At 39.3% G+C, this 144179-nt stretch overlaps 1 protein-coding gene across 1 annotated transcript; it reads right to left on the bottom strand.

Annotated features, from left to right (window-relative positions):
• Window positions 1-24832: 24832 nt before the first annotated feature.
• On the bottom strand, window positions 24833-102800 carry AR (androgen receptor). The gene is made up of 8 exons (XM_064368986.1): window positions 102700-102800; window positions 101803-101954; window positions 63512-63628; window positions 43801-44088; window positions 38004-38148; window positions 33724-33854; window positions 32702-32859; window positions 24833-31780 (listed from the first exon to the last, which is right to left on the bottom strand). Exons 1-8 carry the CDS (start codon window positions 102798-102800, stop codon window positions 31625-31627), a joined length of 1248 nt encoding a protein of 415 aa, XP_064225056.1. The 3' UTR covers window positions 24833-31624.
• Window positions 102801-144179: the final 41379 nt, after the last annotated feature.

The following is a 144179-nucleotide window of genomic DNA, read 5'->3' on the forward strand; positions in this document are numbered from 1 at the left end:
GGTGAGTATATCAGGAACACAGAACATGAGGAAAGTGATCGATAAAGAAGACTCTGAAGCCCTCAATGAGGAGTCTGGATTTTTATCCTTGAGCAAAAGGAGCCACTGGAGAATTTTAAGCAAAGAAATGAAATTATCCAATGTATATCTTAAAAAATATTTTGCCACCATATTATATGACACATATGCAGAAAGATGCATAAGACTTGTTTATACAATGCAATAAGTATTTATACAGTGATATCTGTGTAGCCATCTCCTAAGTCAATAAATTTGCAATAACACATTGCTAAGATCACAGAAACACTTATGTGACTTGATCATAACCCTGTTCCTTACCTTAAATGTAATCACTATCCTGACTCTCGTAGGGCCCATGTTTTCTTATTTTTATTTTTGTAAAATAAACTTTCTATTTTATGGTAATTATAGATTTACATGAAGTTCTAAGAAATGATATAGAGAGGTCCCAGTACTCTTTACCAAGTTTTCCTCACTAATAACATCTTGCAAACTTATCGTACAATATTGCAACCAGGATATTGACATTAATACAGTCAAGATAGAGAACACCATAATAGTCCCTCTGGTTGCCCTTTTACAGCCACACTCACCTTTTGCTCCCTTTCTCCCCACCCTACTCATTCCTGAATCCTAGAAACTACTAATCTGTTCTCTATATTCTCCATTTCTCTAATTTTGTCAATGTTATATAAATGTTCACATATTCACAGTATGTGGCCTTTTTGAAATGGCTTTTGTCACTCAGCTTAATTCCTTGGAGATTCATTCAAATAGTTGCATTTATCACTAATTCATTCTTTCTATTGCTAAGTAGTATTCTATGGTATAGATTTAGCACAGTTTGCTTAACTATTCATCTGTTGAAGCACAGTGGATTGTTTCCAGCTTTGGATTATGAAGAATAAAGATACTGTAAACTTACTGTATAGATATTTGTGTGACCATAAGTTTTAATTTCTTTGGGATAAATGCCCAAGAGTGCAATTGCTGGGTTGTATGGTAAGTACATGTTTAAATTTCCAAGATATTAATAAACTGTCTTCCAAGGTAGCTACACCATTTCAAATTGTCACCAGAAAGGTACACCTTCCAGTTTGCTCATGTTCTCACCAGCATTTGGTGTTACCACTGTTTATAATTTTAGCCATTCTGATAGGTGCGTAGTGATTTTTTTTTAGTGACGTTGTTTTAATTTGCATTTCACTAATGTACGATTATGTTGAACTTCTTTTTATGTGCTTATTTGTCAATTGTATATTCTCTTCGGTGAAATGTCTTCTCATTCTTTTGCCCATTTGTTAACTAGCTTGTTTGTTTACTTTTGAGTTTTGAGAGTTCTTATAGACACGAGTTTTTTTGTTGGATGTATATAGTAAGTCATTTTGGTTGATTGTGTGGTTCAGTTCTTCCATATATTGTTTTGTTGATTTTCTGTTGAGTGGTTCTATAAATCTCAGAGTAGAATGTTGAAGTTCTCTACTACAGTTTTGGATTTGTCTATTTCTCCTTTCAACTCTACCATTTTTTTCATCATTATCTGAGGATCTGTTTTTGGTGCATACACATTTAGAATTACATGTCCTTCCAGTGGAGTGATCTTTATATTATTATGTAATGTCCCTTTTTGTCCATGGTATTATTTATTTATTTATTCATTTATTTTTTCTACTTTAAGTTCTGGATTACATGTGCAGATTATGCAGGTTTGTTACATAGGTATACATGTGCCATGGTAGTGGTTTGCTGCATCCATCACCCCATCATCTACATTAGATATTTCTCTTAATGCTATCCCTCCCCAATCCCCCCTTCTATTTCTCACCTAGCCCCCCATCCCCCAGGGCCCTGTGTGTGATGTTCCCCTCACTGTGTCTGTGTGTTCCCATTGTTCAACACCCACTTCTGAGTGAGAACATGTGGTGTTTGGTTTTCTGTACTTGTGTCAGTTTCCTGAGAGTGATGGTTTCCACTTTCATCCATACCCCTGCAAAGGACACGAACTCATCCTTTTTTATGGCTGCACAGTATTCCATGGTGTATATGTGCCACATTTTCTTTGTCCAGTCTATCATTGATGGGCATTTGGGTTGATTCCAAGTCTTTGCTATTGTGAACAGTGCCACAATAAACATACGTGTGCATGCATCTTTATAATTGATGTATAATCCTTTGGGTATATACTCAGTAATGGGATTACTGGGTCAAATGGTATTTCTAGTTCTAGGTCCTTGAGGAATCGCCACACTGTCTTCCACAATGGCTGAACTAATTTACACTCCCACCAACAGTGTAAAAGTGTTCATATTTCTCCACATCCTCTCCAGCATCTATTGTCTCCTGATTTTTTAATGATTGCCATTGTAACTGGCATGAGATGGTATCTCAATGTGGTTTTGATCTGCATTTCTCTAATGACAGTGATAATGAGCATTTTTTCATATGTTTGTTGGCTGCATAAATGTCTTCTTTTGAAAAGTGTCTGTTCATATCCTTTGCCCACTTTTTGATGGGGCTATTTGTTTTTTTTCTTGTAAATCTGCTTTAGTTCTTTGTAGATTCTGGATATTAGCCCTTTGTCAGATGGGTAGATTGCAAACATATTTTCCCATTCTGTTGGTTGCCAGTTGACTCTATTAATAGTTTCTTTTTTGCTGTGCAGAAGCTCTTAAGTTTAATTAGACTCAACTTGTTTATTTTGGCTTTTGTTGCCATTGATTTTGGTGTTTTAGTCATGATGTCCTTGTCCATGACAATGTTTATCATATTTTTTCCCTAATGTAGGTTTTATCTTGTATCAAGATAGATATTCCTGCTTTTTAAATTAATATTTTCCTTTTTCATCCTTTTACTTTCAACATAGCAATGCCATTGTATTTGAAGTAGGTTTCTTGTAGACAGCTTATGATTGAATCAATTGTTTTTCCACTCTTCAAACCTCTTTTACTTATACTTAGGCCATTTACATTTAAGATTAATGTCATGTTAGTCTGTAATATTTTTTTCTGTTTGATTTATTTGTCTCTTGTTCCTTTGTTAACTTTTTTATATTCTTGTAGGTTATCTGATCATTTTTAAGGATTCCATCTTAATTTATTTTTAATGTTTTTGAGTATATTGCTTCACATCATTTTCTTAGCGATTGCTCCACGTATTGAAATATATATCCATAACTCACCATAGTTTGTGGGTATCAATGTTTTACTATTTTGAGTGAATTGTAGAAACCACATTTTCATTGGGTCTCTTTATCCTTCCTACTTTAAAAACATAGTTTGTTATGCATATCTTCTGTATTCATTGGATATGACATTAGACATTTTTATAATTTTTACTTCAGTCACCAAATACTGATTTAAGAAACTCAAGAGCAGTAAGTTATTCTATTATATTTATCTCTATTTTTACTCATGGCAATGTTCTTTCTTTTCAACAGTTCCACACTTTCTTCTGTTGTCATTTATTTTGTATTTAATAACTTTTTCAAGTATTCATTTAGGGTAAGTATGCTGACAACAAATTATTTTGTTAATTTGAGAATGTCTTCATTTTCCCATTATTCATGAAGTTTATTTTAGCTGTATATAGAATACTGGGTTGATAGTTTTTTCTTTTAGTAGTTGAAACATGTGTCAACTTCTTTACTTTGCTATTTCTTGAACTCTAATGATACAAATAGTAGATTTTTTGTTATTCTCCAGTAGGTATCCCATGCTCTGTTCATTTTTTTTCAGCCTGTTTTCTCTCTGTTATTCAGATTGTGTGAATTCTATTGTTCTGGCCTCAACTTTTTATTCTATCCTTTGTCATCTTCACTTTACTATTTAGATGAACCAGTGAGAATTGTTTTCTTGTATTTTTCAATTCTATAATTTCCAGTTAGTTCTTTTGATTTATTTACTTATTTATTTTTTGTAGAAAGTGATTTATTTAAGGAGAGAAAAAGAAACAGTTAACTCTCACACTGAGTGAGAGAATCCAGAAAGGTGGAATCCAGGAGAGGAAAGCAGCTTCCATGAGAGTGTTAGAGAATAGAGAGAGATGGAGTTTAGGAGGAGAAGACAGGCTTCCAGGAGAGAGTGTGGAAGGGGACTCCAGAGGGAAAATCCATGAGAGAGGAAGACAGCTTCCATGAAGGGACTGTTCATGGAAGGGGACCCAAACATGGAGTCCCCAGTTAGTTCTTTTTTGTAACTTCTCTTTCTTTGCTGAGAGTTTCTAATTCTTTTCATTTGATTCAAGAAAATTTGCTTGTTGAATCATTTTCTGATAGCTGCTTTAAAAGCCTTATTAGAAAATTTCAACATCTCATTGTTGGTGTCATTTGATTGTTCTTCTCACTGAAGTTGTGATTTTCATCATTGGTATAACGTGATATTTTTATTGGACTCTGGATTTGTTGGATATTGTATTGTGATATTCTGAGTGAGTCTTATTTAAATATTTTATTTTGCTTTATATTTTTTAAAGCTGGCACTCCCCCCCATTGAGATGTGGTGCAAGGATCAGGTGGATATGTATGTTCAAATTGTCACTGGGGCCTACTAATGCCACTTCTGTCAAAGTGGTGCGCTAACTTGTACTGCTTCAGTGCATATGGAAAAGGTAGAAATTTAACCACTCCCTCCACTCCTCACTCCTCTGATACCTTCCCAGTGAAACTAGGGTACTCTCTCGTTGCCACCAAGTGGAGGTGTAAAATCAACTCTTCACTGGCTCCACTGCCCCTGATAAAGAGAGCTGATTCAAATTGTTCTGCTGCTACGAGATGCGGGTGAAAGCTCAGCTTCCACTAGACCCTGCTGACACAGTGGAGGTGAGAGGAGTGGAAATAAGTGCCAATTAGCTCTGCTTTGCATTGCCTCATACAGATTTATTGATATCAGGTGATTGTGGAGGTTCAGCCCCAGTCCCACTGGGGCTATATCATCTTGGTGGAACCAGAAATATATCTTCTTTAAACGTTTACCAACTTATTATAACAATATTATAAATTTCACGGACGAAGGGATGCATATGGTGAGGTATGAAGGAAGGGGTGCGGAGCTGCATACCCTCTCTGGGTGCATCACCCTTTAGAAACCTTCATGTCTTCAGCTAGCTGGAAGCTCTAGAAGTATGTCTTTTTAAATATAGTTTTATACCTGCATATACATCTACAAAAATATAACTAGATTTTTCCTTTTTAACAAACTTTATATTAACGGAATTATATAGTATATATTCTTTTATTTCTTTTACTCAATGTTATGCTTGTAAGATCAGTACATGTTGCTGCTTGCATGTAACTATAGTTCCTTTGTTTTCATTGCCATATAATATTCCATTGTACAAATATACTACAATTTATGTATTCATTCTTCTCTACATAAACATTTAGGTTGCTTCACAATTGTTGCTATTATAAACAGTACTATCATGACCATTCTGATATAGGTTTTATGATGCCTAAGTATGTTAGTTTTCAGGTCATACCAGTTGCTGTTGAATATCTAGATCATAGAGTATACATATGTCTAACTTTAGTAGATAATGTCAGATATTTTTACAAAGTGGCTTTACCAATTTACACTGCTATCAACAATATATGAGTGCTCCCATTATTCTACATCTTCACCACCATTTGCTATTGCCAGTCTTCCAAATGTTTTCTAATCTGATGGGTGTGTCTGATGTGTACTTTTAAAAAGATCTCTCCAACTACAATAAGAAACATGTTTTGTAAGGGGAAAGATTGGAACATACTTTCAATGGCAATTTTATAGATGATGTAGACATACTTCTAATCTTATTTCATATTACTATTACAGCAAAGGATGTTCTGGGAAAATAGAACTAAGAAAATGCATTTCAGCCAGTGAAGGGAGAAGGAAGGAAGTTATGTCTAAGAATGGCCAGGAATTTGTTGATCTAACCCTAGGGTTCCCAAATTATGAGCTGAAGTTTCTTGGGGCACAACTGTAAACTCACAGGGCCATCGTGGGATATTTTACATTTCTGAGAAGAGCATGATGATGCTAGACATCTGTCAGACATTCCACAAGCCACTAGCTTGTGTCAGTTCACAGTTTCAACGTTAGATTGTACTACATTCCTTTTAATGGCTGCTGTGACAAAAATCAAGTACTGTGTGAAAATCCACGTGGAACAGGAAATGCAGGTGGTGTTGTCCAATCTGATTTCAAGATCTGAGAAGCTGTGCATTGCCTGAAAAAATAACTATTTAAGATGAAATAAAAATGTATTTTTTCCTTCTATTAATATGCATATTAATGTTTTTCTTTTAATTTCTGTGTGTTATAATTTTAAGTGGCTACCAAGTTGTTAAGGGCATAAATACTGATTGAGTTTTGTGAACTCAACTTCTGAAAAAATGAAACTTAGATATTTGTTTTGGCCTAGAGGCACTGCGAATTAATGAGATGCTAAGGAGATTGGCAACGAAGAAAGCTTAAAAACTTCTGATATACCCTATAAGCCAAGAGAAATAGATGGAGAAGATGACATAAATGCTTCCCCTTTCACCCATCTCCCTGTTCTGTGATAGAGGCCTTAAGACAGCCCAGAGCTTTCTTTCAGTTTTTCCTTCCCTGTCTCTAACCCCTTACTGCCTGAGAGATGAACAATTGTTAGGGGGTAGAGTTGGGGAAGCATTTTTTGCCTTACCTGTCTGCAGAAGAAAAACTGTCTTTGACTGGAACCCCAAGTATCTATTGTAGTTTCTAATTTGGGGATAAGTTTTTTCTCATAGGCCATAATAAAATAGCTTTTTGTATTCTATTTTAGTGATAGCTCCCATTTGAAGCTTGTTACTAATGGACAAAATAAACTCATTAATTTATATTTTGAGCTCATTTGATGAGGAAAGTATCCGTAGAAAAATAGATTACATTTATAAGGGGAATTAACACTGATCTTGTTTTCCACTGGCACAAGAAACTCTAGTGCTCTAAATGCCATACTTAACATAGGGAGGTATGTAGGTAGATAGGTATGTAGATAAGTAGACAGATATAGGTAGATAAATAGAAGTAGAGATAGAGATAAATTCTATAGATATATAGAGTCAAGATTATCCACTGAGGAAAAGTTATTAAAGTCTTAAATGTTTTCATCAAAAAGGGCAGGGAAGAAAACTCAGAGGCTAGATAATAATAGGCCGTTAGGGCGATAGGGTATCTAGAGACCCACTGGCCACATTACAGATGTAAACATTAGAGACCTGACCAGATTCTAACAGAGGGAGAAAGGTTGGAGAAGAGGGTGGTAATAGTAGAAGGGCCTGAGTCCTTGTTTCCTAAGGAAGCAAGCATGTAACAAAAGTTTAAGAATTATTTTCTCTTTGTCTCGTGGTGTTTCTTTCACACTGCCACCACTAAATCTCTTCATTAAAGTCTTATCATCCGAAACGTAAACATATTATCTGTTTTAAAAGATTAGAAAAGTTCCACTTTGAGAGAATGCGTCTGAAGGAGTGGTTGCTATGTTTCTGGGGGATTCTGAGACCGAGAGAAGAAAAGGACTTTTTAAGGACTCACAGTCAGGACTAGAACCCTTGGCTCCTGACAGAAAAGCTAAGGCTCTGTCCAGCCAATCCTAGAGATCTTTCCCTACCTCCCAGCACTGTGGGTCAGGAAAGCTACAATATGAACTGATTTTCTAAGTTTCTCTAGACTGGAGAACTCCTTTAGCTTGGGAGGATTGGCTCCCACATCTGGCTTCAGGCCCAGTGCTGAGTTTTCAGTGCTGAGAAACTTTGCAGACCTGTCTGAGTCTCTTGGCTTCACTACCTAAAAGGGGCTGGTGAATCCCTTGGGATGGCTGGGATTTGCAGCCCATCTGGGGGACCTGGTAGAATGCTTGTTCGTAGCTGGCCCTGGATGGAGATAAGGAAGGAAAGAAGGCAGAAGAGAGGAGGGAGACAATGAGACAGAAAAGCAGGGGGTTGGCTCTTCCAACGGTCCCTCCCAGAAGGCACTGGCCAGAACCATTAGGCCCAGCATTCATGGCCTCAGGGAGGCAGAGATCTGAAAGACTGCTTGCTGGCTGTGCTTTCCCTACTCCCTCTTTTTTCCCCCTCCTTCTGCTCCTTGGGTTATGGTGACCCAAAACATCCCTCACAATGAGTTCTGAGGCAGCAATGTCTGAGAATAGCTCACAGAGCAGAAGCAATCTTCGCCACCCTCTGAAAAGATGCTCAGGGGAAAAATTGTGGTGTATTCTGTGCTCTGTCTCTAAGTGATTTGGGGGGCTGAGCGCTGTGGCGGGGAAGTCATGACCTTATGTTCCTTGATGTTATTTGATGTTGGTTTTGGCTGCATTCAGAGAGTTAAAACGCACATAAAACATGAAGCTAATAAAACTGCAGGGCTAGTGAATGGGCTAGGCACACGCTGTGGGCTCCCAGAGCAGCTGTGGCTGAGCTCTTGGGCCTGGCGCATTCCCTATCCTTCCAAGGTACAAGTTTGTGGCAGATCACTGCCAAATGGCAGAAATTAGCTAACTTTGGTGGCCTATCTGATTTGAAACCTTGATTAGCTTTGTATGGAAAAAGACAATGAAGGACTTGGGTCTTAAGGCTACACTTGTGAGATTCATGGATGCAAAACTGAGGTTGCTTTCCTTCCAGTAAGCATTTACTCCATCCAGACTAGAAAGATCAGAGTGTTTCTGTCAGTTGGCCCACCAAGGGACTCTGGGCTAAGAATAACGGTGAGAGCTAAATCTATCGGGGGTAGTGGCATCAGGATTGGAATAAGGAAAAGGGGGTCAAGTCCCTGGTATCTGGTCCAGACCATGGAAGGCACCTTATTTAGGCAAATTCTGGGAGGCTCTGAGGACCTGTAAGGTGGCATTGATGAACAGAGTCATTAGTATCTGCCTGCTGATTATCTGGTGGTGAGGAGTGACAACCGAAAGAATGCCCAGTGTGAGTACGAGTGGAGGTCACCTGTAAATGGCTTCCTGTCTCCGCTACGTATGAAGGTCCACATGTATGTAAAACCAGAAGGGGACCTTTTGCCACATAAACATGATTGAGGTGTAGGCAGAAGGCTAGGCTTTCACAGAGGGATGCCTAGTGGCAAGGGCATTGGATTTGGAGTCAGAAAACCGTAGTCTTGACTTTGCCTCTTTTTCACTAGGTAACTTTGCATAAGTTTATCACCGTCTCCCCAGCCTTAGTTTTCTTATTTGTAAAGTGATCATACGACCTTTGTTCTGATTAAAAGAGAAAACAAATGTAATGTGTTTGAAAATGTGTCCAGCATATACTGAACAAATTCTAGCGCCTACTCGCCGACACACATTTACTAAAGGATGTATAAGGCTGAAAGGACAAGTGGAGAGATTTGGAGCCATACATTCTCTCAAACATAGCCATAAATATTGGCACCGAGAGTGGAAATCTGGAGGTGGGCAGAGCTCCAGACTGGATAGTTCTCTTAGATATTCTGATGAATGAAAGTAGAGGCACGGAAGAGGAAGGGAGAGTGGAGGGATTTAAACCACATTTTAGAAAATCCAGATGACTTAGAGAGAGACAGCTTCCACTAATGGAAGTCAAGGACACTTTCTGTTTCAGTGTAGTAATGAAGATGGGGAGCTGGTGACTTCCCAGCTGAACTGGGCATTCTTGTAGGTGCCATTTCCTCTCAACCCCATCTGAGAATAGCCTTAATTCTGGGATTTTGTCAATGATGACCTTGTGAGATTAAGATTATCATTTTAAATTTACAGAAGGGGAAACTGAGAATTATAGACATGAAGTGACTCACCTACCGCCACCTGGTGATAGAACCAGGACTAGAACTCAGGTATGAAGATTTCTGGGTGAGTCCCTGAGAAAAAGGCTCCATATGGAATTACAATGTGGAAAAGGCCAAGGCCTCACCAATCCTTTTCTCTTCAACACCTGGATCCCTAATTCCTTATTCGTAACGTCCTCTTTGAACAAGGTTTTGGTAGACAAAGCCAGGGGCTCCTGCACTGAGAAAGACAAATTCTCCTCTTGCAGTGACCCACATGTGAACACTCCAATAGAGAGTTCAAGCCCAACCTTTGGCTATTATGCATGACTCAGGCACGTCTCTTTTTCATTCCCCCTATCTCTAGATCATTGTCAAGGTGGGCTTTCTTTTCTTCTTTTATCCTCAAAGAAACATGGTTCCTTCTAGTAGGTTTGGCTGGCACCGCTAGGGTTCTGGCTACAACTGACCCTCAGGAAACTCTCTCACTTCTGAGTTGGATACTATCCTCTCCAGTCCCCATACACAAATGTTCCTCTTCTCAGACACCTTCATTACACAATTTCCCATTCCTTTCTCATCTAACCCTTGCTTTAACCAACATAGTCCTTTCCCCTGAGATTACGCTTCAACCTTTCTTGTTGAAGCACTGCTCAGTGGTTCTCTCGGGACTTCCATTTCTCTCCCCTCAGCTCTCTTGGTACCAAATTCTGTATGTTCCTCTAGTTGTTGGTTTCTTTTCCTTCTTTTCCTTCCAGGCAACATTCACTCAATCTAGGCTTGGATGATCAGGTACTTCTGCCAGCCTGCCCACCAGGGAACTCTGGTCTAGGAATATGTCTCAGTGGCACCATCATATTTGGAAGGATGTTTCTGTATTTACACTGAATATACTAAAATACTAAACTTGAAGCCAAAAGCCCCTCTGCCACCCCAGTTTATATGTTATATCAAGATGATATAGTCTATAAACCAGCAGCAGGAAAGAAAAAGCACACTTCTGCTGCCCAGGGACCGTCAAAACAGACATAGCGGGGAGCTGGGCCCTCCTATGGCTGATTCACAAATTATGATGAAACTGAGTGGGTGATAATTATTGCAGTAAGAGGTGTGCATCAGGATCATTATGCTTCAAAATGAAATATTCGTACGACATTTTTTCTCCCATTTCCAGTAAAATTAAGAGCTTTGGGGTCTAAATGCTATAACCTTCAAAAGATACAGTCTGAGCATGGCAGTGTTTGTCTATGTACCAAAATAAGCTTATAAATTAGAAAGTGTCAGTCAGAGTTCCCCATGGAAAGGTTATGCTGTACCTGAGAAATGTGTACTACCTAATTAATTTCAGTCTGGATTGTAGCTGTAGAAGCAAGATAATGTGATGGGGGAGGACACAAAACTCACGCATTTCTTTGAGTCAAACTCTGCTTTTTTCATTATTCATTTGTAGGACTTTCAGGGTCCTCAAGACCTTGGTGACATGGGCCTGGTGGGCAGCATATATACCAGGGGAAGACTATTTTGACTGCAATGATAGGACCTAGTAGATGCAAGCAGCCTAGGCAGGCCAGGACAAGTCACTAGTCAAACATGAGGTGAGGGGACAGAACATGAAACTGGAGGGTACACTGATGTCTTACTCCTTGCCAACTGGGTATCAGATTCAATCATCAGCAAAGGAGACTTGGGGGAAGTGGGATGCACAACATAGTAACCCACTGTTAGACCCCAGGCGGGAGGAGTACAATTTCTTTCCAGGTTGCATTGGCTGAAGGGGCTAAAAATTCAAAATTAACTCTGTTGTAGTCAAGACTTCCTTAGGAACTTGGCCACTTTACCTAGCTAAGAAGGAGGTCATTAGAGTAGCAAATTTGGGTTGGAAAATTGTGCAGAGGGGAAGTTGGGGCTTATATCACCTGGCCATTCCTCTTGTTCCATTCCCTCCTCATGCCTATCTTTCACCTCTGCTGTCTGTCTCAGTTCCTGGTGTAAGTATCAATCATTCCCAGGCAGGTAAATTAAGAATTAAGTAGGCTTTGGAGCCAGACACAAAACTTAATTCTGCATCGTCTTAGTATGTGATTTTACTCATGCCCCCTTTTCTCTCTGACTGTCACCGCTCAGTTCAGTTTATTTGCAAAATGGGAATAATAGTCCTTTCTTTCTTTGGAAGGTTGTTGTGAAGAGTCTGTGAAATTATGAGTAATAAAAACAAGCATAATGTCTGGTATATAGAGATAATGCTATAAATATCTGTCAAATTGGATTATCTGGGGCAAAGTTTGGGATCTATTTGAGGCAAAGATTGGACCTAGTACAACTGAAAGTTAACTGCATTCCTTGGATGGTTTTGTACAGGCACCTAACAGGTATTGGGCAGAGCTTTAGAAAAGCAGTACTTGGGAGATCTGAGAGCAAAGATTAGAAGAGAAGAGAGTAAGACTGATATTGGAGGGAAAATGAAAGAGACTAAGCTGGGAGAGGGATAGGGCAATAAAAATGAGAAAGAACAATAACACTAAGAGAAAAGAAAAAAACAGAGAGAAAAAGAAAGAAAATATGGATAGAAGGAATGAAAGGAGAAGAAAGAAGTAGGAGAGGAAGAGAAAGACAGAGTAAGTGAGAGAGAAGAGAAAAGATATACGAAAGGAGAGAAAGAGGGCAGAGACAGAATGAGAGAAAAGTGAGACAGAATGAAGGAGAAAAAAACGAATGAGAGATGGGATTAACCCATTCATGTTGCCAGGGCCATATCCTGCCCTGAGACTGGAAGAAGAGTGCGCTGGACAGTGAGTCATAAGGGGGATTTTGACAGAAGGTAAATTGTAGGTTTCTATCTGTCTGCTGGTATAATGGGATAGCAAGAAAATTTCTACCCCAAATCTCCTAGCCCTCCCTCCCTTAGTGCTAGTCTAACCATGAGGAAGAAAACAGAAACTGACATTTGCAATGTACCTTGTAGCGACATACTAAAAAATCTCAGAGTCTTGTTCATTTTCGCAGCCATAACCTGACACATTAACATATCATGTGCAAGGGAATTGAGGTGAGCATGCCCTGGAGGTAATGAAGTCATTAGGCAGCTCTTGCTGGGTGATAGGCTACTAGACTTTTCTTTAGCAGTACAGATAGTTCCCCTGTGCAATAATTGGGGAGCATATAGGCCCTAGACCTTTCTTTCCTTTTGACCAATTGAACAGACTATGTTCTGGAGTAAACTGTCTGTGGACTCCAAATCAGAAGGGCCCAGTGCAGTGTGATACATCATTTGGATCCTCCTCTTCTCACCTTGCTGATTTTCTCCCTCCAATTGCTTCTTTGTAAACTTTGATTTCTTCTTGGTTACATCCCTGACTACATTGTACTGCTGTCTACTAGGACTATGAACTTCTCAAGGCCATATCTCATATCTTCCGCCTCCTCAGTAGCCATCACAAAGCTTAAGGCACAGCTGATCTTGATGAAGATTTCTGTGATGTATGAATGAGTTAATGGTCTCACTTTGGCCATATATCTTTCATATCTAATGAAATAGCCTATAGGCAAAGTGGGTACCATTTTAACTTGCAAAATAACCTTTAAGTGAAGAGTTGTATAAAAGACATTGACTCCATTACTTTATGTATTTGTTTAATTTTAATTCAAAATATAACATTCATTACTAATAATAATGTCTTCTACATTTTTTTTTTCTGAGATGAAGTTTTACTCTTGTTGCCCAGGCTGGAGTGCAATGGCACAATCTTGGCTCACTGCAACCTCCACCTCCTGGGTTCAAGAGATTTTCCTGCCTTAGCTTCCTAAGGAGCTGAGATTACAAGCACTCACCACCATGCCTGGCTAATTTTTTGTATTTTTAGTAGAGATAGAGTTTCACCATGTTGGCCAGGCTGGTCTCCAACTCCTGATCTCAGGTAGTCTACCCTCCTCGGCCTCCCAAAATGTTGGGGTTACAGGCTTGAGCCACTGCGCCCGGCCAGATTCTACATATTTTAATCAAAGGACATGAAGCAATCATACACATTGATGATCTATTATTTGGAATGAAAAAAAAATTTTGAAGGCACCAAACATAGTGTTAAACATACTGTAGGCATTCAAACTTTCCAATGGAATTGTCTTACAGCCATTAGCAAAGATATCTGTATTGCCAGAGTCAATGGATACTTTCACTCCTTATCTTGAAGTAGGCACTCAGTAAATATCAATTGAATAAATACACATATTGGTGAAAATGTTATCCTACTTTGTTCTGAGCACTAAACTGTATATTGTGGATACAGAGTTGGGAAACTGGGCGAGATAAGCCCTTGTATATGAACATAGTAAACTAGAAGAGTATGAAATTTAGAAGTTGAAGACTTGGATTTCAGTTTCAGATTTAAGCCATATACTGGTTTTAGTGTGGCTTTGAACAAGTATAAATTTTCTCCTGTTGATAGTCCATGTGTCTTCCACCTAAATGTCCTGTAATTCCTTCAGCCGGTGGGAAGTAACTATTTCCTTTAATACCTAAATATTAAAATAGAGTAATTTCTGATATAAACTGCCCCATTGAGTAATTAAATAGTAGATCAAGAAAATTTTATTTTTTTATAAAATTATTCAAGCTAGTCAATGAAGAGTGATGGAATTAGAATATTATTATTTTACATTCCCTATTTAATTAGTGGATCTGGGCAATCATCATCAATGGCTTTTGCCACAGCAGAGAGACAATCAGATATTTTGTGCCTTAAGATAGGTACACCTATGAAATAGAAATTGTTTTACCAAAAAAAAATAATAAAGTTGCATTTGATCAAACCACTAATTCCACCTACCAATTTGAAGAAAATATGAAGGTCAGAAAAGCTTGCTAAACTATACCATGAGAAGGCAAATGACAAAATCCAAACTGTGATTCTATTTAGAATAGTATCAAAAATAATAAAATACTTAGGAATAAAGTGAACAAAGGAGGTGCAAGGAGTATACACTGAACTACAAAATATTGTTGAAAGAAGCTAAAGAAGACCTAAACAAACGGAAAGACCTTCCGTGTTCATGGATTGTTAGAGTCAATGTTGTTAAGATGGCAATACCTCCTAAATTGAGCTACATGTTTAGGGCAATCTCTATGAGAATCCAAGCTGTCTTTTTTTCGTGAAATTGATAGGCTTATTCTAAAATTCATATGGAATTGCAAGGGATTCCAAATAGCCAAAACAATATTAAAAAAGAACAAAGTTGGAGGACTCACAATTTCCAATTCCAAAACTTACCACAAAACTACAACAATCAAGAGAATGTGGGACTGGAGCAATGACAGACAAAGAAGAATGGAATAGAATTGAATGTAAAACTAAATTCTTACACCGAGTGTCAATTGCTTCTTGACATGTGTGCTAAGAAAATTCAATGGAGGATAGAATAATCTTTCAACACATAATGCTGAAACACCTTGATATCCATATGCAAAAGAATAAAGTTGGACCTCTATTTCACATAATACATAAAATTAATTCAAAATGGGTCAAAGACTAAATGTAAAAGCTAAATCTGAAAAATTCTTACAAGAAAACATTGGTGTCAATTTCTGTGACCTTAGATTAGGCAATGGTTTCTTAGCTATGACTCCAAACGCAAAAGCAGCAAAAAAAAAAAAAAAAAAAAAAAAGTAATAAAGTGAACATTATCAAAATGAAAACTTTGTACTTCAAAGGACATAATGGAGAAAGTGAAAAGATATCCTACAGAATGGAGGAATTCTTTTTCAAATAACATAATGGTCTTCTTTCCCAAATATAAAAATATGCTAAAATCGATAATAAGATAAAAAATCCACTTTGGAAATGGACAAATTATCTTAATGGAGATTTCTCCAAAGAAGATATACAAAGTGCCAATATGCACATGAAAATATGCTCCCCAATATTAGCCATCAAGGAAATACAAATAAAAGCCACAATGAAATGCCATTTCATAGCCACTGAAATGGTGATGACAAGAAAACAGATAGTAACAAATGTTCTTGAGGATGTTGAGAAATTGGAACCCTGACACACTTGATGGGAAAATAAACTGTTTTAGGCACTGTGGAAAACAGGCTGGGAGTTCCTCAAAATGTTAATTGTAGAATTACCATATGACCCAACAATTCCACTCCTAGGTATATATTTAAAAAAAAAAAAAAGAAAAAGAAAAGAAAACAGATGTCTACACAAAATCTTGTAAACAACTGTTCATAGTAGCATTATTCATCATAGCCAAAAAGAAGAAACAACCCAAATGTCCGCCAAATGATGAGTGGGTAAACACAAAGTTATGTATGTATGCAATGGATATCAATTGGCAATAAAAGGAAATGACATACCAATATGTGCTACAACATGGATGAACCTTGAAAATGTTAGGCTAAGTGAAAAAAACAAGTCACAAAGGATAACATACTGTATGATTCCATTTATATAAAATGTCCAGGATAGGCAAATATGTGGAGACAGAAAGTAGACTAGTGATCATCTAGGGCTGGAGGATAAGGTTTGGATATGGAGGGATTGGAGAGTGACAGCTTAGAGGTGTGGAGTTTCCTTTTGAGGTAATGAAAACATTCTATAGCTGATTTTTGCTATGGATACACAAATCAGTGAATATACTAAAAGCTATTGAACTATACACTCTAAAAGAGTGAAATGTATGGTATGTGATTTATATCTCAGTACAGCTGTTTAAAAAAATAAAGTGAAAAACAGGCAGCAGAATGTATTTCACCCAAGGGCTGACATGGACTATTTTCATAAACATTCTACGTGTGCTTGAGAAGAATATGAACTCTCCTGTGTTGGGTATAAAACTCTACATATGACCAAAAAATTAAGCTTGCTTAATTTTGCTGTATAAATCTTCTATAACCTTACTGATGTTTTTGATTCCTTTAATCTATCAATTCTCGAATGAAGTATGTTAAAAATCTTTCACTATAATATTGAGTTTGTTAACTTTTTAGTGTAATGTCACATTTCCTTTATATATTTTGAGGCTTTGTTATGAGATGCACACATATTTAAAATGGTGTTAGCTTCCTGATAATCTGTACTTTCAACATTATGAAATTATTCTCTATTTATAGTAATGTTTTGTCATAAAGTTTGTCTGTTATTGATATAAATGCATAAGCTTTCTTTGGTTAGCATTCCCTGGTATGTATTTTCCCTTTTTTTTTGACTTTGAAACTTTCTGGTTATCTTAGTAATTTTAATCTTGATACTTAGTAAAATCTAATGTTAATGAGTATCTTTATCTTCATCCTCAACGACTTAAGGATCTTAGAATTTTTTTTTACTCTAATGACTCCCTACCAATGTATAAATTGTTGTCCAATTATTTAATTTTATCTTGCTATTTTCCCACAGATTAGACATTACTATTGTTTTTAATAGTTAATGTATATTGAGATTAACCCCCTTGTTTCCCAATGTCTTTGCTCACTATTACCTCTTGCATCTCAAACCTCCTAGATAGGATTATTTTCTTTTTATCTGAAGTACATAACGTAGAACTTTCTTTAGCATGGATCTGGTTAAAATTTTTCTTATTTTAACGTTCTTTAAAGATAATTCTTCTGGGTATAGAATTATCTCAGTACATTACAGGTATTTTCCACTGTCTTCTGCAGCCATTATTATTACTGGTAAGTTAATCTTAAATCTAATGGCTATGTTTTTGCACCTGATCTGTTTTGTTCTGATTTCCCCCTTCTCACTGGCTGCTTTTATAATATTCTCTTCCTCCTTAGTGTTCTGTAAAATCACTATGACGTTGTCTAGTGTGGATTTTTAAAAAATTGTCTAGCTTGGGATTTTTTAGAATTGTAGATTTTAAAAATGAATGTCTTGCAACAATGTTGAGAAGTTCTCAGCCATTAAACCTTTGAATATCACTTCTTTTCCACTCTGTAACTGCTCTGGTACTCTAGTTAGATGTAAATTAGATCCATCTTCTCTTCCTTTATGTCTCTTAACCTCTTATATTTTTCATTTCATTGCCTTTCAGTGCTATAGTATGAATATTTTATTTGCATCTATCTTCCACTTTCCTAATTCTCTCTTGAGATGTACATACTCTGTTTTTAAATATATCAATATGTGCTTGATTCCCCTGTTCTACTTTTCAGTTCTGGACATTCTATTTTGTCCTTTTTCAAATATGATTGGTTGTCCTATATAGTCTCTTGTTCCTTGCTTGTATTTCTATCATTTAAAAAAAAATCTCTTTAACCACTTTCAATAAAATTAACTTTATATTCTATGTGTGATGGTTCTACATTCTGAAGTCTGTGGGTCTGATTCTGATGATTCTTGTTTCTGTGTGCTTTTACTCAGAGTGTTATGTTTCTTTGTGCATTTTGTAAGTTTTGACTGTGAGATGCTCATTTTCTTTGGACGTTTATCTATAGGAATTTTTGAGGCTGGATGAAAGTTGCATTCTCCATAGAGGATTTGCCTTTGCTAATCACCCATGGGAATTGCTGATCTGGGATCTCTGCTTTAGTTTTTTTTCAGACCTCATAAGTATCTTGAATTAGGACTACAAAACTATATAAGGACAATCTGTGGTTACACGTTCTCATGAGGGCTTTATTTCCCCACTTCATCAGGGGTCAAAGTCAAGTAAGGTAGGTTTCCTTGCTATTCTCTTCTGTGAGATGGATATAGTTCTTATTTCCCCTTACACTTGAGATTATGGCCTCTTAAGGTACCAGCTTTATGTGGAAGTCTCCTATAAGTCTCTGCATCTTGGGTTGGCACAGTCTTTACCTCCTATTTCCCTAACCTTTTACAGCCATCAATGTAGAAAGTAAGAATCTCCCAGGGCCTGGTAAGATTCTAAGGGCAAAATCCGGGTTTGACGCTAATTTACCTCCAGGGTGTCTGCTTTTGCTTCTTTTTTAGCTTCTGTGGATTCCTTACTATCATACTAGTTCCGCAATTAATTTTCAAAGATTATTTTTATATTTCACATAGCATTTTAATAGTTTTCATTGGGAGGATCATTCACAGTATCCAGTAAGACATACTGCTTAGAAATATTTACTGGTTAGAAATAGAAGTCTCTAGCCAATTTCTGAAATAACAATGCTTCCTTTCTGTCACATATTTAAGTGAGACTTTAATAATTTCTGCTCTGCTTTCCTTTAGGATTCCAGTGTGTCTTCAATTACATAGTTCTGTAAGGTATAAAGCAATATTTATATAGCAGTGGGTTGCTATTATACCTAACTGCAAGCCAAACTAGTAGTTTGGGCTAAGATAATGGATATTCCAAATTCAAAGGGTAGAGAGCTCATTTCCAGTTGGAGAAATCAGACAAAACATCTTGGAGCTAGCTTTTAATCTGAATCTTAATGGGGAGAAAAAATTTTGCCAGACAAAAATGGAAGAAGGCATTTCATATGGAGAGAACCATATGAAAAAAAGACTGATAAGATATATTGTCCTATTCCCAAAGGGAAGCCTTTGGTCTGGTCTCTTACCCGGTAATGCTTATACAATGGCAATGACTATATTCCAGTTGCTGTAAGGCCACACCACCTTCACCTCATAAACTCTTCAAGCAGTCACAGTTGCCCATAGTTATTCTGGATGGGAGATATGTCTGGCAGAGTCTTTGGACCATATCAAAATAAGTATACAGAATGGCCAAAGGAGGATTTGTAGATGTATATTCGCACTAAGATTGACAAGTGTGTCTGAGTAGCAGGCAGGATGGTGTGCTATAGGGTGGAGGCTGTTGTGGAACAACAAACAATACATTATTGGGTGTGTAGTCAGGAGGCTGGTGGCTGGACATTTGCAAGTATGGCAAACTCTGTCATTGGTCTTTTCTGGGATAAAGGACTCTAAAATGTGGGGATAAGATCATAGGGATTGGAGTGAGACAAAGTGAGGGACTCTCAGATTGACAAAATTCTGGTTTTAGCCAACAATTTCAAAGTCTAGGAAAGCATATTATAGCTGGAAGAAAAAAAACGAGTCCTTTATGTCTTCCTTTACAGATGGGGAGACTGAGGCCCAGAAAGGGGAAAGAATGGACTTAAGTTAAGCTGGTTAGTAGCAGCAGCTGAAATACTGATTCCTGGTTCAATGCTCGTACTCTCTGTCTGCCTTTATAGACAAATATGCTCATAGGTTCTTTGGATACCCGGTGAACTGCTGCACCCCAGGTACCTGTAACCAGAGACAGAAAGGGGGAGCAAAAGCCTCAATAAGACATTTGGGAGATGGTAGGGCTAGAGAAGAACATTCTTTCTCCCAATAAGACCCATCTGAAGTTTGGGGAAGAAGCTGCTCTGTGGAAATAATGAGCTCATGTACACCAGGCATAACTGTCATTCTCAGAGTGGGTGGTTGTAAAGACAATTCCATTGACATAACTTCTTCTTTATTCCTGTTTATAATGCTGCCGATTTTGAGTTTGTTGGGCTCTTTGGAAAGATTTTGAGAAAATGCACCAGGTTTTCAAGAAATAAAATGTAATATAGTGATCAAAATGTCAGGGTTTGGTTACAAACATAGTTGAGTTTAAGTTTTGGCTGTATTATTTAAAAGTAACCTTTGGTCTAGGTGAGCAATAGTGTTAATTCAGAGCCTCAGTTTCCTTATTTATATAATGAAGGTAACTGCTCAACTCATAGGATTGATGTGAGGATTATAGAACATACATGGTGTAAAGAACTTAACTTTAGCATTTTCTGGCACATAGTAAGTGGTTAGTAAATTTTATTATTATTGTTGTTGTTAATTCGCCCTGGAATCAGTCTCTATTCATCTTCTGTCATATTCTCACACAATAAATTTTAGCATAACTCCCATCTACCCAAACTCAGTATGTTACAGCTTTGCTCAAAAATCCTTAGTTATCTCAACTAGTGTTCTGTAATCTGATGTGAGGTGTGGCAAATAATTTGTCGATAATATTTTAAACATTGAAGGATAATTTAAACATACTATAAGAAGTTCAAATTTTTCCTTTCAATACTGTCAGTCTCACTTGTACTCATATTTGCTTTCTTAAGTGTGAGAAAACAGAACTAGGTGTATCAGGAATTGAATACAGACCTAGTGACTCCCTTGAGAGTATGCCACATGTGGCCATTATCTTTCACATGTGACAACTGAGAATAACTAGTGTACAGAAGAAAACCGACTTCTTAACCGGGGACTTGAGGCCTTTCACAGTTGGTCCTAGCCCAGACTCATCTCCAACTCTTACTCCCCGCTAGTTTCTGTTTGCCTTGACTGTCCCAAAACAGAAGCCATCTTCTTTCCTGCTTCTTGTGTATTTGTCCATCTGTTCCTTCTTCTTTGGTTGCCTGCCTGGCTACCTTCCTCTGTTGTAAAATTTCATTTCATTTCAAGTTCAAGGCTGGTGGCAAATGTTACCTCCTCTTGGAAGGTGAAAAGTTGTTTTTTTTCATCTTTTTTTTCTGGCTTCCTGTTTGGATGAATGAATGAGACCCCATACCCATTGAACAGGAATTTGGCTGGCTTTCCACAGCCTGCACTATCCCTTAAGATGATGCATGCTACTGTTTTTCTCTGGGGTCACCTGTCTGCCATTTGGGAGCCCTGTGCCATTGAATGTCACCTGAGGAAGGCCATGCCAGGTGCAGGTGGGGTAGTAGGCAATGCCTGTTGTCACTACAGAGTCATGTAAATGCATTCCAGTAATTGCACTGCCAGGTCCTTTGATATATTGGTGTAATGTGAATAGACTGAGACTGAAAATCAGGAGAATTGGGGCTTCCAGTTTAGACTTAGGGCTATCAGTTATTTGGGAGCAGCCATTGAGCAAATCACGTCATCTTGATGAGCCAGTTTTCCTTTCGGCAAAATGGGCCTCATCCCTGACTCACCTGCCTCTTCATGATGTTATGAGGTTTAGATGAGATCATATGTCTGAGAGTGCTTTGGGAATTGAAATGCTGGCAAAGGCTTCTATGGCTCTTCTTCATCTTTGGGATAAAGGCCGTATGTCACTCTTTAGTGTGCCATATAGACCATTGCTGGCTTTGCTTGTGCCTCCTTCTTTACCTTCACCTTTGAAAACCATACTCTTCTTCAAACCCTTCCCTTACACTGAACTGTTGACAGTTTCCCTTACAAGGCAACTGTTTCTTGCCTCAGTAAGAATGCCCCTTTTTCACGCCCAGCTCCATCTTCATGCAACTTAGTTCACAGCTTAGATTTCTCTAAGAAGCCTTCCTTGACCTTTCTACTAGACTGGGCTAGGCCTCTCATTCCTCTGTACCCCAGAAAAATCCCCAACTTCCCTCAACATAGCATCCATTACATTATGTTACAAGTGTCTGTGTCAAACAAATAGCTCTTGAATAAAGGAAAGAACAAATAAACGAGGGGAACACTGAATACTCTGTGCCTGTGAGGGATCCTTGCAGTCTTTTGAGGCAGTGGAATTCTCCCACAGTATAGTTCAACACAGACATTAGCCACCCGTGGCATTGTGCACACACATCAAAAGGGCCTACTTCCTTTGGAAACGAGTGTCGCTACCCAGGTGGTGGGTGTTGTGCCTCACACAGCATCTGCTTGCTCTGCTGGCCTGCTTTCTGGTCTGAGATCTGAAGTACTCCAATGGGGGTGTGGGGAGGGCTATTTGCATAGAGTTTGGATTAAACCACCTTGTTTAGCATGAAGCTTTGCTGATTGGCAGCCAGACACAGTTCCCCTAATGGCCTTCTCCTCACTTGAAGCCCTGTGGGGAAGAAGCTAAGGAAAGAGGGGAAGTTGTGGCTTGAAAAAGAAATAGTGCTAGGATAACATGAGGATGCAAATCATCTGCATCTGCCTGTTAATTCAGAAAGTTCTCATACCTCGTGTCTGTTAAAGTTCTCATTGCCTTTGTAGTCCCTATTCCAGCTTTCACAACAGTTTTGTCCTTCTCTCACCCTCCCCTGAAGTGGCATGAAGAAAACCCCTGGGAGTGTGTGGTAGGTAAAGTAGATGCTGTGGTTTGTGTAGAGATCCTGGGTCTCTATATGTAGGAGTCAGACAAGAGGTGGAAACTCTCTCACTAGAACTCTGAACCCACATGCAAAGGGATAGTAGAAGTTCTCAGGTGCCTTATTACCTTGGTATGCTGCCTGCAGGCACATGAAGGGACCATGAGCTGGGTGTTCCAGGGCCGTTCCCTTGACACAGGCCCTAGTTCTCAATGACTTTCAATTTTTTTTTTTGGCACAGTTCCCTCGTGAAGAATAAGAAGTTAGGACTGGACGATGTCTAAGATGCCTTCTAGTTTTAAAGGCAGTAATTCTAAATTAGAGTTTAGCCAAATCTCTTTGGAGGGAGGGATGCGGGAGGACTGGGGTTGGGTGTTATAGGTAGAAGTTCCAGAGTGGTCTGGCCTAAGGCATTTAATAGAGTATAAACTCACTGAAGGTACGGACAGTGTATGGACTGGGGCTTAACTCCTACTTATCTCTGCCATTTATGAGATCATCTCAAAAGGAAACTCTTTCACTTTTGAACCCCTTCCTTATCCATCAAGGGGCTGACAATATCCATTACACAGGACTCAGCTGTTGTTTTGACCCTCTCCCCCTACTAGTTGTTTTGTAAATAATTGTTGAGTGCAAATATGGAGATTCTAGCTCTAAAACTGTTCTAGGAGTAGTAAAAGATCTTTTTCTTTCCTCTTATGATTAAGGAAGATGTTGCTGCAGTTTTCAATAACCATAACATCAGCACTAGAAGGGACTTTCCCCTCATGTAGTTTTACTCCACACATTTTACAGATTAGAAAACTGAGGTCCAGAAAGGGCAGAGTGCTGCCTAGTGTCATATAGTAAATCAGCAGGTGAGAATCCTAGCTATACACTAGCTGCATGACTATGAGCAAGTTGCATACTGGACTCCTGCCTCTAGGCTTTTTCCAACCCACTAGGTGTCCTTTGTGCTTTGCTACTCCTTGGAAAACCTACAGTGGATGCTAACCATTTTGCCTCCTTAGGCAGGAGCTGAGTGGTGAGTGAAGCCAAGTAGGACGGCTGTTAGGTCATTCTCTGAAGATGCAAATGAAGAGGACCTAAGCAAAGGTGGTCAGAGAAGATATTCTTGAGGCAGGCTCTGATTTAAACACAAAACCCACAAATAAACATACTCTCTGTCTCTTAGACACACACAAAGCACACATCCCAAGAATCTATTGTTCTCCTCTCCTCTCCATCAAGCACTGATCTCAGGAAAAATTTGAGAAATCCATCCATTCTGAGGTGGTCAATGATAAACATGGCTCAATGTGGGATCCCTCTCAAGGGTTCTGACACTTTAACAGGAAGCAAAGCCAGAGCTTAAGAGCCCACCAGCTGTGTCACATTATGTTCTCACTGAATCCTCAACCCAGCCCAGAAAGAACGTATTGTGACAACCCTTATTGCAGGGGAGGATATGGAAGAATAGAGAATTTTCTTATTATTCGTTGACATGTTTTGTCACACCTCATTGATGGCTTATATCTGAGGCCCAAAAATTCAATCTGGAACCTCGTAAGTATTCACACTGAGAGGTCATAAGAAGAGGTCTCACTTGAACTGAAGAACCCAAAAGAATACTGACTTAGATTTTACTTGGGTGGTTGAGGATGGTAAGGCCCCTGAAAATAGTGAGGATGTAAAGGAGCCCATTCTTTATCTGAAACTTGGTTAGAACTGGGCAGTGATGTCACCATTTTATGCTCCCACAAGGATAAGGATGTGAAGGTGGGGAGCTGGGATTTGTGTGGCTTTTCCCTAGCTGACAAGTTTGGGGTTTTTCAAGAGAAGTTGGGATGGGCTGCCAGTGTCCATCTGTGCTTTCTAGCCCAAATTCCTTGTTATTTTGATGGTCCCAGGTCAGCTTATGCTAAGGTCACCACAGGGCAAATTTGTAAGCCTTGTGCAAAGACTTTAAAAAATATATGAAAATCAAAATAGCATAACACCACCAGGCATGATACCAACTCTTGACTGCAATAAAAACAACCAATAAAAAGAGCTAATTAAAAGAATTCCGATGACATTCATCTGAAGTTTTAGATTTCTTTATGTTTTAACAAATTAACAACAATGATAAGAGGACATTAGCAGCTTTTCTTGGTTCTCTTTGCTAACAGAAACTCAATCCTGCAGCCACAACAGGAGATGCAGCCAAGTTTTAGCTGGCAGACCAGCAAGCCAATATTTTACACAATAGATGACATTTCTGAAAGCAGAGGCAGAGACAGACCCAAAGTCACACATGTAGTCCAACAAACAAATTTCTGCCATTTTTAATTGTATTTAGAGCAACAAAAGATTCCAAGATTACAAAAAGAGAACAGAGCACTAGCACTTGGCGCTGGTCCTGCTGCCCAGTGGAGGCCAGGTGCCACTGTGAGAATTGAGCCCCATCTAAAGTTTCAAGCCAAATTGTTTCTTTTAAGAAAATCTTTGTATGATGCTTTCTTTATTTCCCTCTCTCTTTCTTTGTTTTTTTTCCTTCAACATTGAAAATTAATTCTTATCTCTGTTTACATAGTCTGCTCCCTCCTGTTGCCAGATTAATTCCAAGGACAGCTCAAGAGTGTCATGTCTGAGGCACTCCCTAATCAGTGTTCTAGTCTAGAGGAAAGCAGAAAGGTATCACTGGGTTGTGAGGGGACTTCTTTTTTTTTTTCATGGGTCATTCTGACGGTGGCTGCTCTCACCATCCAAAAGTGGCTTACGGGCTAGGACAACCCCACAGGCACTTCACTGTAGGACAGTTAGCACCGGGGGTAAGGTTGTGAGAAAATGCAAACCTGACTTGACTCCTCTGCAGAGTACAGGTTCCCACACTGTGAGGTAGCAGCCAAAGAGGGAACCACCAGAGAAACAGTATTTCAGAACTGTCTTTCCTTTGGTGTATGGATATGTGTGCGGTATAGTCGTTGGTGGGCAATGGAATCTGCAGCTACATGACAATCTTATTAAGTAGCTTATGTGGGAAGTGCTTCAGGTCACAAGGACCACCTGTTCTAAAGCTTCTCATTTAATTCCATAGGCTCAGAGATGGGTGGGGAAAAGAAAAAACCCAGTACCCTGCTATAGTGAATTGGAATCAGAAGCCAATAGATGCATATTACCTACTTTCTGGCCAAATCAAATGGGGGTAAATCAAAGCTGAGTCAAAAGCTGTGTTTTACTATAAAATTCCATCTGCTGAATTCAAACATCTACCACTCTTTCTAGGGGTAAAAAAAATTCCAAATGATTTGTTATCTCATCTGAAATGTCTGAAGAGGATTGACTAATATGGATTTTTCTGCTTTCACCTAGAAATGGTTGAGTTGGGAGGCCCTGGGCAACAGGTCTCAGCGTCAGTCTTTGTCAAAGAAAAACACCCTATCTGTGGGCAGAGATGGACCTGCACCTACAGAGATACAACTTCTAGTACACTGACAAGTTTTAACAGAGAAAAACACAGTTTCATTTGTCAAAATCTTCATAGAACATATCCAAAACCAGAATTACAGCACACAGACACCCAGTAACAAGAGCACCTCAATTGCAGGTGACGAAATTTGTGTGAAACATGGAGCGCTTGATCCAGGTTCCAATGCAAGAAACTGCCTTTTTCTCACAAGGATGGTGAAGAGCAAGGAACAGTTCTCTTCTCCCAACATGTCAGGTCCCATTAGGGGGCCACTGGCCAATCACTTGGGTAGGCTTTTGGCCCCAAGTCTGGGCCTTCCCTGTGGTAAATCCTAGCTAGTTCGAATGGGTTTTTGCCACCCTTTCCACATTCATCTGTCTTGAACTAGTAAAGTACAGTGCATCATGTTGTCTACTCTTTTTCTCCCTCTGCCCTTTCACGAGGCCTGTAGGTCAGACCCAATAGGGGAGAAAACTTTTAGTTATCTGATCAATCTAGGTGTCTTGTCTGTTCTGAGAGAGTTTCCAAAACATAACTGCATCTTCTTTCACAAGTACATGGCATCAGGTGTAATCTGGAACCAAATATAAAGATGCAGAGAGAAATAAAGCTATCAGAACACACACACACACACACACACACACACTATATATATATACATATATATATGTGTATATATGTTTATGTGTATACATATACATATATACATATATATATTTCAATTTTGGAACATGAATACAAATATTCATTTACATTATATTTCAACCTTCTGCCTTCAACTGCAGAAAACTTTTTGCGCCATCCAAAGTGGGCAGAAATAAGGATTTCTGCCTGCTGTCCCTCTAGTGCAAAATCTAGTTCTTTAAATGCTCACCTTATTAACAAGGATTTCACATCTTCAGATAAGCTAACAAGAGCACTAGGAAACACAGTGGCTAAGAACAGCTCCATCTCCAACCATGCAACGATGGAGCTTCAAGAATTTGCTCAGCAACTATTAGAGAAAACGAAAGCCAGTTCTGCTTATAAAATCACTTATTGAAGGACCCATAATCCCATTTTCCCCAAATTATTTTCAATTCTTCTAAACATGTATATTACTAGGGAAAAAAATCTCACAAAGCTCTTATAAGTCAGTCACCAGCAAAGTCCTTTAGCCTGTCTTTGGATAGCTTATTAAAGAGGCACTAATGCTTGCTCCCTCCCTGTCCTTATAAATTTTGGTATCTTAGCAGATACAATGTAATCTTTGGTTACATAATGTGATACTTTCGTCTCTCTTTTTAAAAACCGCTTTACAAGATTTTCAAAAAGATTAATGGTGAGAACAGATTTGCCTACAAAGGCAACAGGGGTAGAAACTTCCCTTTCCAAGAAATTGAACGTGCTGAATGGCTTATTTTGACTTTAAGTTTTGGATTTGATCTGGTGCTTTGGCATTCCTGATTTCCATAACCTCTTGTAGTGGGTCAAACATGAAAACCACTCCCTTGGACCAGTGCCCTCTCACCTGGGCAACTGGCACAAGATAATTCATAGACAGCCAGCCTCTTACTTTTCCAGGGCTATACAGGGGCCATGCTCGGGTAGTTACTGGGCTGTCTGGAGAGTCTCCTGAAATGCAGCTTTGGTGCAGGGCTGGGAAGGGGCAGAGGAAGGGGCTTGGGCCTTTATGCCCTGCCAGATATCAAGGGAGAGAAGGGGGAAAGGCCACATCTGTGCTGTGCCTAATGAAACAAAACACTTAGAAGCTACTTGAAGCTCAATGTTAGCTCATTTGTGTCAGTATCATGTGGATGGTGGACATATTTTTTCTAAAGTACAAGTCAAATATAACTTATTGTGTATGCCTGTATGTATTTAGAAGTAGAGCATGGACAGAGAGGGACTCTAGCATCAGCACATTATTTCTCAACCTGGACAATTACCTCAACAACTACCCAAAGGACAGAATGAAGCTCTCTCTACTTTTTTTTTTAGTGCCAGTGAACATACATAAAAATATATGTATTACAGATTTTCTTTTTTCAAAGATATATGACAGTCCTTCAAAATATCCCTTTCTCATAGTAAGGGAATTTAAAAAAATAATAAACTTTCCAAGAACAACAATATTGCCTATGACATAGAAAAAGCTATGAAACAAAGAATCCAACAACTCCCATGTCAGCTCAGAAGCCAGGCCCAGGCGAGCTGCCCAATGAATGAGAGCTGAAACTGCCACATGACTCTTTTCTTTGACTACATAGTTCGTGGCCCTGGCAGCTGTCTGCTGCTCAGCATAGACAGGGCCTTCTCCATGGTGCTCCTTCTTTTTCTCTTCCTCACTCTGTGTCCACATCAAGCACTGCCAGCTTGTTTGGAGATGGTCCCTGTGACTTGTCCGGTGAGTGATCCACATCTTCTAGCTCACCAGGTAAGTGGGTCTGAGTGGCCAGTCCTTCACAGGTGAGTACAGTTTACCAACCATACCAACTCTGTTTGTAGAGCAGAGTGCATGCAAAATGAGACTTCTGTCAATTACATTGGCTGGAACATCAATGGCCATAAGAAAACAAAAAATCCTCCCTTTCATCCATGGGAGAACACAGCCAAGCTAAAATTTCCTATGTTCACTCAAATCCAAGCACAGAAAGAGTAGGCCTAAAGTCCTATGTAGGCTCTTTTTCCCTAGTCTTATCATTTGGAAATTTGGAGTAATCCAGTTGTTGCTTTTAATTACACTGCTGTTTCACTGATTTTTAGCTTTTGCAAACGAAAAATACATATTCATAAAGACAAGATTCATAATTGGGTAATCCATAAAGATGAAAAATTTGATAGAGAAATGGAAAGGAGAGCTTCTAGTATTTACAAGGAGAGATATGAGAATGATATAATTCAAGCCATGTGCCACAAAAGATGAAAATCATTCCAAAACAGATGTAAAGGACCTATTAAAATGTAACCTAGTGTAACTGAAAAAAGTGGTGGATTTTTTTCTGTTTGAAACAGCTAAAAGTGATTCTGTACATGAGCCAGATGGTGTAGTAATAAAGAAAACCAGAATGTGTCTATCCCACCCCAGAAAGGGAACCTGTCAGCTTTAGTTTTCTCCAGCAGTCTTGGATTGGCATATTACTCATCTTTGGTTCCCCTCTGCCTTGTTATTTAAAGAAGCTGTTTTGCAAGTTCATTTGGCTATTAATATCAATGAAGAAATCAGTGAAGGAAACCCTTGTGGATCATATCATGTCACTCAGAAACTGTTCTCTCAACAGAGTGAACCAATTAAAATGGGCAGCTTGGTGACTGACCCTTGATTTTTTGAGTTCAACAGATGAGATTAAGAGCTAAGTAAGAAGGCAGTGGCCAAGATGAGAAAGTAGGTGGACATTTTCTCTTGCACTTGGGGTTGGAGAGTGAAGTCAACAAGAACACAGGCGTGCCAAAAGATAATATAAAATCACTGTCCCAGGGGCATACCCTGAGTTTTCATGGGTGGCAATGTATTGAAGCTGCACCAACCAGACCTTTCCAAAATAAGTCATTGTACTGTAGAAAGTCTCAATGGTTCAGACTCCCTCTGACTAAGAGGCAGCAACAAAGGTAGGGAATCTGAGTGAGTATGGGCAATGCCAGAGCCCAGAATCAGCAGCAGAGGAGGATGATGCGTAAACTCACCAGATGGTGTCCATCTGGCTTTAGGCTTTGCTGCTGAAGCTTTTAATTTAGTAGTCAGAGTCTCCTCTTTGTTCCTTCTCTATTCTCATGACTTCTGCAGGTGTATATGCTGGGTGGCAAGAAGAGCATTTGTAGTTTCTGCTTCTAGTGTCTTCAGTCTTCTCACCCTGGTAATGGAGTTTTCTCTTCAACCCTGATCTGAGCAGCCCCTTTAGCTGCTCTAAAGAAGGAAGTGAACACTTCTTCACTTGCTGGGAGGGTATCATCTCTGGGGGACAAGGGCAAGATGCCCAGCTTGTCTGATCCCTTTGATGCCTTCTTTCCAGTTTGTCTAAGGGCTCCAGCGATCTGACAGTTGGTAAGAAATCTTCGCGACTACTGGCATCTGCAGATAGATGTCAGAGCTGTTGGCCTGCTCACCTTCTGGGTGGTGGGGGCTCTTAATAGACAATCTGTGAACGTGCCCAAAAGAAGTGAACAGGCTTCACCACCATGGCTGAAATGCAGTGTGATGAAGTTCAGGCCCACGAAACACTGAAGGGAGGATGGAAGGTGCTTGTGGCTTCATGGAGTTTGGCAGAAAACTTCATTCAGGTCTTTTAAAGGTGGGGAAAAGGTAGTGGCAGTGAGAGTTCAACTATTCAGTCAGTGTCCTAAGCAGGAGAACAGCCAAAGTATAATTTTCTTCTCCTCTGACTTCAGCTTCTTCCTGACTGACACATGAGAAAGCAAACCTGGATCCAATTGGGGCCCTACAAAGGGTTAAATTTCTGCTCTCCTTCTTCTCAGTGGACTGACTCTTCGGTGAAAGTCGCCAAGTTTTGGCGAAAGAGAACATTCAGTTCAAAGGTCTTAGAAAAACTGTTGAAAGTCAATTTGAGGGTGGAGGCAGAAGAGTGAGAGAGAAAACGGTTTGGGGGTGAGACGTTAACATGCAGACAAATTTTCAAGAACAAGCACATTTTCAGTATAATGAATTGCTCTACGGTTGAGCAGTCTAGCCCCCAGGGGCCAAGGCTGTGGGCAGGTATTGAGATCTATCTGCCCTCCTTGTTCTCTCCTCTCTCTGTCCACCCCCCTGCCCAAATCAGCTCTGGGGTCACCTTGCCCTCTAATGGCAATAGCCATTGGCAGAAAATAAAGTCTCCCATGGAGGGAGGAGATGAAAAAATCAGTAACTCCCCATGGGCCTGCAATTTTCACCTTCTAGTCACTGTTGGCCTCTTTGGGGATTTCTATATGTTTATTTTTATTTATTTATTTATTTTTGAAGAAGAAGAAACACTAGCAAGGTTATTTGGCTTATTTTTTGTTTTGTTTTTACCTTTTTTTGTTTGCTTGTTTTTGTTTTCCCCAGATAAATTGAGCTCTTTAAACTTCCTGTGGCATAAGATAAGTAAACGTTTGTGTGGCTGGCACACAGAGTAGTGCTGTAAACAAGCACAACTTGACACTGGGCCACATGAGGATCATCACAGATTTAAAGGCATACAACACCATTGAAAACACAGATAGGAGCCACAATGGGGAGCAAAATCTGAAGGTGCCATGGGAGGGTCAGATAGGGAAGGAAGAAGAAAAAGAAAGAACTGAAAGAAAATAAAAGCCCAGCAAATAGAACTCGGAAACATGTCCATGACACTGTACATCAATAGAGGAAATTCCCCAAGGCACTGCAAAGGAGTAGTGCAGAGTTACAACAGGCAGAAGACATCTGAAAGGGATATGGAGTGGGATGGGGAAATGGGGGCTTCCAATGCTTCACTGGGTGTGGAAATAGATGGGCTTGACTTTCCCAGAAAGGATCTTGGGCACTTGCACAGAGATGATCTCTGCCATCATTTCTGGAAAGTCCACGCTCACCATGTGTGACTTGATTAGCAGGTCAAAAGTGAACTGATGCAGCTCTCTCGCAATCTGCAGGGAATAATAAGAGAGAGAAAAAAACAGGGTTGACAAGGAAGTGGCCTCTGCTAGATGCTTCCCCAACCTCTGAGTTTTAATCTTTCAGCCTTTTGTTTCCTCCCCCTTTCTTTCTTGGTCCTCCCCTGAGGTTTGTGTGTGTGTGTGTGTGTGTGTGTGTGTGTGTGTGTGTGTGTGTGTGTGTGACAGAGAGGGAGAGAGAGAAAGAGAAAGGGAGAGAGGGAGAGAGAGAAAGAGAAAGGGAGAGAGGGAGAGAGAGAAAGAGAAAGGGAGAGAGGGAGAGAGAGAAAGAGAAAGGGAGAGAGGGAGAGAGAGAAAGAGAAAGGGAGAGAGGGAGAGAGAAAGAAAGAGAGAGAGAAAGAGAGAGAGAGAGAGAAAGAGAGCGAGAGTGAGAGAGAAAGAGAGCGAGAGTAAGAGAGAGAGAGAGAAATGATCTCCATGGAGTCTCTGAGGGCTCACAAGAGATGTCTTATACCATTGCAAGTTCTCTGACTCAGGACTTCTCCAGTACCCCGGCCTCTGCCCTCTCTCTCTCTCTCTCTCTCTCTCTCACACACACACACACACACACACACACACACAAACACACAGACAAACTCAAATGAACATGACTCAAAGTAGAGGAAGAAAAACATCCAGGTCTATTTTGTCTGCCTAGAGAATTCATCTGCTCTAAGTCCCTTCCCTGAGTACCACTGCTCTGTTCTCAACTCCTCCACCCCTTTCACAATATCCAGCTGGGACACTGTGACCCGTGTTTCTTTCTTCACCACATTTTCTTCCTGGACCACACTCAAAGCCAGAGGGGAATGGAAGCACCTCCCAACAGGTGGTGCCAGATCCTAGAGAAGCATATTATCATTTGGCTCTATCAGGCTGTTCTCCCTGATAAAGCACCCTCCATCATTTGCTTACAGGCTGCACAGAGTCCAGGAGCTTGGTGAGCTGGTAGAAGCGCCTTGAGCAGGATGTGGGATTTTTTCTTTTGCATGCAATGATACGATCGAGTTCCTTGATGTAGTTCATTCGAAGTTCATCAAAGAATTTTTGATTTTTCAGCCCATCCACTGGAACTGATGTGGGATGAAGACAGAATGGGGAGGGGAAGCATGCCCATGAAGGAGCATTAGACAAAGCACCAACTTTTCTGACCACAAACTTGACCCCCACCCCCACGGGGAACCATCTGCTTGGCTTCCTGTTAGTTGAATTCTGTGTGCCTGGGGCCTTCAGTCTGTCAGGGAGATCTCAGGGGAAAGGATAGCTGGGTCCGATCTGAAGGGAGTCAAATAAATCCAGTTTCCTGAACCTTTCCTTTTCTACTCTTCTCATATACTCATTTTTTAGGAACTAAGCTTTTATGGCATTCACAGTTCAATTCTGATTTAGACAACTAAAGCACATAGCTTTGAATATCAAATTTTGCCTTTCTCCCTCAATAGGAGCTAAGAAAGGGCTCTTCTTAGAAAAGACATTAAAGAAAGTTCCTTGGCTGCCAAACAAACCCTATCTGAGTTGCTTACATAGACCTCCTCCTGTTGGCAAAAGAGGAAATCTTTCTAGGAGGAAATGCCTCCTGCTCCTCTGTCCTGCAAGGAATACAAGGTGGTCCATGTCTGTTTCTAAACCAGAAGCTGTGGAAAAACTCAGAGACCTGCTGTAACCAGTCAAAAAGTCCTTGTCCCAAAGAGAGACTGGGGATAGATGGGGAATCTGATGGAGGTTGAATTCTCGCCAATAAATTGGCTTCTAGTCATGAAATTGTTTCTTGTTAGGAAAATGATGCTGAGGGAGAGTAGAGTGGGGATGGGGCGTGGGGAATGAAGAAGGGAAATGTCCAGGAGCTGGCTTCTCTCTGATAACCTTTTAATGGCAATAGTAGTCCCCTCTGAGTCTCTCTGTCCTCAGGGGCACTCCTTGCACATCTAGGCACTTACTAATGCTGAAGAGTAGCAGTGCTTTCATGCACAGGAATTCCTGGGGAGTGATTTGGAGCCATCCAAACTCTTGAGAGAGGTGCCTCATTCGGACACATTGGCTGTACATCCGGGACTTGTGCATGCGGTACCTGGGAAAGAGACACAGAGGAAGAAGAGGAATGAGGAGAGGCTTGCAATAAGCTCAGAGGGAATGTCTCTGGTTGTCCTCCCTCCCCAGGTTCTCCAAGAAGAGCTTGCTGTTTCTCCTGCTGGTGCTTCAGGGACTAGGAAAAGGTTTTTTTCTCTTTCTTTTCCAAACTCCTGACATCCTGATAACTATTCATCTTCCCTGGCCAGGATATGGATTAGCGCATGGAATTTCCAGGTCTCTGTGCCCTTTCTGTTTTCTGAGTTGGGGACAGGAAAGCCTAACCAAATAAACACAATGGGGTAGGCACATGGTCTCCCTGACTACAGTTCTAATATCCCCGCTACAGCCAGAACCAGAACCTGCCTCCCAGGCAGCTCAACAGTAAGGATTTTTAGCAGAGGCCCCAATAGTCAGCTCTTAACTTCAGGACACCAGGATTCGCAAATATTTTGGTCGTCCTGTTGACCCCTTTGCCTCTGGCCTGGAATACTAGAAATTTAATCTTTCTTCAAAACTCCCAGTGAAGGAGATTCCACATTGTTCTTTCAAAATGAGTTCCAATGTTAAATCTGCCAGGGAGTGTTTTTGAACGTCTAATCTAAATGTCCCCTGCTGAAGAAGAGCCCATTCCCTCATATGCTGACTGTTCCTTTCCACAGTTTAGGAACTTTAGACATATGTGAGCTGCATTTATTATAGTCACTTGTGAACAGATCACCACATTACCACCTATAAATTACATGGGGAAGTGGCCAAGGCTTGGCCAGCTTTTCAAGGAAGAGCAACCTCTCGGTTCCATGGCTGGCCATGGCATACCTCTAAGAGAAGACACAGCATCTTCATGCTAGTAGGTCTTCCGGTTTTCAGCACTTCAAAAATCCTCTGTGTGTGTGTGTGTGTTGGTGTGTGTGTATGTGTGTGTATGTTTAAGACAGAAATTGTGTGTGTTTAAGACAGAAATTGATTGTGTGTTTAAGACAGAAATTGTGTAGCATGTGCAGAAAGGTAAGGAAATTTGACACACACTTAAGTGGTGAAGACGAAGACCTCCCAGATGGAGCCTAAAGGCTGTGGTTTGACATTTTGGTTTCCAAGCCACTAGCCTACTCCACAGGATGAGCAGGCCTGGTATTGTCTGGGTGGAAGCTCAGCATCCTATCTCAGGGATCTTGGATGTCCTGGAGAAAGAGGGAAGGGGGCAGATGGTGTAGAATTATTCAACTCAAGCTGAAGCCAAACTGGAAAGAGGAAGTGTTTAGATGGTATCACAAATCAATCGAGTAGAACAGTGTTGCTCCAAGCTCTTTCACTGTAGAGAATTTTTTAGTAAGATTGGCTGACCCTGAGGTCTGGCCCTGTTCCAGTCTCCAATATACTTTCCCACCTCTGTTGATGACAATACTGCAATCTTTTTTTTTTACCATTGAAATCACAATCCTGAATTGAGGATTCCTACAACATTGCTGCGGGACTCAGCAGCAGAAAAGGTAGGGAATGGAGAAAAGAGAACGGAAAAGGAAAGGGAAGAAATTTGTAGGGAAAGGGAACAAAAAAAGGGAAAAAGAGAAAAAAGACTAGGGAGAGAGTTAAAGGAAGGAAAGAGAGAGAGGAGAATGGAGGGTAGAAAAATGAGGCAGAAATGAAATTCAGGAGGAGAGCAGGGTTGGTGGGAGTGCAAGAGAGAAAATAAGAGGAAAAATAAAGATTGGAAAACACTGAGCACAGTGCCTGACACATAGCAGGTGTTCAATAAATGACATGTAGGAAAGTGCTATTATAATACCCTCAGCATTCTCCAGATAAAATTTGAGGCACATAGATGTTCAGTAATTTGCCCAAGGTCACACAGCTAACATTCAAGCTCATTATCCTCACAACATGTGATCTGTACAAAGAGGAAAGGAAAGGAAAAAAAGGGGCTGATAATAGGGTGTGATGTTGAAGAGATAACAAATGAGTTGACCTACGTTGAACAAGTTCCTATCTCTCTCTTTAGGTCTGAGGCTCCCCATTAGCACCTTAGGGAGGCTGGCAGGGATTAGTTGCTCTCAACTGGAGAGTACTGCCTCTTCAGTGGGTGTCAGAAATGTGTGGGAGCAGTTTGGGCTTTCAGAATGACTAGAATCCTATTTGGTATAGAGTAGGCTGGTGCCAGGTATGTTAACTATATTCTACAGTGACAAAATTATTTTTCCCAAAATGTCAGCAGAATCCATGTTGAGAAACACTTATTTAGATGCTTGTAGATACTCTGAGAGATCTAACATAGTGGCTTCTTACAGGAAGAATAGGGATCCTATTGTTTCAGGAGCCCTGGAGTTTGGTGGGTCTAGGCCTCTGACCCTGTGGGGAGGCCTTTTTATGAGATGAACAAGACTGGACCAGAACGCTGAGGTGGGACACCACTTGCTTACTCAGAGGTAGAGAAGGAGATGAGGATTTAGAGAACAACCAATTATCACCTTTCAAAGCTCCAACGGTCTCAGGGCTCTGGGGAAGCAGTAAAGCATGGAGTTGATTCAATTGCTTAAGGGCAACAGGGGTTTGAGGTGGGAGATGAATAGTTAGGGGGCTTTTCAAGGATTGCTCCAGAAGATGGCATCATAGGCAACTTTTTGGAGGTCTGAAAACTACAAAGCAGTTTGTGCCAAAAGTCCAGTGGTTATTCTTAGCTTCTGGCTACCAGGCTGGCAGGGTTGGGAGAGGGCAGCTGGGGACGCTCACTCTCCTTTGCAGGGCAGTGCTGTACTGGAAGGAACGACTGGCCTGTAGATGTTATTTTAAGACTCTTCTGGGTTAGAGGGCTGAAGAGGGGGAAAGGTCAATTCCTGTCCTGACTGGAAGGATTCTCTGTGGTGAGACTAACTCAAGGTCCTTGGGAAGATTTCTCTGGCCAGCTCCATTCACAATGCCATCGAGGGACCTCATACAGCAGACATAGAAAAGATTACCAAGCCTGGCTGAGGTGGGAAGATCATGAGGTCAGGAGTTTGAGGCCAGCCTGGCTAACATGGTGAAGCCTCATATCTACCAAACATACAAAAATTAGCTGGATGTCGTGGCATGTGCCTGTAATCCCAGCTACTCAGGAGGCTGAGGCAGGAGAATTGCTTGAACCTGGGAGGTGGAGGTTGCAGTGAGCCGAGATTGCACCACTGCCCTCCAGCCTGGGTGACAGAGCAAAACTCTGTCTCGGGGGAGTAGGGGGAAAGAAAAAAAAAGATTATCACTATTAAGGAAAGGGTGAATCAGAAAGAATTTTTTTTTTTTTCCTTCTTGCCTGCTATGGGCCAGACATTCCACATCTGTCAGTTCCATTTAGAAACTGAGTGTCAGTAAACTTAAGGGACTTTCCTAAAGATGCTGATTAAGAAAATAGTAGAACTGAGATTTTAGTGGAGAAAAATGTAATTCCAAAATCTGAGCCACTGGCCAAACTCGTGATGTTATATAGAGCTGGTGGCAGGGCAGGTATTAATTAAACCTGTTTAAGAGAACGAAAATGGTAGGGTCAAGGTCACACAGTCAGAGAGTGGTAAAGGTACTCCTCGCCATCAGTTACTACCATGAGACAGAAGAGCTGGGATTGCCATGGACATACGTTTGAATCTTGTCTTCAACAGGCACTAGCTCTGTGACTTTGGGTGAGTCACTTTATTTTGCTGAGCCTGACTTTCCCAGGCCATAAAAAAAATAGTGTTATTTAGAATGATATTGGCACAAACTAGTTGCTCAGCAAATGGTGACTGGCAATAGCCCTTGGTGGTAGCAAAAGAACCTAAAAAATTTCAGCCCTTGAAGCCAGAGCCTTTCTGCCTCTTTTATATGTTGCTCAAAGTGAAGGGGAGGAATCTTTCCATGTGCTTTTGAGACAAGCTGCAAAGCAGACCAGAAACATGACCAATACACCAGGATTTGTTATTGGGTGGGAAAGGGGTGGTCTCAGCACCATCCTCCTCGCCTCCTACCAGTTGGCTAGAAAGCCAGGGCAAAGCCACCTCATGCTGGGTTGGCTGGCTGGGGCATCCACTGCTACACCTGCAGGTCAAATGAGCTAAGTTTCACTGTCATCCCCATAACTATCACCACCAACCAGGCCTGGCCAAGCTGCTGTATTTAGCGAGGTCTGTGCCCTAGGAGCGCTTACTCATTGAAAACCAGATCAGGGGCGAAGTAGAGCATCCTGGAGTTGACGTTGGTGAAGGACCGCCAGCCCATGGCAAACACCATGAGCCCCATCCAGGAGTACTGAATGACAGCCATCTGGTCGTCCACGTGTAAGTTGCGGAAGCCTGGAGAAGAAGAGGCAGAAGCAGTGGTCAGTCTGGGTACTGACGGGCTGAGCTAAGTCTGAGCCCCTGCTGAGCAGAGATGCTCTGGCATTTGGGCATCCCCTAAGGATCCCCAGGGACCATCCAGGCTGGCCACTAAGGGGTGGTGGGGAAAAGCACAAACTGTTTGGTGAGGATAATATTCCTTACCCTCCCTGCTTCACTGAGCTGCTTAAATGAGCTAATGATGGAGACAAAAAGGGAGTCAGTTATAAGAGAAAAATAATCTAACACTTATTGACTGCTTACATGAGTGAACTTCTTTTTTCTTTTGATTTCTATTGGACTGCTTTTTTTAAAAAAAAATAAAAATTATGGGTACATGATAGTTGTATGTATTTATGGGGTATATGTAACTCTTTTCTAAGCACTTTACTTATATTATCTCATTTAAGCTTCACAACAAGGAGTAAAGTAGGTACTATTATTATCTCCAATCTGTGAACCATGGTTCGACCCTTCTAACAACCCTGGCAGACTGATATTACATATGGTGTATGGGGAGATGTCTTGACAGCCACTGCCTCCTATTCACCACTTTCAAATTTCCTCTCTTGTGTCCATCCCACTCTCTGCCTGGCACTTCCCTCCATTCTTTTATACTCAATAAGTACCTTGGCCCTACTAGTTTCCCACTCTACCGCCATCCCCATCTTACTGCCATTATTATACATGAACAGACCCTTTATGACCTGCCTACCTAGACTGATCTCTTGCCACTTGCCTTCTCATATGCCTCTATATCTCTATTATCTCTGCAAAGGCAGTTTCTTTTGCCTAGAATGCATTCCTCCTTCCCAACCCTTTCATTTGGTAAACACCTACTCATCTTTCTACTCACCTACTCAAAGGCTACCTCTTCTGTGAAGCCTTTTCCAACTCATCTAAGAAGAAAAGGCTTAATGATTCTTCTTTTACCTTCTCATTGCACCTTGCGTAGCCCCACCCAATTACAGCACTCATTACATAGCACTGAAATCTATGTGTGTATATGTATGTCTCCCCTACAAGACTTGGAGCTTCTTGAAGACAGGGACCATAACTTCTTATTCATCTTTGCCTCCCTAATACACACTATGGTCCACGTATTTGAGTGGATGCTTTAGAAATATTACTTAAATAAACGGCCTAAAGACCCTCATTTTTTTCCTTTTGTAAAATGAGAATTAAATGATCTTCAAATTACCTCCCTTAAGCTCAGGGAGCAGAGGGTCCTAGATGCTACCTCCCAAATAACATACAGGTAGAACAGACATGGCCATGTTCTCCTGGAGGTTTTGAAACAGTTGGATGATTAAAGTTATAAAGGCATCACCTCAGAGCTCATCCCTACCAACACTCTCTTTCTCTTCTCACCAACAAATCCATAATTATCTGAAATTTTGTCATCATACCTCATTAGGAATGCTTCCCCAAATTTAGATTAAACGTCTCACTTTCCTGTTGATGACCTCATTTAACTCTCACAATAATCCCAGAGGTTAGGTGATGTGACACTGATTTTACCAACAAGAAACCTGAGGGCCAGAGAAATAAACTGACTTGCCCAAGGTCATATGGTTTATATGTGGCTGAACTAATACTAGAATCCTGGTGTTCTGATTCTCTTCTCCAGTGTTTTTTTCTACTCCACTGCTTCTACTCTGCTACCAAGGTCTCTAGTGTTTGTCAGTCATAGGCTCAGGTCTACATTATCCAGACACATTGTTCTGCTTCGTTGGTCCCTGTCCATCCATAAAGCTCCATTTCCCTTTTCTTTTCTTTTCTTTTATTTCCTTTCCTTTCCTTTCCTTTCCTTTCCTTTCCTTTCCTTTCCTTTCCTTTCCTTTCCTTTCTTTTCTTTTCTTTTCTTTTCTTTTCTTTTCTTTTCGAGCATAAGCCTTTTAGATATCAGGGATTCTACAGTCCCTCATCTTAGCAGTCTTAGCTCCCAGGCCTGTGCCTCCCACTTTCACTGTAATGACACGCTGACAGACCAGCTGGATCCTCAGATCCAAGTATTTCCTGCCTGGAACCCTTCTGTAGCACAGAATGCCTGGGACTGACCCTTCTCAGTAGGAAATAAAAAGCAGGGTCTAAGCATGTAGCAACCAAGGATCTCTTAGAGAAGAGGCCTGGGAGGTTGCACCCTGAACATTTGGGTAGGAGGCAGTGGGGAGCAAGGAAAGCCTTTTGCTGGTGAGCCTTGGTCTTTTGGTGGAGTGTGTGAATGTGAAGACACATGGAAGGATGAGAATTAAACTGTACAGGTATCAAGGAAGTTGACCATACTGATGCTTACTTTTTTTCTCCCTAAAATGCCACAAAATTAACAAAGAGGAGAGAAAAGGGAAAACTTAATATGGCCATAATATTAATTAACAGTCTTTAATGAGAGCTGCTTAACACTCAAGCCCAGTAACTGTGCACAATGTGGCTGGCTAATCTCCCTATAGTCTAATCTGATTATAATACCTGACTCTGTTCTCTAATGCCCAATCTCTGAAGTAGCCTCTATGACTATCAAGGGATGACTGGAGGAAAGAGTAGCCTCAGCCCTACAGATTTCCTTAAGTATGCATACACTCAACACCCATTTGCCACTGTGCTAGGCTGTTCTGGAGAAACAGAGGAGTCATTCTCAGGTTTTGAAATAAACTCAGGTTAAACAGTTTCTTTGAGACTCTGTTTTCTCACTAGAATCCAATTGGCATCATAATTTTTTTCATGTGCAGCAGAAACTTGTAGTCTTGTGTCTAGTCTGGGAGAATGGGCTCAAAGAAAGGCCAGTTTGGAAATCTTTGCTGCTATAGTGCATCTGCCAGCCAAAGTCTTCAGAGAAGACAATTTCATCTTGAGGTCCATGCATGAGCTTCTAGGCAAGGCAGGTGGCAGCTTAAATTGAGTTCAGTGAAAGCAGTGGCTTAGCACTCAAGTTTCAAAATAATAAACCAACATTTACAGAGCATATACTATGTTTCAGGCTACCTTACTAGGTGGTCTTTATGCATAATCTCTTTGTTGACAACAATTTGAAAGGTAGCAATTATTCTGTCATCTTACAAATGAGGACGCAGAAGCACAGAGAAGACATGTGATTTGCTGAAGGTCACAGAACTAGTCCATAGCTAGGATTCCAAACCAGATAAATTAGATTCTAAATATACTGTGGACACCCAGTCTACTCACCCACTCCAAATTAATAGTTATCATTTATTAATGTGCCTGGCGCTCCTGTAGGCAATTTCCGTACATCATTACTGTCACGGAAAACTTACAACAAAATTTATCTTATTAGGTGCCTAGCACAGTGCATTTTACAGGTCAGGAACCCGATCTACTGAATTAGCAAATTACTTGAACGTGTAGGTAATTATAGATAATATGAAGAACAGTTCTTATGAAAGTGGTAATTAGCTTTCTTTTGAAGCTATTCTTTTAAATGACTTGGAGTCGGAAATCATTCAGTCTGACAAGCTAGATGGTGAACTGATATTGGCTTGCAGATTTGTTAATGTAAGGAGTGGGGGGCTTTCCATCCTGGCGGTTGGGCTAAGGAAAGCCCCAGTGACCCCAAGTCACACAAATTCTTCTATAGTGATTTGCATTAGGCTATTGTCAAGATAACCAATTTAGAAACCCCAAGGTCTAGGTCAAGTTCTGGTTTCATGTGTTAAGTGACCAAATGGAGCAATTTAGTTAACCTGTTTGAGCCTTGGCATGTGAAATGGAAATAATAGTTTCTGTGATTCACAGAATTGTTGTGAAGAGTAAGTGGGATCATATATATTAAAAAGCTCTGTAGCCTATAAAATGAGATAAGTGTTTGGAAACTGCTCGGGAAGATTAAACTTTGAATCTCTGTCAAACCCATGATATCAAAACATCTAGCTGAAAAGGTGATAAGAATTAAAGCAACTTTCTTGTTTTTCTTTTTTTGTATCTTTTCCTCTCTGTGGGAACCCTCCGTTTTGGCACAGAGCATATCAAGTCAGAGTCCTTGGGTTTCCTTCCCAGTGATCTTACTGGCTAGTCAACCTCAGCTTCTTAAGCTGATAAGGTGTGAGAGATGGTTAGGGCTGTGACTGGGACCTGTGAATTGGAAATACAAATCTAAGGCTTGATGATAGCCAAAAGGCAATGTCTTCTAATGCAACAAGCCCACAGTATGACCCAAGTGGCCTTCAGTGATGCCTTGGTCCCTCACTGTAAAGCCCAGAGCCACAGAACTGCAGTGGTGCTACAGCCTGGTAGGGTGAAATAAAGAGAGGATTTGGAATCAGGAAAGAACCTGGGCTCAAGTTCTGGCCCTGTTATTTTCTGACCATGTAACTATAGGCCAATCACATCATTCTCAGAGCTTCCTTATTTGGTCTGTGAAATAGGAGAAAGAGTCTAACTTTATAGGATTCCTGTAAGAATCAATTCAAGTAATACATATAAAATTGCTCTGTTTACTATAAATTTCTACATGAATGGCAGTTATTACTGAAAGGCAGGTTATTCGTTGACTCCACAAGAGAAGGTTTGGTTGTTGATGTTTCAGAAGAGTCTGTGAATCACAATTGCAGGTTTAGGAGAAACTTTAAAGAGCATATTCTTCACTGGTTTTCAAACTGTGTTCCTTGGAGCCCTAAGATTTTGCAACAGTGACTTGGGGCTTCCCTGGGATAGTGAGAAAGAGACTGAACTGGTGAGGCCCAGGCCACAGACTCTGGCTTTAAATCAACTAGCTTCACTTGTATCTGTGTACAATTCTTTTGAGAAATAAAGCACTTGCCTGCTAAAGGAAAGTTTGTAAATCATTGGATAGAGGATCTCTAAGAATTCCTTAAGCTGTAATAGTTTAACAACCAGACTCGTTTAAACAACAGATGGCATAAGAAAGAAGTGATTTCCTCATCAATGGGGAACTTCTGTTATCCAACTTCTGTTAGACCAACACTTAGTAATTCTTTCACTATCACCTAATCTTTCCTCCCATTATGATTCCTTAGGTAGTTTAAAGTGCACAGAGCGTTCCTTGAAGCAAACATTGAAAACTGTCAATTTAGTCCAAACCACGCTTTATACATTATACAGACAAAGAAATTGAGACCCAGAAGGGGAAGAGATCACACAATAAGTTACTAGCAGAGCTAAGAGTAGACCCGAAGTGTTCTGATTCCCAACCTCATGTTGTTTCTGCCATACTATATTATGAGAGTTCTCATGATATAGCTCCTGAAGGTGACATTAAAGACTGAATGTCAGTCAGGCTGGAGATTATCTTTGGGTGAGCCTGTGTGTGCAAATATAGAAGAGCATCCTAAGGCATATATGGATATGTCTATGTGATTTGTGATTACGGGAAGATGTGTTGACCGTGTCTGTGGGTTAAATGTGAAAGCATGACTGCCGTGCATCAGTGTGAACCACACAGGATACCCTATAATGCTATCTTTCTCTTTGCTTTCTGAGTCTCAATTCCTGTATGTTTAAAGTGAGACTTATAACAATCCCTTTCCCACAGGGTTATGATGAAGACTGCCTGAGTTAATGGGCAGAAAATCACTAGATATTGTGGCTGGCCCATAGGAGCATTCGCTAAATATGATCCCTCTTATCCCATGCTCCCACTTCCCTTTTCCTTACCAGGCAAGGCCTTGGCCCACTTGACCACATGTACAAGCTGTCTCTCTCCCAGTTCATTGAGGCTAGAAAGCAAGGCTGCAAAGGAGTCGGGTTGGTTGTTGTCGTGTCCAGCACACACCACACCTGGCTCAATGGCTTCCAGGACATTCAGAAAGATGGGCTGACACTCATAGCCTTCAATGTGTGACACTGTCAGCTTCTGGGTTGTCTCCTCATTGGGGCTAGTGGTGCTGGAAGCCTCTCCTTCCTCCTGTAGTTTCAGGTTACCAAGTTTCTTCAGTTTCCGGGCTATTGGGAAGGAAGAGAAACTTGGATTTATCATCAGTGGTCAAAAACACAAAATGCAGCTGCCTCGTTAGAAAAACTGCCCGAGCTAAGAAAATCATCATTCTCCCTGGTCACAGACTCTAAACTCCTTAAGGACAAGTGCTCATTCATCACTGGTTGAATGTATAATTCATCATCCCAAATCCCTGCTAAACCCAAATTTTTCACATCTTGCTTTTTCCTCTGATCCTTGTGCCAGACCAACCTAGCATATCCTTGAATTCAGCTCTGCCTGAATGCAGCCTTCAGTATTCATACCCAGAACCTTTAATTAACTCATTTATTAATATATTAAGGATTCATTCATTCATTCAGCAGACATCCATTGTTAGACCTTTGCTTCTGGGTGACAGAAAAGACACATGCCCTGGCCCAGTCTGGTAGAAGAGAAATAAATGGCCACAATCAACTCTGGAAAATGCTGCAATGCAGGCATCAACAAAAGAGGAAAACACTAATCTTTTTACATAGGTGGGTTTAGAAAACACTTTATATAGAAGATAGTATTTGACCTAGAATTTGAAGGTTGATGAGGATTTCACCAGGCAAAGGTGGGTAGAAAGGGCATAAACAAAAGCACTGAGGAGTGTTTGGGGAACAACTAGAGACTGGTATGGTTGAAGCATATATTGCCTATGTAGGAAAGTGGTTAATAATGAGGTTGAAAGCAAAGATGGTGCTTGATTTTAAAGGAGCATGTACATCATATTAAGAAGCTTGGCTGGGTAAGGTGGCTCATGCCTGTAATCCCAGCATTTTGGGAGGCTGAGATGGGGTGAGTGCTTGCGGCCAGAAGCTCAAGATCAGCCTGAGCAATATAGCAAGACACTACACCATCTCCACAAAAAATAGTAAAAACCTAAATTAGACGGACCTGGTGGTGCACATCTGTAGTCTCAGCTATCCAGGAGGTGGAGGTGGAAGGACTGCTGAGCCCAGGAGTTCCAGGCTGCAGTGAGCTATGATTGTGCCGATGATGCTCTAGCCTGATTGACATAGTAAAACTATGTCTAAAAATTAAAAATAAAGATAAATAAGTTTGGGTTTTATCTTACAAGTGATAGACAAATACTGAACATTGTAAATCAAAGGAGTGATGTACATGTGTCTATGTCTAGCATGTCTAGCTGATTGCTAGGGAAAGAGATTAGAAATGGAGAATGACTAGATCTGTTCTTTGTGTCTCAGAACATAAAGTGACTTGGATTTTAATCTCTCTTTCTCTTTCTATCTCTCTCTCTTTCTCTCTAAACACACACACACACGCACACACACATGTGCGTGCGCGCACACGTGCACACACACACACACACATACATTTTGATAGTTAAAGCTCTTGGAGATGGAAAGGTTGCCAGGCACCCATATCACTGTAAATGATCAAATACTAGATACACAGTGGTTAAGAATTCAAGCATCAAATGGGAATGGGGATTTTAAAAGTGGCCTTGAAGGTCCTTTCCATCCTCAGACTATCAAATTCTATTCTATAATTTTGGGCTCAACATATGGTAATTTTCTGGTATTCCATTTCCCAGTGAATACACATAGTTACCCATAGTTGAACATGCACTGTAACATACATACTGATTTTTTTTTCTTTTTAGCAAAAGGGAGAGGGGAGGTGAAGGGCTGAAATCCTCAATAGTATCAAACAAATGAGAGAATCTTTCTGCCTCTAAAATCAGTCTGTAAAATGGGAACCATGTTAGGAGATAGCCATTGGAAAGAATGATATAAATAACATTATTTAAGATAACCACAATAATCTGAAACTCAAACCTTAAGAACCATCTTCCCCATATGCTCTCACACACACAATTTAGAGGTCCTTAGGCATCCTGATGTTTACTTTGTGCTATTTTTTTCCAGTATTTATATCGACAGAAATATAAATAATTGAAAAGGTTGTAATTCTGAGGTCTAGCATAAGCAGTTGCATCGAGACAGACCATAAACCACTTTATCTCTAATCCCTTTAAAATAATAATAAATAAGAAAGGTATAAACCAAAGAGAGAAGTTGACTGCTCAATCTAAATGGATAAATACAACAAAAACTGCTGCTCATCTGTTTCTGGTCCCTGTGGAAAAAGATACAACCTGGAACTGGCTGTTTTTTAGTTTTTATTTATTTTTTGAGAGAAGATCTCCCTCTGTCACCCAAGCTGGAGAGCAGTGGCATGATCGAAGCTCACTGTAGCCTCAACTTCCTGGGCTCAAGCAATTCTCCCTCCTCAGTCTCCCAAGTAGCTGGGACCAGAAGCATACACTACCACTCCTGGTTAACATTTTTTTTGTAGGGATGAGATCTCATTATGTTGCACAGGCTGGTCTCAAACTCTGGCCTTAAGCAATCCTCCTATCTCAACCTCCCAAAGTGCTGGGATTACAGGCGTGAGCAACCACACCCAGTCTAGAACTGACTTTTAGTTCTAATTAGAAAAATAAGTCCTTTAATGCAAACTCCACTCATGGTGCTACTCAATAAATCACTGCAAGAATGGATTACATGTTTGGACCATCAACTAGGACAGGGAATAAGAAAATGGTGGAGTTGGCGTTGCAAGAGGAACACAGAAGAACTCAGGGGAAAATAACAAGGAAGCCTAGAAAACCAATCCTGAGTGTAAGATGACCTTGTACAACAATCATTTCTGCAGGACTTGTGCACAGCCAGTAATAAGGAGATATGCACATCCACTGACAACTCCCATATCTCACCAAAGACACAGGCTGGAAGGTATGATCTGGGCCAAGACCACCTTCTTGAATTAGAGGCCTGGCCCCCACAATATCTTGTCACTTGGTGAACTTACTGCAAACATGAGTTTTTTTACTCAGCTCCACAGACTGGTGGTGCCAACAGGATCTGCTCCCCTGCTATTAAGTTCCTATAGAAATACCTCATCAGGCCGGGCGCGGTGGCTCACGCCTGTAATCCCAGCACTTTGGGAGGCCGAGGCGGGTGGATCACGAGGTCAAGAGATCGAGACCATCCTGGTCAACATGGTGAAACCCCGTCTCTACTAATACAAAAAAAATTAGCTGGGCACGGTGGCGCGTGCCTGTAATCCCAGCTACTCAGGAGGCTGAGGCAGGAGAATTGCCTGAACCCAGGAGGCGGAGGTTGCGGTGAGCCGAGATCGCGCCATTGCACTCCAGCCTGGGTATCAGGAGCGAAACTCCGTCTCAAAAAAAAAAAAAAAAAAAAAAAAAAAAAAAGAAATACCTCATCTTCTCCATCACTGGGCTTTTCTAGCTTTGAGCTCAGGAGTTGCCAGACCATTTAGTCCTCTTAAGGGTAACTACTATTTTTTTCAGGGCTTTCTGTGTACCTCACTTCATCACATTACATCATTTAATTCCACATGATCTTAGAAGGTTAAAGATATTTCTTATTCTTATTTTACAAATGAATAAACTGAGGTAACACAGCTATCAAAAAAGTGAGAATCCAATAATTTGAACCTCATCTTCTGATTACAAGCCCATATTCTCTCTACTGCCTCCCCAAGGACTCTCTACTGCCTCCCCAAGGAATCCGAAACCCTGAACCCTACTTCTAATTCAAAAGCAGAATTGAGGATTGAAGCCGGGGTTATATCCTCCCTGCCTCCCTTCTTCACCCTTGACTCCAAACTTCATAACTAGTATCAGATCCAGAAGGGAAGAGACGGGAGGCTATGAGAATACTCCAGTCATCTGCCCAAACTGAAATAGATTTGGGACACTATGGTGACTTAACGATTTTCAGCATGAGAAAACAGGAAGGGTTCTTAGAAATTATCTTATTCAATGGTGGCAGATTCAAAGACCTTCAGAGTGTACATAGGCAATACAGTAGGGTGTGCATGCATGTGTATGTGGGAGAATGGTTAGTGCTCTGGTGAACTGGAATAAATGCCTTACTATGCCTGCAAGTGTGTATACACACACCTAGAAGGCATTAATAGATTTAAAAAATTCCTGAAACTTGTGTATTCCACAATTGAATTCAGTCCATAGCCACCATATTTGGACATTTGATGTTAGTTAGTTTAATCTTTCAAGTTAAAGATGGGGAGGCTGAAGCCAGTGAGGGCAAGGTCACCTAGTGGCAAAGCTGAGATTAGAGACAGGGCTCTAATTCCCAATCCAGGATTCCCAATGTTATATTGACTCTCTTTTTGACCGACTTATTCCTGCTGTATCTCAGTACGTGTCTCTCTCAGATCTTTCTACACTTGTACTGCTCAATATAGTAGCTAAGTAGCCACATGTGAGCTATTTAAGTTTAGATTAATTATTAAAATATAAAATAAAAAGCAAAAAATTTTAAAAGTTAAATTAACTAAAACATTAAAAAAAATATAATCCCTCAGTTTCACCAGCCACATTTCCAGTGTTCAAAAGCTACATGTAGCTACTGGCTGTATTATATTGGACAACATAAGATACAGAAGATTTTCATCATCTCAGAAAGTTCCATTGAATAATGCTGTGAATGTACACTGTTCTCTGGGGCAGCTTTCCCATTTGTAATACCCCACTAAAGCTGTTGAAAATGAAGAAATGAATACAAATGGATTATACACAGATGAATCCATGGACTTTTTCAAAAAAAAAAAGGTGGAGGGACACACAGAGCAATTGGTGACAGTGAGATCAGTGAGATATAATCTGTTACCTTGACTTTCCCACCAATGACTCAGATCTCCCTGGGATCATGACTCTTGAACCTAAGCAAACTCATTACAAGTAAGATCAATATGTGCAGAGACTGTGGGGAGAATCCATCAAGATGAAATAATTCCCCTTTCTCCGTATAGTGCCAGTGAGAACTTGGCTGGTATTCTCACATCCTCCTCCCCAGGCCTATATGGCATCTGCTTAAGGAAGAGAAGCTGCATTCCCACTTGCCTCCAGGACCCAGGTAGTGTGCTTGTCCCTATGACCACAGTGGCCCTAGCTGCACCGGGTGTTCTGGCTTCTCTGCCTAAAGAGAGTGACTATACTAAAGGTAATTGAGATCAGACTCCATTCATTCTGCCAGCCGATCCTATGTTCTCTCTGTAGCACAGGCCAGGATATTGCTAGACGACTTGGAATTCTGGACAGTGAGGCTTTCTAGTCTCAGCTATTACTCATTGCCCAAGGACTTGTTTTCTTCCATGAAGGCCACCCCTATTCTTCTCCTGCCCTCTGCACCTAAGGCCCAGAGTCAAATCTAATTCTTCCATATAAAATACAGGTCAGATTGTCACTGTGTCAAGGCAGAGAAGCATTGGCTTACTTAAATTTAGTGATAAAGCAAGGAAAAAGGGGCAGTATAAGTGGATAGTTTTAATAGTATGTGAGTTGCTCACTCTGTCCTATTAGTCTTGGGTCAGAGCAGTGACAAAAATGGGCCGTTGGCAAGGGGCTCTCCTGTTCCTAACTCCTCTTTAGGAGATTGGAACACTTGGCCTGATATCATGCCTGGATCCTATGGGGAACTAACTTTTCAGTGCTGGGGCATTAGACCCCTGTGGGAGCTATCTCTACAGCACCAGAGAAAAATTTCTCAAATCAGGTTCCTAGGGAGGAGCAGATGTGACCAATCTGTAACTTTTTTAGCTTCCTTAACCTTTAGGTACTATTCCAGTCTCACTCCTTGCCATCCCAAGATATAGGTCTCCTCAACCATGATCAAAGGAAAAGTGAAGGTGATATGAAGTTTCCAAAGTCTTAGAAAGTTTGAATCCCTCTGCCGAAGGTCAAAGACATTTCTCTTCTCCCTATCTCCCTATGAAATTTGACACATGGAAAGAATCAACATCTGTGGTAGGCTGACTTCTAAGATGGTCCCCAAGATTCTGAGGCCTTAGCGTATACATCCTTCCTTCCAGTCGTTCAGTCAAGCACTAACCTAGATGCTGTTGTGAAAGGACTAGGTAGATGCAATTAAGGTCCTAATACAGTCGAGTTTGAAGGGTGGTTATTCTTGATGGACCTGACCTAATCAGTAGAGCCCTTAAGGGACTGGGATCCTCTTGGAAAGACATCCGTAGAGTGAGAAACATTCAACACAAGGAAGAGTCTCTGCTGCTGGCTTTGAAGGTGTTGGGGTCCACATGACAAGAAAAGAGGGCAGCCTCCAGGAGCTGAGTATGGCCCTTGGTTGGTAGCCAGAAAGGAACTGGGAACCTTATTCCTACAACCACAAATAACTGAATCCTGCAATAATTACCTGAGCTTGGAAGAGAATCCTGAGTTCAGATTAGAATGCATCCTGGTAAACACCTCCGTTTCATCCTTGAGAGAGTCTAAACTGAGAATCTAGCCATGCTGTGCCAGACTTCTGACTTACAAAACAGTGAGCTGATAAATGTTTGAAGCTGCTAAATTTGTGGCAATGTGCTATGCAGCAGTAAAAATGAATACATCTTCCTTGTAAGGAACTGTGATGTAGGACAAAAGAATGGGCTCTGGAGTCCGACAATGTTAATTCAAATCCCAGCAGCATTAATTACTACTTTAATGATTTGAGGTCTTTGTTTAGCTTCTCTGAGGTTTAGTTTCCTCAATTATAAAATGAATGTGCTGCCACCTATCTCTTAGGGCACTTGTGAGAACTAAATAAGAGGATGCCTGGCACATACTGGTTTCCACTCTCCATTCATTCCTAAAGATTAACGAGTGAATGGCTTGCAGGGTCCCTAACTCAGGCATGGAGAAGGGTAGAAAGCAGGATAAACAGGGGTCCAGAAACAGCAAGGAAAGCAAGTGTGAGACAGTATGAAATGAAAAACAATAACCGAGGTTCTTCCACACATGAATGCCTGTGAAACTAAATTCAGATCTTAAATTTAATTCTAAATGCTAAGTAAACAAAAAAGTGTGTTTGGTGCAGGGCTACAAATTCTTTGTGAAGCTAGACTAGGCTATACTTTTGTGAATGCATGTGAGTATGTGTGTATGCACAGTGCTTATATACTGCAATGCTTAAATCTAAAAGTCATAAACTCAAATACCTTCACAAGTCAGGCAGACACATAATTGAGTAAAAAAGCCTGGCAAACATAAATAGGAAGAGTTGGGGACAGTGACAGTGATTGATGCACTGCCTGGGGCAGTCTGTGTCAATTTTCTAAACAAACACTCTGCTGGACAAACAGAATTCTGCAGGTGAATTTTGACTCCGGGAAAACCAGTTTGTAGCCTTTACCTTAAATCATGCCAGCCATCTTTCCATCTACTAGGACTAGAATCAAGGCATCTCACTGTATAACTTGAGGATTAGAATGTCAGAGAAATACTGGATTGGGAGTCCAGTATTCCATTGCGGGACCTCAGGAACATCTTTCCCTCTGTGGCTTTTAGTTTCCTTACACATCTATGATGGTAGCAGTTAAGAGCAAATATTCTGGAGTTGGACTGCCTCATTTGTAACTCTGGCTCTATCAGTGACTAGCTGTGTAACTTTGGGCAAGACTTAGCCTCTCAGTATCTCAGTTAATGAATTTGTAAAATGGGGATAATATCACTACTTAATTCATAAGTTTGTTATGAAGGATACAGACAATGTGGTGTTGTCTGAGAGTAGAAGACAGATTCTATACAACCAGAAGGACTCCAAGATTAACATGGTGAAAAAGCGTACTGAACTCCAGGAGGCAGAATGCAATAATGACACTGAAGTTCTAAAATGTTTTTCACGTAAAAGGCTTATTATTCTTGATGGTGGTATTCAGAGTCTTGTGGGATGTGTGACTTTGAACAGATCTCTTGATTTCTCCTATGCCTCAGTTTTTCCATGTATATAATGGTGATGACATGACTTGACTACTGCATAGGACTATTTTTAGGAGGAAATGAGATGAACCCAGTGAAGGTAGTCTGCACCCTGTGACTGTGTATGCCACTGGGTAGGTTCTGACTTTTTCTAAAATTGATCTCTACCTAGAAATCACTCTGAAAGACTGATTATGGAGCTAAAATGTGAAAAGTATAGTTTTCCATTTTGGGCAACTGATCTCAAGTCAAAGGTTGAGGGTCAAGCTGGTAGGTTTCAGAATCCTAAGATAATAATAAGTCCTACCGCACAAGGTTGTGATTTTTCAGATGAATATGTTTGTAAGGTGCTTAAAACAGATTAAATTATGTAAGTCAATCAATGATTTTTTACTATTGCTGGTTACTGAGCCCCACATTCTCCACTTCATGCCCTTTATCCCAAGCAGGTGAACTTTCTGAAAAAGTGAACTTATGAAACATACAGAGTTTTCACAAGGACTGAAATGTAATAGAAGAGAGAATTGGAGTTAGAAGACTACCCAGACACCAGTCTAGTACAATGGTAGAGCCCCAAGAGTCCTATAAGTTTTTTCAAGGGTTCCTGAGAGGAGGCAAGGTGGGCCTGAACTTGTGGCTCCAAGCACCCCACCTCCTTTCAAACAAGAACAGAGGCACTTTATTCTGTACCTATGTTTGGGACTTGGTGTCAAATTTGGTTTAGAGAAAAGAGTCCATTTCCATAAAAGGAGTTCAACGGCCTTGGATCTTGTCTATCCCTTCCTTTCCCCTCTAAATCAATCCTTAAAGACTGTTCATACTGAAGGGCAAAAGTTAAATCATGTCGAATGTCACACAGCTAGAAAATGGTAGAGCAGGAGCTAAAACCACTTCCAGGATGGTGCTACTCTTTATATTTCATCAAGTTGAATAGCATCTTACTGGAGAGAAGGATCAGTGGTGGAAAATGCAGATGGGTTAAGAAGAACTAGGATAGGGATGAGAAGCAGGGAGCAGAGCCAATCCTTGGCAGGTATGCAGTGAGGGATTAGTAGGGAGTGCAACCAAGTGGGATTAATAAGTGCATGTCAAATTCTCCCAGGCAAGAAGCCTCCTTGATTCTTTCCCCCAAGTCTCCATTCTCTTCCCAGTCCCAATTCTGGGTCAGAGAAATTGCCAGGGGAAAGAATATCAAATTTTATCTTTCAAAGTTTATGTCGGACTTTTTAGTCTAATGGTAAGTTCATGGAGGAGTAAACGTAATTAATGATAGAATGATATGCAATGCTGCACATCCTTGCCAAAGCATAGGATCCAGCAGCAACCGTCTCCAAGTCTCCTCTCTCTGACTACTGAGCCAGAAGACAGGGGCTCACTGTCCAGATGCCATCCCGAGTGAGGGACAAAAGATTTTACCAAAAACCTGCTCATACGAAATTGCAGGGCCTGGAAATGCTTTTGAATACCAGGCTTTTCCATTAAAAAAAGTAACTACATGAATTTAGAGCATACATGCTTTTACAATTACATTTAAACTGACATTAAAAACAAATGTGAAACGGTCCAAGCTGAACAGGTCAGCATGACCTGGAAAGCAAATGAGAGAAAAAAAAGAAAGAAAGGGAAAAAAAGAAAATAGGTCCAATGTTAACAGCATTAATTCCGTCAGTCTGTTGTAAATAAGAAAATACGATTGGTGTATTAATGGCTTTATTAAGGGAAAATTTTACTAGCAGAAATATGCAACATTCAAACAAACAGAAAGCAATTAAAAATAAACCTTATTAGCCTTTCAAACCACATTAGGGAACTTCTTGTTGGTCTGGAGATTAAAATTCTGCCCTGAGGGAAGGGAAACTCCCCTTCTGAAGTCCTTCCTTGCCTTTTCTCCAGAATGTTGCTGAGTCAGAGGAAAGAGAAAGGAGAGAGAGAGAGAGAGAGAGAGAGAGAGAGAGAGAGTGTCTGTGTGTGTGTTAGTGTGTTTAGACAGACTGGAGAAGAAGGTGGGAAAAAAGACAGGCTTCGGGGCAGGTCAGAGAGAGTGCTTCTGACTCTCTTATGTGTCTGTCCCTGGCCTTACAGACTCCACTTCTCCACCAGAAAGAAACTGATTTCCATATGGAAGCTACAGAGCAGAGAGAGAACAAAATATTCCAAATTCTAAGTGACTCTTCTTTGACATCAATACAATGTTTGAGTCTGGCTTGGGAGAAGACTGAGGCCTCACAGCTGATGAAGAGAGAAACATGTGATGTGAGAGAGCAATTGGGGAGTGTGGCTACAGTAGGGCTAGATGTAATAGGGAAAGTCTGATCCATTTTCTTCCACCCTCTCTTCAGTAGGAAACAGGAGAAGTAGGCAATGGTTCTGATTTTGCCTTCTTCCTCCTTATGAAGCTTCAAGTATGTGTGAGCTTCTGAAAACAGAGTCACCTTGACTTTAGGAATAAAAATTGTCTGACTCTAGTCTCCCGGTGTGTTTGAAGAGAGGAGTTGGCGGGCTTCTCCAGGAGAAGCAGAAATCTGGTCCTTGTTTACTGAACTTCTGTGGATCAGCTACTACCTTCAGCTCAGTAATGGGGCCTGAGGCTAAGATCTAGGTCCTTGGCAGGGGTCCTGAAGACTGAACCTAAGGGGGAAATACGAATTGCCTAATAAACAAATAAAGATGGCCACAGGAACCTCAGACAGACGCAGTTGCTTCTTGTCCAAGGTGACACCTTGAGTCCCATCAACAAAGTTTCTCCCTGGCAGCACACTGTGAAAAGCAAGCAATTGAGTCAGAACTTCACTGCATCTGTCTGAGTCAGTGCCTGGCCACCATCATATATGATCAAGAACAATCAAGAAGCACTTTGGCAATGCCAAGCCACATTACAGGGAACAATAATCATGATACTCACAACTACTTAAATGGACTGCTATTACTTCTACAGCCTGTCCTCACAACATCCCTGTGAGGTAGGAAAACACTATTGGTCTTATTGGAAGGAGTCAGCAACCAAGAGAGTAGCCCCCAACCCCAATGTCAAAGTCTGTGTTGAAAAGCAAAAACCTAAGCTTGTAAGACTCAAACGCCAGGTTTCTCCCAAGTGTCCACTACAGCCCTCTAGAGCCCTCAGTTTGAACGAGGCAAGTCAGCCTTTCTTCAGGGTCTGGTCGTTTTGAGATGCTTGCGATTGCCAACCCGGAATTTTTCTAATATGAAAGAGAGACACTGTTGAATGTAGCAGTCTAAATATGGACTTGTGTCTAGCAGGCGCCATAACCAGATGCCTAAGTCAGGTCCTCTAACATAGGAAGCAGCACGTAAAGTAGGGGAGGTGGGTGGTTGCCATTTTGTACTGGGGATTTCTCTTTCTATCTACTTGTACGACAGAAGTGAGATGGGGAAATGGAAAATTATTTACTTGTAGTTTTTTTCTTCTTCCCTGTTTTATTGACAAATATACTATATACTTATATATATATGTGTGCATTTCTCTGAACACAGTGGATAAGAATTGTGTGTGTGTGGGGGGATGGGGAGTGTGGGAAGATACAGGGGAAGAGAAAAGAGGCAGAATTTAAGTTACAGTCACTCAGAGGCCAAGAAAGACTCTTTATTGGAGTCTGCTGAATTTCTTGCAGTAGTCAAAGAATTACTTAATACTACAAGCATTATTACTCAGACTGGAGATGAGAATGCTTTGAAATTCAAGTCTGTGTGCCTAACAGCTCACTAATCAAAGCTTCTATGCCTCATTTTCCATCCTGAGGAGAGTGATCAGTCTCTTCTGGTTTCATTGTGGCCAGCATGACACTTCACTGCACAAGCTTGGGCTGGTGACTTTTCATCTTGGTCAAGATGCAGATTTTCTTCTTAGTTCCAAATGTCAGTCCAAGTTTTCTGCAGGTGCTTGGTGCTTACATGTTTTTAACTGAAGACTGCTAGACAGCTGAAATGTCCCTAAACAATCAATTTTTACTTCAGCCACAGGGGCAATGTTTCCATGGGGTATTAAGCAGGAGAAAATACGATATTTCTATGCCTTGGTTTGATCTAAAAAGTATCGCAAGGATGAACTGGACTGAGAAGAATGGAACCTGATTCCAAAAAAGGTGATGCAGGGTAGCGATGCCATTTCCTGTTTACTTTCTAGATATCTGTTGTCACAGAAATATTAATAACAGATGAGCTGAAGGCTCTACCGGTTTCTGGGTGGCTGTGTGTTCTTCCCTTGGTTCGACTTCTTAACAATGTGATCCCAAAATATATGTAAAAGTTTCTAAAAATCAGCTTGCTCAGGTAAGTTGTCTATGTATATGTTCAGTATAAAAAGAAAATATTTTACACTTTTATGATCTTTAGGAACACATCCCACAGTCTGTAATGACAAGCAACACCCTTTTTAAATAATATATGATAAAATGCTTTAAACAGCCAGGTTATCAGCAAAAATGAAGCTTTTTTGTGAATTTTTATATTTGGGAAATACTTGCCTTTGTATATATGGCCTATTGTGTGCTGTGTACTCTTTGATTTCTGCCTACTACTTTCGGAAAACATTGTGTATGACATCCTTTTGCTCTCAAGAGCAACTGAGGGATTTTGGAGCACTGACAGCAAAAGTAAACAACAATAAAATATTTCTATTGCTATTACATTTTAAAAACTCAAGGATTTAAGTAGAAATTTTACAAGGAGGTACTCATTGAAGAATCAGATATGTGGTATCATTAATTTTTATGATTAGAAAAAATTACTTCTCTCTAACCATAGTTCTCTAAGAGCAAATGCTCAGAGAAAGAGTACAACATATATATGCTACCCTAGATAATTTGGTTTGGAGGAATTAAGAGATGGAATCTCTGGTTTCCCCATATGCAGATTCCCTTAAGAACTACAGTTAGAGAGACATAAAGGTTTTCTCCTCCAAAGTGTCACTAAATATGTATGTAATCAACTTAGGGATGACGATTTAGGTCATGGAATGCAAATTTCAAGGGTTGTTTCAAGGGCAATTTAGAGACCAAAGACAAAGAAACAAGAACCAAAAGTCACACTGTAACAGCAGAGAGAGAGAACAGGCCCCATTGGTGCCTGGGAACAGAAACAAAGACCATTTCTCATCCAAAATGAAGGGCTGAAAGGTACCGTAACAATTATTGTGTGCCTACTGTGTACCAGTTTATCTACATACTTACAACAATGTCGTAAAACATACTTTATTATTCCCACAGTGTGGTTGGAGAAACTGAGGCTCAGAGATATTTAATGATTTGCCCAAGGTCATCAAGACAGTAAGTAACAGAACCAAGACTAGAAACAAGGCCTTTCTGTATCTGAGTCTTTCATACTATTTTCACTATACCACAGGACCTCTTTAAACAAAAACCAATCAAACAAGAAAATCCCCAGAGTTTCAAAGTGCTGAGTCACATGTTGCACCTGTTGATGCCAACATTTATAGGGTGATTCTGCTCCTCGGTGCATGCCTCAGTTATGGAGATCAGTCAGAGCACTCAGGTATCAGAGAATTGTGTGTGGAAAGCAGCACTTCTCAGAACTGAGACTTACCACTGGCATCACCAACCTGGTGGTCTTTAGAACTCTAGCCTAGAGAGTCAAAGGCGAATGGAGGAAATCCCAGTAACTGAGTTCCACATTGTAAATTCTTTATGACACTCTGCTGCCTGCTGAACAGGACGCAGAGGGGACTCAATCATTGGGTGGCTTCTACAAATCTATGATTTCTCAGCCTCCTACTTTAGCAATGAGGATATGTGGTAGCACTGTGATGGGGTTCTGAGTAAATGTCAAAATGCTGGTCAGACAGTGTATATAAAAGGACTATTAAATTCTACAGCAGAATGTCTAGATATTCAAAATATGAAAAGATCATTCTGCATGATGCTAGAAGTCACTATATTTCTTGGAAATAACTTCTTTAGCACAATCCTTAGGTGAGAAATATGTATCTGCAGCCATTAGATAACTTGGGAAATAATCATGCTTTGGCCTAGGACACTTTTGCAACCTATCCTTTGTGTATGGCAACAATGTTATAGACCCAACATGATCTACTTTTGCGGCTTTAGTAGCTAATGGTGCATAATCTTGAGATGTGGTAATGATGGTCTGCTTTTGATCATTAATGCATTATTGACTGATTCTTAATGACATACACATCTGCAAAATGGTGAACTGGGCTGGGTATAGTGTTTTTACATGTACCCAAGTTTTCGAAAGTGTATTCTGGAGAACAGTGGTTTTGTAGGATAACAGGTGTTATGTGAATAAATGAAGTTCTGTGGTTGAATCAGCTTTGGGAATCCTGAGTTACAATGCTCCTCAGGTTACTTTATTGTAATATTCACCAAGACCTGCAATATGCTAATAAGGATTGTAAATCTTCCTGAGCAGGACCGTAATATGCAAGTTTCCCTCACTTATTCATGGAACATGTATGAAACTAGTTTTCTCAGAACACATACCAGTAAACCCTAGCCTAGAGCAAGGAAGCTGGCTTTTGGTATGAGGGTAGGCCTCTTATACAAGCCAATTGTCTTGGTCGAAACCAGTATTTCTTCACATACATAGTCAGTACTTGCTAGTAACAACCCAAATGGAGGTAACTGGCCCCAGGAACAAATCCTGGGTGTTTAGCAAAATTTTATGCTAGAAATTTCTCTCTACTTGGCCTTTCTAAAATTGTCTTGCTTCCTAAAATTTAAGCCCTCATCAACAAAATGTTCGTGCTGCTGCCAGTTTTCTTCTAAAAAAAATGCAAATAAACAAAATAATATGTAATCATGTCTGTCCTATGCTCATAGATCTTCAATTGCTTGAAGTTTAAACTACCTAGTATTATAACCAAGTTTGCTTTCAATGTGGTTTCAGCTTGCCTTTCCCATTTCCCCAGCTCTGGCCATGTTAAACCAATTGCTATTCCTCAAACCATCAATGCATTTTGTTCATGTCTTTGTGCCTTTATTCAAAGTGTACCCTTTGTCTTGGATGCCCTTTTTCTTCCATTTCATTAAACTTCCCAGTGGTTTCTTATTTTCCTTTATAGCTAAAGTATATTCCTCATCACTACCTTTCTCCCCTTGCCTAAATTTCTGAGGGAAGGAATAATATCTTATTATTCCTTGGTGGAGTGTCTGGCACATAGTTGGTACTCATTAAATATTTGCTAAATGAATGAATAGATGAGTAAATGGATGAAAAGATGAAAGCATGAGCTTCTTGGCTGGCTGGAAAGATGGATGAATAGATACATGGATGAATAAATGCTGTGAAGAGCCATGCCATGAATAGTAATTCAGCAGTGAAATCACTTTGTTGCATTCAGGACATGAGATCCAGAGAGAGCAATGCTGAGATGCTCTTGAACATGGGGAATGATGAGACAGTTGGCATCAGGGCTATCTTCAGCAATGGAAACTGCAAGGATGTTCATAGCGTCTATAACAACATCAAAACATGGCCATGGGCTCCTTGAGCCATCCTCTCAACTAGATAATTAATAGAGGTTGTCAAAACCTGTAGATATGTTAAGTTTTTATTCTCAGATGCAGAATTCAGTCTCCTAGTCAGAAAGAGACTTCTGAAATATGCTAGATGAATCTGTGAAGGACATGCTGAACACCTCAGGTTCTCACATGGCCTAGGACTCCATGTTCCTTCTCTTCTTCCAGGGTTTCGCTGCTACCTGAAATTTCTGAAAGGCCTACTATCTTCCATGGTCCAGGAGAGGAAGGAATCAATAGGGGCCAACACCATTTACTAAAAGTTGAGAACTCAAGAGTTGCAAAACACAGAAATAAATCATGTTTGAAGAGGAATAGGAGGGAAAGTGGGAAGGAGGAAAAGGTCAGGGGAGAAGATGGCAGGAAGGGCATTTCTTTCTCATTCCATCTTGGAAACAAGGAGTGTACCCTTGGAAAGTGCAGAAAAAAATGAGAGATGGCTTTACATTTATCCTAACTATGGACTGTAAGAAAGCTACAGCAAATTCCCTGGAGGGAAGGTCCTTATTTGGACACTTTTTGTAAGTGTTTTCTGAAATGAAAAGTAGTCAAGGGATTTAAATTTTTTAAGCAATTGACAATATGTGGTTTTCAAATGCAGCCCGGAATGTGTCTACAAAGAAAGGCTTGTCTTCGTTGTGGATGAGAAACTGAGAGCCTGAAGGTAGTCTTTAAGGAAACCATTCTGAGACTCCAACCACCCTCAAGATCCTTTCAGAAACAACAGTTACTAGAAAAAAAGCAAGGAACAGGTAGGCAAGCCTGGAAGCGTGAAAGAATTAAAGCTGTATCTATTAAGTACCTTTGAGCTGAAGAGATTCCATCACCAAACAGTGAATGAAACACTATAGAGAAAGCCAGATTAACAGATCTTGAGGCCTGAAGACCAAGCAACCATCAGCTGAAGAGTGCCAGCTTCTTTATACAGAGATAGTCCTTCTGCCCTCCACTCCCTCAATGATCTATCTGTCTAGTCTACTTTTAGACAGATATCTTAAGTAGGTACGAATGGAGGTAGATACAATTATGATGTATGAAAGCACTCAAATCTCACTATACTTCTGGGAACAAGGGACAGACAATCTAAGAAAAAGCTGAAAAACAATCCTTTCTGTGTGGCTTTTTACATAGAATCACAAAATGTTAGCACCAGAAAGGTCCTTAGTGAAACTCACAATTCCAATTCTATGATGGGAAAACCAAGCATCAGAGAAGAGAAGGAACTTGCTCAAGGCCACATTCCTAGTTGCCATTTTGGAATATACTATAAAATTTTGATTTGAGTGATGGGAATCAGAAGATAAAACTATATGAATTCTTCTTCTAGGTAATCAATATGTCTATGTTAAATCCAAATCTCATGAAAATGGAAGTCTACTCCTTAAGGAATAGACAGGGCCACTTTGTATTGACACTTTCTTTTCCATTGTTTGAGTAAAGGTGTGCTGTGCACTGGATGTGTAAGTTAACAAAAAACTTGAGAGGGTGTTGTGGCAGTAGGGTAGGGAATGTGGAGATAAGTTGATTCAGCTAAATGGAAAGATTTGTTCTTCAAGCAGTGATTTAAGAAGGTAAACAATTGGGTTTTTACTGGCATGATAGTTGAACATAGCATATGATTCACTCAATTACTAAAATTAGCTTCTGAATAGGTTTCTGGTGGTGCTTTTGGTTTCAGGTAATCAAGAGTGTTTTCTTGCAATTCTCTGGTGTTACATATTATATGGTATACCAAGTTACTTAGGGTAAAAGCCATCAGGAAGTGCTGTGTTACAGCCTTTCCAGCTAAATTACTAGTGACCTCAATGTCATATTAAGCCCCACATTTGTCTAGCACTTTGTTATTTGTCAAGGATGTTCACATTTATCATGTCATCTGATTGTCATTATAACTCTGTGAGGATGGTATCTCTAAATCACACATGAAGAAATTGAGGCCCAGAGGGGCACACAGTAAGTAAAGGAACTGAACCTTTAAACTAGATCTGCCTGACTCTAAAGGCAAGGCCATTTACACAACATCAAGAATCCTTGTATTTTGCAAACACTTCCTCATGTTTGCCAGCCTGAAGCTCTAATTCCTAGCATGGTGACTTGTAGGTGGAAGACACTCAGTAAATATCATGGGCATGGAACTCAAATGAAAGTCAGTCATAGCACTTCTCAGTTTGTCTTCATTGCGTTCACCAAGCCCACTCAAATTTGAGTACTCTACCAATAAATCAATTTGAAAATGTACTGAACCATTCTCACCAATAAATTAATTTACAAACCTGCATCTGACTGCTATATAGTGTAGTGAAATTATCTGTTATACACAGGCTTCTTTTCAGAGGTGGTTCATTGTAATCATGTTACAGCCTGCTTTATAATGGAGAATGTTGGCTGAGACATGGAATTAATGTTAAGATTTGCATCCAAATGTTATGAGGACTTTTGTTACCATTACACTTTAGCTGCATCAAAGTGGACTTGCAATGCATATTGCCAGATGGCAAGCCAAGAGGTTCCCTATCTGAGAGTCCTCATCTCTTATACTATACAGAAGGCTACATAATTGACAGGTGAATGCATAAGAACCCTCAACATGGGGCTGCAACATTCATATGGAGAACATTTCCTCTTGTCAATCACTTTGTCACCCTTCCTGCCTTTCCCTCTGTACTCCCTGACCCCAGTCCTACTTCTTCTCCACTGTAGACCTCAATTGTTGGATTTCTTTGGGGTACACCAAGCAAAACAAAACAAGGTTGAGCTTTCTCAGATATCTGGGTCTCATTTGATGTGGATGCCTGGAAAGCCACTCATAGAACATCTACCTGTGATGTTTGGGAGTACTAGATGCTACTTGAACTGCTTCTTTTGAAATTGTCTCTCATCTAGCCTGGGTAAACTCATTTGAGGTACTCTGTTCTGTTTAAATAATACTACTGCCCTGTGAGGATGGGGAGGATATAGTTTTCTACATGAAGATCCACAAATGGCCCTGCTCCAGGATAAGAGAACTAGCTGTTGTCTATAAATGTGCACATAGGCAAACAAGGTATTGAACACCTCACAGAAAGCCAGATATAGACAACTGGGCTAAATTAGCCTTAAGAGGAGAGAGGAGAGGGTTGGATTCTGGGCACTTGGGTTTTCCAGGCTAATAATGAATAATCAGGGTTGGGACTACAGTTGCAGGCCCTCAGAAACAAGCTTGCCTTTTTTCAAATTCCATTTCCAAATTGGAGTAGATTAATGATCTTGTTATTCTCATGAAATATGCATCTTTTTGGAAGCAGCAGGCGGCAGCGAGGACCCTGGCATTGGGCAGATGTAAACATGAAGAGATGGGGAATTTGGAGAGAGAAAATATGTGTCAATCAACTGATGTCAAGCCTTTCTGGAACGGTGACAATGCTCATGGTAGACAGGCTCAGGGGATAGAGAGTGTTATGACAGAGGAACACCCTTGAAAGAGCTGTATCTTCCTTCCATCATGTTACTGTGCCACTGGAAAAAAAAAATGCTTTTGGAAATGATCAATAGATTTGCAAATAAAAGAAAATGATTAAAACATCTGTTCATCTTTGGGAGATATAGGATAGGAAATTGGCTCTGTTTGGCAGCCTAGTCTCAGGCTCCAAAGAGAAGCAGCTTCTCATTCCAGGTGGCTGGCCCTACAACATAGGCAACAGTTAGCTGAAGGATATTCCCAGGTGTTTAGGGTCAGCCTGTGCCTGGGTCGTCCTGCACCTGTGACTGTTCTGGATTTCTCAATTCTCTTATCCTAGCTACCACAGAACAACATCAGGCTGGTACCATTAAGTTCCCTGGGGACCCTGCCCAGTCACCTGCATCCTCACTCACCCTCTGTTGGCTCCTGATCCCTGCTTCACACCTCCTGCTCTAATGCTGAGCCCCAGAATGGGGAGTGGCATAGTTAAGGACAAAAAAAGGCACCAGCTGGCTGATGGCCATGTTGGCTATCAAAGGGTCAGCCTGTGTCTAGAGCATGGCTGGTCCCCTTGTAAGCACCAAAGAAGAAAATCTCGTTTAAAAAGAGACTAGAAAATGAGGGAAGAAAGGGGGAAAGAAGACAGAGGAAGAGGAGGAGAAGAGAAAGTATCTTACCTCCCAGAGTCATCCCTGCTTCATAACATTTTCGAAGACGACAAGATGGACAATTTTTCCTTCGGAATTTATCAATGGTGCAATCATTTCTGCTGGCACACAGGTACTTCTGTTTCCCTGGGAGAAGAAATACAAGGGTGGACAGACTTGTTAATGAGTTTCCAGAGTCTCTTCCTTTGGGTATTTCTAGAACAGAACTATATGGAGTTGTATCCTACCACATAAAAAAGTGGAGAGAGTATGGCCCCAAACAATTTGATCATAAAGAATCTAACTATTAAAACAGTTCGTTTTGGCACTACATTGTTGGATTTTCATAGGTTTTTTTTTTTTTTCAGGGATGGACAATTCAGATCCTGATGATATCTCCATTATTAGGACTACTCACTGGTTTTTAAAATAAGATGCTCTACTTTTACCAAAAGCCAGAAATGCCCATGAGAAAATGATCCATTGTGGAACTTGTCACCCCTTTAGCATGGCATAGAAGAGATTTGAACTCAGTCAATGTTTCTTCCTATTGACACCTGTAATCATGCAGAGAGTTCCACTCATTCTAATAAGAGGCTTATTTTTCATAATAGTATAGGAAAACTTCTATAAAAGATAACTCCATGGGATTTCTAACTGTTTTTAGATTGCTAGTGATCATACCCCCAGTCTTGCAGGTTATAAAAATCAGAGATAAAGCCCACTTTGTGTAGTGAATCACAGCAAGTAAAAGGAAGTTCTATGAAGTCAACAGAGTAACAAAGATCACTGTCATGCACACCTGGACTTGTCACAGATACACAGAATTGTGCACACACACACATGCTCAGACCTAGAGATCCTCAGGATTACAGCTGCTCAAAACTCTGAAAGCCTACTCAAAAACATATTTTGCTCAATACTTTGCTCCTTTATCCTAGCACAATCCTGGCACACAGCAGGCTCTCAATAAATGTGGATTGACTTACTGAACATATAAGTAGTAGCAGAGAGATGCATAGACACACAAAGTCACCAGCAGGAATAGGCAAAGATACATCCTTGGCTGCTCTGAAACATGCAGAACTTCTCGTGCTTACAACCCTGCTCCAGCCTGAGCTTCTGCATCCCCTCACTCCACTTTCCTTCTCTATGTTCCTGGTATTTTTTTCTCAAATTTATTGCTGTGCTTTGATTTACTGAATAGACTGGGATTTTAAGGAAGTTTCTTTAGGCAGAGGAAGAATGCTTGTGGTGGGAAAAAGAAACAGAAACTAAAGTGTGATTGACACTTGAGAGCAGAAAAAAAAAACAACTAAAAACATAAATTTAACTATACATCAGCTTTCGTCTCCCTTTACTAAGCCTAAAACGTGCAGATTAGGTAGAGAAATACAGTTATTACAGTAGGCTATTTTACGTAGTAGATTCAGTAGTATCTAGGTCAGCAAAGAACTTCTTTTACTCAAAGTGGTACTTGGAAGAACATAAAATTAGCTTTATTGTAGTAAAGGATTCTTTTTCCTTTCCTCCTTTTTAATGTTTTATTTCCTTATTTTTTTCCTTTAACTTTCCATTCTTCTTTCCTTCCTTTCTCCCTTTATTAAAGGATTCCAAAATCCTGGGCTTGAAGGAACTGTTAAAAATCACAACAGTACAACTCTCATTCCAAGGAGGAGTTCCAGGGAAGTGACTTACCTGAAGAAGCACACTGAATCAGAGGCTTCCAATGGAAGAAAACTACCATTTATTGGGTGCCTACTATAAACCAGGCTTGTGTTAGAGGTTTTTAACATAGGAGAAAACTAAGGCCTCTAGGCCAGTGCTCTTTCTACCATACCATAGGATTTTATTTGCATAAATAGAACACATAATTTGCTAACAGCTTTTTTTTTTCTGCTGTAAACTGAGGACTGAGATATGTGCACAGAAAGGATGGTGCTACAAGTGATGTTCAGCCTTTGGGTGCTAGTTCCTCAAAAACAGGTCCTGTATTCAATTCTAGTGGGTTCAGTTCCAGTGCTGTAGCTGTTCTAGAACTGGTACACTCTCAGAGTATTGGTACTGCTGCAATCCTCAAGACTAGCTTGTTACACTGATTACTAAAATAACCATAGGTTAGAAAGTATGTGATTTCGTTGAGAAATCTCTTCTTCCCTAGGAAAATGCTAGTTCCTTGGCCCCAGTTTGCCAAGAAATGGTTGCACGGCCAATGGAATATGGCTCCCAAAATAGTTCTAGATTGCATTTCTGAAAGAGAATCTCTCTGTGAATGAGAGAGTTTATATTGGAAAAGTGTGGATTTTTCTTTTTTTCAATTTAGAACTCAGATAATTTCCTTAGCATATTTCAATTCAAACCTTTTCTCTGGGTGCCTCTTGATCTAAAACATGGCAACCTAAAACATATATATTCTTTACAATATACTCAAGAGTAAGTGCAAAGCCCAGTACAACCAAAGCCATGACATATTAATTTAACATTTACTGATAATCTATTATATGCCAGGTCCAGCACTGGGTATTGAGATTACAGAAGAAAATCTCCACTGAACAAAAATATACAAGTCCTAGATGAGAGAAAGAGCAGTGGGCTGGAAGCCCCAACATCTGAATCCTTGTTCAGTCTTATCACCAACTCACTATATGACCTTGGACAAGTCCTTTTGCCTCTCTGGACTCCACTGATTACATGAAATAGATTGGACTGGAAAGTCATTAAAATCTTTTCCAACTCTAAGAATCTTGAAGGACATCTGGATTTCTTCTGTAATATATTTGCAGCATTTTTTTTTTTTTTAATGTGGAGGACTTAAGTATTACTGGTAAACAAGAAACTAACCAAAATAATAGTCTCTTGTCCATTTATTTGGTCTTTTTAGGACAATAACTTATTGCAACATTGCCTCTTACACCTAGAATCATGTAGTCTCTTGTCTTTGTTTTCAAAACTTCTCCAAAAACTCAAGGTGGTTAATATCGCCTTAGGCACTAATGTTGCCAATCACATGCAATGTAGGTATAAACATTTCATGTATGTGTGAGTGCACAGGTGTGTGAGTGTGTGTATGTGTGTGTACACACCCACACACTGGATTTTGGAATTATCTGTGCATATGTGGGTGATCACATAAAGCATAAAACACACCAAAACATACAAATAGGTACACATGGCATGTGTTCCTTCAAAGCAGAATGATGAATTTAATGTTTGAAATGACACTTAATAGTTACAGAAGTGGTTGAGAATTCCAAAGATGGATATGAAAGGAGTCTTTTTTCTGTAAGTTCTAAAAATAAGACCTTATTCATCTGTACAATTTGATTTAGAGGCAAAGATAGGGAATAGAACAGGTAATCTCTCAAGACTGCTTGCAAGTCACTTCTCCTATCTGAACTATCACTTCCCCAAATAATGGGAGAGTCAAGGTAAAATCATTGGATTGCTATTATTTCTTTCCTATTTATTCAATGTCTCCAAATATATGGATGAGGCTATCAGAGTTGTTAACAGTAATAATAATCGCTCTCCTTTGATTAGTTTACAAAGTTCAATAATAATCTGCAGGGCTGGGCACAGTGCCTCACTCCTGTAATCCCAGCACTTTGGGAGGCAAAGGTAGAAAGATCGCTTGAGCACAGGAGTTTGAGACAAGCCTGGGCAACATAGTGAGATTCCGTCTCTACAAAAACAACAAAAAATCAGCTGGGCCTGGTGGTGTGCACTTGTAGTCCCAACTACTTAGGAGGCTGAGGTGCTAGAATCCTTTGTCCCTGGGAGAATGTGGCTGAAGTGAGCTGTGATTGTGGTACTGTACTCCAGCCTGGGTGACAGAGTGAGACCCTATCTCAAAATAATTATAATCATAATCATAAATTGTGCAAAGTAAGTATAAGAGGGATTATCATATATCTTATTCTATGATGAAGAAAATGAGGCTCATTAATCTGAAATTGGCTGGGACTTCCAGCATTATGTTGAATAGAAGTGGTTAGAGTGTGCATCCTTATCTCATTCAAGGTCATTATCTTAGCTGTGGGCTTATCTGATATGGCCTTTTTGTGTTGAGTAACATTCCTTCTAATACCCAATTTCTTGAAATATTTTATCATAAAATGATGTTGAATTTTGTCAAATTATTTTTCTGCATCTATTGAGATAATCATATAGTTTTTGTCTTTCATTCTGTTAATATGGCCAATCACATTTATTGATTTGCACATGTTGAATCATCCTTGCGTTCCAGAAACAATCCTAGTCTTTTTGAGGAATTTTGCATTTATGTTTATCAGGGATATTGTTCTGACTGGCATCATATTCTTGGTTTGCTGCAAATCACAGTCCATAAGGTTATGGATCCCAGATTGGTTGGAAGGAATTTTAAAGACTTTTTGCTTGTATCACATCCATTCCTCCATACAAGGCTGGAATTCTCTCTGTAGCATCCCTGAAAACTGTTTGCCCCCATCTTTTCTTGAATGCACCCCATTTTATCTCTGGCCTGTGTTACAAGTCCCTTCCTTCCAGGAAACCCACTGTTTCCTTTTAGCTCTAACCCATTGGGACTAATTACAAACACAGAATCTTTGGGCTGTAAAGAATCTAAAAATGCCCAATGTGATGCCTGACTCTTCAGTTATGAAAATGGGCACAAAGTATTGAAATAACATACCCTATGCCACAGCAAGTTGGTGTTAGTGCCAGCACAAAATCTGGAAACTGGATCAGAAGGAAATATGGTGTGGGTGATTATAGTCTGAAGGCAAAGCCTTCTGAGTGTGGCAGAAGTCTTTGTTCTTTGTCTAAAAAGCATATGGCCCTGTGGGTGCCTTCTCCATATTCAGGTGACAGAAGACGTGTGTAAATGGGATCTAGGCCTGCTGTAAGCTGGTTCTAGAAGGTCCTCTGTTCCCACACTATAACGTAAGTGACTGAATAATTAACACAGAGAATACAACTTCCTATCCAGCTCCCCCTCCTCAGATACTACAAACATTATACCCAGTTGTTTGATACTGTTAATTTCCAACAGCGAAGTTATATCCACAGTTGATAATAAAGGACTCATTACAAGTCATTGTAAAATGACTGACAAATACAAAAATCTTCTCATGTTGAAGTAGGTAGGGTCACACTCTAGAGCTGCAAGGAAATCACTCATTTAATGCATAATAACTGTCTTATTAGAAAAATGTTAAACCCTTAACTACCTAGATAGTTACAAAATGGGCTGGCATGAGGTCCAAGGCCAGCTGACTCTGAAATTCTTGACTGTCTGATGGTACTCTGTGTCTTTCTTCATAGTCCTATTCTTCCATCATAAAACTTAAGTATTATTCAAAGTTCCAGCAGGAACAGAGGCCATGAGACAGTTTTCAGGTTTGTTTATCTGCAGGCTTCCTACCTATTTCTGTTGTTTTCTGTCAGTCCCATTGGTGCTATCATGCAGTATGGCTTGGGGTTAGTGTCTGATTATGATTCTTTCAATTTGTTCATTCTGAAAAATCCTGTTTGGCACAGAGGAGGTAAGGGAGAGAAGTTGCCCACTACTAGTGGCATCACATTATGCAAACAAAGACAGGGTTGAGTCATCATCTTCATTGTTAACCTATAGGGAAGCCTGAAGAATGTAATATTTCTCACACTTTATATATACAGTGTTAATGCAGGGCCTATATGAACAAAACAAAAAGCTTCATGGTGGTATTTAACGAAAGACTTGAATTAAATGCAAAGATGTACCAAATTCATGGCTAAGAAGATGCAATATTTCAAAGATTTCAGTTCTCCCCCAATGAAATCTATCAACTTAAAACAACTCAAACAAAATCTTGACAAAATAATCCCATAATTTATCTGAAGGAATAAAACATGAGATAATGGCAAGATATTTGTGAAAAATAAGAGTAATAAGACTTTCTCTACCATACATTTAAAGTATTTACAGTCATAATGATTAAACAGTTTGATATTGGCTCCAGCTTAGGTTGATCAGTGGAAGAGATCAGAAAAGCCAAAACCAGACACAGTATATAGAATATGTCATTCCAATTCAGTGGAAAAAGGATGAATTATTCACTACATAGTGTCAGAACAACTAGTTAATCATTTGGAAAACAATAAAGTTAAATTACTAGTTAAAATAAAAATAAGTCCCAAATGGATTAAATATGTCAATCTAATAAAGGAAATTATTTAAGCACTGTTAGACCGTAAAGAGGAACATTTCAAAATTTTTGAAGGTAGAAAAGGGCATCTTAAAGTATGACAATGAAGAAAACATAAGTGAAGACAGGCTTGATAAATTTCACTAGAAAATATTTAAAATTTCTTATGTGAAGTAAACATCATTATAAAACTCAAAGACAAACCATAAACTAAGAATAATAATTAGCATCAAGTATGTAAAACCAATGGTCAATATATTTGATATATAAAAATAAACAGTACAATAGAAAAATAGGCAACAGACAGAAAGAGGCAATTGGAAGAAGTACAAATGACCAATAAGCATATGAAGATTATTTAACTTAGCTAGAAATCACAGAAATACAAATTAAATATCATTTTATCAAGTCAGATTGATACAGATTAAATACTATGTGTTGGTGAAGAGGTATTTATGGTAGGAATATAAATACTTTAGAGAGAAATTTTGCCATTTGGAAAAAAATTGCAAAAATTTGGAAAAAAATTGGAAATGTGTATAAACTTTTACTAGGAATTCCATTTCTAGGGATGTGCTATAAGAAAGTAACACAATAAGCACAAAATAGAAGTTTATTGTAGCATTATTTAAACAAAAAAATTGAAAACATTTGAATGTCTAATATTAGGGGAATGATTCAATGAATTATTCCATATTCATGCAAAGGAATGTTTTGCAGTTATTAATGATGATTGCAATGTCTTGTTTTCTTTTCACTTGGAAGTATATTCACAATACACTGGTTTGTTAAAGCAACAACAAAAATAAAGTTACCAAACAACATATTTGGTTGGATATCATTTTTAATACTTAAGGACTCACAGTTCATATAAATCAAGTTTTAAAATTTTCAATTGACAAATATTAATTGTATATATTTATGGGGTATGATGTGATGCTTTGATATATGTATGCATTGTAGAAAGATTAACTCAAACAAATTAACATATCCATCACCTTACCTACTGATAATTTTTTGTGGTTAGAATATTTAAAATCTACTCTTTTAGCAATTCTGAAATATATAATACATTATTATTAACTATGGTCACCATGCTGTGCAATAATTCAATATAGCTTATTCCTTCTTTATAACTGATACATCGTACCCTTTCATTATCTCTCTTTTCCCAGCCCACTTAACTGCCTTCCAGTCCCTAGTAACCACCATTCTACTCTCTGCTTCTATGAGTTTGACTTTTTTCAGCATTATTTGCAATAGCCAACATATGGAAGCAAACTAAGTGTCCATGGATGGATAAGTGGATAAAGAAAATGTGGTGTAATGGACACAAAGAGGGGAACAACAGACACCAGGACCTACTTCAGGGTGGAGGGTGGGAGGAGGAAGAGGATCAGAAAAAAAAATCTATTAGGTACTATGCTTATTACCTGGGTGATGAAATAATCTGTACAAGAAACCTCTCTGACATACAGTTTACCTATATAACAAATATGCACATAATCCCCTTAATCTAAAATGAAAGTTACAAAAGAGAAAATGTGGTATGTATACACAGTGGAATACTATATAGACTTTAACGAAAAGAAAAGTGTCGTTTGCAGCAACATGGATGAACCAGAGGACATTATGCTAAGTGAAATAAGCCAGGCACAGAAAGACAAATACTGGCTGCATGATCTCGCTTATATGTGCAATTTAAAAAATTCGAGTTTTTTTAATAGTAAACTCTTACAAATACAACATTACATAGAAGCCCTGTATATAAAACAGATACAATTAAACCTAATCTGCCTGTGGTTAGCATAGGAAACTTAGAACTTCTCTTGCCAGATCACTCTTTTTCTCCTTTTCTATGCAGGCCTAGCCTTGTGGTTCGCCTTAGAGAAACCCTGTAGGAGCCCTCCACCCCAGGGCTTTGTGGAACACTTTAGAGATCTACTGATTTAGTACAATCCTCATACCCACTATTTTACAGATTGAGAAACTGAGACTCAGAGAATCAGAGAGACATGCTTAAAGGTCACCACATGAATCAGTGTCAAAATAGGGACAAGAATCCAGGTGTCTTCATTCCCAGCCCAGCAGTCCAGTGCTTTTCTCATATGAGATAATAGATGCAAAAATATCATATAAAGTGTAAAGCACTACACAGATCATATATACTATTATTATTTAAAGAAAAACTCCTTGAATGTCAGAATAGGCAAGAACTTCTATAGAGATCATCTCATGAAACAATCTCATTTTACAGATAGGTACGGTGAGATCCAGAGAGCAGAATGGACCTCACCCAGATTATACAATGAGTCAATAACAGAGATGGAACTAAAACTCAGGTATCCTTCCCACTATATTATCAGTATTGTCTGCACATTAGCTTTGTTAATTTGGAATCATTTCCATATTTATTATCTCTGCATGATCAAGAGATGAAGCCTATTCCCCTCAATTCATGAGAGGGTATATTCATACTCAATCCTTCTTCTCCTAGCCTCTGTCTATTTTGCAGTCTTTTGATTGTGTCATTACCATGTGAAGATATTCAGCAGTATACAAAATGTTATAGGTCACTATAAATTGAAAGAGTGGTTATATCCCTCATTAGATTGTGCAAGAGATAAGGGCAAACTTTTTTGTAGTCTCACTGGCTACAATATACCTCAATTCTGAATATACCTTATTTTAATGAATGATTGATTAATTTATCTTTCAATATGTTGTTGGCCAAGAGAGCTCTCTGTATCATGTTTCTGAAAGAAGCAGCCCAGGTCCTGGAAGATGATGTGATTTTAATGCTTTCTTAAAGAATAGTAGTATCTGTATGGAATAAATAGAATCAACAGAGTATCCTATTTTGCAAACCCTAAGTCTCTATCTTTCCTTTCATAATGGCTGTTTGGAATCCTGGTTTCCCTTCAGTCTTAGTGAGTTTGGTGAGGCCATTTTGTGAAATGTTGGCTTGCAGTCTCTTAGATGATGAATGGAATGGGTCAAGGGAGGCCAGAGGACAAAGTTCAGCTTGCTGTCACCTCATTATCAGCCCCCACAGCCAGTACTACCCTTGGCAGCTTGAGCATCGAGAAAAAACAAAGAAAAAAGCCTTAGACAGTTTCAGAGAGTCCATATGTTAGCCAGGCAAGAATGTTCATCCATGAAATCAAAGCAAGCATATTAAAGACAAGGGAGATGGCTTCATTGCAGAAAACAAAGTTTTAAGGGTGATGGGATTTTACAACGAATAAATTCATTCCAGTAGTATCACCTCTCTTCCTCAAGTTGCATACAGCAACTTAAGAAATTGCCCTGTTGCCAAATGCCAGATCAAAATCATGTCTGCTGGGGATTAAGAACACTAGACAATGAAACAAGGGCTTGTTCTTGGAGCAAATTTTACTTTTGCCATAAACCCTGCAACTTACCTGCATAGGCTTTTAGTAATCTTGCAACTAAAACCCAAAGGTAAGCTGTTATGGGAAGGCACAACCCATTGTTTCTCCTTTCAATTTTCTGACTACTAATCACTTGTTGGGAGACAATAATTGTGTCTATAAGCAAAGTTATATATTTGTCTATTTCTACATCATATAAAAGTGATTGAAAACAATGTCATTCAATTTGGAGGTTATCTCTGCAACTGACTATTTTCAGTGATGATATACAAAATTCACTTTGAGAAGCTCTGGTAGGTACTCCAAATAGGTAATCATTCCAATGTTACTGCAGACTGGAGGACATGTGCCGTGTATATTAATAAGCTGTGCAGGGAGAAAACAGTGGAGTGATTTGCAAGTAAAGCTATTTCTTCTATAAGCAACTCTTTGCAAAGGGTTCCAGGGGCGGTCAGAGGCAAATAATAATTTATTTAAAAATAGACATGGTTGGCTTCTACAATAGTAAGGAGACTCTTAGAAACTAGAAAATGGTACTCATATGATATTTTGTCATTCCTACAGTGTTTTCAAAAGCATCATCACCTTTGATCTTTTCAGCCATTATATTATTTCTATTTTATAGATGAAGCAACTGAGGCTTAGAGGAATCAAATGAATTTCCTAAGGCTCAAAGTTAATACATGGATTTTCTGATTCCAAGCTCCCTTTCCTTCTACCACCATCCTAACTGCTTTGAAACTTCCAAAATTAAGAAAGAGGTGGAGCAAGATGGCCAAAAAGAAGACTCCAGCAATTGTCATCCCCCACTCCCTGCAGGCACAAAAAATTGAACAGCGATCCACACAAAAAAGCACCTTCATAAAACAAAAAATCAGGTAAGCAATCACGGTACATAGTTTTAACACCATATCAAGGAAAGAAGCACTGAAAAAGGTAGAAAAGACATTCTTGAATTGCCTACAACATCCCTCCCCGACCCCACCCCCAGCAGCAACCATGTGCTATGCAGAGCAGGCTTGGAAAAGGAAGATTTCAGTGATTGCGGGACTTGCATGGGAACTCAATGTTGCCCTGTCACAGCAGAAAGCAACATGGAGCCGAACTCAGACAGTTCCCACAGCAGGAACATTTAGATCAGCCCTAATCAGAGGAAAATTGCCCATCTCAGCAGTCAGAAACTAAATTCTGGCAAGCTCTGTCACTGTGGGCTAACGTGCTCTGGGGTCCCAAATAAACATGAAAGGCAATCTATGCCACAAGAACTGAAATTCTTGGCCAAATCCTGGTGTTGTTCTGGGCTCAGAGCCAGTGGACTTGGAGTATATGTGACCTAGTGAGACACCAGGTGGGGTGACCAAGAGAGTGCTTGTGCCACCCCTCCTCCAATATCAGGCAGTGCGGCTTCTAGCTCCAGGGAAGACTCTTTCCCTCTTCTTGAAAAGAGGAGAGGGGAGAGTAAAGAGGACTTTGTCTTGCAACTTGGATACCACCTCAGCCACAGTAGAACAGGGCACCAGGCAGAGTCCTGCGGTTACCATGCCAGGCCCTCCCAAAAGATATTTCTAGACACACATTGGGCCAGAAGGAAACTGGCTGCCTTGAAGGGAAGGAACCGGTACTGGCAGGATTCATCTCCTGCTGACTAAAGAGCCCTTGGGCACTGAATATTCAGCAGTGGTAGCCAGGCAGTACTTGCCAGGAGTTTAGAGTGAGACTCAGAGCTGTTCTTGCTTCAAGAGTGACCCAGCATATTTCCAGCTGTGGTGGCTATAGGGAGAGACTCTGTTGGCTTGAAGAAAGGAGAAGGAAGAGTAAAGACGACTTATTCTTGCAGTTTGGGTACTGGTTCAGCCACACTGGAGGTAGAGCACCAAGTGGGCTCTTGGGGAGTCTGATTCCAGTCCTTGGCTCTTGGATAGTATTTCTGCACCTGCCCTGGCCCAGAGAGGAGTCCACTTCCCTGAAGCGAGAGACCCAGGCCTGGTAGCATTCACCACAAGCTGACTAAAGAACCCTTAGTCTTTGAGTGAATATTGGTGGTAGCCACACAATACTTGCCATGAACATGGCAGGGGTGGGTGGGCACAGGGAGAGACTCCTTTGCTTGAGGAAAAGGAAGGAAAGAGTGGAAAAATCTTTGTCTTATGGATTGGGTGCCAGCTCAGTCACAGCTCAAGGCCTTGTCTCCTGGACACCATCCCTGGACCTGCTTGAGGAACTCATAACCCTGAAGGGAAGGACATAAGACAGGCTGGCTTCACCACTGACTGACTGTACAGCCCTTGGGCCTTGAGCAAATATAGACAGTACTCAGGGAGTGGTCTCTGTGAGCTTTGGACGAGAATCAGTGCTGTGCTGGCTTTGGGTCTGACCTAGCATAGTTCTAATGGTGGTGGCTACGAAGGTGCTTGTGTTATCCCTAACCCCAGATCCAGGCAGATCAGCAGAGAGAGAGAAAGAGAAAGAAAGAGAGAGAGAGAGAGAAATAGAAATAGAGAGAGAGAGAGAGAAAGAGAGACAGAGAGAGAGAGAGAGAAAGAGAGAGAGAGAGAGAGAGAGAGAGAGAGAGAGAGAGAGAATCTATTTGCTTGGGGGAAAGTAAGGGAAGAGAACAAGAGTCTCTGCTTGGTAATCCAGGGAATTTTCCTGGCTCTTACCCAAGAGCATGCAGGCAGTAACTCTATGAGTCTCAAAGAGCCACAGCATTACTAAGCATGGGATGCTCCATAAAGCAGATATGGCTGCAGTGACCAAAGACTAAAATCACAGCATCCAAATCCCTTTGAATACTTGGAAACTCTCAAGAAGGGCAGGTACAAGTAAGCCCAGACTGTGAAGACTACAATAAACACCTAACTTTTCACTGCTCAGACACCGAAAAACATCTACTAGCAACAATACTATCCAAGAAAACATGATCTCACAAATGAACTAAATAAAGCACCAGAGAACAATCCTGGAAAAAAATACAGAGATATGTGACCTTTCAGACAGATAATAAAAAATAAATGTTTTGAGGAAATTGAAAGAATTCAAGATAACACTGAGAAGGAATTCAGAATTCTATCAGAAATATTTAATGAAGAGATGGAAATAATCCAAAAAAGTCAATCAGATATTCTTGTGCTGAAAAATGCAACTGACACACTGAAGAATGTCTCAGAGTCTCTTAACAGCAGAATTGATCAGGCAGAAAAAAGAATTAGTGAATTTTAAAACAGGCTATTTGAAAATGCAGTCAGAAGAGACAAAATAAAAAAGAAAAACAATAAAGCACATCTACAAGATCTACAAAATAGCCCCAAAAGGACAAATCTAAGAGTTATTGACCTTAAGGAGAGAGGGAGGGAGGGAGGAAGAGAGAGAGAGAGAGAGAGAGAGAGGGAGAGAGAGGGAGAGAAAGCAAGATCTTGGTAGAACGTTTATTCAAAGAGATAATAACAGAAAACCTCCTAAACCTAGAGAAAGATATTAATATCCAAGTACAAAAAGGTTATAGGACACCAAGAAGATTTAATCCAAAAAAGACAACCCCAAGGCATTTAATAATCAAACTCTCAAAGGTCAAGGATAAAGAAAGGATCCTAAAAGTAACAAGAGAAAAGACACGGGTAACATAAAATGGAGCTCATATATGTGTGGCAGCAGACTTTTCAGTGGTAACCTTGTAGATAAGAAGAGAGTGGCTGAAAGAAAAAAAAAAAACCTTTTACCCTAGAATACAATATCCAGTGAAAATATCCTTAAAACATGAAGGAAAAATAAAGACTTTCACAGACAAACAAAAGCTGAAGGAATTCATTTACACCAGACTTTTCCTACAAGAAATACTGAAGGGAGCTCTTTAATCTGAAAGAATAGGATGTTAATGAGCAATAACAAATTATCTGAAAATACAAAACTCACTGGTAATTGAAAGTAAACAGAAAAACACAGAATATTATAACACTTTAATTGCGGTATGTGAACTACTCATATCTCGAGTGGAACTAAGAGATGAACCCATCAAAAATAACTAAAACAATTTTTTAAGACATATAGAGTACAAAAAGATATAAATAGAAACAACAAAATGATAAGAAGCAGGGAGATAAAGTTAAAATATAGAATTTTTATCACTTTTCTCTTTCCATGTTTTTTTATACAATAGAATGTTAAGTTGCCATCAGTTTAAAATAATGAGCTATAAAATATTATGTGCAAGCCTCATGGTAACCTCAAATGAATAACATGCAACAAACACACACACACATAAAAGAATTAAAAGGAAGAAAATAAAATACACCACTAGAGGAAATCACCTTCACTAAAAGGGAGACAGGAAGGAAGAAAAAAAGGAAGAAAAGACCACAAAACAACAAGAAAACAAATAACAAAATGCAAGGAGTAAGTCCTTACTTATCAATCATAATACTGAATCTAAATGGACGAAACTCTCCAATCAAAAGGCATAGACTGGCTGAATGGATGAAAAACAAGAAACCCTGGATGGAGCTGGAAGCCATTATTCTAATGAAGTAACTGAAGAATAGAAAACCAAATACTGTATTTTCTCGCTTATAAGTGGGAGCTAAGCTATGAGGATGCAAGGTCATTCAGAGTGGTATAATGGACTTTGAGGACTCCACGGGAGTGGGAGGTTAGGAGAGAGAGAGAAATAAAAGACTACATATTGGTCATACTGAATGGGCAAAAAGCTGAAGCATTCCCTTTGAAAATCGGCACAAGACAAGGATGTCCTCTCTCACCACTCCTATTTAACATAGTATTGGAAGTTCTGGCCATGGCAATCAGGCAAGAGAAAGAAATAGAGGGTATTCAAATAGGAAGAGAGGAAGTCAAACTATCTCTGCAGATAACAAGATTGTATATTTAGAAAACCCCATCGTCTCAGCCCAAAATCTCCTTAAGCTGATAAGCAACTTCAGCAAAGTCTCAGGATACAAAATCAATGTGTAAAAATTGCATGCATTCCTATACACCAATTATAGACAGAGAGGCAAGTCATGAGTGAACCCCCATTCACAATTGTTACAAAGAGAATTAAATACCTAGGAATACAACTCACAAGGGATGTGAAGGACTTCTTCAAGGAGAACTACAAACCACTGCTCAAGCAAATAAGAGAGGACACAAACAAATGAAAAAACATTACATGCTCATGGATAGGAAGAATCAATATAGTAAAAATGGCTATACTGCCCAAAGTAATTTATCGATTCAACGGTATACCATCAAGCTACCATTGACTTTCTTCACAGAATTAGAAAAAAACTACTTTAAATTTAAAATAGAACCAAAAAATAGCTCGTATAGCCAAGACAATCCTAAGTAAAAAGAACAAAGCTGGAGGCATCATGCTACCTGACTTCAAACTATACTACAAGGACACAGTAACCAAAACAGCATGGTACTGGTACCAAAATAGATATATAGACCAATGGAAGAGAGCAGAGGCCTCAGAAATAATGCCACACATCTATAACCATGTGATCTTTGACAAACCTGACAAAAACAAGCAATGGGAAAGGGATTTCCTATTTAATAAATGGTGTTGGGAAAACTGGCTAGCCTTATTCAGAAAACTGAAACTGGACCCCTTCCTTATACCTTATACAAAATTAAACTCAAGATGGATTAAAGACCTGAATGTAAGAATTAAAATTATAAAAACCCTAGAAGAAAACCAACGCAATACCATTCAGGACATAGGCATGGACAATGATTTCATGACTAAAACACCAAAAGCAATGGCAACAAAAGCCAAAATTGACAAATGGGATCTAATTAAAATAAAGAGCTTCTGCACAGCAAAAGAAACTATCATCAGAGTGAACAGGCAACATACAGAAAGGGATAAATTTTTGTAATCTATCCATCTGACAAAGTAGATTCCACTTAATATCCGGAATCTACAAGGAACTTAAACAAATTTTCAAGAGAAAACAAACAACCCCATCAAAAAGTGGGCAAAGGATATGAACAGACACTTCTCAAAAGAAGACTTTTATGTGGCCAACAAACATTTGGAAAAGAGTTCATCATCACTGGTCATTAGAGAAATGCAAATCAAAACCACAATGAGATACCATCTCATGCCAGTTAGAATGGTGATTGCTAAAAAGTCAGGAAACAACAGATTCTGGTGAGGATGTGAATAAATAGGAATGCTTTTACACTGTTGGTGGGAGTGTAAATTAGTCCAACCATTGTGGAAGACAGTGTGGTGATTCCTCAAGGATCTAGAACCAGAAATACCATGTGACCCAGCAATCCCATTACTGGGTATATACCCAAAGGACTATAAATCATTCTGTTATAAAGACACATGCACATGTATGTTTATTGCATCACTGTTCATGATAGCAAAGACTTGGAATCAACCCAAATGCCCATCAATGATAGACTGGATAAAGAAAATGTGACATATATACACCTTAGAATACTATGCAGCCATAAAAACAGATGAGTTCATGTCCTTTGGAGGGACATGGATGAAGCTGGAAACCATCATTCTCAGCAAACTAACACTAGAACAGAAAACCAAACATCACACGTTCTCACTCATAAGTGGGAGCTGATCAAAGGGAACAGGTGGACACAGGGAGGGGAACATCACACATTGATTGGGGCCTAGGTGGGAGGCTAGGGGAGAGATAGCATTAGGAGAAATACTTAATGCAGATGATTGGTTGATGGGTGCAGCAAACCACCGTGGCACATGTATATCTATGTAACAAACCTGCACATTCTGCACACATATCTTAAAACTTAAAGTATATATAAAGACTACATATTGGGTAGTGTACACTTCTCAGGTGACTGCTGCACTAAAATCTCAAAATCCACTACTGAAGAAGTCACCCATGTAACCAAAATTCACCTGTGCCCCCCCCAAACAAATGAAAAAAAAGTTTTGACATATAATATACTGTTTATTACATAGTTTATCTTTCTGTTTGATTCAATTTTCCTTGTATTTGAATAGTCAATAGTCTCTTTTCCCACTAATACACTTTTTTTCTCTTCATACTTTCTTGGAGTGTAATTTCAAAAATATGTAACAAATAAACTTTTTCCAATTTTTTTAACTTTTCACTTTAAAAAACAGTTTATGACTATAAAATTTCTGACACATGCTGTACATATCCAAACACTGTATCTAATTTAGCAGATTTTCATTGCTTTTAGAATATATATGTTTATGTATATATTTCTTTTAGAATATATGTTTCATTTCCTCCTAAATGACATAGAGAATTTCAATAATATGCCATAAAACAAAAAATAACAGTCATAATTTTAAGATGATTGGAAAACAAAATGATTAAGGAAATGTTAAGAATAAAAGGCACATGTCTTACAAAAGATAAACTTATAGAAAGTATTAACAAAACAGGCTATAACCTCAATTATGAACAAGTTTTCTATTAACATTTTCAATTAAGATGGCACAGAGTAAAAATTTGAATATTTCATGAATAAACTAATTTCTTAATATGGTGAAAAGAATAACAACGGTGTCACATTTATTATACACCAGGCACTGTGGTTTACATGGACTAAATGTTTACTTATTAGATCCTCAAAAAATAATCATTTTAATTATTAAAAAATAATATTACTTTTAAAATATTTTAAGATAATAATTTTTATTTACAAGAAATGTATTTCCCTTATTAAATATAAAGATACACATTGACTGAAAATAAAGGAATGAAAAAGATATTTCATACAAATGGAAACCAAAAAAAGCAGTAGCTACACTTATATCAGACAAAACAGATTTCAAGACAAAAACTACACAAAGAGGAAAAGAAGATCAGTATATAATGATAAAGGGGTCAATTCATCAGGAGGAAATAACTATTTGAAGTATATATGCACATAACACTTGAGCATCCAGGCATCTAAAGCAAATATTATCAGAGCTGAAGGAAGAGAAAGATCACAATACAATAATAGTTGGAGATTCTAACACCCCACTTTCAGCATTGAAGAGATCATCCAGACAGAAAAATCAACAATGAAACATCGGCCTTAATCTGCATTATGTATTAAAAATTGGCCTAATAGATATTTAAATAGGTATTTCATCCAATGGCTGCAGAATATACACTCTTTCCTCAGCATATGGATCATTCTCAATGGTAGACCATATGTTAGGCCACAAAACAAGTCTTTAAAAAAGTATTAACAATTACAATTATATCAAGCTTCTTCTCTGACCACAATGGAATAACACCAGAAATCGATAAGAGGAATTTTGGAAGCTATACAAACCAAATGGAAATTAAACAGTATACTCTGGAATGACTATGTCAAAAAATAAATTAAGAGAAAAATTAAAAAATTTCTTGAAACATACCAAAATAGAAACACAACATACCAAAACCTATGGGATACAGCAAAACAATGCTATGAGGAAAGATTATAGCAATATATACCTACATCAAAAAAGTAAAAAAAGTTCAAATAAATAACCTAACAACATATGTTAAAGAACTAGAAAAGCAAGAGCAAACTAAACTCAAAGCACTGGAAGAAATGAAATGATAAAGATCAGAGTAGAAATAAATAAAATTAAAAGGAAAAAAATACAAAAGATCAGTGAAATAAAAAGTTGGCTTTGTGGATAAATAAACAACACTGACAAGTACTTAGCTAGACTAAGAAAAAAGAGAAGGCTCAAATAAAATCAGAAATGAAAAAAGAAACATTACAACAGATACTGCAAAAATTCAAGGGATCATTAGAGGACATTATGAGCAACTATATGTCAATACATTGAAAAACCTAGAAGAAATAGATACATTTTGAGAAACAGAGAACTTGTGAAGATCTAACCATGAAAAAAACATCTAAAACCTGAACAGACCAATAACAAGTTATAAGATTGAAGCTGCAACAGAAAGTCTCCCCAGCAATAAAAAGGCCAGGACCCAATGGCTTCAGTGCAGAATTTTACCAAACATTTAAAGAAGAAGTAACATCAATCAAATTCAAAGTATTCCAAAAAATAGAGGAGAGAATTGTTCCAAGCTCATTCTACAAGGCCAGTATTACCCTGATAACAAAACCAAAAAGACATAATAAAAAAAGGAAAAGCATAGGCCAATGTTCTTGATAAACACTGCTGCAAAAATCACCAACAAAATACTAGCAAACTGAATTCAACAACACATTAAAAGGTTCATTCACCATGACTAAGTGGGATTTATCCAGGGATGCAAGGATGGTTCAAAATACACAAGTCAATCAATGTGACACATTATATCAACAGAATGAAGGACAAAAAGCATTTGATTATTTCAATTGATGCAGAAAAAGCATTTAATAACATTCAATTTTTATCTTCCTTTAAAGATAAAAACCTTCAAAAAACTAGGGAGCATACTTCAACATAGTAAAAGCCATATATGCCAGACCCATCTCTAGTATCATACTAAATTGGGAAAAACTGAAGGCCTTGCCTGTAAGGTCTGAAACAAAAGAAGGATGCTCACTTTCCCCACTACTAATCAACAGAATACTGGAAGTCCTAGCTAGAGCAATCAGACAAGAGAAAAAAATGAAGGGCATCCAAACTGGAAAGAAATAAGTCAAATTATTCTTGTTTGCAGATGATATGGTCTTATACTTGGAAAAACCTAAAGACTGCACCTATCAGAACTGATAAACAAATTCAATAAAGTTGTAGGATACAAAATCAACACGTAAAAATCAGTACATTTCTGAATGCCAACAGTGAACAATCTAAAAAAGAAATCAGGAAAGTAATCCCAATGACAATAGCTAAAAATAAAATAAAATACCTAGCAATAAACTGAGTCAAATAAATGAAGTATCTCTACAACAAAAACCAGAAGAAGTTAATATAAGAAATTGAAGAGGACATCCAAATAATAGAAGGATATTCCATGCTCGTGGATTTCAAGAATTGATATCTTTAAAATGTCCATGTTACTCGAAGCTATCTACAGATTTAATGCAATTTATATCAAAATATCAATGACATTCTTCACATAAATAGAAAAAAATCATCCTAAAATTTATATGGAACCACAAAAGACCCAGGATAGGCAAAGCTATGTTGAGGAAAAAGAAATGAACAAAACTGGAAAAATCACGTTTCCTGACTTCAAATTATTCTACAGAGCTATTATAACCAAAACAACATGGTACTCACATAAGAACAGACACGTAGACTGATGGAACAGACCAAGAACCCAGAAACAAGTCTATACATCTACAGTGAACTTATTTTCAACAAAGGTGCCAAGAACATATATTAGAGAATGGATAGTCTCTTCAAATGGTGCTGGAAAAACTGGATATCCATATGCAGAAGGCATCTGGACCCCTATCTCTCAGCAAATACAAAAATAAAATCAAAACATGTTAAAGACTTAAATCTAAGACATCAATCCATGAAACTACTTCAAGCAAACATTGGGAAAACTCTCCAGAACATTAATTTGGGTGAAAATTTCTTCAGTAATAGTGCACAAGCACAGGCAACTAAAAATGGACAAATGAGGACATCACGTTAAAAAGTTTCTGCATAGTAAAGAATTCAATCAACAAAGTGAAGAGACGACCCACTGAATGGGAGAAACTATTTGCAAACTATACATCTGACCAGCAGTTAATAACTAGGGTATATACGGAGCTCATGTAACTCTATAGGAAAAAAAATAAAAAAAACTAACAATCTGATTAAAAAAATGAGTAAAAGATCTGGGTATCCATCTCTCAAAATAAGACATAAAAATGACAAACAGATATATGACAAGGTGCTAAAACTAATTGATCATCTGAGAAGTGCAAATCAAAACAACAACGAGATCTCATTTTCACCACCGTTAAAGTGGCTTTCATCCAAAGAACAGACAGTAGTTAATGCTGGGGAGGATGTGGAGAAAAGAGAACCCTCATACACTGTTGGTGGATACGTAAGTTAGTAAAACCATTATGGAGAATAGATTTGAGGTTCCACAAAAGACTAAAAATAGAACTATTATATGACCCAGCAATCTCACTGCTGGGTATATACCCCAAAGAAGGAAAATCAGTATATTGAAGAGATATCTGCACTTTCATGTTTATTTATTCCAATATTTGGAAGCAACTCATGTCCATCAACAGACGAATGGATGAAGAAAATGTGGTACATATATACAATAAAGTACTATTCAACCATAAAAAAAGAGATCCTGCCGGACGCGGTGGCTCACGCCTGTAATCCCAGCACTTTGGGAGGCCAAAGCAGGTGGATCACGAGGTCAAGAGATCGAGACCATCCTGGTCAACACGGTGAAACCCCGTCTCTACTAAAAATACAAAAAATCAGCTGGGCATGGTGGTGCGTGCCTGTAATCCCAGCTACTCAGGAGGCTGAGACAGGAGAATTGCCTGAACCCAGGAGGCGGAGGTTGCGGTGAGCCGAGATCGCGCCATTGCACTCCAGCCTGGGTAACAAGAGCGAAACTCCGTCTCAAAAAAAAAAAAAAAAAAAAAAAAAAAAAGAGATCCTGTCATTTGCAAGAACATGAATGGAACTAGAGAGCATTATATTATGTGAAATAAGCCAGGCACAGAAAGACAAACTGGGCATGTTCTCACATATTTATGGGAGCTAAAAATTAAAACAATCGAGCTCATAGAGATGGAGAGTGGAATGACGGTTATTAGAGGTTGGGAAGGGTAGTGGGAGGGGAGGAAGTGGGATGGCTACTGGGTACAAAAATATAGTTAGAATGAATAAGATCTAGTATTCGATAGCACAACAGTGTGACTGCAGTCAACAATAATTTATTGTGCATCTTACAATAACTAAAAGAATATAATTAGATTGTTTGTATCACAAAGAAAGGATAAATGCTTGTGGTGAGGGATACCCCATTTACTCTGATGATTATTACACACTGTATGCTTGTATCAAAATGCCTCAGGTACCATATATATATATATATATATATATGACTACTTTGTGTCCACAAAAATAAAAATAATAATTTTAAAATTACCTAGAAAAAATTCTGAAACTAGTCAGAGAAAGGCTTATCTGCAGGATCCATTTTGTGCACATATTCCATGGTGTGAGTCAGCAAATTCTGGAATTATATTTCCTAAAACAGTGAGGGCCTCTTTGAGGCAATGTACTGATCATATTCTGTTTCCAAAATGGGTCAGGTCACTCACTGATGTTACTAGCAACAAGGGTGTCAAATGCTCACAGTATCATAAAAGGGCTTGCTAGTCGAGAGTAATCTTCGTGGTATTAGATATGTGTGTACATGATTGGCATTTCTCTAGGACCCCATAGGAGTCAACAGATGGGTTAATGAACAAGAAAGAAGAGCTACCAAGTGAAGACTGGGCCAAGTTGACATGGCTAAAGGGGAGTCAGCCACCTTATGGGAAGGTGTCTAATGCCCCAAGAAAGCTCTTCATTGTTTTTTTCTGAGATTCTAAGGAATATAATCCTATTTTTATTTACTTTACTGGATTTCTAGTTTGTTCTCCCTCAGTATTTCTAATGGTCATTTTGATGAGGGAGCATTCATTTCTATTACGTTCTAAGAACCCAAGGAATGTGATCCGTACTTATACTCACGGTTGAGACGGGAAAGAACAGTGGGTGGTAACACTAGAAACCAAAGTAAGAAAAACTGAGTCTCAATGGAGACAAGGCACTCTGAGAGACAGAACTGGAAAATGCTGTCTGACTTCCTAGACAGCCCCTCTGTCCCTCAGTTCCACAGTGTTCTATTTTCTATTCTAACATAGAAGGTCTTTCTCTTCCACATGTAATTTATGGTTCTGTAATAGATGTTGCAGTCTCTATACCCCTCCCAAAAAATCTGAGTATCTGGAAGCCACAATCTCCAAACTATGTCAGTGAAGTCAACCAATTAGTAAATACAGTCACCTATCTCCCTCCAATTCGCCGTATACACCTACTATTCTTAAAGGTCTGTGTATCACACAGCAGACAAAGCTAGCCTCTACTCCACATCAGCAGTTATAATTCTGTCTGATGACTGGTGTGAACCTACTTGTATGTACTGAGTTTGCCATGCTGCACTGAGTTTTCCTGCCTCTGCTATTTTTCTGGTTTCCAAATCCCTCATGGTTTTCTAACGTCCAAAGAAGCTTACTTGGAACAGAATGTCCACTTAGGCCTTGACCCCTACAATTCTATGTAAAACCAACTACTGGTTGCCCAGAACTTACACATCTCTCCCTAGTTTCAAGTGATCTCATTGGGCATGGTGGTGTGCACTTGTAGTCCCAGCTACTCAAGAGGCTGAGGTGGAAGGATTGCTTGAGACCAGGAGTTTGAAGGTGTAGTACGTTACGATCACACCTGTGAAGAGCCACAGACTCCAGCCTGGGCAACATAGCAAGACCCTGTCGCTAAAGAATAAAATAAAAATAAAATGATCTCACTGCTTCTGTTGTGCCCATAGCCAATTCCAACTTAAATGGATAAAACTTCCTCATTTCTCTCCACTATCCCTTCCTCTGCTTCTCTTTTCCCTTTCTGTTGTTTCATCTAAACAAATACTCAGTGCTTTCATTTGACCTCTGGCTCCTCAAAGCCTGCAGTTTTGATGCTGTATCTAAGGCTTCCTATTCTAGATAAGCATTTTCTCTTCAGAACTTCTCTTGAATTCGTATTTTCTGTAAAATATGATATTGGTGATTCCATTCCTCCACAGTCTTGCTAATGGACATGCTGAGAGTCTAATGCTCAATACTATTTCCTCATTATGGCTGAATGTGTCCCAGGAGGCAAAGCCTTCCAAAACAATTCCACATATGATGGGAGTTTCAGATACTGTGCGAGAGCATCAGTAGCAAGGTATCTTCAGGTAGAGAGCCGTTTCATAAATTCTTAAGTCATAACACATGATTGGCTATCTGTGGTACACACACTCCCACCCCAACTGCTGTTTTAACCCTGAATTTCCAATGGAGGAAATGTATGCTAAGGAAATTTTAAAAAGAAAATAATGTACATGACTACAACCTAAGTATATAGCAATAATCTAAACCTCCAACAATACCAAGGTATGAGGACAACAGAACAAAACAATGACTCTATAAATTATATGCATGTGTGAGGGCCAGATCTAAAGGAAATGAAGACGTGTTTTAAGTAGTTGTTGTGTTAGTGTGGTGCGCTTAAAAAAAGTCATTAGCAGAAAGTGTAAACCTCCAGATAGGTGACGTAATTTCACCTGCTTCAGAATTAAGGTTGAAGCCTACCAGACACAATGCACTCCAGAAGAGGTTTCAAATGTGTTTAAAGTAAAATCATGGTTTCAGCAAAGTGAATGTTCCTCTGAAGAGCTCAGTAGTGGAGAAAAGAGATCTGTAAGTGCAATACGGAAAGATAGAGCAGGAAGTGGTAAGAACCACAGAGAGACACCCATGAAGTGATGTGGGAGTACAGGAGAGGGTGGGGTACCTTTCGATGGGGTGGACGCTTCATGGAGGAGGAGGCATTTGAGTGAGGCCTTGAAGGAAGGTAGGACTTAAGAATATGGAGATGTGGAGAAAAAGCACAGGAGACAAAAGAGATACCCTGAGTAGAGGTAAGGATAGGGGAAAGTGTGGGTGTATTTTGAGATAAAGGAATAATTTAACTATATTGTAATATAGCCCCTGAAATATTCTGGTATCCTTGGGTGAGAAACAAACACTAAACATTCATTTTAGGAAAGGAATAAAAAATGAAAAACTATCAACTAAACTGAAATAAAATTAGCAAACATTGTTCCCTTTGGGATTTGATTTAAATCAATTAGTTGTTCTATAATACTCAATAATATCGTTTTTTGGGGGCTTTGATTTAGACTAATCAGTTGCTACAGTGATCTCTCGCTCTCATTTTGCACTTACCTCTTACAACACTTATCACAGCAGTATTTAGTTTTTGTTTCCACACTGATATCTCCTACTTAGCTTTGAGATCTTTGAGAGAAGTATTTTGTTTCATTCATCACTGACACTGAGTTCTTAGCATCAAGCAGAAGGGCTGCAATATAACTGGCCCGCTGTGTGCTGTCATTTGCTCCCAATGGACTGAAACCATGCTTTACTCATCTCTCTCTCCCTGGCACCCAGCACGAGGCTTGACATAAAACAGATGCTTGATGTTTGTTGAACTGAAGTGAATTAGGTGTATTCTTATTCTCTTAGTCCTCTGTGTCTCAGTTTCCATGTTTGTAAAATCAGGGTAGTAGTAAGAGTATCTACTATCTTACAGAGTTATTGTGAGGATTAAGTATGCACTTACTGTAGTACTTAACACATGGAAAATGTTTGGTAACATTAAGTGCTACGATTATCATCATCATTAGTATCTGATGTTGTTGTTAAAGCTTCCAAACCTGCTGATAGGGACAGTCCTACTGTACTATGCCAGCCTTGGTTAGGATTGTTTCTGGTGCTGGGAAAGGGGAAGATCTGCCTATAGACATTTTTTATTATTATACTTTAAGTTCTGGGGTACATGTCCAGAACGTGCAGGTTTGTTACATAGGTATACACGTGCCATGGTGGTTTGCTGCATCCATCACCCCGTCATCTACATTAGGTATGGATAGGGAAGAGATAGCGTTAGGAAAAATACCTGTCTATAGATTTTTTTCTCTGCTATGTTCCATCACATTGTCTCTGCTGCAGGAAGATACTCTTGGCAGTGTTAAAGCTGCAACTGACCTTGGAAGGCAGGCCTACCAGATTGGAATCTTTTTGAAAACACAGCTAGCTCATATTTGTCACTGGTTGAAAAAATAAATGAATGAAAACTACTCATCTCCAGCCCTTCTTCTCTGCCTTTGGACTATGATAATACAAATGCTTATACTCTGGAGTTCTCTCTAGCTAGGGGCAGGGCCCAGAACCCAGGGAGCTCTGTGCTGCCACCTTGCCATCACTTTAGCCAACTTTCTTTAGTCTTGGGTACTTGGGGATGGACTCATCTATAAGGCTTCAAAACTATTCATGTCCAAAAATAATTACTATCAAATTATCCATGTAAATAGCAACAGAAGAATTATTTAATCTACATTAGCATTTCTTCAGTGACATAATTGGAGCACTGGAAATGTGCTGTAATTTGATGAGGGACTGATTTCTCATTTGTGTACTGGGAAGTACTGTTATCAGTGTTTGGTTCATTTTATTTTTAAAAAGTCTGTCACTACACTAGGAAATTTCAGGTTGCCTTATCTCATGTTATCCTTATGAATCCTCTGAGGGTGGTTATCATTATTCCTATTTTACAGTTAAGAAAACTAAGCCTTAGGGGGTGCTATCATTTTCCCAAGATCACACAACTAATGAATATTAGACCTAAGATCAAGTTTTTTTACCTTTATATCAATAGAATTCTTGGGTAGAGAGCACTTGAGTATCTCAGTAGTGCTCACTAGGTAGGTGGGAAATCATTCTAAACCTCCAAATCCCTTTCTTTTGCTTCCTGTATCTATCTCTGCTCCCATGGAGCTCTAATCTGAACTTAAACTTGCTGGCTAGTCATTGTCTAGTTGCAAAAGAGACAAAGAAAACTCTTTCCAAGTGACAATGGCTACAGAGGAGTTTGCGGAGAGTGGAGGAGGCTACACAGGTGGGATGGCAGAGGAGGCTACGCAGGAGAGTGGGAAGTAGGGGGCTTTTAGTTATAAACAACACAAATGAAGAATGAACCCATTCTATATTCTGAAGCTGAGCAGAGTTAAGGGACCTCAAGGACAGGATGTCCATTTACTGATGGCTCCTGAGGGCTCTTGGCAGGGTGCTAGCCCCTTCTCTTCAGATGGAGCCTTGGACAAGATCTGAAGTTGATTCAGGTAGAATTCAGAGATAAGCAGTATGTACTTGCTGGTTTTGGTTGGCTGCTTTTTAAAAGGATGAGAATTAAAGAGTGAGTGGAGACAGAGGGATGTAAAGCTAACCTATGAGAAGCAGAATGAATATCAGTACACTGCCAGAGTTTCATTTTAAACAAAATAGAGTCATAGGCCACACCAAGGCATTACTTTTTTTTGAAATAAATTTTCCCCTCTCCAACAACAGACAAGCAAGACACTATAACCAAACCACATTCCTCCAAGAGGTCTGAAGCACTAGGAATGTAGGAGACAGCATGCTAGATAAAAGATAATCCAGCTTAGTTTTTAAAAATATTCATCCGGCTTCAGGAAAAGAAGTTTTAAAAATTATTTACACAGGTGCTGGCTCAGGTTTTTGTTGAATCTGGCCTCAGCATACTCTAAGACACACCTCTGGCTGGACATGGGAAACCAATGGCTGAAAAATATAGAGAATAATTTATTACTTTTGTTAGCTTTTCTCCTGGCCAGTGGCTTAGGACTTAAATTTGCTGGGGAGGTCAGACTTATATTGTTGGGGACAAAGATACACAGAGAGCTCTGACACCTTCAAGTCCAAACTCTGGAATTCAGGAGAGGCAATGAACACATGCTGCCTGGGCTGACTGGGGAGTGTTACTCACAGTGTACTGGGAGGTAAAAAGTAAAGAGGAAGAGATTGATCTTTGTTATATTCTCATAAAAATGCTGATGGCCTTTTTGGTCCCTAATTAAGTAACTCTAAAGTGAACCACTGGCCAATGGATGCGTCTGGATTATCTGTAAAATTTTAGAGATTTACTACTAAATTATTGTTAAAGGTTTATATTGTTATATATTTATTGTTAAAATCTTCAATATCATTTAATACAACCATGTTATTGTTCCAATGGAAATTTTAATGCAAAAAGAGGGAACTAGACATGCTTAAGGCCAGATGATAAGTCAGTAGCAGAGTCAGAACCCCAATCTGGTGCTCTAGCACTGCATCTTGTTCCACTACCTGGATAGTAACCTTCTTCCACAAATTCCAGACATCAGCATAGGGCAGCTATGGACAGTTCAGCACGGGGTGGGAGCAAGGCACAAAGAGCCAATCAAAGGCCTGTCAAGCAGCTTGCCGCATCTGATGAGATTCCCCACAATGACCTCCAGATTCCATAATGCTCCCCAAACAAGCCTTCCGCTTTCACATCACCCTGTCTTTGCTCATTCTGTTCCCTCCTCCTGAAGTTCTCTTCCTACTTTTTTGTACCTGGCAAACTCTTATGCATCCCTCAGGACCCAGATCAACCCCTAACTCCTCTCTGAGGCCTTCCTAAACTTCCAGGTAAAATAAATCATTCTCTCATACTGTCTGCTCAGGGGATTATGTACCTACTTCTAGTACAGCAGTAATCTCACTCTTGTATGTTGGTAACTATTCACCTCATAGCCACTGACTATTTGTATGAATGACTTTGGGCAAATCACTCAACTCTTTTCTGCCTCAGTTCCCTCATTTGTAAATTTAGGGTATACAGATTGAATGAGAAAATGCCTACAAAGCATCTAATGCATATTGACTGCTCAGTAAACAGTTTTTGTTGTTATATCATGTCTCTTACCCCAGTGCCTGGTATAGGTCTCATGTACATAGTCATCAGTGACTGCTGAATAAATGTATGTTATGTGGAGAAAGTGTCAGTCATTAAATAGCCAGTTGGATGTCACTGTAGTCAGGATACTCCCTTATGAGTCTATAAAATCCTTACCAAAGACAAGACCAGTATTCTGTAATCTTCTCTGGATTATAGAGCCTCTGAGATCCACATAAAAGCTACTATGAATACGCTCCCTCAAAAATTTATACATGCACATACACACAAAACAACCTTGCAACAATCCTCACACCAAGAAATGTTTTACAGAGTTCTCTCACTACAGACTACTTTTAATACTCATTACCCTACTGGATAGGGGAGACATACAGTTACAGAAGATGGTCTCACACAATGGCAAAGGCAGAGAGGAATATCAGGAACTAAGCACCTTCTGGGAACTAAGGGCCATAAATGCTTACTATGCTGCCTCACATAATTCTTGAGAGTTGCAAGGTAACGACCTCTGTAACTCTGCTAATTAGCTGTGAGGCAGGAGGGTCTCTCAGACAGAAAACTAGAAATGGCAGGGAGGCTCTCATTTCTGCCATTTATATGTTGTACAAACCCAGGAAACTGATTTTCTCTCTCTGAGCCTCACTTTCCTTTTCCATGAAATGGTTTGGCCAGATTTTTTGATTTCCAAGTTCCCTTCCTTCAAGCTTTAGTGTTTAAAGATCCTGCAGTTTTGAACACTGCAAATCTTTTAAGTATTTTCATGAAATAACCTGTTGACCGAATCAACCACCCTGTAAGTAAATGAGCTTGTGACCTGTAGGAATGTGCTTACGTAACTTAAGGAACTGTTATAAGTCCATGGTCTTCAGGGCCCACATCTAGATACCACAATGAAATCAAGGTCCATCCACACAATGAGGTGACCCAGGAGAGGAAGGAAAAACAGATTTTTAAAACCCTAATATAGGAAAACGAGTTGCTGCCTCTATGACTTTTTAGTTCTATCCTAAAAAACAACATTCTCTATTTTCTGATATCGAAGAGGAGGGAAATGGATTTATCTTGCTCCTGGCCCCATGGAAAACACTCTGTGGCATGCTCTGCTGAGAAGTCTCAAAGCAAAGACAGAAGGAACTATGAATCTACTATTTATATCCACACATCCCATCTAAGCTCCTTCTTTAGCTTGGGCATAGGGAACAAAATTCTCATGAGCACAGGTGTTAAGTTGTGCTTCCTGTTCTATAGTTGTGCGTCAACAGTGAATTAAGAGCTACCATGCTGAGTCTCATCAGAATCAGAACTTTCCCTCTGAAGAATATGAGTTGGTAGAAGGACTATGGCCGACATGTCCCTCGCACATCTAATGAACAGAGGTGCTGTTTTCAGTGCTTGGAGTTTTCTTAGGAAGATAAGCTCCCTGTGATGTTAGCGATGCTTGATGGTTTCTTGGTTACTCCCTACGGTACTTAACATCTTTCTTAATTTCTTTCTCTTATATTTGACTCTGCTGTCCCTCTTCATTGCTGCCTTTCTTGTTTGCCTAGGCACAGTACTTAGGTTCTACATTGGTTAATTTGAGGAGCTGCTGTGATGGAGCAAAGTGAATGCTGCCTTTGACCCCAGAAGACCTGGGTTCAAATTCCAGATATATTATTTACTACCTGTTGATGAACTGGCAAAGTCTCAGTTTACTCATATGGAAAACCAAGAGAATAACCTCTCACTTTTTACCAAGATAGTTGCAAAGTTGAAATGGAGAGTAGATATGGTGGCCTTTCATCAACTGAAGAGCTTTAAAGATTGCTGGACAGGAAAAATGTGGCACTTATACACCATGGAATATTATGCAGCCATTAAAAACGAGGAGTTCGCGTCCTTTGTAGGGACATGGATGAACCTGGAAACCATCATTCTCAGCAAACTGACACAAGAACACAAAACCAAACACCACATGTTCTCACTCATAGGAGGGTGTTGAACAAGGAGAACACATGGACACAGGGAGGGGAGCACTATACATGGGGGTCTGTTGCGGGGGAGTGGGGGGGGACAACGGGGGGGTGGGGAGGTGGGGAGGGATAGCATGGGGAGAAATGCCAGATATGGGTGAGGGGGAGGGAGGCAGCAAATCACACTGCCATGAATGCACCTATGCAACAACTTTGCATGTTTTTCACATGTACCCCAAAACCTAAAATGCAATAAAAAAAAAAAAGACTGCCATACTTGTGATCAATATATTATAAGCTCCTGGAAGCAGGCTCTGTATCTTGAGTATGTCAGCCCAATACACTACATGTAGTAAGCACTCTGTAAATATTTACTGACTGAATGCATGAGGATATTACTATCCGGGCCTGTTCTTATGAGGTGCTCTGTGGAGATAGGCACTAGTCTAGATAGGAGGAATAGTGATTTCACTGGAGTGCCTCAGTAGTCACAACACAGACTGGGAGCAAAGGGACTGAGAATTCCAAACCTTGTTCCATTTATCAGGAGTCATTCACCTCCAAATCTCAGGTCAATTTTCTGCAGGTTTGTAGGTACAAAGCTCACTAAGTCTCCTTGTAAGGCTGAGAGCAGCTGCCTAGCTATGAAGAGACAGGGAAGGAGAATGAACACCTGAAAAACAGTTTCCAGAAGTATGCACACATGGCTACAATAACTGAAGATACTGTTGCTTTACAATGATGGCTTCTCGCAGAATTCAGTTATTTTGAGGAATAATATGCAACTTGCTATGGGTCTAGAACCCAGACAATTAAGACGTAATTTCTATCTCTGAAGAGAAAGTGAGTTACACTTATCCTCACAATAGCAGCCAACTGCAAAAATGAACTACCAGAGTTTGATAATCACCCAGAAATTCCCTTAAAGGACTGAAGAAGTTTCTGGATGCAGAATATGGACAGGCATATACATTACCATGTATGTACCTATGTAACAATCCTTCATGTTCTTCACATGTACCCCAGAACCTAAAGTGCATATATATATATATACATATATATATGAAAGGGATAAGGTTAAGAGATCTAGTATACAACATGGTAACAATGTTAAAAACATAATGTATTCTTGAAAAATGCTAAGAGAATGAATGTAAAGTGTTCTCACTAAAAAAATGATAATTATGTGAGATAATGTGTATGTTAATTAGCTAGATGTTAGTCATTTCACAATGTATATATACTTCAAAACATCGTGTTGTACATGGTAAATAAATACAATTTAATCTGTCAAAAAAAATTAGTAAGGGTTACTATAGCCTTGTAGTATAGTTTGAAGTCAGGTAGCGTAATGCCTCCAGCTTTGTTCTATTTGCATAGGACTGTCTTGGCTATACGGGCTCTTTTTTGGTTCCATATGAAATTTAAATTTTTTTTTTTTTCTAATTCTGTGAAGAATGTCAATGGCAGCTTGAAGGGGATAGCATTGAATCTGTAAATTACTTTGAGCCGTATGGCCATTTTTATGATATTGATTCTTCCTATCCATGAGCATGGAATGTCTTTCCATTTGTTTGTGTCCTCTCTTATTTCCTTGCGCAGTGGTTAGTAGTTCTCCTTGAAGAGGTCCTTTACATACCTTGTAAGTTGTATTCCTAGGTATTTTATTCTCTTTGGAGCAATAGTGAATGGCAAAGACTTCATGATTAAAACACCAAAAGCAATGGCAATAAAAGCCAAAATTGACAAATGGGATCCAATTCAAATAAAAAGCTTCTGCACAGCAAAATAAACTATCATAAGAGTGAACAGGCAACCTACAGAAAGGGAGAATATTTTTGCAATCTATCCATCTGACAAAGGGCTAATATCCAGAATCTACAAGGAACTTGAACAAATTTACAAGAAAAAAACAAACCACCTCATCAAAAAGTAGACTAAGGTTATGAACAGACACTTCTCAAAAGAAGACATTTATGTGGCCAACAAACATATGAAAAAAAGCTCATCATCACTGGTTACTAGAGAAATGTAGATCAAAACCACAATGAGATAACATCTTATACCAGTTAGAATGGTGATCATTAAAACGTCAGGAAACAACAGATGCTGGAGAGGATGTGAAGAAATAGGAACGCTTTTACACTGTTGGTGGCAGTGTAGATTATTAGTTCAACCATTGTGGAAGACAGTGTGGTGATTCCTCAAGGATCTAGAACCAGAAATACCATTTTGCCCAGCAATCCCATTACTGGGTATATACCCAAAGGATTATAAATCATTCTATTATAAAAACACATGCACATGTATGTTTATTGCAACACTATTCACAATAGCAAACACTTGGAACCAAATGCCCATCAATGATAAACTGGATAAAGAAAATGTGGCACATATATACCATGGAATACCATGTAGCCATAAAAAAGGATGAGTTCATGTCCTTTGCAGGGACATGGATGAAGCTAGAAAGCATCATTCTCAACAAACTAACACAGGAACAGAAAACCAAACACCACATGTTCTCACTCATCAGTGTAAGTTGAACAATGAGAACACATGGACATAGGGAGGGAAACATCATACAGTGGGGCCTATCAGTGGGTGGGAGGGTAGGGGAGGGATACCATTAGGAGAAATACTTAAGGTATATGACGGGTTGATGGGTGCAGCAAACCACCGTGGCATGTGTATACCTATGTAAGAAACCTGCACTTTCTGCACATGTATCCCAGAACTTAAAGTATAATAAATTTAAAAAATTGGTAAGGGACTAGGAAATTGGTAAGGAATTGTAAAAGAAGGCAGTGGACTCAAAAGATCTTACAAGTGACAAAGGTTATGTAAGTATTACAGATATTTACATAATGGTGCAAGTGCTATGGCAACTTTATTAATCTTTGTTTCATAAAATGCACTGACTATAAATAAGCAGGCACAGGGCCGCTATGAAGCAACAGTGGCAAATTCTTGGCATGGCTCCTGAATTGGGCACTGACAGACACTTGGGTGGGCACCAACTGCAATGAGTTACACAGCTAAATTATTTATTCTGCAAACCTGTGATCTAGTCGTGTTACGGGGAGGCCCAGAATTAAGCCGGTGAGTGTGTGAAGACAGAATCATGAGGTAATATATGGCAAATCCACAATTCAGCTGGCCTCCTGGGCTCTACCTTCTATAAGATGGTTTTTCCATGAAACATGGTACCAGATAATCCCTAAAGCCCTTCCTTTTTACCATCTAGAATGTATGTGCCATCCAGCAAAGTTCCTTCATATATAGTTCATAGTTATCCACACATTTACAACAGAAAAATCTAGAAAATGTGTGAAATGTTTTCAATTTCTCCTCTGGGTGTTGCAAGGAGGAGTGATCTACTAGATTATTAAAACCAAAAAGTATCCTCTTCTGGTATTTCTAGACTTATTTATTTTTTCTCCTGTTTAGTAAAAAAGTTCAGGACCAAGAAGCCACTAGACCAGGCATTCTGTGCTAACAAGACATGCAAACTTTGATCTACTGGGAAAATTTTTAAAAATTAAATAATCTAGAGAGCTACTAAGATACCAAGAGATGGGAAAGCATAAAATCTGTGTGGAGTTGTAAGTACAGAAGTGATTATCTGAAGCAGAGGTCAACAAACTGCAGCCCATAAACCAAATCCATTCTACCACCTGTTTTTGTGAGGTCCAAAGAGCTGAGAATAAGTTTTACACTTTTAAATGGTAAAAAAGAAAAATAATATTAAATGGCATGTGAAAATTCAGTGAAATTCCAATTTCAGTGCCCGTAAAGTTTTGTTGGAACCCAGCTACTCCCATTAGTTCAAGTATTGTCTATGGCTGCTTTCATCCTACAAAGGCACAGTTGAGTAATTGACACAGAGACCATATGATCTGCAAAGCCTAAAATAATTACTATATGGCCCTTTACAAAAAAAGTTTACCAACACCTAATCTAAAGTCTGTGACATTTAAGAAAACCAGAGAGAGAAACATGAGAGGAGCTTTGTGAGAAGATCTCTAGGACTTGCAAACTCAGGATCAGTCAACTCCTTGGCCAAAGACACTCAGTGAAGGCTCTGTTGAAGCTGCAAGCAGATCCTCTTCGCAGAGTTAATTTGCTGCTGGGAAATGTTACTCGAAAAATCAGGGAGTGAAGGGAACATTGATATGCACCAAAAACTCTCTGCAAGACTCCAAACAAGAGGTAACATTTAATTCCACATGAGTTGAGGTGGGAAAGAATGGATTTAAAGGACAGAAAGAGTTCAATGAGGGTTCACTTGCATTTCTTCCCTAACAAAAACCTGGGGTGAGAGAAAGAATCAAAGCCATACTTATATAAAATTTGCCAAAGAAATTAAATTGGGACCTATTGTAAACATCAGTGAGGATGGTGTAATTCTTTGAGTTCAGAATGTAAACTACAGTTTCAATTTTATGATGTGTACCGAACAGCGTTCCATGTGTACAAAACAAACGGACATATAATCTCCAATGTTTTACTAGAAAATGTCTGAAAAATAGTAAATTCTTGAGCACATAATGCACATGATGGATTAATTAACCCTCTTTGAAACATAATGAGGTAGAGATGGAGATTCATATCCTGATTCTCCAGATGAAAAAATAGAAAAGAAAGGGAGTTACTGAGAAATGATCACAAGGAAAAAATCTCAGAGTCCTGAGTTTTAACCCAGTCCATCCATAGTGCACTCTCTCAGCTGGCTCTATCCCCATCTGAAGATTGCTTTTTTTAATGGATTAGGATCTGGGGTTTGTTATCTTCTAGGAAAGCAAGACAAAAAATGCAAGTAGGTATAAATGCATGTGCGTTTGCTGAAATGATAATGATTACGTTTGTAATTTGTAGAACTGTCACAAAAAGTCTGAGCTGGAAGCACATTTTCAAATCCCTTGTTTTACAAACAAGGAAAACTGAGGTCCAAAAGGGGAAATTTCTTATCTAAGGCTATACGACTAAAACCTCTTTGAGCCCTTACATCTGTGTATGGGTATTGCCTTGCTTTGACTTCCTGGTCTCTTAGATAGATAGCATCCAACATGCCTTCCCTTTCACCACCCCAGTAACCCTACCCACTCCATAAACCAACTGTTTCTCTCCATGCCTGTTTCTAACCCAGAGTTCATCCCATCAAGCACCCCCTGCCAACACACACAAACTTTGACCAAGTTTCTCTTAACCAGCATTTGGTCATTTTACTCTCATGGCTTAGTAGCATTGTTTTTTCTCGGCAGACCCTTCCCTTCCCAGCCTCACCCTCACCCCAATTCTCCAACATAACTGACAATGAGAAAATGTAGGACTCCCTCTTCGCCCTCTTCCTCAACAAAAAAACCTGGCCAGATTAAAACTGACTCTGTGCTGAGCCCTGCACCAACGACAGCATAAACATCCCATATGTTATAAACCAGCAAAGCTAGAAATATATTTGTGTCTGATGTGCCAGGCTCTTAAGTCCTGTACCTGTGCCTATTCCAGAGATTTCTGAAACTATGAATTAAGTGATAATCAAGACTCTGAATACTCAGTCTGAGTTAACTGACTATAACAAGCAAGTGAGGAAGAGAAAGATTTGTGTTTCTACTCTCTCTAAGACAGGTATAATTCGATGTTTCAACAAGCCAGATTGAGAACCACCTCCAGAAAGGCCATATGGGCGATAAAGATGCATTGTAAAAATGGAAAAAGAAAACCAAATCAATAAATGTCCTCCTTGGGTAATAAGACAGCCCCCTGCCTTGAAATAGGAATAACGATGGCAGTAAAATCAATCCACCAGCTTTACAGATGGGAGGAGAAAGAAAACACCAGTAATTTTTTCTGCTTTATTTTGGTGTGTGTGTGTGTGTCTGTCTGTGTGTGTGTGTGTTTGTGTGTGTGTGTGTGTATGTGTTTTCTCTAAACCACCTTCTCCTACCTTCAGAGGGCTCAGGAGTAAAATCTATGGTCCATATTTCAAAATAACCAAGGGGCTCAGAAGGTTCCCTCTCCATGGTTTTGTAAGGAATCCACTGCTGATTTTTCGTATTTCAAGCAGGCAAGAGCATTTTGGCCCCATGAACTCACAGAGTTTCCCTAACTTAAAAGACTCTAGGGTGTAGAGCATTTTGAAACCTTGCTGGATTTCTATGTGTTCTGTGAGTTGGGTGATTCGCTCCCCACAACCTCATCCCTTTTCTTCCTTGTTCTCAAATGGCACAGGATCCACCTCATTGCAGAGCTCCTCCCAGGCGGCCCTGCCAGCTGTCCTTCTGCCTGCCTCCCTCCTTCAGCTCTAACTTCTGCAGAAAGCTGCCATGTGGGATGTATGATATGACAGCAAAATCTGCCTTTTCACGATGTGGTTGATAATTTCCCCTGTTTTCTGAAAATAACAATTTGGTGACCCAGATTTGTAAAACCCAGAGGCAGCATCAACTATAATCTAATCTATCTGACTATTGAATTTGCTTGTTTGTTCACTTGAACACCTTTCTGATCTGATATGGCTACTATTACTGTGGTGCCTGGGCTTGCTAATACAGTAGCTCTAGATGAGTGCTCTGTTTCATTTTTGCTCTATAGACAGGGCCCGCTGGGTGACAGAATATGGGGAAGTGCCAGCGTTTCACTGGGGAAGTTGGGGTGGTCTGAAATCTCTGGAGCCCCTCCTCACTTCCTTTTCTGATAGCCATCTTTTCATGAGTACTCTGAAGAAAGGAAGGCACTGCTCTCAGGCTCTTTAGGTAGTGCTCTAGGTCTCACTGCCTAGACTGAGACACTGGAGCCCTGGGCTTCATACTAGCCCTGCATAAGCAGGAGCAATGGGTCATTTTGGGGTATGAGCTGAACATGGGGCATGTTTTCAGTAATACCAAATGATAGCGGCCCTCTTGTGGCTTTGAGGACTGGAAGAAAACAACATGGTAGCTTCTGTTTTATAGATATTTCTGCCACCACCACCAAAATGATAAAACAACACTCGCCATTGTGATTGGCTATCATTCAGGAGGTTAGTTAAAGGGAATTCTCTATCTACCTTTTCTCTAAATGCTTCAAACTCTGGTGCTTCTTCCATCCTCTGATGAGTATCAGTACATTCCTGGTGAATGGTGTGGCCTACATACCTATCTTTTAAGACTGTTCTCAATATTTATAACTCTTATAAAAGGAAAAGTTCTCTGTTCTGGTTCTGATGTGGAACTCAACACTTCCAGGCCAGTGAGAGGAAACAGAAAGGCCTTGACAGGAAGTACCTTCTTTGGGGAAAGTTGCAGCAGAGGTGAATACCAGTGTTTAACAACTGGGTCTTGTCCCAGAGCACAGCATCTCTGTCTAGGCGACACCCAGAGGGCCTTGTCTATAGAGCAGAGAATTAAACAGAGCACTCATTTAGAGCTAGTGTGTTAGCAAGCTGCTCATCAATGTCCCTTTGAGAAGAAAGCCTTTAGTACAGAGTGGGGAGTGAAGTGGATAACAGGAGGCTTAAGCCCTGGGTGGTTAGGGGAAGGAGACATTAACATATATAAGAGGCCTGAACATGGGAGTTTCTACTGCAGAATGTAGGCTGAGCACCTCTAAGGGTTGAGTGTACATGAGTTGTTCTAAGCTAAATAAGACTAGGGTGCTAGGGCTTGAGCCAATTTAGCCAAATATAGAATGCTACCTTAGCTTAAGGTTAGGAACTGATGGAGAGGCTTTGATGTCATGTCTCTGGAGAGGAGAATAAATGTGTTTCTTCACTTTGAGTTCTTACCTACCTAGGACTATTAATGCAAAGACAGGTCCCAAAGAGGCAGCAACAGGAGGGAGCAGGTGCAGAGACTGATAGTCTGCTGAAGAGTGAGAACACTCCCTTTCTGGGGCTGAGACCAGGAAAGCTTTACTAAGAAACAGTCTCATATTCATCACAAGGAATAGGCTGGGGACTCAGTTGGGGTTTCCCCACTTCTAACCTCTCTAATAAGGACAAATTTTCCTTGACTAGCCAGTAGAGTAGAAAACAAGAAGGAAGGAAATTAAATCTTTTCAAATCATTAATTTTTCTTTCATTTCTAGGATCCAGTGAGCCCCAAACCCCAGCTGGGACCACCTTCACTGCCTACATTGCCTGTACAAACAAGGCTGCTGAAACCAGGGAACTAGCAAGCACAAAAATTTACTTTCTTATGCTGGTAAGTTATTCAATAGGTCCTTGCCAACGACCCTATTTCTGAGATGATAAAATCTTGGGCCCTGAAAGGTTAGCGTCTCTTTCTGGAAGTTAAAGGAGAAAGGAAAACAGAAGTACATGTGCAAGACCCTTTACCTTCAGCGGCTCTTTTGAAGAAGACCTTGCAGCTTCCACATGTGAGAGCTCCATAGTGACACCCAGAAGCTTCATCTCCACAGATCAGGCAGGTCTTCTGGGGTGGAAAGTAGTAGTCAATGGGCAAAACGTGATCTCTGGCAGTCTCCAAACTGAAAGACACAAAAAACCAATGCAACACATGTTAGTGGATGGCAGAAATAGGCAAGTGATGTCTGAAGTCTTCAGGATTAACTTGCATGCGTAAATTACTATTATTCATTGCTCAAGTGAGTTAGTGTGAAGCTGAATTTTTTTGAGGCTTCTCCTAAAGATGATGTTGGTCGGGTGTGAGAGAACCTTTTTTTGGATCTTGTCAAGGGATTAGGGAAGTTCTCTAGGATTAACCAATTTCATAGGCTATGTCTATATGAGAGAGCAATGAAGGCAGGAAACCTGAGGTTAAGTTATCTAACTTAAGTTGGTGTTCGGCAACATTTTCAGAGTAATTAAATGATATGAACCCAACTTTGTGACTTTACCTCATCCAAAAGGAGATCTATAACAAAACCAGACCAAATATCAAATCAATTTGATGTTCCTTGCTTTAGCTCCTTGAGTCTCAAATCTCATCTATAAAATAGGGATAATATCTCCCATCCTATTGAGCTGCTGCAATATAAACCCAATGATGGATAAAATGCCCTTAGAATAAACACACAAGGATCCTGATTAGTATTATCACACAAGTCTTATTCTTTTTTTTCCCCATTATTTCACTTTCCTTAGGTGTTTCTCTAGATCACATGGACATCTGCCTGATTCCATTCCACAACACAAAGTAGCAAGCATAATCCCTATGCTTGAGGCTTCTGTTGAAAAATGATGTACAGTGATTCTGGACAGCTTTTAGGCTACCATTGATATACTTGACCATTAAAGGAGTTAATGAGTTCCTTGGGCAAGGATGGAGCTTCAGAAGTCACCTTGTCTAACTGCTTTTCTCCAAGAACATCCATGCCTGAGTTCTTCCAGACGGATATGAAGGAAAGAGACCAGAAAACCAATACTAAAACCTTCATGGAAGGTTAATTCTCAGTCTCCTATAGTAAGAAATTCAAGTCTGAACAAAATGGAACATGGTTCTCACTACCAAAGATCAACTTTTGTCTTTTCTGTGTCTTATGCCTAAACATTAAACAAAACTCACAGTAGAGTTGCCTCAGATAGATGACAACTGCCCATGCTATCATTCACAGGAGCACAACTGCTATATTTTATTTGAAGTACTTCTTCCTTACTAAGGAATGAAGAAAAATGAGCCCTAATGGGAGCCTGTTTGCTGTGTCGGGTGATTTCAACACCTAACAATAACTCCATAAAGACAAGCTTATTTTCTCATTTTTATATCTATTGTACATATGAAAAAAGACTCGGAGATGAGAAGTGCAGGACAATTTGACTCCAAGTCCAACAGTTTCCATTAACATATTGTCTTCTCACCACTCACCTTTACTTTCCACCAATGGCCTTTTGATTAGAATGCTCAACACAGTCATCGGAATTTTTAAAAAATCATGAAAGGTTATCCTCCCCTCAACCCCAAGTGAACAGCTCTGGCAGGACAAGAGCAAAGAAAACTTTCACTCACTTTCCAAGCACTTTAACTGCAAGACACAACTATCAGCCTTTATTCAAATTCCAAGAACAATAGAAAGCATTCAAAAAGTTCTGCTGATATGCAAACTCAGTGGCTGGATATCATGGCCTATTTTCACTCCCCACAAGCCTTCCTTTCCCTACCCTAACTAGAGAGCCAGCAAGAGTACTTCCACCAAACCAAGGCTAGCAGGGCCTTAAGTTTCACAGAGAAGGAGCTTACTTTCAATATACAATTCAGCTAAATACTAAGATCATAATTCCTATGTCTAAAAATGCCGTTTCCTTGGGTAAAAATTGTGCCCCTTTCTGCAGTCCTGAATGAAACATGGAGAAGAAATAGAAAATTTTCACAAGTATCTTCCTCCTTTCTCCACCTTTTTGACTTCTGTTACTAACACAAACAGTCCAAATAAAATCAGAAGAACATGTATTTAGGCACTCTATGTGCCAGGCTGTTTCATACATATCATCTCATTTAATTTTCCCAACGACCCTACCTGGTAGCTCTGTATCATCCCTATATTACAGAAGAAGAAACTGATGCTCATAACAATTAAGTAAACTTGTTCAAGATCTTGCATCTACTAATAGTAAGTGGCAATGCCAGGATTTCATCCTGGGTGAGTCTGACCCCAAAGTGTAGATTCTTAGCCACTGACAAACCATGTTGTGCGACTGAAGGTTAGGATTAGGTCAGTTGGTTCAACTCAACTCTTAGCACCTAGCCCTATGGACCAGGCACAGGAGTAGGTGCTGGGGATATAGTGGTGATCGAGATATTGTTCTTGGCCCTAAGAAACTACTATCTGGTAGAGAAGAAAGACAGGAAGTAGCTAATTATAAAATAAGATAGTAAATGATAAAAGAAAGCATAGTGCAGACTGCTACATATGAGGATACACTTCAAAGATAGGATTATTTTTTTGAAAGACACAATGTATGTACGGGTACACAGATGTATGTATGGGTAAAGGAGATGCTGATGATGCTGATGATGATAATGATGGTTATTATTAGATGATTACAAAATAAATATCAGATAAACAAAATGGAAACATGCAGAAAGTAAATATGAGCTCATTTTGTAAAGGACCTTTAAGAAATAGAAATGGAGAGTTGCTTTCAATGGGTATAAAGTTTCTGTTAAGCATGAAGAAAAAGTTCTAGAGATCTGCTGTACAACACTGTGCCTATAGTTAACAATATGGTGTTGTGTCCTTAAATTTTGTTATGAAGGTAGACCTCATTTTGTGTTATTATTAAAAAATGAGATAGCATGGGGAGAAATGCCAGATATAGGTGAAGGGGAGGAAGGCAGCAAATCACACTGCCATGTGTGTACCTATGCAACAATCTTGCATGTTCTTCACATGTACCCCCAAACCTAAAATGCAATCATAAAAAAAAAATAGAAATTTTCAACCATTCTAAAATTGAAAATACAGTTAAAATTGTTTCAAATAATCTAATCAAATTTATAAACAATGAAAGACACAATATTCATTAGAATTTTGTTTATTAGATATAAGTTTAATAAAGTGCACCTTGAACAAAAATAACTGTAAAGGAGAAAGAGGAGGAGAAATAGTTAAAGGGATTCAGAATCTGGACTTTTACTAGTTGCAACTCATTTTGACAAGAGACCTGAGATAGTAACTCCTGGCCTCACGAGGTCAGTCTCTGCCTCTCCCCAACTCCCTCATTAGCAAAATATTTTGGATATCACTCCCACTGACCCTGACCTAGTGTGGACAAAGGACACATTGCAGTTATGACTCATGAGCTGAACTTTGGGCTTTGGAAAAGAAAATTCCAACTGCAGTCCCTCTCTCAGGCTTATATCCTAGAGAAACTTGTGCATATGTGTACCAGGAGGCACATGCAGGAACAGTCATAGCAGTTTTGTTTATAAAAGCATAAATGATAAACATACACTGACAGGAGAAAAATAAATTACAGCACACATATCCAATAAAATACAATTCAGCAATGAAAAGGAATGGAATCAAGCTATGCATAGATGAATCTCAAATACTAACATAAAAGACATAACTCACAATCGCATGCATACAATATGATTCCATTATATAAACTTCAAAAAGAAGTAAAGGCAAACAATATATTATTTGGGAGTGTAATGTGAAAACTTATCAAAATGCAAAGGAATAATAAAGCCCAAATGTAGGATAGTGGTTACCTTTGAGGGGAGGCTGGGAATGACGATAAGAGAAAAGAGGATACAAGTAGGTTTATGCTCTTATTTTTGAAATATTGTCTAAGCTGCCATTACATGCCTGACATTCTTCTAGGTCCTAGAGATATAGCAATGAACAAAACAGACAAAAATCCATGCCTTCACACAGCTTCCATTCTAATAGCATTGGTGTAATAATGATGTTAATGTTGTTGATTCTTTAATCAGGGTTCATAAACATTAATTTTATAGTTATGCCATATAACTTATATATTGCATGCATTGTTTGATACGACTAAAACAGCACATAATGACAAAAATTAAAAGAAAAACTTCAGAAGTTTTGAATATGTTCCTAAATAGCATCTTAATTGCAAACAGAGCAGAGGTTTGCTTTGAGAACAGGTGCCGAACTTGCACATGACGTTGTGTTTCTTCTTACCTCCCGTGGGTTACATGTTCACTTACTATCCTGAGGCAGGGCATTTGGTTTTATGAGTCTGAAGCAAAAGCAATGCCCCATAGAATGGAAGGTTTCTGAATGAGAATACCACTTGCAATTCTTCAACAGTTTCACAGGTAATTAAATAAAAGTGGATTACTAGAAGCTGTTGGCCTGCCAATGCCGGCTCATGGGGAACTCTGGCTTAGGAAACCTTGGCACCCAGCTGAGATCACTAGGTCTCTCTCTCTCTCTCTCTCTCTCTCTCTCTCTCTCCCTCACTTCTGACTCCTTTCCTTTTTCTCTCCCCTCCTCTCTCCTCCCCCTGCCCCCCAATTTTCTTTTCAAAGGAGGAATTGGGAATAGTTTGAAGGATCTGATTAATATAAATAAGACCCACTAATGACTGTGGAAGCAGGGTGAAATGCAAAAGTAACAGACCAGTTTTATTTGTTAAGAGATGAATGGCAACTTAACAACGCTTTGGAGCCAGGCAGACCTGGGTTAGAATTCTGCCTCCACCACTGAACTTCGGGTGAAGTAATTAAAGCTCTCTGTGCTACATTTGACTCATTTAGAGAGTTGGGAATACCTTCAACTCTAGACGGCTTTTGTGAGAATTACAATTACATTAAATAACATATGTAACAGCCCTTGCCTCTGTGCCTGCCACATGGTAGGAGCATTGTAAGTCTTGGTTGCCTTAATCTTTTGTCTTACCATAAAAAAATGAAATATCTAATATTCTAAGAATAAAAAAGAATTTTTCTTGCCTATGCAGAGCTTTTAGAGAAAGGTAAATACATGAATATATGTGAGGGGGGCTGTAGGTCATAGTGGGTGAGGAGAGAGGGAGAGAGAAAGAGAGAGGGGAAGAGACAGAGAGCAAGCCTAGATGTGTAAACAATGAGGATTCAATAAAGTTGTGGAGGTAAAGCAGCCCCACACCACTGCTGACACAGTGCTTAATAAATGGTTGTTACTACAATAATCTCATGAGAAAGTTGTAGAGGAGAGATGGGGGAGAATCAGGTTTTGAAAAGCTACCTCTGAGGTAGGTATCATTACCTCTATTTTGCATATATGCAAACTGAGACTTAGAGAAAGTAAATGACTTGTCCAAGTCCATACAGCTAGTAGTGACAAAATCAGAATTAAACTTGTGATTATTTCCCGGTCCGAACTCCATATTTCCCCACTATTCTAAACTGCCAAGGCCATGTGTTACTTCTGTTGCAGCTTGGTTTAAATTTAATTAGGTTGCTTTTAATGGGCTTACTGAGTTATGATTCATGTACTATGAAATTCACCATTTTAGCATATTCACACCTATTACCACAAACTAATTTTAGGGCAATTATATCACCGCCAAAAGAAATCCTGTACCCATTAGCAGCCACTCCTCATAACAGTTTCTCCCAGACCCTGGAAACACTAATTTCCTTTCTATCTCTAAATGTTTTTCTTTTATGGATGTTTAATATAAATAAAATCATACAGTGTGTTCTTTTGTGAGCTGCTTCTTTCACTTAGCATAATGTTTTCAATGCTTTCACCTAGCATAAGGTTCATCTATGTTGTAGCATATATTAGTACTTTAATTCTTATTATTGACAGATAAACCATGGCATGGATATGCCACATTTTGTTTTACCATTTATCAGTTGGTGCACATTTTAGTGTCTTCCACTCTTTGGCTATTATAAATAATGCTGCAATGAAAATTTGTGTACAAGTTCTTGCTTGAATGTGTTTTCTTTTCTCTTGAGTATTTATCTTGGAAACAGTAACATTTTTGATACATATACACAACAGTATACTATGCAAAAAGAATGAGATCATGTCCTTTGCAGCAACATGGATGGATCTAGAGGCCATTAGTCTAAGCAAACTAATGCAGGTGCAGAAAACCAAATACCACATGTTCTCATTTATAAGTGCAAGCTAAGTACTGAATACATGTGAATACAAAGAAGGGAACAAGAGGCACCAGGGCCTACTTGATGGTAGACAGCAGGAGGAGGGTGAGGATCGAAAAACTACCTATCTGGTACCATGCTTATTACCTGGGCGATGAAATAACGTGTACACCAAACCCCTGTGACACACAATTTAGCTATAGAGCAAACCTGCATATGTACCCCTGAACATGAAAGTGAAGAAAAACCGAAAAACAAATAGTACTTTTTTTTTTAACTTTCAGACTGTTTTTCAAAGGGCTGCACCACTTTACATTTTACAAGCAGTGTGTAAGGGTTCCAATTCTTCCACGTTAAAGTCAATACTTGTTATTTGTTCTTTTTTACTATAGCCATCCTAATAGGTGTAAACTGGTATCTGAATTTGGTTTTGATCTGCATTTCCCTAATGACTAATGACGCTGAGCATTTTAAATTTGTATATCTTCTATCAAGAAATGGCTATTCAAATATTTTGCCCATTTCAAAATTGGGTTGTCTTTTTATATTGAGTTTCAAGAGTTCTTTATATATTCTAAATTCAATACCCTTATTAGATATATGACTTGCAAATACTTTGTCTCATTCTGTGGGTGACATTTTCACTTCCTTGATGGTATCATTTGCAGCACAAATAATTTCAAATTTGATGAAGTCCAATTTATCAATTTTTTTCTCTTGTTGCTTGTGCTTTTGGTGTTATATCCAAAAAACCATTGCCTACTGCAAGGTCATAAAGATTTACTCTGATATTTTCTTCTGAGATTTATCCTCTTAGCTCTATAGCATTCGGATCCATGATACAACGTGAGATCATTTTTTTGCACGTTTGAAGTGGTCCAACGTCTTTTATTTTCACGTGGATATCCAATTTTTCCAGTACAATTTGTTGAAAAGACTATGTTTTCTCATTGAGCAATTTGGCAACACTGTTGAAAATTAGTTGGCCTTAAATGTAAGAATGGATTCTCAATAGTATTCCATTTATTAATCTGTTCTTCCTTATGCCAATACCGTACGCTATTGATTACCACAGCTTTGTAGTAAGATTTGGAAACAGAAAGCATGTGAACTTGAACGTTGTTTTTCTTTCTCAATATTATTTTGGCTATCCTAGGTTCCATGTATTTAAATATTAATTTTAGGGTCAGATTTTCATTTTCTGCTAAGAAACTAGCCAGGATTTTGATAGGAGTTTCCTTCAATCTTTGGGGAGTATTGCCATCTTGACAATATTAAGTCCTCTGGTACATGAACAAGGGATGTTTTTCTATTAATTTAGGTCTTTAATTACTTTCCACAATGTTTTGTGGTTTGCAGCATATAAGTCTTACACTTTTTTTTTGTTAAATTTATTTTTAAATATTTTGGTATTTTGATGACATTGTGAATGAACTATTTTCTTAATTTCATTTTCAGATTGTTCATTGCTAGTGTACAGAAATACAACTGATTTTTACACATGAATCTTGTATTCTGAAACCTTGCTGAACTCATGTACTCATTCTAATAGTTTATTATGAATTCCTTGGGATTTTCTATGTATAAGATCATGTCATCTGTGAATATAGATAATTTCAGCTCTTCCTTCAATATGGGTACCTTTTACTTTTTTTTTTTTTTTTTTTTGCCGGATTGTCTTGACTTGAGCCTACAATACAATGATAAATGGAGATGGTGAGAGCAGTCATCCTTGTCTTCCTACTGATCTTACAAGGAAGGACTTCAATCTTTTGCTATTAAGTATGATGTTGGTTGTGTGTTTTTCAGAGATATCCATTATAAAGTTTCCTCCTATTCCTAGTTTTTTTCAATGTTACTTTACAGTCCTGAGATAAATCCAACTTTGTCATCCTTTATAACCCTTTTTATTTGTTGCCTAATTCAGTTTGTTAGCATTTTGTTGATATTTTTAGAAATTTATCTACATTCAAAAGTGATATTACCCTACAGTTTTATTTTTGTGTCATATCTTTGGTTTTAGTATCAGGTTAATGCTGACTTTGCACAATCAGTTGGGAAGAGTTCCAGACTCTTCATTTTTTGGAAGAATTTGTGAAGGATTGGTATTAAATCTTCCTTAAATATTTGATAGAATTCACCAGTGAGGACATCTGAACCTGGGCTTTTCTTTGTGGGAAGTTTCTTAATTACTAATCCAATATCTTTACTTGTTACAAGACTATTCAGGTTTTCTCCTTCTTCACTGGTCATTTCTGATAGTTTGTGTTTTTTCTGAGTATTTGCCCATTTCATCTAGGTCATCTAATTTTTTGGCATACAGTATGGTTGATATGGTTTTGCTCTGTGTCCCCAAGCAAATCTCAGGTTGAATTGTAATCTCCAATGTTGGGGAAGGGACTTGGTAGGAGGTGATTGGATCATGGGGGCAGATTTTTCCCCTTGCTGTTCTCATGATAGTGAGTGAGTTCTCACGAGATCTGATGGTTTAAAAGTGTGTGGAACTTCCCCATTTGCTCTCTCTCTCTCCTGCCGCCACGTGAATCCGTGTCTTCCATGCCCCTTAGCCTTCCACCTGACTGTAAGTTTCCTGACACCTCACCAACCATGCCACCTGTGCAGCCTGTGAAACTGTTAGTCAATTAAACATCTTTTCTTCATAAACTACCCAGTCTCAGGTAGTTTTTTATAGCTGTGTGAAAATGAACTTATACGATGATATTTCCTTTTAACCCTTTGAAAATTCTTTTTAAGGTAGGTGGTGATGGCCTCATTTTCATCGCTCATTTTGATAATTTGAATCTTCTCTTTCTCTTTTTTTATTCAATCTGATTAAAGGTTTTTCAATTTTGTTGACCTTTTCAAAGAATCATTTTTTACTTTCATTGATTCTACTCTATATTTCATTTATTTCCCTTCTAGTCTTTATTAATCTTTCTTCCTGCTTTCTTTGTAGTTTGCTGTTCCTTTCCTAGTTTCCTAAGGTGGAAGCTTAGGTTCTTGATTTGAGATAATTTGTCTTTGTTGATATAGGCATTTGCAGTTTTAAGTTTCCCTTTGACTACTGCTTTAGCTTGGCTGTATCCTATAAGTTTTGGTACAATGTATTTTCATTTTCATTAATCTCAAAATATTTTCTCATTTCCCTTATGATTTCTTCTTTGACCCACTGTTTATTTAGGAGCATGTTGTTTAATTCCACAAATTGTGAATTTCCCAAATATCTTTCTATTACTAATTGTTTATTATTTCCACTGTGATGAGAGAACTTACAGAAGTTTTTCTTGAATACATTCTTTTCAGATTGTTGGAAGCCTTTGTTTCCTTTACAGAGTCCTAGAAAAATTAATTTTCACAATATTTGCTAGTGTTCTTATTGGTTTCATGAAAGGGTGGATTTATGGTGTGTGTGTGTGTGGGGGGGTTCTGATTCCACCATTCTGGAAGTTTTGCCTTCTAAGTCAGGTTGTATTTTATGTGACACAAAAATTATCGCCTTATACACACACACTAATCCCCGTGATGAAGAGAGAAGTCACTCCTACTTTTCATTCATTTATTCATGTATGCATTCCTTCATTCAGTGATTAGTACGTTATAAAGGGACAGCTCTGCTAAATGATGCATATATAAAAATGAAGAAGACATAGCCCCTAGTTTCAAGGAGCATTCATGGCTTATATGAGGCTAATACAAGTGCACATATGGTTAATGCAAAGTGTAGCAAGAGAAATGCTGCAAAAGGGACCGAGATGGCAATTACTAAAGGAAGAGAAAATTTGTTTTGCCTGCAGATACTAGGAGGTAACTCCCACCATGTACTCAGCCCTATTACTGACCAAACTAAATATTTTACATACTAGTCAAATATTTACTTTGAAATCTACTTAGAGATAAAGTGGAGGTGTTCATGGCTCTAATGCATATTTAAGCCTCAAACCTGACATGCAGCAAGTGCTCTGTACAACACAGAAACATGAATAGAACAATTACTTGTCACTATGCATGAGGCTGCTATAGCCCTATTGGTGATTTCCATTTTCTGTAGCTTACATCGCCAAAAAACATGCCAAGACAGCTGGAGGGGTGGTAGCAAAAGTGTTAACAGCATATCTCACTGACTACGAATCTATCCTTTTCTCCTGGAATGGGGCTGGACAGACAAATCCTTATTAAAGTTATGTCCTTGCCTTTCCCAGGCTACATCTGCTGTCTTCTGTGAGCCAATTTTTTTTTTCCAATGGCTTCCTAACCATCATAGCCAATAAGCCATGAGATAACTAGCCAGATTGCTTTCTGCAGTGTCATCAAATCTTAGGACTGAGAGCTATTTCCACATTATGTTTCTGGAATCCATTGCCAAGGAAACAGGTATTTTTTTTTTTTAATACTTGATTCTAATTTACCTGTTAATTTTTTTTTTTTTTTGAGACGGAGTCTTGCTCTGTTGCCCAGGCTGGAACACAGTGGCACAATTTTGGTTCACTGCAACCTCTGCCTCCCAGGTTCAAGAGATTATTCTTCCTCAACCTCCCTGTCAAATCTTACTGGACCAATATTTTTCTCAAATCCTTCATCTGAATTTCTGATACTAAAGAAGCTATTTACTGAGGGTTTACTATGTCCTAAGCACTTGTGAAGGGGCTTAATCCCCACAACTATTATTGCCAGATACACAGTGTATCTCCATTTTATAAATGAAGAGCCAAAGGTACAGAGGCATTGAGTGATTTCTTCAAGATCTCAAAACTAGTAAGTAGCAGAGCCAGGGTCTGAATGCATGCCTGGCTAACTCCAAAGCCCATGCTCTGTCAACCATACTATATAGCATTGTCTCTTGTTGATTGTCAAAGTTGGATGGCCCTTAGCAATCATCTAGTCCAGTGTTTCTCACTCTTGGCAGCATAAACTCACTAGAGAGCCTTCTTAATATACTGAGGCTCCTCCCAACATTCTCTATTATGATTTAATTGAACTGGGGTGAGCAGTTAAATACACCATGGAATACTATGCAGCCATTAAAAAAGAAGAGTTAATGTCCTTTGCAGGGACATAGCTGAAGCTGGAAAGCATCATTCTCAACAAATTAACACAGGAATAGAAAACCAAACACCACATGTTCTAACTCGTAAGTGGGAGTTGAACAATGAGAACACATGGACACAAGGAGGAGAACATCACACGCCAGGGCCTATTGGGAGGTGGGGAGCTAGGGGAGGGATAGCATTAGGAGCAATACCTAATGTAGCTGACGAGTTAATAGGTGCAGCAAACCACCATTGCATGTGTATACCTATGTAACAAACCTGCATGTTCTGCACATGTACCCCAGAACTTAAAGTATAATTAAACAAACAAACAACAACAAAATCTGGGCATCCAAGTTTTTTCAAAGATCCCGAAATGATTTTAATGGCCACTCAAGGCTGAACTACACTAAACTAGTCCAATTCCCTCATCGTTCAGTGGAAAAGTTCAAGCCTAGACAGGGACAGAGAATTGACCAGGAGAAACAGTTATTCAGAGGCAAGTATGAGACTAGATCATAGGTGTTATGATTCTTATGCCGGGGATCTGTTTTAGAATAATATTTCTAATCATATTCTGCATATTTAGGTTTTTCCAGGGCATAGAATTTGGAACAGGCAACCCATGAAAATCTATGTAATAACCACAATCAGTTATTCAGCTATATTCCAAAATTATTTTAACAGATAGTAAAAGAATTAAACAGTACAGGAGCCACCAAAAGAATCTCACCCATTATGGAGCTACCCTCTTTCTGGAAAAAGATTAGTAAATATTAATCAAGTGTCCTTCTATTTGCCAGACACTGAAAGGCACTTTCAAACATTAGGGGCCCAAAGATACAAATATCTTTGTCCCCTGTTATAAGTCTGGTCTTAAGAGATAATACTGTCATATAGAGCAAGGGTTACAGAGTTCCATTTTATAGTTGAGGCAAATGAGACTCAGAGCTAAAGATATTTTCTAATAAGTCACAGGTCACAAGAGGAAAAATCAAAGGCTTTGGGGCAGAGAGACCTGAGTTTTAATCTCACTACTATTGATCACTAGCTATGTAAAGTTGGACACAAGATGAACCTAACCTTCCTTCCCATAAGTTTCCTTATCTACAAAATGAAGAAAATCACATTTCAAAGCCAAAGGGAATTGTCACAAATACATCAGACCATACATGGGAAAGGGCCTGGCACAATCAAAATAAATGGTAATTTCTCCCTATTTTCTCCATCTCATTCCATCTTCCTTTTGGTACTGGAGTCTGGGTGGGTAGGGCATCCAACTTTCAGTTCAGTGAGTTCTGCAATCATTATGCTGCCTCCTCTATCAGATACTACTGGTTAAGGCAGAAAAGTAGCATTTACCACTTGCCGTTACCCAAAATGTATAAAAACCCTGGGGGAAAGAAAACCCTTTCTTAAAGTCCTTTTGTGACTTTGTCTGTGGCAGGGAAAACACAGGTGATATAGGTTAAGAAATGTGAAAAATGTTCAGCCAAGTGTCTGAGAGCTTCAGAAACCCAAAGAAGGAAGATAGCATCATGTGAGCAGACACAACTTGGGTAGCAGTGAAATGCTGACAGAAATCCACAACCAACAAGCCAAGGTTAGGCATTTCATGTTGGCCCAAAGAAACTACAAGAACTAGAAAAATAGTCCCATTGAGATACTCACTAAGAACAGAGCTTACCCTGATCTCTTAAACAGATGTAGAGTGAGATCTGGCCCAAGGCAAAACAAGGCAAGGTATTAGCTTTAAACACTTGGGAAAAGCGTCTTGCTCCTCAACACGTAAGAGGCTGATTTTCTGATTTTGGTCGTGAGCAGAGGAGTCATTGGCAGAGACTAAAACATCCCCTACCCCATCTCACTTCCGTACAGATCACAACATATAGCACAATACCAACAGCTGACATTTACAGGGCCACTATGTGTTCCAGTTACTATATCACACTCTACATACTTTAACCTCATTTAGTCTTTACAACAATTGCATGAGGTATGCATTATTATCCTCATTTTAGAGAAGAGAGGACCGAGGTCCAGAAACCTTAAGTGTTCTGCCTAAGACCCACAGACAGCTGTTGATGGCTTCAAGATTTAAATTCAAGTTTCTGTAACTCCAAGATCAATTATTAGACTATATAGTTTCTCACATTGGATGGCAATCCCCAATGACTCAACTTGGAAAACCATGAGTCATCCTGGACTTAATGTAGTACACTTCCCTCAATGTACCCCACCTACCACTGCCATCCAATCAGTCAATCAGTGACTAATATCTGTTAATTTTACTGCCTACATAGTTCCTACAATTACACACACGGACACATTCACACACACACATGCACACACACACACACACACACACACAGAGCAAGAGAGAGAGAGAGAGAGCGCTTTGCCTCAAAAATAACTGCAACTGTCTTATTCAAGTCTTCTGCTTCTTGTCTGATCCTCTCCAGTCCAGTCCATAGGACCCCAGAGGAATTGTATTTAAAACATCTACTTCTGTAGCTCCTCTCTCCAGCAGGTTTCAATAACTACCTATGGCTTACAGCAGTGGTCATAACTCACTGATATATTAGAATCCTCTGAGGAGCTAATTAGCAATAGGGAACACTGATTCCACCTTCAGTTAGGACAGACTCTTCTGAATCTGAAGTTACTGGTGAGACCTGAGAATGTGTAATTTTATTAAATCTGTAATTTTATTAAATGACCAAGTGAAAACCAGTTGACTTACAGGATACAAATTCAAAGCACTAGCATGGCATTCAAAGCTTATTTCTAGCTTCTTATCTCAATACCCTCACAATCTTTTCCATGTGACCTTCCAGCAGTACCACCCTGTTTCAGTTCCCTAATTTAACCCTGTTGCTTTATTCCTCTGTATCTTTGCTTATATTGCCATTGCCTCCAACTTGAATGATCCCACCTTGCCCCCAACCATCTGTCTCCTTTGCCACATCATTTCATAACTCAGGTCTCAGCCTGAGAGGCTACCACTTATTCCATGAAGCCCTTCCTGACTCTATCCCTAGACAGAATAGGAACACACCTCCACTTGTATGGTCTTCTTTCAAAGCACCTATTATCTTGGTGCATTATATGGTACTTTTAAATGGATTAGAGGACAAATTATTGATGCATATGCCTGGTTCCCATCCATCATGTGGCTTTCATTGATAAATTTCAGGGGTCTAGCCTTGACACTGCCTGGGTATTTTTCCCTCAAATTTTCTCCTCTTTTCTTCCTCCTCTTCTCATTCTTAAGTCACAGAACAGAGTTTGAAAACAACCATGTTATCGCTCAAAGGGCATCTTAATTGAAGGACATGATGGACCCTGAACAACTTTTGAATCCTAAATTAAGACACTGCTAAACTACATTAGACAAATAAAAAACCTCTCTCTTCTTCCACCTCAAAAATACCAAAGACTTTACAATATCCATTCTATTACAGTATCTCTTATGTCCTGGCCATGAATTTCATCATATCTAATACAAATCCCTTAGATTACTTCTCTGTCTTCAGTAGAAATGGAAAATAACCACTTGCTATACTCTTACCTTACCTTACCTTACTCTTTCTATACCACACATTAACATAAAGGTGAATAAAATGTAATATAGGATAAAACCTGAGAAGGAAAATGTGTTATAGATGACATACTTTTGAACTAGGTAAAAGTGAAGTGGTAAGGAGCTGGTGGAACTGTCATTGTTAAATAAACACAGATAAAGTGTTCAACTTGGTAAAAAAGCTCTTTCCATTCCGCAAAGTTATCATGTGGTCTCTGGCAAAGTACTTTCCTAGCTCCTCATTGCCATGAAGAGACAAGTTGCAGCCAGACGGAGCCTGCTTTCCTTTGTCCCTCATCAGTGCCTGCTCTCCACAGTTTTTTCTCTGGAATCTGCCTTAGTATACTGGACTGAGAGTTGGGAACCTGGAATTCCATTATAAATTCTGACACTAACTCGCTGCGTGACCTTGGACCAGTCACTTTTCTCCCTGACTCTATTTTCTCATCTTATAAAACCTGTTTTTGTGGAGCACTTCAAGCACATACAGATAAATTTACCTCGTGGGATCTGCACAATCACCCCGTGAGGCAAATAGATGGGTCAAGAGAAGCTCAGGAAGGTTAAGTAACTTGTCTAAAAATGGAGCAGCTAGAAAGTAGCAGGGTTATAATGTGAACTCAGTTTCTAATATACCAAATTGCCTTCTATGATACCTATAAAACTCAACAGCGTTTGATTAGGAGTTCTTTATCAAAATTAACGACAATATGCACAACACTTCACAAATTTTAAAATGCCTTCACATTCATTATCATCTATTCTGTCAATAAAATTGTATTTGGTGCCTACCAAAAGCCAGACACCATTACACTGAGGATATAGTACAAACAAATTAAACATAGTCCCTCACTGTCTTATGGCAGCTTCCATGGTGGTGGGGAGAATGCATGAAACACTCATAAAAAAAGTTTAGAAAATGAATTTCAGATACTTCTAAGTACAGCAGGGTAAGATCATACTGGGTGACAGTAGCATCTTATTTAATCTTCTCAATATCCCTTCCATGTAGGTATTTTTCATTAACTCCATTTCCAGACAGAGCAAAAAAAAAAAAAAAAAAAAAAAAAATGGCAGAAAAGCTAAATGACTTAGCATGCCAGTGAAGAATAGAGCTTGGCTTATATACCTACGCACCATAACTTCTGAATATATGTTTTATGCTCACCCTATTATTTTGCCTTGCTCCCGGTACTAGTTTTCTAGGATTCTATGATTTAGTCTTCAAATGACTGACTTGCATTTAGTAAAATAAGGCCTTATTTCTGAGGCCTTAGGAGGATGAGACTTAGGCTAAATGATTTGTGCTCATGAGATCGGGAGCACCAGGCACTTTGCTTTCAAAACAGGACCAGTGTGTTTGCTGGTTCATTTGTCTATTAGTTCCTTAAGAGTAGCTAGGACTTGTTTTGTTCAAGTTCTATCCCCAGTGCCTAGCACATGGCTTGGCCCCTAATTAGTGTTTGTTAAATATTTATGGAAGCTATGAATAAATGAATGAATGAACCAAGGAGAGAGCGAACTAACACAGCTTGCAGAAAACTGGATTGCCGTGTTTCTGGCCAAAATAATTAAACTACACTCAGCTTCTCTCTGGAAGCTTCAGCTACTTTCTCCTGGGAACAAGCAGGCATGGCAAAGAGTTAGGGAGGAGCTGGTAGCCTAGGAGGAAGAGAATGGAACATATCATACAAGAAGCATAACCATGCCAGTTGAAAATAAACTGCCCCCTCCAAGAAGTAGTTAAGAAAGGACCATGATATGATTTTCTTCTTCTCTCTCAGTCCTAGAGAGCTAGACTTTGTTCCCTGTACTTCTTAGGCAATGAGGAAATAATGGAACTGAAATCAGGTGGTTCTTGCCTTATGCACATTTTGAAAGCTGAAAAGGTCTTGAACTCCTGACCTCAAGTGATTTGCCTGCCTTGGCCTCCCAAAGTGCTTGGTTTACAGGCAGGAGCCACTGTGCCCAGCCCATTTTTTTTTTTAAAGATGTTAGTAAACTTTATACCTTTCTGGAGAAAAAAAAAAGAAAAGAAAAGGACAATATTAAATTTGATGATGGCTAGAGTGGTCTGGAGACTTTCCTTAGGGCTAAGGAATGCTGGACTCTCTGGGGACCTCTGTTCCACTTTCATTAAATATCCTAGTCACAGTTTGTCTATATGCTTATGCTATAGACATATGAAAACAGAGTAGTCTCTGAACACCTACATCTGACTTGGATTGGAGAGAAAAAAATCCCTATGAAAAGGAAGGAAGCTAATATTAGCTTAACAGTCACCATAAACCAGCACTGCAGTACCTATAGTCACACTTTATTGAGCAACTACAATTTCCCATCTATGAAATGGAGCAAAAACTGGAAGCATTCCCTTTGAAATCTAGCACTAGACAAGGATGCCTTCTCTCACCACTCCTATTCAATATAGTACTGGAAGTTCTAGCCAGAGCAATCAGGCAAGAAAAAGAAATCAAGGGTATTCAACTAGGAAAGCAGGAAGTCAAATTGTCTCTATTTGCAGACGACATGATTGTATATCTAGAAGACCCCATCATCTCAGCCCAAAATCTCCTGAAACTGATAAGCAACTTCAGCAAAGTCTCAGGATACAAAATCAATGTGCAAAAATCACAAGCATTCCTATACACCAATAGCTTTATTGAGATATGGTCAAGTTCATCCATTTAGAAGGTATAATTCAATGGTTTTTAGTTTATTTACAGAGCTGTACAAGCATCACTACTATCTATGTTCAGAATACTTTCATCACCCCCAAACAAAACCCCGTACCCATAGTAATCACTCTCTCACCATCCTTCCCTCCTTACCGTCCTTCCTTCCCTTTCTGTCTCTATGGATTGGTCTATTCTGGGCATTTCATATAAATGGAATCGTGCATGTGAACGTTCATGACTGACTTGCTTTGCTTAGCACAATGTTTTCAAGGTTCATCCATCTATCATGTATAAGTATTTCTTTCATTTTTATGAATAAGTAATACTCCATTATAAGGATATACCACATTTCATTTATTCATCACCTGATAGACATTCAGGTTCTTTCTACTTTTTGACTTATGTAATCCCAGCACTTTGGGAGGCCGAGGCGGGTGGATCACTTGAGACCAGGAGTTTGAGACCAGCCTGGCCAACAGGGTGAAACCCCATCACTACTAAAAAAAAAAATACTAGCCAGGTGTGGTGGTAATGCCTGGAATTTTAGCTACTTGGGAGGCTGAGACAGGAGAGTTACTTGAACCCAGGAGGCGGGGGTTGCAGTGAGCCCATTTTTAAATTGGGTTATTTGTTTTTTATTATTCATTTTTAAGAGTTCTTTATATATCCTACATACAAATCCTTTACTAGATACATGATGTGCAAACATGATCTTCCATTCTACAGGTTGGATTTTCACTTTCCTGATTGTATAGTTTGCAGTGCAAAAGGCTTGTCTTTTGGCCTAGTATATAATCTATCACGGAGAATGTTTCAAGTTCACTCCAGAAGACTTTATGCTCTGCTATTGTTGTGTAGAGTGCTTGATAGATGTCTGCTTTATCTAGTTGTTTTTTTTTTTTGACAATGAAAGCCATTTTTAATGCCAGAAGTTGCTCCATTGCTGTGACAGTGCCATGAGGACACTACCAATAAATAAGCAGTCTAGTCCAAAAGAGAGCTTTCATATGAATACAGACGCAAGAAAACAAACCTTGCTCTATCTCCAGCCAGATTGACATACTTGAGCCCTTCATATGTAAAACTCCTGTAGTTACTATGTTCTAATCAACAATTTTGGTTCTGGTCAGCCACAAGGACAAAGCATGAACCAGCTTCTGCAATCAAATACTTCTTTGTGTGGTTACATTTTTATAGTTCCTTTTTCTTCCTTGATTTCCACCTTGTCTCTTTATTTTTTATTTTTATTTTTATTTTTTTTATTGCATTTTAGGTTTTGGGGTACATGTGAAAAACATGCAAGATTGTTGCATAGGTGCATACGTGGCAGTGTGATTTGCTGTCCTCCTCCCCTTCACCTATATGTGGCATTTCTCCCCATGCTATCTCTCCCTAACTCCCCACCCCCCGCTGTCCCCCCAACTCCCCCGCAACAGACCCCAGTGTATAGTGCTCCCCTCCCTGTGTCCATGTGTTCCCATTGTTCAACACCCGTCTATGAGTGAGAACATGCGATATTTGATTTTGTGTTCTTGTGACAGTTTGCTGAGAATGATGGTTTCCAGGTTCATCCATGTCCCTACAAAGGACACGAACTCATCCTTTTTGATGGCTGCATAATATTCCATGGTGTATATGTGCCACATTTTTCCTGTCCAGTCTATCATCGATGGGCATTTGGGTTGGTTCCAGGTCTTTGCTATTGTAAACTGTGCTGCAATGAACATTCGTGTGCATGTGTCCTTATAGTAGAGCGATTTATAATCCTTTGGATATATACCCAGTAATGGGATTGCTGGGTCAAATGGAATTTCTATTTCTAGGTCCTTGAGGAATCGCCACACTGTCTTCCACAATGGTTGAACTAATTTACACTCCCACCAACAGTGTAAAAGTGTTCCTATTTCTCCACATCCTCTCCAGCATCTGTTGTCTCCAGATTTTTTTATGATCGCCATTCTAACTGGCGTGAGATGGTATCTCAATGTAGTTTTGATTTGCATTTCTCTAATGACCAGTGATGATGAGCATTTTTTCGTATGTTTGTTGGTCTCATGTATGTCGTCTTTTGTAAAGTATCTGTTCATATCCTTCGCCCATTTTTGAATGGGCTTGTTTGTCTTTTCCTTGTAAATCTGTTTTAGTTCGTTGTAAATTCTGGATATCAGCCCTTTGTCAGATGGGTAGGCCGAAAAAATTTTTTCCCATTCTGTTGGTTGCCGATTCACTCTACTGACTGTTTCTTTCACCGTGCAGAAGCTGTGGAGTTTGATTAGGTCCCATTTGTCTATTTTGGCTTTTGTTGCCAATGCTTTTGGTGTTTTGGTCATGAAGTTCTTGCCTACGCCTATGTCCTGAATGGTTTTGCCTAGGTTTTCTTCTAGGGTTTTTATGGTGTTAGGTCTTATGTTTAAGTGTTTAATCCATCTGGAGTCAATTTTAGTGTAAGGTGTCAGGAAGGGGTCGAGTTTCTACTTTCTGCATATGGCTAGCCAGTTTTCCCAACACCACTTATTAAACAGGGAATGCTTTCCTCATTGCTTGTTTTTATCGGGTTTGTCAAAGATCGGGTGGTTGTAGATATGTTGTGCTGCCTCCGACGCCTCTGTTCTATTCCATTGGTCTATATCTCTGTTTTGGTACCAGTACCATGTTGCTTTGATTACTGTAGCCTTGTAGTATAGTTTGATGTCCGGTAGTGTGATGTCTCCCGCTTTGTTCTTTTTGCTTAGAATTGACTTGGCTATGCGGGCTCTCTTTTGGTTCCATATGAAGTTTAAGGTGTTTTTTTCCAGTTCTGTGAAGAAGGTCATTGGTAGCTTGATGGGGATAGCATTGAATCTGTAAATTACTTTGGGCAGTATGGCCATTTTCATGATATTGATTCTTCCTAACCATGAATAGGGAATGTTTCTCCATCTGTTTGTGTCCTCTCTTATTTCGTTGAGCAGTGGTTTGTAGTTCACCTTGAAGAGGTCCTTTACATTCCTTGTTAGTTGTATTCCTAGGTATTTTATTCTCTTTGTAAGCAATTGTGAATGGCAGTTGGTTCTTGATTTGGCTCTCTTTAAGTCTGTTATTGGTGTATAGGAATGCTTGTGATTTTTGCACATTGATTTTGTATCCTGAGACTTTGCTGAAGTTGCTTATCAGTTTCAGGAGATTTTGGGCTGAGATGATGGGGTCTTCTAGATATACAATCATGTCGTCTGCAAATAGAGACAATTTGACTTCCTGCTTTCCTAGTTGAATACCCTTGATTTCTTTTTCTTGCCTGATTGCTCTGGCTAGAACTTCCAGTACTATATTGAATAGGAGTGGTGAGAGAAGGCATCCTTGTCTAGTGCTAGATTTCAAAGGGAATGCTTCCAGTTTTTGCCCATTCAGTATGATATTGGCTGTTGGTTTGTTGTAAATAGCTTTTATTATTTTGAGATACGTTCCGTCGATACCTAGTTTATTGAGCGTTAAAAGCATAAAGGGCTGTTGAATTTTGTTGAAGGCCTTCTCTGCATCAATTGAGATAATCATGTGGTTTTTGTCTTTGGTTCTGTTTATGTGGTGAATTACATTTATAGACTTGCGTATATTGAACCAGCCTTGCATCCCCGGGATGAATCCTACTTGATCATGGTGGATAAGCTTTTTGATGTGCTGCTGCAATCGGCTTGCCAGTATTTTATTGAAGATTTTTGCATCTATGTTCATCATGGATATTGGCCTGTAGTTTTCTTTTCTTGTTGAGTCTCTGCCGGGTTTTGGTATCAGGATGATGTTGGTCTCATAAAATGATTTGGGAAGGATTCCCTCTTTTTGGATTATTTGGAATAGTTTCAGAAGGAATGGTACCAGTTCCTCGTTGTATTTCTGTTAAAATTCGGCTGTGAACCCATCTGGACCTGGGCTTTTTTTGGGTGGTAGGCTCTTAATTGCTGCCTCAACTTCAGACCTTGTTATTGGTCTATTCAGGGTTTCGACTTCTTCCTGGTTTAGGCTTGGGAGGAGGCAACTGTCCAGGAATTTATCCATGTCTTCCAGGTTTTCTAATATATGTGCATAGAGTTGTTTGTAATAATCTCTGATGATGGTTTGAATTTCTGTGGAATCTGTGGTGTTATCCCCTTTATCATTTTTTATTGCATCTATTTGGTTATTCTCTCTTTTCTTTTTTAGTAATCTGACTAGTGGTCTGTCTGTTTTGTTGATCTTTTCGAAAAACCAGCTCCTGGATTTATTGATTTTTTGAAGGTTTTTTCATGTCTTTATCTCCTTCAATTCTGCTTTGATCTTAGTTATTTCTTGTCTTCTGCTAGCTTTTGAGCTTTTTTGATCTTGCTCCTCTAGCTCTTTCAATTTTGACGATAGGGTATCAATTTTAGATCTCTCCTTTCTTCTCATGTGGGCACTTATTGCTATATATTTTCCTCTAGAGACTGCTTTAAACGTGTCCCAGAGATTCTGGTATGTGGTGTCTTCGTTCTCATTGGTTTCGAAGAACATCTTTATTTCTGCCTTTATTTCATTGTTTATCCAGTCAACATTCAAGAGGCAGTTGTTCAGTTTCCATGAAGCTGTGCGGTTCTGGGTTGGTTTCTGAATTCTGAGTTCTAACTTGATTGTACTGTGGTCTGAGAGACTGTTTGTTATGGTTTCCGTTCTTTTGCATTTGCTGAGGAGTGATTTACTTCCAATTATGTGGTCAATTTTAGAGTCGGTGTGATGTGGTGCTGAGAAGAATGTATATTCTGTGTATTTGGGGTGGAGAGTTCTGTAAATGTCTATTAGGTTTGCTTGTTCCAGGTCTGAGTTCAAGTCCTGGATATCCTTGTTAATTTTCTGTCTCGTTGATCTGTCTAATATTGACAATGGTGTGTTGAAGTCTCCCACTATTATTGTGTGGGAGTCTAAGTCTCTTTGTAAGTCATTAAGAACTTGCCTTATGTATCTGAGTGCTCCTGTATTAGGTGCATATATATTTAGGATCGTTAGCTCTTCTTGTTGCATTGATCCTTTTACCATTATGTAATGTCCTTCTTTTTCTCTTTTGATCTTTGTTGCTTTAAAGTCTATTTTATCAGAGATGAGAATTGCAACTCCTGCTTTTTTTGCTCTCCATTTGCTTGGTAAATCTTCCTCCATCCCTTTATTTTGAGCCTTTGTGTATCCTTGCATGTGAGATGGGTTTCCTGGATACAGCACACTGATGGGTTTTGTCTTTTTATCCAATTTGCCAGTCTGTGTCTTTTGATTGGGGCATTTAGTCCATTTATGTTTAGGGTTAATATTGTTACGTGTGAATTTGATCCTGCCATTTTGATGCTAGCCAGCTGTTCTGCCCGTTGGTTGATGCAGATTCTTCATTGTCTTGATGCTCCTTACCATTTCGTGTGTTTTTGGAGTGGCTGGTGCTGGTTGTTCTTTTCTATGTGTAGTGCCTCTTTCAGGAGCTCTTGTAAAGCAGGTCTGGTTGTGATGAAATCTCTGAGAACTTGCTTGTTCACAATGGATTTTATTTTTCCTTCACTTATGAAGCTTAGTTTGGCTGGATGTGAAATTCTGCGTTGAAAGTTCTTTTCTTTAAGGATGTTGAATATTGGCCCCCACTCTCTTCTGGCTTGTAGGGTTTCTGCCGAGAGATCTGCTGTGAGTCTGATGGGCTTCCCTTTGTGGGTAACCCGACCTTTCTCTCTGGCTGCCCTTAGTATTTTCTCCTTCATTTCAACCCTGGTGAATATGACGATTATGTGCCTTGGGGTTGCTCTTCTTGAGTAATATCTTTGTGGTGTTCTCTGTATTTTCTGGACTTGAATAGTGGCCAGCCTTGCTAGATTGGGGAAGTTTTCCTGGATAGTATCCTGAAGAGTATTTTCCAGCTTGGATGCATTCTCTTCATGACATTCAGGTACACCTAAAAAACGTAGATTAGGTCTTTTCACATAGTCCCATATTTCTTGTTGACTTTGTTCATTTCTTTTTACCCTGTTTTCTCTAATCTTGCCTTCTCATTTTATTTCACTGAGTTGATCTTAGACCTCTGATATCCTTTCTTCTGCTTGGTCATTTCGGCTTTTGAAACTTGTGCATGCTTCATGAAGTTCTCGTGTTGTGCTTTTCAGCTCCATCAATTCACTTATATTCCTCTCTAAATTGTCCATTCTCGTTAGCATTTCATCAAATCTTTTTTCAAGGTTCTTAGTTTCTTTGCATTGGGTTAGATTATGTTCTTTTAGCTCACTGAAGTATCTTATTACCCACTTTCTGAAGGCTGATTCTGTCATTTCATCACACTCATTCTCCATCCAGTCTTGTTCCCTTGCTGGTGAGGAGTTGTGATCCCTTGTAGGAGGAGAGGTGTTCTGGTTTTGGGTGTTTTCATCCTTTTTTTGCTGGTTTCTTCCCATCTTTGTGGATTTATCCACCTGTCGGCTTTGTAGTTCTTGACTTTCTGATTGGGTCTCTGAGTGGACGTCCTGTTTGTTGTTGATGAAGTTATTTCTGTTTCTTAGTTTTCCTTTTAACTGTCTGGCCTCTCTACTCTAGGACTGCTGAGGTCCACTCCAGGCCCTGCTTGCCTTGGGATCACTTGCAGCAGCTGATGAACAGTAAAGGTTGCTACCAGTGTCTTCTTCTGCTTTGTCCCAGAAGGATACCTGCCAAATGTCAGTCTGAGCTCTCCTTTATGAGGTGACTCTTTGGATATATGGTGGTCGGGAGCTGGTTGAGGAAACAGTCCTTTATATTAGCTCAGGTGCTGAGCTGGGAGCCCCATTGTTCATTCAGAGCTGCTGGGCTGGTAAATTTAAGTCTGCAGCAGCAGAACTCATAACCCCCCTTTTTTTCTCCCTAGGTGTTCTGTCCTAGGGAGTTAGGGCTTTATGAGTTTCCACTGTACTGCTGCCTTTTTTTTCCTTCAGGGCTTCCCTGCCCACAAGGAGGCAGCCTAGTCACTCTCAGCCTGCAGAGGCTTCACTGAGCTGCTGGGCTCCACCCAGTTGCTGTGTGAACTTCCCTGCAGTCCTGTTTATATGGGTATGGTTAGAGCTGCTTCTGCAATGTTGGCCTGCCTCTGTAATCACGGACTTTCTCTGTAATGGTGGGTTTCCACAGAAACGGCAGGCTGCCTCAGTTATGGCGGACGCCCCTCCCCCACAGAGCTGGCCCGTCCTGAAACTCTCAACCCAGAGCATTTCCAATTGCTGTTTTTTTGTTTTTGTTTTTGTTTTTGTTTTTGTGGGGGTGGGACCAGCCGGGCCTGATCTCCTGGCTCCCTGCCTCAGAGCCTTTTATTTTTTCATTGAACGGTTGGCCCTCTCCCAGGTGTCCTGGTCGCTTGTTGAATAGGCACCGGGATCTGTGTGATTTCCCGTGCGGTGACCCACTGCGCCACTGAAACCGCAGCTCTGAGATTCGTGGCACTTTTTTTGCCCGGGAATCTCCTGACCTGGCTCCCTGTTTCAGCTCCCCTTGCTGGCTAAGTGGGAACACAGTCCCGTTTACTTTGCAGAGGGAGCCACAGCACTGGGGCACAGGCAAAACAGCTGCGCCAGCCGAAACAGCCACCCTGGTGACCCGTGGGGCTCCTCTGCCTGCGAATCTCCTGGTCTGTGGGCAATAAAAATCCGTCTGGAAATGCGGTGTCCACTTGCCCTCTGCACTTTCACTCGGAGCTGCAATCCTGAGCTGGATCTAACCGGCCATCTTGGAACTCCTCCCTGTTTTATTATTTTTATGAGTTAAATAATTTTTACCAGTTAAATGGTTGTTTCACCAGGCAGAGGATCCGCCAGATCCTTGTTCTGCCATTCCAGAAGTCAAGCCTATAGAAATACCTTCATCTTGGAGTAGAGAGATTGGAAAAGGCTTCACAGAATTTACAGAAATGATGTTTATTTAAGTTGGCCTTGTCAGGAAGGCAGACAGGCAAGAAAAAAGTTGCCCCACACAGGGTAACAGCATGTGCAAAGGAATGTGTAAATAAGACTGGAAGATTGCATAGGTGCTAGAGGTTAAGTGACTGCAGTGAGTAAGCTATGCTAAGGTACTTGGATCTCATCCTACAGGCAATGAGGAGCCATGAGAGGGCCTTAGGATGGGGAACGATCTGCGACTTTCTGAATTCAAGACATGTCACTCTGGCTGAAGTCCCAAACAGTTTAAAAGGTATTAGATTTAATCCCACTTTGCCAAAGCAGGGAAAGAAAGATGAGAATGCAGTTAGCAGCCAAGCCAATGCTTTTCAGTTCCCATATATGTCAGACCAAAAATCTACCTAATTTCTGTTAAGGTAAATACACATTTCACATTCATAACTAAAACCATTAAGAAAGTGAAAAAAATATGTATGTTCTCCTTTGGTTAGAATATTTGCCCATTTGTTAAATTAAATACCCAAAACACATAGGTGATTTGTAGATACATAGTATATATGCTGATGTATCTCTAAGTGAAAATTAATCTGCAAAAGAAAAGGTCTTTCTCTGTGTTGCTTAAATATGTATTTTATTTTTTAGTAGAAAGTTCTTTTTGTGAAGCCATCTGGTTAAATTGAATGATCACTGAAATGGGCAACAGGAGCTAGAAGTTCCAGTCTACATTTCTGCCATTAGCTTACTGAGAACCTTTAGAGTCCTTTCTCTCTTTGGGACTAAATTTCTTTTCAGCTACAGAGAAAAATTAAAAAGGTATGAGGAAAAGGAGTTTGAACTAGGAAATCTCTAAGGTCCCTTTAGCTCTAACCTCCATAATTCATGAGTCCTTTGGCAAAAATACTTCCAGTAGATGATTTAAATCAAACCCATCTAGAAAGACCTTTGAAGCATAATCTCCAAACTTTAAAGCAATAAGAAAAAAGAATGTGGAATTTAACTACATAATTTTAGACTGATGAGTAGGAAAACATAAACCAAGTTTAAAGATAAATTGGAAAGAGTATTTGTAAGACGTATAACAAGAGGCTAAATTCCTTTATGTACAAAGGGCTCCATAAATCAATAAGAAACAGATGAAAATAGGCAAATAGTAACAGCAACAACAAATAGGAAAAGGCCAAGAACAGGTAGTTCACATGGAAAGAAACATAAACAAGCAAAAAACATGTGAGAAGATACTCATTTTCACCCAAAATTAAGATAGGCAACTTAAAATGATGATAAACTGTTATTTATACTTATCAGATTTACTAAGATTGAAAAAGTTAATATCCAATATTTGCAATTATTGGCAGGGAAAAGGTAATATCTACCAGTGCTAGAATTTGTCTTATTGCTATACATGCAAAAGTATGCTAATAAAGGTATACAATTTTATTAACTAACAATTATATAGTAATGCACTACTTAATCTAAAAATAACAATGAACTTAGTTAACTCATTAAATTCTCATAAAAGCCCTACTGGATAGTGACCATTATTGCCTCCATTTTTTTCATACAAGGACACTGAGCCAAATAAATTAAGCAACTTGCCTAAGGTCATACAGCAAGGAATTAATTGGTGGTACCAATATTCAATCCAAAGTAGTCTGGCTCCAGAGCCACTCATCTTAAACACTATATATATCACCTCTCAAGGATGTTAATTGCAGCACTACTTTTAACATAAAAAGAGTTAGGAAAACATAAAATATCCATTAGAAGGGGAAACAAAAAGTAAATTACAAGACAGCCATACAATTGAAAATTGTGCAACATTTAAGAAAAACGAAATAGACCTATATGTACTGATATGGAAAGGCATATATAAGGTCTCTTAAGTGAAGAAATCAAGTTATAGAACAGTAATTGTAGTGTGATAGGAATTTTGAAAACATAATATGCATATATCTAACAACATATATACACAGAAAGTATCAGGAACCAAACACAAGGAACTAGTCACTGTGGTTGCCCTCTGAGGAGTGAAACTGGGAGTGCAAAGAATGAGCGAGGTAATGAGTAGGAGGAATTCTACATTTTCAGACCTTTTCATTCAGTTTGATCATTTTGCCATAAGCATGTATTACTTTTATTAGTTAAAAAAAAAACTAATAAAAATATCAAACCAACATTAAGCACCCTACTAGAAGTTCCTATTTACTGCTTTTCCCATAAAAGGAGAGAGATTTTTGTGACATTAATTAATTAGTGTGATGGATGAAGTGCTCTAACACTAAGCTGCAATTCCATTGACTTTTCCTTTGGGTCTCTCAAGCACCAGGCCCAACACTACAGAGGATTCTGGACATTCGTAGAACTTCCCCCTGTGAATTAACAAAAGCTATCTTTTAGTGGAGCATAGGGTAGAATACAAACTTAAAATTGATAATGTTCAGTGTGTTGAGATTGCAGAGAAATTAGTACAATCATATGCTGCTAAAAGTACTTTAAGTTGAAATAAACCTTTTTGAAAAGACTATGGCAATACACTACAGGTTCCAAAAAGTCTTCTCATGCTCTTTGACCTAATAACTCCACTTTTGAAATTGATTCTAAGAAATAATTCAGTCAAAGTAAATAGCTATGTGCATAGGTATATTCATCTCACGCCAGTTAGAATGGCGACCATTAAAAAATCTGGAGACAACAGATGCTGGAGAGGATGTGGAGAAATAGGAACACTTTTACACTGTTGGTGGGAGTGTAAATTAGTTCAACCATTGTGGAAGACAGTGTGGCGATTCCTCAAGGACCTAGAAATAGAAATTCCATTTGACCCAGCAATCCCATTACTGGGTATATATCCAAAGGATTATAAATCGCTCTACTATAAGGACACATGCACACGAATGTTCATTGCAGCACAGTTTACAATAGCAAAGACCTGGAACCAACCCAAATGCCCATCGATGATAGACTGGACAGGAAAAATGTGGCACATATACACCATGGAATATTATGCAGCCATCAAAAAGGATGAGTTCGTGTCCTTTGTAGGGACATGGATGAACCTGGAAACCATCATTCTCAGCAAACTGTCACAAGAACACAAAATCAAACATATCAAACATCGCATGTTCTCACTCATAGACGGGTGTTGAACAATGGGAACACATGGACACAGGGAGGGGAGTACTATACACTGGGGTCTGTTGGGGGAGAGTTGGGGGGACAGCGGGGAGTGGGGAGTTGGGGAGGGATAGCATGGGGAGAAATGCCACATATAGGTGAAGGGGAGGAACAGCAAAGCACACTGCCACATATGCACATATGCAACAATCTTGCATGTTTTTCACATATACCCCAAAACCTAAAATCCAATAAAAAAATAAAAAATAAATAAATAAAAAAGTTATATATAATATTTTAAAAGGAAGAAAAAACTTAGATGTCCAACAAGAGAAAAATGATTTAGTACAGTATGGCAATTTCCTCCAGGGCAGTGCTTTCTAATAGAACTTTATGTGTTGATGAAAATAACTTACATCTGTGCTATTCAAACAGTAGCAACTAGATACATGTAGCTATTGAGTATTTAACCTGTGTTTAATCTGTGGCTAATGAGATTGAAGGGCTGAATTGTTAATTTTCTCTCATTTTAATTAGTTTAAACTTAAAACTATGTAGCCACCTACATTGGAATGGTATACCAAAAAGCAATTAAAATTTAAAAAATACAATATTCTATTTCAAAGGGAAAAAAGTAAAACATAAAAGAAATAATATAAACAATATATTAAAACGCATGTTCATGAACAAATATAGAAAATAAAAATGGTTAAATACACAAACATAAAAATCAATTTTGGTAGAGTCATTAGATTAAAACTGTATCACTAGTCATTAAACTAGTGATATAGTTTACTTGTTTTTAATAGTTTTTTCTACTATTTCAATTTTAAATCTTTTAAAAAATACTTTGCTGCAGATCTGAATTCCGACTCATGTTACAAAGTTCTCAAGCATGCTTTAGATTCATTAATACTGATTTACTAAGTTGGCCAATACAGTCTTTCTTTAGACAATTCTGAATTTCCTTTTCAGGAGCAAAGAGATAAGGAACTAGGATCTTCGCAACATTTCTGTCCTTAAAAATGAGTTTAAAGACATGGCATGCTCCAAGAAAGCTAAAAGCGCAAGCATCTTAAGCTGGCACTACTGAAGTTAAAACAAAGGAGAATGGAAATAGAATGACTATGTAGCTAGTAACATAATTCTGTTAATGAAATATGCAATAAGACAAAAGGATATTAAAAAGCCTCTTTATGTTGGAATTTAGAGGGTAAGGTGGGAACTGCTCTGATTTCTCACCTTTATCTTCCATCTCACAGATACCAAAGGCAAAATTTCTGTGTGGTGTTAATTCCACTGGAAATAGTAAACTGTGGTCTGGTCTGCCTGCTAGTGTATTTTCATTGACTATAAAGTGGTATGAAATTAGATTTACAGATACATCTGGTTTCATGTTGGATTTTGGCCCGTGAAAAACCTATGGCTCTGCTGGGCATCAGACTTTAAGACTACTATGTTTGGCCAGTTAGAACAGAAGGAAACTTTAGTTTCTTGTTAGATCTGGGGGCGTGGGCCCAAATTCAGCATGCACATTGGCAATAGAACTAGATATGGGCGCAAAGTTGGTGGCAGGCAGCTCATGCAAAATGGGTGTCTTGTTGGTCCCATAGCCAAAATATGGCGGGGGAGAAGCCAATACAGAGATTTTCTTTTTTTGGTCCCCTATGATTCTGTTACATGTGGAACTCCAGCCTGTGAAAATTAAGTGGAGGTTTTTCTGTACAACTCTGAATGAGCACATGAGTCATAGTGGGGAGAGAACATCTGGATGGAGAATGGATTGTTCTCTTTTACTATTTTTACTAATTCTTAACATTTGAATCACACTTTAAACAAAATGCTTTCAAATCCATTATCCCATTTGATACTCACAACCACCCTGTGAGGTAAGCATAATACTCAGTACATTAACAACAGCTGTCTTAAGATCCAGTATTTGTACAGCACATTCTCTTTCAAGTGTATTACCTAACTTGTTCCACATAACTCAAAGAAGTAGCTAGAAAGTTTCAACTTCCCATTTATGGCTAAAGAAATCAAGGCTCAGAGAAGAGCAACAAGTTGGCTATGGATTCATAATTACTTATCCAGTAGCACCAGGGCCTGGACACTAGTGTTCTAATTCGAAGCTCACTGTTCTTTCAAAAATACTGTGTGGGCTGGTCACGGTGGCTCATACCTGTAATCCCAGCACTTTTGGAGGCAGAGGTGGGCAGATCACCTGAGGTTGGGAGTTTGAGACCAGCCTGACCAATATGGAGAAACCCCATCCCTACTAAAAATACAAACTTAGCCCAGCATGGTGCACATGCCTGTAATCCCAGTTACTTGGGAAGCTGAGGCAGAAGAATTGCTTGAACCTGGGAGGCAGAGGTTGCGGTGAGCCGAGATGATGTCATTGCACTTCAGTCTGGGCAAGAAGAGCAAAACTCCATCTCAAAAACAAACAAACAAACAAACAAACACCCTGTGTGGCCTCTTTGTAGTCATGTGTGTTGAAGACATACATGCACAAAGAGCCAATAGAAGGCTTAAACTTTTTCACTCAAGTGCCATGAATTTGCAATCCCCAGAACCAACACATTCTGCCAATCCTTTTTTGCTCAACTACTGCTCAGTGTAGACAACAGACTCCTGAATGATACCACTATCTCTGGTTTCATTTCTCTGTATTTTACTCCCAAAATGGTCATTCTAAAATGCAAATCCTACTGTGATACACCTCTGCTTATAATGCTTCTAAAGGCATACTAAAGGCATACAAACTAAAAATTGCCAAGCCTCAATCAGAACAACTAATATTAGAAAATTAATACTCATTTCATGCCCAGTGTACATAAAAAGTATTCAGTGAATAGTAAATTATTTTTTAAATCCTTCTAAGACTCTGTTGATAAGACAAAGTTCAATATCTTCAAAGGGTAAAAAGTTTTGTTAGACAGAAGTTTTTGAAATCTGCACAGCATGGTGACTATAGTTAATAATAATGTGTTTTATATTTCAAAATTGTTAAGAGACTAAATTTTGAATGTTCTAACCAAAAAAATAAGTATGTGAGGTGATAGACATGCAAGTTAGCTGGATTTAATCATTCTACATTGCATACATATATCATAACATCATATCATACCCCACAAAAATATTAAAATTATATTTTGTCAATTAAAAATTTTTTGAAAATTAAAAACTTCAGGATGTCATCCAAGGCCCTCTGTAACGTAACACAGTTTTATTTTTTGCTGAAGCAACACTGAACTATGTGTCATTCCCTTAAACTCAATGTACTAGCATATCTCAATGCTAGTCCATCTCTCTGGGGTGCTTTTCTTCCCTCAACTTGACTTTCTCTGAGAACCTTCCCTTATCACTCTTTTCCCTCAGAATCAGTCACATATTTAGCACCTTATACTCACACACACTATGAATTTTTTTAAAATTAGCAATTTGCTAATATATTTATCTCCGCTGTTCGACTACAAACACCTAAAAGACAGAGATTTGTCTCATCTCTGTTAAGAGAATGCGTAGGGCAGTGCCTGGCACATGTCAGGCACTTACATGCTTACTGAATTAATTCACTTCAATAAAGCAGTCCCAATGATCTATTATATTACCTGACAAAATATCGTATGCCCATTTTGAGGCAAATACAAACCAGTAAACCTCAGATTTGATGAATGATCAAATCCAATGCATTATCAGTTTCTGAACAGACAGATGAAAGGCTATCACATGGCTTCCCTGAGTTACTCTTCCTGCTGCTTGGCAGCCATGAAGATAAGAAAGGGAAAAACTGCTTTTTTTCTGGACAAATAAAGTGACCACATGACCATTTCATAGCCCACAGAGTGGCTGTAAAACAAATGTCAAACCACTCAACAAATGGCTTTCTCATAAAAAATGCTCCAGGATGAAATGAACACACACATGCATGCCAAACTGGCCCTCCAAAGAGTCTGTCCACAATGAAAGTGGAACCATCTAAGCAAAAAGGGTGAGTCATCTCATAACCATGTGCATATCTCCTCTCAACACTAAAAGGAAATTCCAATTGTGTCCTCTGTAACACAGGCAACTGGAAGAATCTTTAGCAAATTCCTGAGGCTGAATCCTTAGTGCTCTACAACACACTGAGCTTCCTACTGAACTCATTCCTAGAAAAGGAAACACTTTCCTAATTATTTTTGGGCTTCACTTAACCAGCTCCAGATCATAAAATTCCCATTCTCATACTGGTCTCTGCAGGACTAAAGTGAAAGACACTGTTCCAAAGATGCCATTGGCAACCAACCTTGGAAAGAAGTTTCAAAAAACAGTCTCCAGTTACCATTGCTAGGTCAACTCCTTCCTCTGGAGGCAGACAATAACAGCCTGCAGTGAAAACTATTCCAGTATAAAAAGTTTACAGAACAAAGAGAAATGTAAAGAAAATTGTGTTCACTTTCCCAAATTTCTTCAGCCAGTGGTTGAATAAGCTAATTTTGTTTACCCTGTGTGATCTTGTTACTGTCACACACAAGTTGTTAAGAGTCAAGAAAATTTTCAATAACACTAGGAAACGCTACTCCTATTTTTCAGGTAAATAGTCCATATACTGGTAACAGAGGAATATATATCAGAATCTCTAGGAGAAGTTATCATTCAGAGAAACACATTCTGTACCATAATTGCTTTGATACTCTGGCACCAATGACCAATTTATTTGAATATTTCAAACATTAAAAAGGGTCTGAAACTTTCATGTTTATTAAAAATGGATCTGTGTTTATTAGAAATGTCAATTCTTGAACCTCAGTAAGTTTGAAGAGTGGCCTAGGAATCTGCATTTGTAACAGAAATATTCCTCTTTCCCATTCCCAGGGACTCTATATAGACAGTCCTGTGATCGCACATTACAAATCCTATCATCCTGTAAATGCTACACATTTCCCAACAGATCGGTTTATACATGCTAAGAGTTAGAGAAAGTTACAAACGGAGAGTTGGCAGATCATTAGCATAGACTTAGAACAAATAAACATGGACCCCAAAAGTAACCTTCAGGCACAGTGAAATTGAATCACCCTATTCTCTCAGAGAAATATAAATTTGTAGAATGTGGTGATGCTCAAGGAACAGATCAACACTTTTAAGGCCTCTTGGAATGGGTGAGTACTGACAACTTGCAGACTCCACTGCAGTGACTTCATCTAGTCCACTTCCCATCCTTAGTCCCAGAAATGGTGCACGTGCATATGCACACACACACATACACACATTTCTTCCCAACTTCTAATCTTCTGTTAAAGAGCAGCTGTGGAATTGGATGACAGTGCCGTTCCTATACCATCATGTATAAAAGGGTTCTTTCCTGTGACTATTGCTGTTGCCCACCCTCTCAGGATTATACCATAATGGATAAGTATGAGATCTAGAGCCAAGCTATCTTGGTACTAATCCTGACTCGAAAACTTCCTAGCTTTGTGACTTCAATCTACCTCAGCACCTTACAAAGCTATTGGGCTTTACGTCCTTGCACCATGCCATGCCCACTTTATCTCTGTGACACCTCTAAAACATTTTCTCTCTTCTCCTTTTCCAAAACAAATATTCTAAACCATCTATTTATCATCTTTCCATCCTAAATGCTCTCCGTGTCTCCAGTCTCTGCCTCATCACCCTCCAAACTTTACCATCAACCCTTATCTACACTGTTGACAGAATTTTCTATGTAAATTACAGATGTGATAAGTTCACCCCTTTGGTCAAAAACACATGTTAATGTCTAAACTCCTAAGCCTGGAAATCAAGGCCTTCTATGATTAACCCCAATCTGTACTTTCAAACTCATTTCCTACTACACTTACATTTATGCATCTTATACTTCCATTATACTGAACTATTGAATTATCCCATATGGTGACTTTCATGGTTATCTATACTTTTGCTTGTGCTCTTCTCTCTAGCTGGAATGCCCTTCCTTCTTCGTCTTCTCCTAGTTAAATCCTAAATTCTTCGAAGTCTGGTTCACAGACAATCTCCTCTGAACTCTTACCAAATTTTGTCAACTTCAAGGCAACAAGCACTTCCAAATTTGCAACAGAGTTATTGTGACCCATCTCTTACCTCTTCTACTACATTATGAGACACTTGAGGTCAGAGACCACGTCTGATTCCTTTCTTCTTTATACTGTCTACAGAGCTTATTACAGTGCCAGATATGCAGTGAGTTTCAAAGATGTATGTGATGCAAATGAACAGTTTTCCAGGCTCCGTATTTTCTCTGCTATAGTAGAATAACAGGTATGTGACCTCTGTATCCTAAAATTGCATCGTGGAAAGTCTACCTAGAGACAATTTATATTCCTTTATTATTTATTTGTGTATTGAAGGATTTTTATAGGTCTGGGAAAGTCAGTATCATTAATATTAATACTACTAAAATTAATAATACATGTCCTCTATTACTTTGGAAGCCATGTTTCCCAACTACAATTTCACAGCAGTGTAGATTAATTCCATTTCAGGTAAAAAGAAACTGAATCATGAGAGGATAAATGCTTTGCCTTGCATGGTAAATATATGAGTTTTTATTGCTGCATAACAAATCATCACAAAATTAGCAGTTTAAAACAATACTCATTTATTATCTTACTATTTTTTTAAGTCAGAAGTCAACCTGATTCTCTGCTCAGGGTCTCACAAGGCCAAAATCAAAGTGTCAGTCAGATCAGGCTGGACTCTCTGTAGAAAGAATCCACTTCCAAGTTCAAGATCATTGACAAAATTCTTTATGGCTGTAGGTCTGAGGTCCTCATTTTCTTGCTGGCTCTCAGCCAGGGATAACTCCTAAAGGCCACTTTCCATGCAGCCCCCTCTATCTTCAAGTTAGTATTGGCACATCAAATTCAAATTCACCTCAACCTTCAAATCTCTGGGTGGCTTTCTGTCACCAGTCAAAAAGAACCCTAAACCTTCTGCTTTCAAATGGCTGTGTGATTAGTCCTTTCTTAAAGTTATGTGTGCCATATAACAAAGTCTAATCATGGGAGTGATATCATATTCACAGTTTTTATCCTTACCTAAAGAGGAGGGAATAATACAAGGACAATGTGATCAGGGTCATTTTAGAATTCTGCCTACCACAGTAAGTGATTAGTGCAGTTAGGATTATAACTAAGTGAGGCAGACAAAAAGCTCCTACAAAATATAAAAACTCAATCTGGGTAAAAATATTTTTGTATTAAAATGGACTGAGTAGAGATAGCTTAGTTTATTATTCTGAAACAGAAAGATAAATATGAAATAAGAATTACCCTTTCTTTTTTTTTTTTTTTTTTTTTTTTTTTTTTTTTTTTTTTTTTTTTTTTTTTTTTTTTATTGCATTTTAGGTTTTGGGGTACATGTGAAAAACATGCAAGGTTGTTGCTTAGGTGCATACGTGGCAGTGTGATTTGCTGCCTTCCTCCCCTTCACCCATATCTGGCATTTCTCCCCATGCTATCCCTCCCCAATTCCCCACCCCCCCGCTGTCCCCCCCACTCCCCCACAACAGACCCCCATGTATAGTGCTCCCCTCCCTGTGTCCATGTGTTCTCCTTGTTCAACACCCGCCTATGAGTGAGAACATGTGGTGTTTGATTTTGTGTTCTTGTGTCAGTTTGCTGAGAATGATGTTTTCCAGGTTCATCCATGTCCCTACAAAGGACGCGAACTCCTCGTTTTTAATGGCTGCATAATATTCCATGGTGTATATGTGCCACATTTTTCCTGTCCAGTCTATCATCGATGGGCATTTGGGTTGGTTCCAGGTCTTTGCTATTGTAAACTGTGCTGCAATGAACATTCGTGTGCATGTGTCCTTATAGTAGAACGATTTATAATCCTTTGGGTATATGCCCAGTAATGGGATTGCTGGGTCAAATGGAATTTCTATTTCTAGGTCCTTGAGGAATCGCCACACTGTTTTCCACAATGGTTGAACTAATTTACACTCCCACCAACAGTGTAAAAGTGTTCCTATTTCTCCACATCCTCTCCAGCATCTGTTGTCTCCAGATTTTTTAATGATTGCCATTCTAACTGGTGTGAGATGGTATCTCAATGTAGTTTTGATTTGCATTTCTCTAATGGCCAGTGATGATGAGCATTTTTTCATATGCTTGTTGGCCTCATGTATGTCTTCTTTTGTAAAGTATCTGTTCATGTCCTTCGCCCACTTTTGAATGGGCTTGTTTGTTTTTTTCTTGTAAATCTTTTTTAGCTCGTTGTAAATTCTGGATATCAGCCCTTTGTCAGATGGGTAGGCTGCAAAAATTTTTTCCCATTCTGTTGGTTGCCGATTCACTCTATTGACTGTTTCTTTTGCTGTGCAGAAGCTGTGGAGTTTGATTAGGTCCCATTTGTCTATTTTGGCTTTTGTTGCCAATGCTTTTGGTGTTTTGGTCATGAAGTCCTTGCCTACGCCTATGTCCTGAATGGTTTTGCCTAGGTTTCCTTCTAGTGTTTTTATGGTGTTAGGTCTTATGTTTAAGTCTTTAATCCATCTGGAGTCAATTTTAGTGTAAGGTGTCAGGAAGGGGTCCATTTTCTGCTTTCTGCATATGGCTAGCCAGTTTTCCCAACACCACTTATTGAACAGGGAATCCTTTCCCCATTGCTTGTTTTTATCAGGTTTGTCAAAGATCAGGTGGTTGTAGATATGTTGTGTTGCCTCCGATGCCTCTGTTCTGTTCCATTGGTCTATATCTCTGTTTTGGTACCAGTACCATGCTGTTTTGATTACTGTAGCCTTGTAGTAGAGTTTGATGTCTGGTAGTGTGATGCCTCCTGCTTTGTTCTTTTTGCTTAGAATTGACTTGGCTATGCGGGCTCTCTTTTGGTTCCATATGAAGTTTAAGGTGGTTTTTTCCAGTTCTGTGAAGAAGGTCATTGGTAGCTTGATGGGGATAGCATTGAATCTGTATATTACTTTGGGCAGTATGGCCATTTTCACGATATTAATTCTTCCTAACCATGAACATGGAATGTTTCTCCATCTGTTTGTGTCCTCTCTTATTTCGTTGAGCAGTGATTTGTAGTTCTCCTTGAAGAGGTCCTTTACATTCCTTGTTAGTTGTATTCCCAGGTATTTTATTCTCTTTGTAGCGATTGTGAATGGCAGTTCGTTCTTGATTTGGCTCTCTTTAAGTCTGTTATTGGTGTATAGGAACGCTTGTGATTTTTGCACATTGATTTTGTATCCTGAGACTTTGCTGAAGTTGCTTATCAGTTTCAGGAGATTTTGGGCTGAGGTGATAGGGTCTTCTAGATATACAATCATGTCGTCTGCAAATAGAGACAATTTGACTTCCTCCTTTCCTAATTGAATACCCTTTATTTCTTTTTCTTGCCTGATTGCTCTGGCTAGAACTTCCAGTACTATATTGAATAGGAGTGGTGAGAGAGGGCATCCTTGTCTAGTGCCAGATTTCAAAGGGAATGCTTCCAGTTTTTGCCCGTTCAGTATGATATTGGCTGTCGGTTTGTCGTAAATAGCTTTTATTATTTTGAGATACGTTCCATCGATACCTAGTTTATTGAGGGTTTTTAGCATAAAGGGCTGTTGAATTTTGTCGAAGGCCTTCTCTGCATCAATTGAGATAATCATGTGGTTTTTGTCTTTGGTTCTGTTTATGTGGTGAATTACATTTATAGACTTGCGTATATTGAACCAGCCTTGCATCCCCGGGATGAATCCTACTTGATCATGGTGGATAAGCTTTTTGATGTGCTGTTGTAATCGGCTTGCCATTATTTTATTGAAGATTTTTGCATCTATGTTCATCATGGATATTGGCCTGTAGTTTTCTTTTCTTGTTGAGTCTCTGCCAGGTTTTGGTATTAGGATGATGTTGGTCTCATAAAATGATTTGGGAAGGATTCCCTCTTTTTGGATTATTTGGAATAGTTTCAGTAGGAATGGTATCAGTTCCTCTTTGTATGTCTGGTAGAATTCGGCTGTGAACCCATCTGGGCCTGGGCTTTTTTTGGGTGGTAGGCTCTTAATTGCTGCCTCGACTTCAGACCTTGTTATTGGTCTATTCAGGGTTTCGACTTCTTCCTGGTTTAGGCTTGGCAGGAGGCAGCTGTCCAGGAATTTATCCATTTCCTCCAGGTTTTCTAATTTATGTGCATAGAGTTGTTTGTAATAATCTCTGATGATGGTTTGAATTTCTGTGGAATCTGTGGTGATATCGCCTTTGTCATTTTTTATTGCATCTATTTGGTTATTCTCTCTTTTCTTTTTTATTAGTCTGGCTAGTGGTCTATCTATTTTGTTGATCTTCTCAAAAAACCAGCTCCTGGATTTATTGATTTTTTGAAGGGTTTTTCGTGTCTCTATCTCCTTCAATTCTGCTTTGATCTTAGTTATTTCTTGTCTTCTGCTAGGTTTTGAGTTTTTTTGATCTTGCTCCTCTAGCTCTTTCAATTTTGACGATAGGGTGTCAATTTTAGATCTCTCCTTTCTTCTCATGTGGGCACTTATTGCTATATATTTTCCTCTAGAGACTGCTTTAAATGTGTCCCAGAGATTCTGGTATGTGGTGTCTTCATTCTCGTTGGTTTCGAAGAACGTCTTTATTTCTGCCTTCATTTCATTGTTTATCCAGTCAACATTCAGGAGAAAGTTGTTCATTTTCCATGAGGCTGTGCGGTTCTGGGTTGGTTTCTGAATTCTGAGTTCTAACTTGATTGCACTGTGGTCTGAGAGACTGTTTGTTATGGTTTCCGTTCTTTTGCATTTGCTGAGGAGTGATTTACTTCCAATTATGTGGTCGATTTTAGAGTAGGTGTGATGTGGTGCTGAGAAGAATGTATATTCTGTGGATTTGGGGTGGAGAGTTCTGTAGATGTCTATTAGGTTTGCTTGTTCCAGGTCTGAGTTCAAGTCCTGGATATCCTTGTTAATTTTCTGTCTCGTTGATCTGTCTAATATTGACAGTGGTGTGTTGAAGTCTCCCACTATTATTGTGTGGGAGTCTAAGTCTCTTTGTAAGTCTTTAAGAACTTGCCTTATGTATCTGGGTGCTCCTGTATTAGGTGCATATATATTTAGGATCGTTAGCTCTTCTTGCTGCATTGATCCTTTTACCATTATGTAATGTCCTTCTTTGTCTCTTTTGATCTTTGTTGCTTTAAAGTCTATTTTATCAGAGATGAGAATTGCAACTCCTGCTTTTTTTTGCTCTCCATTTGCTTGGTAAATCTTCCTCCATCCCTTTATTTTGAGCCTTTGTGTATCCTTGCATGCGAGATGGGTTTCCTGGATACAGCACACTGATGGGTTTTGGCTTTTTATCCAATTCGCCAGTCTGTGTCTTTTGATTGGGGCATTTAGTCCGTTTACATTTAGGGTTAATATTGTTATGTGTGAATTCAATCCTGTCATTTTGGTGCTAGGTGGCTGTTTTGCCCTTTGGTTGATGCAGATTTTTCATTGTGTTGATGCTCTTTACCTTTTCATGTGTTTTTGGAGTGGCTGGTACTGGTTGTTCTTTTCTATGTGTAGTGCCTCCTTCAGGAGCTCTTGTAGAGCTGGTCTGGTGGTGATGAACTCTCTGAGTTCTTGCTTGTTCACAAAGGATTTTATTTTTCCTTCACTTATGAAGCTTAGTTTGGCAGGATACGAAATTCTGGGTTGAAAGTTCTTTTCCTTAAGGATGTTGAATATCGGCCCCCACTCTCTTCTGGCCTGTAGGGTTTCTGCTGAGAGATCTGCAGTGAGTCTGATGGGCTTCCCTTTGTGGGTAACCCGACCTTTCTCTCTGGCTGCCCTTAGTATTTTCTCCTTCATTTCAACCCTGGTGAATCTGATGATTATGTGTCTTGGGGTTGCTCTTCTAGAGGAGTATCTTTGTGGTGTTCTCTGTATTTCCTGGACTTGAATCTCGGCCTGCCTTGTTAGGTTGGGGAAGTTTTCCTGGATAATATCCTGAAGAGTATTTTCCAGCTTGGATGCATTCTCTTCGTCACATTCAGGTACACCTATCAAACGTAGATTAGGTCTTTTCACATAGTCCCATATTTCTTGTTGACTTTGTTCATTCCTTTTTACCCTGTTTTCTCTAATCTTGCCTTCTCGTTTTATTTCATTGAGTTGATCTTCGACCTCTGATATCCTTTCTTCTGCTTGGTCAATTCGGCTGTTGAAACTTGTGCATGCTTCACGAAGTTCTCGTGTTGTGTTTTTCAGCTCCATCAATTCGCTCATATTCCTCTCTAAGTTGTCCATTCTTGTTAGCATTTCGTCAAGTCTTTTTTCAAGGTTCTTAGTTTCTTTGCATTGGGTTAGAACATGTTCTTTTAGCTCACGGAAGTTTCTTATTATCCACTTTCTGAAAGCTGATTCTGTCATTTCATCACACTCATTCTCCGTCCAGTCTTGTTCCCTTGCTGGTGGGGAGTTGTGATCCCTTGTAGGAGGAGAAGTGTTCTGGTTTTGGGTGTTTTCATCCTTTTTGCGCTGGTTTCTTCCCATCTTTGTGGATTTTTCCACCTGCTGACTTTGTAGTTGTTGTCTTTCTGATTTTGGTAATTTTAAGTCTGCTGTGGCAGAACTCATAAACCCCCTGCTCTTCCCCCGAGGTGTTCTGTCCCAGGGAGTTACTGTTTTCTGATGTTCCCCTGTGCGGTTGCTGTTTTCCCTGCCCACAAGGTGGCAGCCTAGTCACACTCAGGTTGCAGAGGCTTCGCTAAGCTGCTGTGGGCTCCACCCAGCTTCCGTGTGAACTTCTGGGTGTAGTTAGAACTGCTTCCGCTATGTTGGCCCGCCCCTGTAGTGACGGAGTCTCTGTAGTGGCGGATTGCCTTGGTACAGAACAGCAGGGTGCCTATGGAGAACGCCCCTCCTCCACAGAGCTGGACCGTCCCGGTTTCAGTTGTGTTTCAGGTCTTCTTGCTGGGTAAGAGGGGACACCGTCTCATCCGATCTGCCTCCGGAGCCGCTGCGTTGGCTAAAGCCGCGGCTCTGAGATTCGTGGCGCTGGCCTGGCTCCCCGTTTCAGCTCCCCTTGCTGGCTTATAGGGGACTCAGACTCTCTCACTTTATACAGTGAGCTGTTGCCTCAGGGTGCCGGCCCAGCGGCTGCGCCGTTCAAGCCAGCGGCGCCAGCGGCGCTGGCGACCCGTGTGGCTTCTCTGCGTGTGAATCTCCTGTTCTGTGGGCAGTAAAAATCAGTCTGGAAATACGGCGTCCACTCACCCTCTGTGCTTTCTCTCGGAGCTGCATTCCCGAGTTCCTCCTAAGCGGCCATCTTGGATCTCCCCCAAGAATTACCCTTTCTAAATATATAATACTTAATGTCATGTAAACTTTCCAGAAAACTTTTATAAAGAGGTTATGGTTCTGTTTCCAACTTAATTTATTGCCATATTTTTCGGGACACATTACTGTTGGCAAGCCATAACTGCCAAAGAGGATTTGACATGGGTATGACCATCAGCAGAGGAATCTCACTAAAATGGAAGGTAGGGGGCCTAATTAGGTTCGCCGCTGACTTGCTGTGTGACTTTGAGCTAGTCTTTTCCTTCTTGTGGGGGTTTCAGCTTCCACATTTGTAAAATAAGGTGGAGGTGGACTGAATTATCTACAAGTGCTTATTTAATTAAACAGTCTGTAAAGTGATTGTACTTCACATTAACCTCTTTATACTATTATTCTTATGGGTAAAATGTGAATCTTATAAGAATCTGTATTTTCTGACAGGAGCTGAAAAATGAAACCTATGTAGAGATCAATCACATAAACACTTGAATCTGAAATAAACTTTTTTTCTTACAGTTTTTTGCAGGTCTGCAAAGAATAAAATAATAAATCTAGAAGTACCTATTATACATTATAGGCTCAAAATGACTCTTTCTAAATAATTCAATAACCACATCATTGAA

This window comes from Aotus nancymaae, unplaced genomic scaffold (assembly GCF_030222135.1).
Source record: "Aotus nancymaae isolate 86718 unplaced genomic scaffold, 86718_ANA_hifiasm-v0.15.2.pri h1tg000081l, whole genome shotgun sequence".
Taxonomy (NCBI): Eukaryota; Metazoa; Chordata; class Mammalia; order Primates; family Aotidae; genus Aotus; species Aotus nancymaae.

What these genes read in the sequence shown, in the direction of transcription:
- AR (XM_064368986.1), bottom strand. Translation starts at nt 102,800, where the DNA reads ATGGATGTTCTTGGAGAAAAGCAGTTAGACAAGGTGACTTCTGAAGCT. An exon ending in GTGGGCCAAGGCCTTGCCTG is followed by an intron (nt 38,149 to 43,800) that starts GTAAGGAAAAGG and finishes CTTCTTCTCCAG; the next exon opens with GCTTCCGCAACTTACACGTG. An exon ending in ACTGCTACTCTTCAGCATTA is followed by an intron (nt 32,860 to 33,723) that starts GTAAGTGCCTAG and finishes ATCCCACATCAG; the next exon opens with TTCCAGTGGATGGGCTGAAA.